Consider the following 144,179-nt stretch of genomic DNA (forward strand, 5'->3'; position numbering starts at 1 on the left):
AGGAAAAGAGAAGTAATCCATTGGATGAGCTAAGTTCAAGTGTGCTTGAATTTCAAGATCCTTATGCAGTGTTTTTGGAGGTGGATAGAGAATTCATATCATTCAACGGATCTGTTTCTAAGTTATCATGGGAGTTGCCTTTCAGTAGTTCTCTCTTGTTGTTCATAAGTGAGCACTTGCGGATAATTCGAACAACAGATGGAATACTTACTTGGTTGCACTGGTTGTTTCATTTCACTTGATCAGGTGATGAATGAAACTGTTAGAGTAGGTTGTGATGAATAAGCTCCCCTTTAAGCATCATTTTCAGTTTCTCTGTTGTGTTTAAGTATCGTGTCAGTTTTTAGTTGAGTCATGAGTCATTTGTGAATCAATTTTCAGTGTTGTTGTTAGGTTAGTTTGTCTCGGTTTTCAGTCATGCATTTCAGCTTGAGTTTTTGACTCCATTGCCCAATGGATGAAAGGCACTGGTCAGCTCTCCCAAAGATCTGCCGTTCTTGGCACCTCCAAGGAGCTACCATCCCCATTGGAGCTAATCTTAGTGTAAGCCTTTGTAGCCTTCCTCCAGTGATCAAATATGCTCTTACAAAGTGATTTTAAGGTGCCAAGGTCAATTTTGTCATTTCAAAGAGTCTTCAAGCAAAATTTGGTCACTAGGCATTAGGTCTAGGGTTTGCTTTCACTCCTTTCAAAGTTGCCCAAATGTCAGTCTATGTCACTATTCAGCTGAGTCTATCATCATTCATATGTTTGTTATCATCATATCAGGTTCCATTGGGTCATGTTACACCTTGTTCATGCTTCAGTTGCGCTTAGGCAAGGTTCATTTCCCTCTCCTAGGGTTTTGAAGGCAATTTCTCTTGAATGGTCAAATCATTAGAAAAACTTGTATCCAGATGTTCATACACCTTCCCCTATCCTTCATGTATATTATTAAACTCTTCCCATCACTGAGATCCCCCAAATTCCTCATTTTCGCACAAACCCTAGTTTCTTGCTACAACCTGGCAATTTTCTAGGTTGGGCCTATGTTTTTCCCTTTTGGACCCCTTTCCCTCACTCAATCTCTGATATTCCACTTTCCCCTACTTCCTAACATCCCTCCCTACTTCCCAAAATTTCCTCAAGAATTTAGAAGCTCCCTATCCCCTTCATTTCGATTCATTTCGACAAATCTCTTGTTTCACACATCGGGATAGGTTTCACTCAAATAATGTTTCAGAGCAATAAAAGGTGAATTTTGGAAAAATGAGAGAGTTTTTTGTCCATAATAGGCCAAGGAAGAAAAACCTCCTTCACTTTTTACACAGGTGTCATGGTTTTAGATAAATGTCAAAAATACAATCGCCTCGGGAGAATTGATGCACCTTTGTAGTGACCTTGGGAAAATCAATTTTTCTCCTAGCTTGGTTGGCCAAATAAATTTCTTGATGAGTCAAAGGATAACTAGACAAAAATATATTTCCAATGAGCTATCATGAGCTCAATTTGGAGTTGAGAAAGGCATTCAGAAGTTGACTGCAACAGCACTTTGCCTTGAGGCAGCCTCATTTGGCACATTTTTACCAGTCTTGGGCGATTTGCTTTTTGACAAGTCAGATGAACTCCAAATTGAAATATTCTAATTGGTTTGGAAAGTAGACTCATATACCTTTCCAACGATCTATCCTGTGCCTGATTTGGACACCGGGAAGGCCTCCAAAAGCCTCCTGCAAAATGGCGCTACCCATATAAGGGGCGCTATGCATATAGCTTCCGCTGCCTTTGCAAAATAACACGGGCGCTATGCATATAAGGAGCGCTACGCATTGGGCCAGAACACAAAATTTTTGCCACTGCTCTTCAAAATTCAAATCTCTCAGTCTACTTTGCCTCCTGTAAGTTTAAATCATCTTGCTATTATCTTTGGTCAGTGTTTGAAGATCGGTTGTAAGAGTATGAATGTTGAAAAACACAAACCCTACTCTCTTGTAAAGAAATGCCTCTTTAGGGTTTGAATTTGAAGTTTTAGAATTTGACTTTGGTGCCAAAACATTTCATATCTCACTTGTATTTTCCTTTCCCCACTACTGTCATATCATCATACAATGCCTCCCTTTTCCCTATTCCCTTTAAAATCACTCATATCACTTCGTCCCTCTCCTATTTCCCTATATCCCATCCCTAATACTTGCCATTTGTTACCACTTTCCATCCTTAATATCAGTTATAGGTTCCAAAATTCCATACAATCAAGTGACTGTGCTCACATCCTTAATTTCACTTGACTCAAGCATATTTTCTTCACTTAATTGAATCATGTTGTTCCCATAGCTCATTTTCCCACAGTCCATTATTCACACGACCCTATTTCCCACAGTTCCTCCCACATTTGGCATTTGAAACAAAAGAACCAAATCCTCATTCTTCATCTCATTTAAGCCAACACAGATTTTGCAACATCATGGAGGCGGACAACAACACATCATAAAACCAAGACAAAGATTGCACCACTGAACTGCATACACAAGGAGGACACTAAAGCGTCGTGAAACACCTGATCCACTCCAGATTTTGGCCGAGGCTTCGATGGCTGAGCATGATACATGATGGAGGATCTTCGTTTTGAATTTGAGCAAATTCGGAGAAATTTTTGTCATTTTGAAATTTTTGGCTTGCAAAACAGATTTTTCAGTTATACGAGTAGCGCGTCGATGCGCTCGCTTATGATTGGGACACTTGTTGGAGGGAAACTTTATATTTTGGGTTTTTCATGGTAATTTATGCATGCTCAAGTATTGTTGAAGCATTTCATCAAATTCTGGATGATCAAAAGGCCCAAAAACACCATGAAAACCACCTTGTTGTCACCTTTTGCACTAGCAGGAAGTACTTCTGGGAGAATGAAGTTTTGGAGGGGAAAATTAGCTTCAAATTGAGAAATTCCACTTGGGTTGGATAGCCAACATCCAGGGCTTTCCAACGAGCTATCATGAGCTCAATTTTGATGCCGGGAAGTGCCCCAAAAATAGGTTGAAAGGCACACTACGCGTATGGCTCAAGGGCGCTACGCATACAAATTTTGGTCAATTTTTCAATTTCCAGCTCAGAATTTCGGCCAGTTATGACCAGTTTCACCTCTTGATGTGATTTTTGACCCAGCTTGATATAATTTGATACATGATGTAAAATTGGCACTTATTTACCATATTATAGATGATTCATTCACAAAATAGCAAAAATTTAATGTAATGAATCAGTTTCCTTCTTTTTAGAGGCAGGTTGTTTTGGTCACCTAGATTCTTGCTCCATGTTTAGAATTGGTTCAAACTGCTCCTAGAAGGAGGATCTCGACCCATAGAGGTTAGGGAATGGGTTGGCTTGGTCTATATTATGTAAATTTTCAGTCAGTAGCAAGGGTCAGACTCTTGGGAAGATTTTGGCACACTATTGTACATACCTTCTGCACTTTGGCTAAGGAAAGATCATAGATTTTGTAGCACCTGTTGGGATTCATGTGGTTTTCAGTTTTGATGGTGTGTTCTCTCAGTTATTTGTAATTTCTTTAATGTTTTAATGTATTCCATTCCCTTATTTTGCTTCTGAAACTAAATGAATGAGTAAATGAGGTAGAATTCATTGATTTCAGTGCTCTGCCTTTAAATTTGTTTAGTTTTATATGTTTTCACCAGTCTGGAAAGGATCTCTGTTTCTCCTTTCCCTTGTCAGCTCCTTTTCATTCTGATCCATCCATACATATGATCAAAAAACATCAAAGCTACTACCTACCTTGCCCCAACTCGAAATTCTGCAAAGATCTGGTCTCATCCCCAAGCCCAAATTTATTTTTTCCCTTTTCTCCAACAAAACCCCAAAAATTTTTAAATCAAACCTCCCTATCCATTTACTAGCCTAAAATCAATATCCATTATAAGTCATCTCAGCTCCTTTGAAGATCTTTTGCCGAGATAGACCCGGAGAGAGCCCTCTCCTGTCCTCGTAGGGCTAGCTACGAGGCTGAGCGTGGTTTGATGTGGCCTTGAGTTTTGCCTTCCTCAGCCTGAGGCATATTTGAGAGCTAACAGTTCCTTTGGGGAAAAGCATCAAATTTCATTGTATATGTTCAAAACAGGGTAAGTCATCAAGCATTGGACAACAACACCCATGAAGAAGTATTCACTAGTGTCAAGCTCAATGTTATTCATCTCTGTATTTTTTGTTGCCTTGTATACTTTCATGTGCCAAAATACAAAACAAAAATGTTGGAGGCCACTCGAAGAAAAGGTACGTTGGTTGGATATTGTGAAAATTCTAAATAATTTAGAATATATATTCTTGGTCAAAGGAAGGTTGAAATTAGCAAGGATGTTACATTTGATGAAGATGTCACCCTTGGAAAAGCAAGGGACCTTCCTTTGCCTCCTCCTCCTGAGAAGAGTGATGATATGGATATTTTAGATGGTCCTTTTGTTCTCGAATCTGAGAAGATATCGTTGATGATCCCATGGAGCCCATGGACCCCTTAAATCCTCCTCCATGTGATCCTTCTTGCAGGAAGAGGCCACTTCAGGATGATGAGAGACGAGCTCCCATTTGAAAATCATTTAGAGAAAGGAAGAAGCCATGCAGGTACCAGAGATATTTTGCAGCCATGAGCATTATGATTCAAGCCAAACCTCCCACATTTGGAAAATTCATAAAAGAACAAGTTTCAAAAGATGTTATGGCCAAAGAATATGAATCGATTATGAAGAATGATGTATGGGATGTTGTGTTGAGACTAAAGGGGAAATTTGTGGTGACTTCAAAGTGGCTATTCAAGATCAAGCATGGAGTTGATGGTAGAATTTAGAAAGACAAGGCAAGGTTCGTGGCCTGCATATTCTCCCAGAAAAAGTGAGAAGATTATGATGATATATTTTCACCTGTGACTCAATATACAACTATTCATTCATAGTTACCCTTGCCACAAGTCAAGGATGGACCCTTCATCAGATGGACATGAATACTGAATCCTCCATATCATGTTACAAGAAGAAGTATACGTTGAGAAGCCATAGGGATTTGAAGTAGAGGATCGAAAGACACATGTTTGCAGGTTGAACAAGGAATTGTATGGTTTGAATCAAGCCCCTAGAGCATGGTATGCCTACATAGACACTTATTTGGTGAAGCTGGGATTCACAAGAAGCAATGTCAATCCAAACCTCTACTTCAAGGTAGTCCAAGGTATGCCATTGGTTTTGCTTTTATATGATGATGATCTATTCTTGACAGGTTGTGAGCCCCTGATTGAGTGTAAGAGGGAGCTAGCCTCTATATTCGAGATGAAGGACCTTGGTCGCATGTACTACTTTATAAGCCTTGAGGTGTGGCCAAGGCTTGGTGAGATTTTCCTTTCACAAGGAAAATATGTTGTGAAGTTGTTGGAAAGATTTAGAATGACAGAATAAATGTCAGTACCCACACCAATGGAAATTAATTTCAAGAAGTTATCTGGAGAAGCTGCAAAACCTAATTTTGTAATCCATCTGAGTATAGATAGTTGATTTGGGCTATGATGTTCCTAGTGAACACCCGTCCGGAAATATGTTATGCAGTGATATGCTCTCGCATATCACCTATTGCTCGATATGGGGTCAGATATATTTAGCTCCCCCATGAGATTTCGGGTTGATATGTACTCCCTGAAGTGGATTCATGTTGAGATATTCTCTATGGTAATTTAGAGGGTGGTAGTGTTAGATCCCTGATGATTATTATTCATTATATTTGAGAATGTTTCAGCAAATAGAGTTGAGCAGAGATGGAACATGATATGACGACAGGATTGATGATTGATGGTTAGAAATTGACAAGAGGAATTCTCCCTAGTTGAGAGGGGCTGATAAAATATGCAACTACGGTAAAATTCCACTTTGTATAGCTCATTTAGTGGAGATGATGATTTCTTTGAATTCCTCTTTTCAAGAGGACCAAAATCGACCTACAGATCACACTTATCAGACAAGGGAAAGTGTACTTATGAAGAAAATCCCACATATGCACATTTGGACAAGGTCGACCCTAAAGAAAATTAGTCACCCTTGGAAGCTTATAAATACAAGTGACTTAAAGCTCATTTGGACATCACTGATCATCTTCTTCTTCTCTTTTTCATGGATTTTCTCGTGCAGGTCTGAGGTAGGCACGACAATAGAAGTTCACAAATGTCTGAAATTACAGGGTCTGAGGCTCGCATCTATTTTAGGGTTTTTGGATTACAGTCGCAGGCACGTCACAGGAAAAATTTGACCATAGTCATTGGATTAAAGGCATCAAGGGCGCGACTGAAATCCTTCAATCACGTGCAGAGCTCCTCATGCATGCGACCAGGAAGTTTGACTAAAATTGACTATTGACCGAAGTTCACCGCAAACGAAGAAAGTTGTCTTTGATATATTCTGATGTTGGAAATTTATTTTTGAATGTTATTGGGTTGTTTTTTAGATGATATTATATTGAGCTCATTGTACGCTTTTCTAAACATTTTATGACAATCTAATAGAAGAAGAATTTCAAAGGGTTTTTACCCTTGTGGGGTTTTTCCCTGGTCTTTGACCATACCTAGTGTCTCTTGTTGATGTGTTGATTCCCTCCTTTGTCATTGCATTTATTGTTCTATATTCATTTATTGTTGATGAATAGACTAATTGTAATTATAAAGATTGATAATTGAAGTATCAATTTGGGCTAAAGTAATTGATACAACATAAAACAATCTGAAAATTTAACATGGGAGACACCAACATGAGGGTTTCAATAGTAGAAATTGAGAAAATTTTAGGAGAAATTCATCACAAAGATTTCAGTTTTCCTAGAGAAGAAAGGAGAACGAATTATTCTGCAAGAGGGAGGCTAATTCAACTAGTGTCAATTTCCAGTGTATCCAATGCAAGTTGTTGGAGGCTCGATTTTATTGGCAGTTTCTAGATTGATTTCTTAGAGGCAGTGCGAGTGGGTTTTTAAAGTTGTTGGAGGTAGAGAAATTTGCTAGACTGTATTTCTAGAGGTAGTGCAAGGTTCAGGAAGAGTTAGTGTGCATTTCTAGTGTCCAATGTGAGTTGCACAGAGTGGGTCAAGTTAGTTTGGAGAGGATTTTATAGTTCGATTTGGCCAGTAGAAGTGAAGGAAAAATATTTTTGGAGCTTTGCCAGTAAGAGGCAAGTAGTTTTTGTAATCCTTGATTTGTTGAAAAATAATAAAATCCTCATCTACAAAACTATTTTTCCCCACATTGGGGTTTTTCTGGGGACAATTTGTCCAAAAATATTAGTCTTTATTATTTCTGTGTGTGATATTTTCTAAATTCTTGAGATTTAATTTTGGTGAAGTTGCAGTAGTGTTTTATTTAGTATTTGTAATATAATTTACATAATACAAATGATATTTTAAAGAGGTGAATAATAACTAGATTAATTGCAACATTATTAAAAATTTCACATGATATTAGAGCAGATCTTGGGCAGAAGAGGCTTAGCGTAGACACAAGAAGAGAAAATTAAGGGTTTATACAACCTAGTTCAACTTCTTCAAATTTATTTGGATTTTTTTATAATTTTTTAGGGTTTTTCCAGAATAAATGGCCTTAGTAGGATTGAGATATCAAGATAGATTAGATGGTTCCTCATATTTTGGTGTTTGGAAAGACAGAATTTCCTTGTTGCTAGAGGAGAATACTCTCAAGAAATTTGCGACTAGTGTTGTAGCCATATTGGAAGATCCAGCACAACTCACAGTGTATAGGAAGGAAGATTCTAGAGAAAGGATATTGATTCTTAAAGGATTTAACGATCATATTGTTTTTCATATTGTAGATATAGATACAACGAAGAAGATGTGGGATGGAACTATGAATCTGTACTAGAATGCTACCACGAACATAGATAAAACAAAGAAGATGTGGGATGTCATTATGAATCTGTACTAGAGTGCTACCACGAACATGAAGTTGATTCTTAAGGAAAATTTGAGAAACACCTGGATGAACAATGGTGGAGACGTTGTTAGTTACCTCACCAGGCTTCAAATTTTCAAGGATGAGTTAGTAGTTGTTGGAGATAAACTGGATGATGACAAGATAGTGTGAATAGCCTTGAATGGGTTTACTAAGCAGTTGGATGTCTTCGTTCAAGTCATCAATGGACAATATACCTTACTGAGTAGGGATCAAATGTGGAGCAATTTCACTTAGGAGGAGCTTAGACTAAGTCTTGTTAGTGGGAATAATAGTAAAACTCAGAAAAGTAAGCAATAGGGAAATGTTGCCCTAGTAGGAAAAGGGAAAGAAAAGAAGGGGTCTAGAAAAGGCCCTAACCCAAAAGGTGAGAAGAAGAAGGATCTTTTTAAGGTCAAATGTTATGATTGTCATGAGTTTGGCCACTATGTCAACAATTTCCCGCAAAGGAAGAAAAAAAAGAAAAAGAGAAGGAAGCAGACAATAACTTCAGTAAGTATATATGATCTTTCTAGCAGGATGGAATAGGAGTTCACACTCATAACTTTCCTGACTAGCTCAAAATCATAGGGTGTTTGGTATATAGATAGTGGGGCATCATTCCATATGATAAGAGTTATGGATTACTTCTCCACTTACAAGGGGGAGGACACCATATTCCAGATTCATATGGGGAACAAGTCCAAGTGTAATCCAATTCAGAGAGGGACTTGTTGGGTAATTTAATTGTGAGTTAAATTATTTTCATTAATTGTCAACCTAGGTTTGTATACTTGTGAAATACACTTGCACAATATATGTTAGGAAAATAACTCTCAATCAAAAAGGAAATTAACGTATGGAAATGATTGCAAGACACAAAGAAAATTGATTAATGAAAATATCTAAATGAGCACACACATGTTATTTCTCAAAGACTATATTTATCAAAGCATTGAATTTGGAACTTGAAATAAACACGTTATTCTAATTTTATACTATGAAATATTTTTGAAATTCTATTCTCAAACATAAAGATAAATCCTATTCTATTGGACTCATAAATGAATTTGATCTATTGAACTTGAAAGAAATTCTAATCTATTGAAAGTAAATGGATTGAAATTAAAATGTTGAAAGCCTATTGAGATTAGTGATGTGTGCATACTAAACAGAGCCAATCATAACTATCAAAAATGAATTTTAAACTACGAAAACAAACTTAAAAAGCAGTGAATCTTTAACATGAATTGGAAACTAATGAACCTGTGAAATGAAAGGTGCTTGATCTGCAAAAGAACATAAATGAAATTAGCAAAAGAAACATCTAATCAAAAGGCTTGAAATAAAATTTCCAAAAAATGAGCATAAAATAAACTAATCTATCTAGCAAAAATGAAACATGAAAATCACCCCATACTCACCAGGTGGTCATTCTAAAGTGCATGAGATGTGGGAAGTTTAGGAAGTTATTGATCAAATGTAAAATTTCATCATGAAGGCATAAGCATACTCAAAAGATTGTATTCATAACATCAATAGTATTCATAACATCAAGCATAAGCTACTAGATTTAGCATTCCCAAACTCAACACTGAAGCATGAGCATAGCTCCCAAACTTAACACACATTTGAATGGAGAAGATACTCCTATTTAAACAAAAACTAAGATCCATATTTTTCTCCTAGACCCACAAATATCTCATGTGGTTACAACCATTTGTTAACATCTAGCAAGCAATATATCTCCACATCTTCTCACAAATCTCTCATACCTTTGATAGGAGACACATCAAAACTCTCATGATTCTCTTCCATGAAATGTGTTTGAATGATCTCAAATATTCCTCAAATCTTCAAGAGTTTGAAGATGAAATTCGAATTTGAGACTTAGAGGCCAAATATGACTATGCTAGAATCTTCAAATAGACCTATACACATCATAAAACTCATCCAAATTTTATATATAAGTGAATACATATTATTTTTCTAATATTTAACTAAAAATTCATTTAGAATACCAAAATAAATGTATTGGAAAATAATGTGTCTAAATCCATATTTAATCATGAAAGTCGTCTCAATGCATGGTTATGGAGCTGTGGAATGTGGTAAATACTGAATCAAAGTGAAAGGAAGGAGGGTGAAATAGATGTCATTTTGGATACCCAACATTTCCCCCCCAACTAGAGATGTTGCATGTCCTAAAGCAACTTTGCATTGATTCTCATGGAATGAAGTCATTTTTTGTAGCCTTTTGTAGCCTTGAGCAGTGAAAGATTTTTAACTTTGAGATACTTTCAAGACTTACAAATTTTCTTGAATTATTTATTTTTCTCACGAGCTTTTCTCTAAAAGATATCTAAGTGGCAACCCTTGTGGTTGGTTCTTATGTAGCAACCATAAGTATTTCAAGTGTTGGTTATTGTGTGGCAACATTTTCCTTTCATTCTTCTTCTTGTTGCAACTAAGAATACTTTGAAATGCATTCAAAAGGATGATCCATGCATATATATCAATTGATACTCGCTCATAATTTGAATATTTTCAAAACATATCCATCTTTAAACCAAAGAACATCATCAATCAATTGGGAGAAACATGTTAGCCAACAATATACATGGAAAAATGGTGATGAATATTCCCCCCCAAATGAAAGTGTTTTCTGTTAGTGAAAAAATTGCGGAAAGTAATGTGGCATGGGTAAATTTTCCAAATACATGTCTTTTATCATTCAAGGAAATAATGATTAAATATTAGAAAACATCATATTTCACCTACCTAAAAAGTCAATAGGCTATGCATCTGAGACGTTTTGGCTATGACTGCTTAATCATGAAATCTGAAGTGAAAGAATATGATATGTTGCTTATTTTCCTCTTGGTTGTAGGAATAGAAGGTGAGATCTGAAATTGGAATCTTTGTGCCTTATTGTTGTTGGAACTAAGCTATTGTTGTTGAAATTTGAAACTAAATCTTAATTTATTAGAACACTGCTATGAGCTACTGAAATCATATAGCCTTCTTTTATATATCATCATGGCATAATTCTTATCTATGTGAATAAATTTTGTTGATGTCAAACATAGAAAGAAATTGTTGGATTACCAATCATTAATGAATATCGTTAACCAATATGAGACTATTCATCATTAAGTCGAGAGGCTCATTCTACAACCCAGTATGAGGGGATGTGTAAGTATGTATGTGCTCAACGCACGTGTCCCTCTTAAAATAAAAACAAAATACACTCTAAATATAAAAATAATGTCGACTATAAAAAAGTTTGGATATGCTATGCATGTAAAGTAATTTTATGTAAATTAATTAGAAGTAAAGAAAATGTGTGAGTAAGATATTTAAACCTTATAATTTTCAAAAATATTTCAACATGAAATCTAAATAAATTGTTTGAAGATATATGTTAACTAATTTATGTCGATATCAACTTCATATATATCTATATAGATAATAAATTGTTAAAAGAAAATATTTTAATGTTGTATACAATAAAATATTTTAATATGAATTAGTATACTTAAAAATATAATAATAATAAAAAACCATTTTAATTTTTGAAATAAAATGTGATGTACATGTTATGTAAAATATTTTAATGTCAACAATGTATATATTATATTTTCTTTAAAAAAAATGATGTATTTATCACAATTTTTTTTTGTCTTTTTATTGTTAAAACATTTGAAGTGTTGAAATATGTAACTAGGTTTGGTCTTCATAATGATAGATTAAATCATGATTTTATGTAATGAAAAGAAAAAAATAAATTTATTATTGTGAATATTGAGGCATGGGTTTCATGCTCAAGAGAATTTATTTTTATAGGTCAAAGCACCTATTAAGTGCTTATGGGTTTGTTATACATTCATTGAGTCATTGTCATGTATGAATGATCCTTTTGAGCATGTTACATATTGTAAAGAAAATTATTCGAGTCAAATTAGAAGTCAAAAAGACCCTCCAAGACCAAGTCATTCATGCAATCATCAAGTCGGCCTAATGGAGCAACAAGTCGGCCTAAGAACATGTCAAGTTGACCTAATAGGAGGCACAAGGAAGCCTATATATAGTGCACTCAATCTCATTTAGAGAACACACTAACACTCACACAAGTTTGATCATAAATAAGAAAATAAGTGTGAAGAAGAGGAGGTCAAAGGAAGAAGAAGGAGTCGAAGTTTTGGGTTTTGTTTTGGGCTACTTCTCTCCACATGTGAGAAGGAATTAGGGAACATATTTTTGTTGTAAAGTCAAGTTGCAGAAGAGAAGTGAGGTCACCAAAAAGAGTTGTTCTGAAATATGAGTTCTCTAAGAGAAAGAATCTACCTAAGAAGAGAAGCGAAGTTGCAGTTTCTTGGCAAGTAGAAGTTGTAGTTTCTGGGAAAGTAGAAGCTATAGTTTCTGGGCAAGTAGAAGTTACAGTTTTTGGGTAAGTAGAAGTTGCAGTTCTGGGCAAGTCGAAGTTGTAGTTTCTGGGCAAGTCGAAGTTGTAGTTTCTGCGCAAGTTAAAGGTGCAGTTGCAAGATAGGTCGAAGTTGTTGGAAAAAGGAGCTACTCAATGAAGGAACATTGAATTGGTCTTGGAAGGGTCCTTGGTCAAGGGTCTAGGTCTTGGAATTCATCAATTGAATATTCTATAAGAAGAATTTGTTGTGTTTTCCTCTCAAGCTTTGGAGAGGTTTTGGCCTTGCCTAATTTCCTACATCTTGTGTCCTTTGTCTCATTTTTATTTATGGTTTGATAGTTGTTTGATGAATAAAGAACACATAATGATAATTAAGTACAAGAATAACCTAATTAAGAAAAGTAAAAAGTTCTCATAAGTAGCTATCATTATAAGAGAAATCATCTAATATCTTTTCCCTAGATTTCCCAACATGAAGTGGTCTCAATATTTTATAGTTTGGTCCTTATACACTTTATAAAGCATTCAAAAATACAATTTAAACAATAAAAAATTACACATTGTATTTTTATTCTAAAGAAGATTGCGCATGAAGAAATTTGATCCCTCTCAGATCATGTTAGATCCATTCTTAAGATGGATCTATACTGGTTAATGTCAATGAGAGTCAAGATGTCTAGTTACACCTTACTAGGTGCTATCACTCTTCTTGAATTTTCAAAACATAGAAACCAAGGATTGAAGCTCTGGCCTCACGAACCAAACTTGTGTTTAAAATCATACTCAAGGAAGGAAGGCCTAATATGTTGGGTTGTGTTATATTCTTTCCATGATTAGCCGCCCTAGTTAACCGGGGGGTTGGAAGGGGGTCAGAGCCCCCCCTTTGTTGCTCTGATTGTGTAGCAGGGGGGTCACAAGGGATTTGAGGGGGGCGGGTAGGCCCCCTCTATGGGGTCCGAGGCGCTGCCCCAAGGAATTTTTTTGGACCCTATAATAGGTTGGGTGGACCTACCTATGGTTTTGTGCATGGTTTTCGCACATTGTTTTGGACGCAATGGTTTTCGGTCCATGATATTGGACGCTTTGACGTGTATATATATGTATTGTAACATTGAAAGGAACATAATGAAAAATCAATCTGGTAGTCCCGGTTTTGGGATCCATGGGAAAATCTCTGTGTATATGTGTTTTATGTGTTATGCTCTCACATTTTTTATTTACTGTGTTTTAGAATTCGTATGTAGGTAATTTTTGTATGGGGTTAAAACCTACATTTGGTATCAGAATTGTTTTGGCTTCAAGGGGACGCCTTTGTTGCTGAGGGGCTTCACTCGGGCTTGTGGTAGACCCTGTTCAGTGGGAGATCTGTAGGATCAATTATGGTGGTGAAAGAAGATGGCGAGCAGTGGAAAGATAGAGATCGATAAATTTAATAGTCAGAGTTTTGAGTTATGGAAACTCAAGATGGAGGATCTGTTGGTGGATAAAGATCATTGGATCGTGGTAGATCCAGGTACTAAACAATCGGGAGTGTTCGATGAAGAACGAAAGAAGTTAGATCAGAAGGCAAAGAGCACAATATGATTGTGTGTCTCAGATTCAATATTGTTGAATTTATCAGGGGAAGTTACGACGAAGGATTTGTGGGACAAGTTAGGGACTTTGTACCACACTAAGTCTCTAGTGAATAAACTGTTCCTATGGAAAAAGCTGTATAACCTGAGGATGAAAGATGGAGACTCGGTGACAGAGCATATGAATGCATTTAATACTATGGTAAGTCAGCTATTATCTGTTGATATTAAAATTTCAGATGAAGATAAGTGCATTAGGTTGTTGTGTTCTCTACCAGATTCATGGGATTGTATGGTTATTGCAATAGGTAGCAATGCAACTGCCATTCAGTTTGATGAAATGGTCTCATCCTTGCTGACGGAGGAGATGAGACCGGAAAATATGGAGAACCAGGATGGTGATGCCTTGTCTGTATGAGGATGATCCCATAACAGAAACACAAATAAGTCATCGAGTGGGAGATCTAAATCTAGACAAAGATCTAAATCTCCAGGAAAACTTGTAAAGGTGGTGTGCTGGAAATGCGGAAAGGAAGGGCACTACAAAAGGGACTGTAAATCTAAAGCTCCTGACAAAGGAAATGGATTTGATGATGCTCCTTCTGTATAGGCGAAAACTACCTCAGATGAAGGTGGGGATGTGTACTTGGATTCTTCAAGTACACATGTAGATCATGAAGCATGGTTGATTGACTCAGGTGCATCCTTTCACTTCACTCCCCATAGAGATTGGTTCTGTGAGTATGAGAAATATGATGGTGTTGATGTCTTCTTACGGGATATAGGAAGGCTAGAATCGTTAGTAGTGGAAAAGTAAAGTTGAAGTTGCAAGGTGGAAGGATTAGAACACTTTTGGGTGTTCTGCATATTCCTGCATTAACCAGAAATTTGATTTCTGTAAGCAAGCTGGATTATGCAGGTGTAAAAATAGTGTTCGAGAAATATACCTATAAGATGGTTCGGGGAGCACTGGTATTGATGCGCGGAGTTCAGATTGGAACTCTGTACAAGTTGCAAGGTAGCATTGTTATTGGTGGATGCAACAGTTCTAAGGTTCCTGAAAGTGGAGCAGAAAATCTAGTGGTCTCTGGAGAAAAGACCATGCTATCGCATCAAAGGCTTGGACAAATTAGAGAAAAGGGCCTTCGAATACTTCATGGTAAAGGTATGGTAGAAGGTATGACTAATAGCTCTTTGGATTTTGATTTATGTTAAAATTGTGTATATGGGAAGTAGAATCAGGTGAGTTTCCCCTCTGGTGGTAAGAGGACGAAACAAATATTAGAGCTTGTGCACAGTGATGTGTTTGGACCTGTGAAGGTTCCATCACTGGGTAAGTCTGTGTACTATGTATCATTTATTGATGGCTTCTCAAGGAATACATGGATATAGTTCCTCAAGAATAAATCTGAAGTCTTTGACAGGTTTAAAGAATTTAAGGATCTGGTGGAAAACCAGATAGACAAGAAGATAAAGGTGTTGAGGACAGATAACGGTGGAGAGTTTTGCAACAAGGAATTTGAAGAATTATGTAAAAAGTGTGGTATAGCATGACAAAAGGCTACTCCATACACACCCGAGCAAAATGGAGTTGCAGAAAGAATGAACAAGACATTGATGGAAAGGGAAAGAAGCATGCTCAGTGGTGTTGGGTTAGGACAAGAATTCTGGGGAGAGGCGGTAGAGACAACATGTTACCTGGTAAACAAATCAGCCTCATTAGCATTGGAGGATAAGACTCCACAAGAGGTATGGATTGGTTAGAAACCCTCTCTTCCACATCTGAGGGTATTTGGATGTGATGCATATGTACATGTTCCAAAGGATAAAAGAAAAAAGTTGGATCGTAAATCTGAAAAGTGCATCTTTATTGGGTATAAGTATTGTTTAAAGGGTTATAAGCTTTGGAACACAGTAATAAGGAAGGTTGTGTACAACTGAGATGTGGTGTTCAAAGAGGTGAAAAATTAAACATGAAGTCCCATCAAAGGAACCTGAGAAGATAGATTTTGAGCTAAAGGAAGAAGAATCAGACTCTATAGCAAAAGAGGAATCAGAAGATGAAGAGCCACAACCTCTGGTTGTGAGAAGATTAGTCGAGAAAGAAGGCAGCCAAAAAGGTATAGTCCATTTGCTTTCTGTTCAAATTTTGCTTTATCTAGTACTGATGATGATCCCAGAACTGTGAAGGAAGCAGTAGATTCAGAGGATGGAAAACTCTGGAAAGAGGTTATGGTTGATGAAATGGCATCTTTGCACAAAAATGAGGCTTGGGATTTGGTGGAGTTGTCGGCTGGAAGGAAACCCATTGGTAGAAAATGGGTGTTCAAGAAGAAGACAAATGCAGAAGGAAAGGTGGAGAAATACAAAGCTCGGTTGATAGCAAAAGGTTATTCCCGCATGCTGGGAATTGATTTTGGTGATATTTTTTCTCCTGATGCCAAGGTAGCTTCTATTATATTACTTTTATTTGTTCTTGCTGCTTTTGATTTCGAGGTAGATCAAATGGATGTGAAGACAATATTTCTTCACGGGGATCTAGAAGAGGAGATCTACATGAAGCAACCTGAAGGCTTTGCGGTGAAGGGTAAGAAAGAACTGGTATGCAAGTTAAAGAAGTCTCTATATGGGCTAAAATAGTCACCAAGGATGTGGTATCAGAAATTTTATACATTTATACAGGGACTTGACTTCACCAGAAGCAAAGTAGATCATTGTGTGTATTTTAAATTAATTGGTGGCCATGTTATTTATCTGGTCTTGTATGTGGATGATATGTTGTTTGTTGGAAATGAAAAATAAATTAACCAAGATTTGAATACCCAATTGTCGTCCAAATTCGACATGAAAGATCTTGGTGCTGCAAACTATATTTTGGGCATGGAAATTAAGAGAGATCAGGTAAAGAGGAAGCTCTGGTTAAACAAGAGGAACTATGTCGAGACAATACTGCAGAGGTTTAATATGCAGGATAGTAAACCGATGAAGGTTCCTATTCCTATTGGTGTAAAGTTATATGTTGAACAGTTTCCGAAGACACAAGAAGAGGAAGAGGACATGTCATGTGTTCTATATGCAAGTGCAATTGGTAGCCTAGTGTATGTGATGGTCTGTACTAGACCAGACATTGCACATGAGGTGGGAGTATTGAGCAGGTTTATGTCAAAACCAGGGAAGGAGCATTGGACATCAGTGAAGTGGGTTTTCAGGTATTTGCGTGGCACTAGTGATTATGGTTTGTGCTACCAAGGAAGACCAGGATTGGACAGATTTTTGGATATTCGTGGCTTTGTTGATGCAGACTGGGTTGGAGATCTGGATCAAAGAAGATCTACAAGTGGGTATGTGTTTAACCTATTTGGAGGTGCAGTCAGTTGGATGAGTAAGAAACAATCTATAGTGGCATTATCAACTACAGAGGTAGAATACATGGTAGCCACTCATGCAAGAAAGGAAGCATTTTGGTTGCAGAGATTGTGTCCAAGTATGGGGTTAGTGCAGGGAGCTATAAGAATATACTATGATAGCCAAAGTGCATTTTTCCTGGCAAAGAACTCTGCTTACCATTCAAAGACAAAGCACATTGATGTCCAGTATCACTTTGTGAGGGATATGATAGAAGAAAAAAGGGTGTTGCTGGTAAAGGTGGACACTTTGAAGAATAATGCAGATGCATTAACAAAATCCGTGAGCTCTGAGAAGTTCTTTTGGTCTAGAGAAACAATGGGCTTTGCAGGGCTGGAGAAATGACTAATCTCTTATGTGGCTCCCTGTGGAAAGAAAACAACAAGTGGGAGAATGTTGGGTTGTGTTATATTCTTTCCATGACTTGCCCCCCTAATTAACTGGGGGTTTAGAAGGGGGGCAGAGCCCCCCCTTCATTGTGCAGATTTCATAGTGGGGGGGTCACAGGAGGGGAAGTAGCCCCCCCTGTCCAGGGGGTTTGAGGGGGGGAAGTAGCCCCCCTCTACGGGGTCTGGGGTGTTGCCCCGAGAAATTTTTTTTTGGACCCTATATTAGGTTGGGTGGACCTACCTATGGTTTTGTGCATGGTTTTAACACGTGGTTTTGGACGCGATGGTTTTTGGTCCATGGTATTGGATGCTTTGGTATATATATATATATATATATATATATATATATATATATATATGTATGTATTGTAACATTGAAAGGAACATAAAGAAAAATGATGTTGGTAGTCTCGGCTTTGGGATCTAGGGGAAAATCTCTGTGTATATGTGTTTTATGTGTTATGCTCTCGCATTGTTTATTTTCTGAGTTTTAGAATTCGTATGCAGGTAATTTCTGTACGGGGTTAAAACTGACATTTGGTATCAGAGTTGTTTTGGCTTCAAGGGGACGCCTTTGTTGCTGAGGGGTTTCGCTCGAGCCTGTGGTAGACCCTATTCAGTGGGAGATCTGCAGGATCGATTCTGGTGGTGAAAGAAGATGGTGAGCAGTGGAAACATAGAGATCGAGAAATTTAATGGTCATAGTTTTGAGTTATGGAAAATCAAGATGGAGGATCTGTTTGTGGATAAAGATCAGTGGATGGCGGTAGATCCAGGTACTACACCAACGAGAGTGTCTGATGAAGAATGGAAGAAGTTGGATCGGAAGGTAAAGAGCACAATACGATTGTTTGTCTCAGGTTCAATATTACTGAATGTATCAGGGGAAGCTATGGAGAAGGCTTTGTAGGACATGTTAGGGACTTTTTACCAATCTAAGTCTTTGGTGAATAAACTATTCCTTTGGAAATAGTTGTATAACCTGAGGATGAAAGATGGATACTTAGTGCAGAGCATATGAATTCATTTAATACTGTAGTAAGTCGGTTATTATTTGTTGATATTAAAATTTCATATGAAGATAGGTGCATTATTTTGTTGTGTTCTCTACCAGATTCGTGGTATAGTCTGGTTATTGCAATAGGTAGCAATGTAGCTGCCTTGTAGTTTGATGAAATAGTCTCATCCTTGTTGACGGAGGAGATGATATGGAAAAATATGGAGAGCCAGAATGGTGATGTCTTTTCTATATGAGGACAGTCCCAGAACAAAAACAAAAATAAGTCATTGAGTGGGAGATCTAAATCTAGAGGGAGATCTAAATATCCAGAAAAACTTGTAAAGGTGGTGTGCTAGAAATGCAGAAAGGAAGGGCACTACAAAAGGGATTGTAAATCTAAAGCTCCTGAAAAAGGAAATGGATTTGATGATGCTCCTTTTGCAGAGGCGAAAACCACCTCAAATGAAGGTGGGGATGTGTACTTGGCTTCTTCAAGTACACATGTAGATCATGAGGCATGGTTGATTGACATAGGTGCATCCTTTCACTTCACTCCCGATAGAGAGTGGTTTCATGAGTATGAGAAATATGATGGTGGTGATGTCTTCTTAGGGGATGATAGGAAGGCTAGAATCGTTGGTTGCGAAAAGTTAAAGTTGAAGTTGCAAGGTGGAAGGGTTAGAACACTTTTGGGTGTTCTGCATATTCCTGCATTAGCCAAAAAATTTATTTCTGTAAGCAAGATGGATGATGCAGGTGTAAAAAAAGTGTTCAAGAAAGATACCTGCAAGATGTTTCGAGGAGCACTGTTATTGATGTGGGGAGTTCAGATTGGAACTACGTACAAGCTGCAAGGTAGCATTGTTATTGATGGGTGCAACAGTTCTGAGGTTCCTGAAAGTGGAGCAAAAAATCTAGCGGTCTCTAGAGAAAATACCATGTTATGGCATCAAAGGCTTGGACATATTGGAGAAAAGTGCCTTCGAATACTTCATGGTAAAGGTATGGTAGAAGGTATGACTAATAGCTCTTGTAGAAATTTCTCTATAGATCAGTTAACTCTGACACCATGTAGAAATTCTGTAAATTCTCTATAAATCTACCTCTGAGATCTATGTAGAAAATCTGGCTGTAGATTAACTTGGTAATGCAATATACCAAAGCAAAATACTACATTCTACTTCTACTATCAAACTTTCAGAAGCCTAAAGATCGAGCTGAATCAAATCTGAACACATATAACCATAAGAATAAGAATCAATGCACATGAAACACAGAAAATACTCAGGGGAAATTCTTAGCTAAAAACCCCACTATCTATATTATCATAAGAATTATACAAAGCCTTAGCTATCACAGCTAGCCAGCTCTTAGTACAATCCTCCTGGATGCTCACAGGAAATCAAAGCATCTCACAAGCCTTCTCCTCTACCCTCCAAGATCCTATTTCCTTGCACAATTACCTCTAGGATTATCTCCTTCACCCAGTGTAACACTACTCTCACACACTGCTCTAATACACTATTAGAACTGTGCAATCCTCAAGGAACCTTGTTCCTTCTACATGCATGAGTTTCCTTTATAGGAGAAAACATGCAATTGATAGTACACTGCCCTTGACATGTAGCTCAATTTGGTCTTTCTCAGAATAGACATGCATGAGTTTCTGATGAGGCAATATTCAGTTATCTGGAGTACACTGGTTGAGTGCATGCATGCATCAACTGACTGATAACTCACAATTAATTCCTCAAACATTTTGGAACTAATTTAACTGGACTTAACTCAGTAAACTGAGCTAACTAATTACAACTCAAATATAACTCAATCTTATCTCCTTAATTAAGGGATAATCTCCTTAATTTAAGGGATAAATCTTGCATGACTGCAGAAAGACTTCTAACTTGAATTTCTCCAACGAATTAATCCATAATGAATTAATTAATTATTTCCAAGTAGCTGGTGAGACTAAATTCGATTTTAATTCACAATTTTAATTCAAGGACAAATTAAAATTGGAATATTCTAGATTCTATTTTTATCATTTCTTGTTACTATTTTCAACACTCCCTCTCAACAAGAAAGGAATTCAACTTGATTCCGATCATGTACATTTGGAATGTTATGCATGCAACACTTCTCTCAAGTGTTGTTGCTCCAAAAACTCCAGAAACAAAAAAACATCCAAACTAAATCAATATGATGCATCTATCATCAAAGGCTCTAACTATTATTGCCTCTGTCAACTGAAAAATTTGCGTTTCTGCTAACTATGCCTTTCTGCATTGTTGTCAATCCTTCTCTGTGCTCTTCAGTATCTACTTTCTCTAGCCTCTGTCACTTTGATCTCTGACTACATCAATCCCACTGATTCCTCCCGCTACTATGTACTTTGAGCTCCCATAGCAAGGTATGATCCATGAGATAAAACCTCTCAATGGAACCTGCCCAATTTCAGCCTTCTTAGGACTATCACTTCACATTTCCCCACCTCACACTTGGAGGTATGGCTGCATGTGATCCCTCTACTTACTCTAATTGTGGCTCCTCCACAATTGTCTGAGACTTCTTCTGGGACTGCATGTTGAGAGGTAATTTACTCTCCCTCTCAACCACCAAGTCTCTAACATTTGTCTTGCTCCTCAAGGCTTTACATGCATCTTAAACCTTAAGAGCATACAAGTTCTTAACTCGTGAATCGATCTATTTCACTTGTCTCGTGGTGATGTGTCTAAGGAAAACCTTTCCCTTACTAAAAAACACATCAGAGCCATGGTCTTCCAATACCACGACCGATACCAAGTTCTTCTTCAGTCCAGGCACATCTTTCACATATGTCAAGGTGATAGAAGCTCCATGCTCCCTCTGAAAAGCAACAATTCCCACTCCTGAAACAATAAACCTTTTGTCGTAACCCATCTCTATGTGCATCTTGAGGTCTTTTTCCTCCAAGGTACTGAATAAAATTTTATCGTCGGTCATGTGGAATGAGGCTCCACTGTCAAGATACCAACCACAACCCATCATCGATGACACCATGCATGCGATGAGGGTAAAGTCCATTTCGAATTGATAGGCTAATGCCTCACATTTCAATCCTTCCGAGGATCCCTTCTTGGACTTCTTTGGTGGGCAATTAGTCACATAATGTCCCATCTCATGAAAATTAAAGCATCTCACTTTGGACTTGTCACCCTTCTTCCCTCCATGAGAAGAATGCGATTCAGAATGGGAAGCCTTCCCCTTCCCTTTACTTGCCTTACTCGCTAAGGCCACATTTTCTTCATCATCATCCTTGGATGAAGAACCATCTCGTGTGCTCCTCCTGATCTCCTCCTGCATGAGATCCGACCACAGCCATTCCCAATCCGGTAGTTTCTCCCTTCCATTCACAGAGTCCTGGTAGCTATTCCAGCTCTTTGGAAGGCCAAGGAGAGTAAGGCTCACCATATAATCATTGGAAGTAGTTATTCCCACACTTCCAAGCTCATATCTACAAGTGTTGAGCTTGTTCAAATATATGGAAATAGTATCGTAGTTCTCCATCTTGATTCTTCAAAGCTTATCCTTGAGCACCAATTTCCTCTGGTCGCTACTGTTCTGGTAGAGGTCCTTCAATGTCTTCCACATTAAATATGGAGTATCCTTCCCATGGAGACTTGAGACAATATGGTCTTGAAATCCCTCAAGGATGATCTGTCTCACCCTCACCACATGCTTCTTCCACTCAGCCAACTCTTGTGCATTAGTTGAACCTGGCTTTGGGATTTCTTGATCAATGAAATCCTTCAAGCCGTTATCTTCTAATACAACTTCCATGCGATCTTTCCATGCTATGTAATTTGAGTTGCCTTCCAAGGAATACTTGAGTCTCAAGCCATAGAACGTCATTGGCCAACCTTGAAGTATGATAAGAATTTGATTTGCACATACAACCCCAAACTTCAAACTTCGAATTCTCTTCTCTGTATAATATTCACAACTCCGATAAACTAAGCTCCGATAAACCTAGTTTTGATAAACTTGGCTCTGATACCATGTAGAAATTTCTCTATAGATCAGCTAGCTCTGATACCATGTAGAAATTCTGCAAATTCTTTACAAATCTACCTCTGAGATCTATGTAGAAAATCTGACTGTAGATTAACTTGATCATGCAATATACCAAAGTAAAATACTATAATATACTTCTACTATCAAACTTGCGGAAGCTTAAAGATCGAGCTGAATCAGAGCTGAACACATATAACCATAAGAAGAAGAATTAATGCACATGAAACACAAAAAATACTCAGGGGAAAGCCTCAACCAAAAACCCCACTATTTGTATTATCATACAAGGTGGAAATACATCAGAATTATACAAAGCCTTAGCTCTCACAGCTAGCCATCTCTCAGTACAATCCTCCTGGATGCTCATAGGCAATCAAAGCTTCTCACAAGCCTTCTCCTCTACCCTCCAAGCTCCTATTTCCTTGCGCATTTACCTCTAGGATGATCTCCTTCACCCAGTGTAACACAGCTCTAACACACTATCAGAACTGCGCAATCCTCAAGGAACCTTGTTCCTTGCGCATGCATGAGTTTCCTTTATAGAAGAAAACATGCAACTAATAGTACACTATCCTTGACATTTAGCCCAATTGGGTCTTTCTCAGAATAGACATGCATGAGTTTCTGATGAGGGAATCTTCAGTTATCTGGAGTACACTGGTTGAGTGCATGCATGCATCAACTGATTGATAACTCACAATTAGTTCCTCAAACAATTTGGAACTAATTTAACTGGACTTATCTCAGTAAACTGAGCTAATTAATTACAACTCAAATATAACTCAATCTTATCTCCTTAATTAAGGGATAATCTCCTTAATTTAATGGATAACTTTTGCATGACTGCAGAAAGACTTCTAACTTGAATTTCTCCAACTAATTAATCCATAATATATTAATTAATTATTTCCAAGCAGATGGTAAGACTAAATTCAATTTTAGTTCACAATTTTAATTCAAGGGCAAATTAAAATTGGAATATTTTGGATTCTATTTTTATCATTTCTTGTTGCTATTTTCAACAGCCCTCTGGATTTTGATTTCTATGAACATTGTGTATATGGGAAGCATAATTGGGTGAGTTTCCCCTTTGGTGGTAACAGGGTGAAACAAATATTAGAGCTTGTGCACAATAATGTGTTTGGACCTATGAAGGTTCCATCACTCGGTAAGTCTGTGTACTATGTATCATTTATATATGACTTCTTAAGGAATACATGGATATTTTTCCTCAAGAAGAAATCTGAAGTCTTTGACAAGTTTAAAGAATTTAAGGATCTAGTGGAAAACCAGACAAAGAAGAAGATAAAGGTGTTGAGGATAGATAACAGTGAAGAGTTTTGCAGCAAGGAATTTGATGAATTATGTAAAAAGTGTGGTATAGCACGACATAAGACTACTCCATACACACCTGAGAAAAACGAAGTTGCAGAAAGAATGAACAAGACATTGATGGAAAGGGCAAGAAGCATGCTCAGTGGTGTCGGGTTAGGACAAGAATTCTGGGCAGAGGTGGTGGAGACAGCATGTTACCTGGTCAACAGATCACCCACATCAGCATTGGAGGATAAGACTCCATAAGAGGTATGTATTGGTAAGAAACCCTCTCTTTCACATTTGAGGGTATTTGGATGTGATGCATATGTACATGTTCCAAAGGAGAAAATAACAAAGTTGGATAGTAAATATGAAAAGTGCATATTTATTGGGAATAAGGATGGTTTAAAGGGTTATAAGCTTTGGAACCCAGTAACAAGGAAGGTTGTGTACAACCGAGATGTGGTGTTCAAAGAGGTGAAAAATATTATTAAACATGAAGTTCCATCAAAGGAACCTGAGAAGATAGAGTTTGAGCTAAAGGAGGAAGAATCAGACTCTACAACAGAAGTGGAATCAGAAGATGAAGAGCTACAAACTCTGGTTGTGAGAAGATCAGTTCAAGAAAGAAGGCAACCAGAAAGGAATAGTCCATTTGCTTTATGTCCAACTTTTGTTTTATCTATTACTGATGATGATCCCAAAATTGTGAAGGAAGCAGTAGATTTAGAGGATGGAAAACTCTAGAAAGAGGCCATGGTTGATGAAATGTAATCTTTGCACAAAAATGAGGCTTGGGATCTGGTGGAGTTGTTGGCTGGAAGGAAACCCATTGGCAGAAAATGGGTGTTCAAGAAGAAGACAAAAGAAAAAGGAAAGGTGGAGAAATACAAAGCTCGGTTGGTAGCAAAATGTTATTCCCACTTGCCGGGAATTGATTTTGGTGATATTTTTTCTCCTGTTTCCAAGGTAGCTTCTATTAGCTTACTTTTATCTATTGATGCTACTTTTGATTTCGAGGTAGAATAGGTGGATGTGAAGACAAAATTTCTTTACGAGGATCTAGAAGAGGAGATCTACATGAAGCAACTAGAAGCAAAGTAGACCATTTTCTGTATTTTAAATTAATTGGTGACTGCGTTATTTATTTGGTCTTGTATGTGGACGATATGTTGCTGGTTGGAAATGACAAAGAAATTGTCCAGGATTTGAAGACTCAATTGTCCTCCAAATTCGACATGAAAGATCTTGGTGCTGCAAGATATATTTTGGGCATGGAAATTAAGAGAGATTGGGCAAAGAGGAAGCTCTGGTTAAACCAGAGGAAGTATGTCGAGACAATACTGCAGAGGTTTAATATGCAGGATAGTAAATCGGTGAAGGTTCCTATTCTTGTTGGTGTAAAGTTATATTCTGAACAATGTCCCAAGACACAAGAAGAGGAAGAGGACATGTCTTATGTTCCATATGCAAGTGCAGTCGATAGCCTGATGTATGCGATGGTATGTACTAGACTAGACATTGTGCATGAGGTGGGAGTATTGAGCAGGTTTATGTCAAAACCCGGGAAGGAGCATTAGACATCAGTGAAGCAGGTTTTTAGGTATTTGCGTGGCACTAGTGATTATGGTTTGTGCTACCAAGGAAGACCAGGATTGGACAAAGTTTTGGATATTCATGGCTTTGTTGATGCGGACTAGGCTGGAGATCTGGATCAGAGAAGATCTACAAGTGGGTATGTGTTTAACCTATTTGGAGGTGCAGTTAGTTGGATGAGTAAGAAACAATATGCAGTGACACTATCAACTACAGAGGCAGAATACATGGAAGCCACTCATGCAAGCAAGAAAGCAGTGTGGTTGCAGAGATTGTGTTCAAGTATGGGGTTAGTGTAGGGAGCTATAAGAATAGATTGTGATAGCCAAAGTGAAATTTTCTTGGCAAAGAACCCTGCTTACCATTCAAAGACAAAGCACATTGATGTTTAGTATCATTTTGTGAGGGATATGATAGAATAAAAAAGGGTGTTGCTGGTAAAGGTGGACAATTTGAAGAATAATGCAGATGCATTGAAAAAATCTGTGAGCTTTGACAAGTTCTCTTGGTGTAGAGAAACAATGGGCGTTGCAGGGCTAGATAAATTATTAAGCTCTCTTGTGGCCCCATGTGGAAAGAAAACAAGAAGTGGGAGAATGTTTGGTTGTGTTATATTATTTCCACAACTAACCCCCCGAGTTAACCGAGGGATTAGAGGGGGGGTGGAGGCCCCCCTTCGTTGTGCCAATTGTAAAACAGGGAGGTCACAGGGGGTTTGAGTTGGGCGAGTAGCCCCCCTCTATGAGGTCTGGGGCATTGCCCGGGGGAATTTTTTTTTGGACCCTATATTAGGTTGGGCGGACCTACCTATGGTTTTGCGCATGGTTTTTGCACATGGTTTTGGACGCGGTGGTTTTCGGTCCATGCTATTGTATGCTTTAGCATGTATATATATGTATTGTAACATTGAAAGGAACATAATGAAAAATCAATCTGGTAGTCCCGGTTTTGGGATCCAGGGGGAAATATCTGTGTATACGTGTTTTATGTGGTATGCTCTCGCATTGTTTATTTTTTGAGTTTTAGAATTCATATGTAGTTAATTTCTGTATGGGGTTAAAACCTACATTTGGTATCACAATTTTTTTGGCTTCAAGGGGACGCCTTTGTTGATGCAGGGTTTTGCTTGGGCCTATGGTAGATCCTATTTAGTGGGAGATCTGCAAGATCGATTTTGGTTGTGAAAGAAGATGGTGAGCAGTGGAAAGATGGAGATCGAGAAATTTAATGGTCAAAGTTTTGAGTTATGGAAACTCAAGATGGAGGATCAATTCGTGGATAAAGATCAATGGATTATGGTAGATCCATGTACTAAACCAATGGGAGTGTCCGATGAAGAATGGAAGAAGTTGGATCAGAAGACAAAGAGCACAATATGATTGTGTGTCTTAGATTTAATATCGCTGAATGTATCATGGGAAGCTATGGCGAAGGCTTTGTTGGACAAGTTAGGGACTTTGTATCAATATAAGTCTCTAGTGAATAAACTGTTCCTACGGATAAAGCTATATAACCTAAGGATGAAAGATGGAGACTCAGTGACACAACATCTGAATGCATTTAATACTATGGTAAGTCAGTTATTATCTATTGATATTAAAATTTCAGATGAAGATAAGTGCATTAGTTTGTTGTGTTCTCTACTAGATTCGTGGTATAGTCTGGTTATTGCAATAGGCAGCAATGCAACTGCCTTGCAGTTTGATGAAATAGTCTCATCCTTGTTGACAAAGGAGATGAGACAAAAAAATATGGAGAGCCATAATGGTGATGCCTTATCTATATGAGGATGGTCCCAGAACAGAAACAAAAATAAGTCATTGGTTGGGAGATCTAAATCTAGAGGGAGATCTAAATCTCCAGGAAAACCTGTAAAGATGGTGTGTTGGATATGCAGAAAGGAAGGGCACTACAAAAGGGACTGTAAATCTAAAGCTCCTGAAAAAGGATAGGGATTTGATGATGCTTCTTTTGTAGAGGTGAAAACCATCTCAGATGAAGGTGGGGATGTGTACTTGGCTTCTTCAAGTACACATGTAGATCATGAGGCATGGTTGATTGACTCAGTTGCATCCTTTCACTTCACTCCCTATAGAGAATGGTTTCGCGAGTGTGAGAAATATGATGGTGGTGATGTATTCTTAGGGGATGATAGGAAGGCTAGAATCATTGGTTGCGAAAAATTAAAGTTGAAGTTGAAAGGTGGAAGGGTTAGAACACTTCCAGGTGCTCTGCATATTCTTGCATTAGCCAACATTTTGATTTCTGTAAGAAAGCTGGATGATGCAGGTGTAAAAAAGTGTTCGAGAAAGATACCTGCAAGATGGTTTGGGGAGCATTGGTATTGATGCGGGGAGTTCGGATTGGAACTCTATACAAGCTGCAAGGTAGCATTGTTATTGATGGGTGCAACAGTTCTAAGGTTCCTGAAAATGGAGCAGAAAATCTAGTGGTCTCTGGAGAAAAGAACATGTTATGGCATCAAAGGCTTGGACATATTGGAGAAAGGGCCTTCGAATACTTCATGGTAAAGGTATGGTAGAAAGTATGACTAATAGCTCTTTGGATTTTGATTTATGTGAAAATTGTGTATATGGGAAGCAGAATCGGGTGAGTTTCCCCTCTAGTGGTAAGACAATGAAACAGATATTAGAGCTTGTGCACAGTGATGTGTTTGGACTTGTGAAGGTTCCATCACTGGGTAAGTCTGTGTACTATGTATCTTTTGTAGATGAATTCTCAAGGAATACATGGATATATTTCCTTAAGAAGAAATCTGAAGTCTTTGATAGGTTTAAAGAATTTAATAATCTGGTGGAAAACCAGACAGAGAAGAAGATAAAGGTGCCGAGGACAAATAACGGTGGATAGTTTTGCAACAAGGAATTTGAAGAATTCTACAAAAAGTGTGGCATAGCACGACATAATACTACTCCATACACACCTGAGAAAAATGGAGTTGCAGAAAGAATGAACAAGAAGTTGATGGAAAGGGCAAGAAGCATGCTCAATAGTGCCAAGTTAGGACAAGAATTATGGGCAGAGGCGGTGGAGATAACATGTTAGCTGGTCAAAAGATCACCCACATTAGCGTTGGAGGATAAGACTCCACAAGAGGTATGGACTGGTAAGAAACCCTCTCTTTCACATATGAGGGTATTTGGATGTGATACATATGTACATGTTCCAAAGGAGAAAAGAGCAAAGTTGGATAGTAAATATGAAAAGTGCATCTTTATTGGGTATAAGGATGATTTAAAGGGTTATAAGCTTTGGAACCCAGTAACAAGGAAGGTTTTGTACAACAGAGATGTGGTGTTCAGAGAGGTGAAAAATGTTATTAAACATGAAGTCCCATCAAAGGAACCTGAGAAGATAGAGTTTGAGTTAAAGGAGGAAGAATCAGATTCTATAGTAGAAGAGGAATCAGAATATGAAGAGCCACAAACTGCGGTTGTGAGAAGATTAGTTCGAGAAAGAAGGCAGCCAGAAAGGTATAGTCCATTTGCTTTCTGCTCAAATTTTTCTTTATCTATTATTGATGATGATACTAGAACTGTGAAGGAAGCAGTAGATTTAGAGGATGGAAAAATCTAGAAAGAGACCATGGTTGATGAAATGGTATCTTTGCACAAAAATGAGGCTTGGAATCTGGTGGAGTTGTCGGTTGGAAGGAAACCCATTGGCAGCAAATGGGTGTTCAAGAAGAAGAAAAATACAAAAGGAAAGGTGGAGAAATACAAAGCTTGGTTGGTAGCAAAAGGTTATTCCCACTTGCCTGGAATTGATTTTGGTGATATTTTTTCTCCTGTTACCAAGGTAGCTTCTATTAGATTAGTTTTATCTGTTGCTATTGCTTTTGATTTTGAGGTAGAACAGATGGATGTGAATACAACATTTCTTCACGGGGATCTAGAAGAGGAGATATACATGAAGCAACATGAAGGCTTTACGGTGAAGGGTAAGAAAGAACTAGTATGCAAGTTAAAGAAGGCTATGGATGGGCTAAAATAGTCACCAAGGATGTGGTATCGGAAATTTGATACATTTATATGGGGACTTGGTTTCACCAGAAGCGAAGCAGCTCACTGTGTGCATTTTAAATTAATTGGTGACTCTGTTATTTATCTAGTCTTGTATGTGGATGATATATTGCTAGTTGGAAATGACAAAGAAATTTTCTAGGATTTGAAGACCCAATTGTCCTCCAAATTCGACATGAAAGATCTTGGTACTGCAAACTATATTTTGGGCATGGAAATTAAGAGAGATCGGGCAAAGAGGAAGCCTGGTTAAACTATAGGAAGTATGTCGAGACAATATTGTAGAGGTTTAATATGCAGTACAGTAAACCGGTGAAGGTTCCTATTCCTGTTGGTGTAAAGTTATATGTTGTACAGTGTCCCAAGACACAAGAAGAGGAAGAGGACATGTCTTGTGTTCCATATGCAAGTGCAGTCAATAGCCTGATGTATGCGATGGTCTGTTCTAGACCAGACATTTCACATGCAGTGGGAGTATTGAGCAGGTTTATGTCAAAACCAAGGAAGGATCATTGGACAAAAGTGAAGCGGGTTTTCAGGTATTTGCGTGGCACTAGTGATTATGGTTTGTGCTACCAAGAAAGACCAATATTGGACAGAGTTTCGGACATTCATGGCTTTGTTAAAGCAGACTGGGCTGGAGATCTGGATCTGAGAAAATCTACAAGTGGGTATGTGTTTAACCTATTTGGAGGTGCAGTTATTTGGATGAGTAAGAAACAATATGTAGTGACACTATCAACTACAGAGGCAGAATACATGGAAGCCACTCATGCAAGCAAGGAAGCAGTGTGGTTGCAGAGATTGTGTTCAAGTATGGGGTTAGTGCAGGGAGTTATAAGAATAGATTGTGATAGCCAAAGTGAAATTTTCTTGGCAAAGAACCCTGCTTACCATTAAAAGGCAAAGGACATTGATGTTCAGTATCACTTTGTGAGGGATATGATAGAAGACAAAAGGGTGTTGCTAGTAAAGGTGGACACTTTGAAGAATATTGCAGATGCATTGACAAAATTTGTGAGCTCCGAGAAGTTCTCTTGGTGTAGAGAAACAATGGGCATTGCAGGGTTGGATAAATGACTAAGCTCTCCTATGGCCCCTTGTGGAAAGAAAACAACAAGTGGGAGAATGTTGGGTTGTGTTATATTATTTCCATGACTATCCCCCTAGTTAACCAGGGGGCTAGATGGGGGCGGAGCCCCCCCTTCGTTGCACAGTGGTGGGGTGACAAGGGGGGCGGTATCCCCCCCTGTCTAGGGGGTTTGAGGATGGCGGGTAGCCCCCTCTACGGGGTTCGAGGCGCTACCTCGGGGAAGGAGCATCAGGTTCAGGTAAACCTAAACAATGTTCTATATCTCTTCAAGGAAATCTTGCAATAGAACAAATACATGTTGAGAGTATTGATTCTAATACTAGCAGTGAAGAAAAAACCTCAGAAATTCATAAAGCTCCTTATTCTTTAGTTTTTCCTTTTGTTTTCAGCCCAAAGGGAACCTCACTTCCTATCCATCATACTCCTTTGGTCTCATCAGTCACTCCTTAGCCTTCTATCATTCAGACTTCTAGTACTCTTTTAGTCACCACAGCTATGGCGGGTCCACAAGCACCCACCAAAATGGAAAGGATCATAGATGCTAGGTATGGACCTCTAATACTGACCACTCCTTTGAATGCTATGCCCACTGGAGAATATCATAAGTATATGCCTAATTTCACTGGGATTGAAGGTGTTACTGCTGAAGAACACCTTGAGTCATTTTATAGCTATTCTGATAATCTGGACATCAGTGAAAATGATGTGTGATGAGAGTCCTTGTCCAAAACCTAGATGGGGAGGCTAGAAAATGGTTCAGAGAACAAGCCCCAAGATCTATAGCAGATATCGTAGCATTAGATGATGCATTCCTAAAACGTTGGGGGGATAAGAAGGATCTCCTCTACTACCACACTGAGTTTGGAAACTTGAAGAGGGAAAATGGGGAGCTGTTGTCCGATTTTAATAAGAGATTTAACTGTAAGTACAAAAATATTCCAGCAGAAGTAAAACCCACTACTACCTTTGCTAAACTCAGCTATGCAAATGCTTTTGGTTCTGACTTCTTCCTACTATTGAGAGAAAGGCGATGTGCTACTTTCGCTGACATGCGGGATGCAGCCTTGGAAGTAGAATCAAACATCATGGATGTAGAAAAACTCAAGGGAAATGCTGATAGAAGAAGACAGAGGGGCAAGTTTTCATCATCCTTTGATCCTAAGATAGATAAAATGACCAAAATGATCAAGTCATTAGCCTCTAAAATTTCCAAATTAAAGGTTGAACAACACCCTAGGAAAGGGAGGGTTCCCAATAAATTTGCTCCTAGAAATCCAAATCCATATAGAAGAGCTAATGAATAGTTGCAGATATTGCAAAGAAGCAAAGATGCCAATGAAGATCAAAGGGTGAAGACCCCTTTCCAGAATGTAGTCATGGAGGAAGAGCAGTTCGAAGAAAATGATGAGATCCATTGCCTTGAAGACAAAGGACATTCTTCCTTTTTTACCACAACTGCCTATGAAAAGTCATTATGCAATGACCAGACTAACCAAGAATGGGATGATGAAGCTATCCTACAAATTGAAGATCAGCGCAGATATAATTTGCGGTCAAAGATTAATAATTCCAAGTAAACTCCTATTCAAAGAACTGCTGCCCCTGCATCACAACAAGCTAATAAGCAGAAACAACCAGCAGTTGATCCTATCATCCTCAAAGCTCTAGCTCATGAGGTAAGAGGCCTTGACAAGTCCCCTTCTCCTTTCAGTTTTCAATCAGAAATTCAAAAGCTAAGAATACCAATGCCTCTTATTGAACTAGTGAAAAGTGAGTCCTTCAAAAGATCCATCCTCAAAGCCCTTGAGCCTAAAGCCATCTAAGCCTCCACCGACTGTGTAAATCTACAAGATGACAAGCCAGCTATTATCCTCAGCCCAATGATTGAAAATGGTGAGGACAGCTCCCCATCATTCTATGTCTCTCTAAACATTCATGATAAAATCCTCCACAACTACCTTTTGGACACTGGAGCTAGCCATAAATTAATGCCCAAGGCTGTCATGAACGAGTTGGGTCTCGACATCACTAAGCCTTATCATGACCTGCTCTCTTTTGACTCTAGAAAAGTGAAATGTCTAGGATTAATCAGGGACCTAGCCATCACTTTGTCTCAGCTTCCCATGAAAAGCATGATGATCGATATTGTGGTAGCAGATGTACCACCCAAGTTTAGCATGTTACTTTCGAGAGGATGGATCAAGAGACTAGGTGGATCATTACAAAGTGGTTTGTCCTATGCTACTGTCCCAATTTTTGGAGGTGAAAGCAAGAGATTATACAGAGAAGCGCAGTTGGCTTACATCATCAGAAATGAGAAGAATCCCACTAATCATCCCATCTATGTTATTGATACTGATTTTGGAGCATGTATTCTTCATATTGAAGAGTCTCAGCTGGCCTCCACGCAACTCAAAAAGCCAGTTTTCTAGATCGCGCAGGATGGAAACCCACAGATTTGGGGTATGTTATTTGATGGGGCTTGCTCCAAAGAAGCCGTAGGGGCAAGTGTAGTCCTTGTGTCACCAACATAGGAATACATTCATTTGTCTTTCAAATTAACCTTTAAGGTCACAAACAACATAGCAGAGTATGAAGCTTTGATTCTGGGCTTAAGCGCTGCTAAAGAAATGGGTATCAAAGGCCTGCAAGTGTTTGGAGATGCAGACCTCATCATTTAGCAGGTAAATAAAATGTTCCAAGCAAAGCATCCAAGGCTGAAAGCATACAGGGATGAGGTATGGAGGCTCAAAGATTCTTTCAAATATTTTAGCTTTTCTTATATTCCAAGAATGAAGAACCAGCTTGACGACTCCCTTGTTGTCTCTGCTAGCATGTTTGTTCCTCCTTTGTCTTCTAAATTGACATATGAATTTCAGGTAAAATACAGACCGTCCCTGCCAGACAATGTCAAATATTGGAGAGTTTTTGAAGACGAAGAGGAAATTAATAGGTTTTTACAAGTCATTGAGGAATTTTCTAAAATGCACATCAACCAAGAAAATCAAAACATGGAAGAATTCGGCTAGACCCAACTCAAAAGTGAAATCGGCCGAGAAAGCATCATCCATCTGCCTAGTAATCACATACCAAAGGGATTGGTGCCTCTAGAGAAGCTTTTCAATAATAATGACGTGCCCTACAAGCTGGCCAAAATAGAGAATGAGTCCACCATTTGTAAACATAATATAGGGAGCCCAGCCCATCCTAAATTCATCAATCTGTCTACTCATTTGTGTTCTGCCCAGAATTCTGAGTATTGCTCCCTCATGAAGCAATTCACTAATATTTTTTCCTGGGAATACAGTGATCTTAAAACCTATGACCCGGACATTATTCAGCATAGGATCCCACTAGAAAAGAACACCACCCCTTTTAAGTAGAAATTAAGACCTGACAGCCCTCTCTTACTGCCTTTGATCGAGAAAGAAATCAAGAAGTTGTTGGATGCCAAAATCATAATTCCCCTATGGTATTCGAAATGGATAGCCAACCTTGTGGTGGTAAGGAGAAAAATGGAGAAATCAGGCTTTGCGTCGATTTCATAAATCTGAACAAGTGCTCTAAAAAAGATAACTACCCCTTGCCCAAGATGGAACACTTGCTGCAAAGAGTTTCAGGGATAGAGTCATGTCCTTCTTAGATGGATTTTCAGGTTACAATCATATTGTTGTACACCCTAAATATCAGGAAAAGATCACCTTCACTACTCCTTGGGGCACTTTCATGTACTCCAAGATGCCTTTCAGACTGATGAATACTGGGGCGACTTTCTAGAGGGCCATGGACATAGCCTTTGTCGGAGAGAAGGACAAGTTTGTCCTTATTTATCTTGATGACATAATGGTCTTCTCCAGCAGTCACAAAGACCATTTACAACATTTGAATAAGGTCTTCCTAAATTGCAGACAGTTTGGAATTTCAATGAACCCAAAGAAGTCACAATTTGCTCTAGAGGAAGGCAAACTTCTGGGACATATTGTTTCCGCTGAAGGTGTGGAGATTGATTTAGCAAGGGTTCAAGCCATTCATACATTGTCCATCCCAAGGTCAAAAAGGGGCATCCAATCCTTCTTGGGTAAGATCAACTTTGTAAGGAGGTTCATTCCAAACTTTGCAGAATTAGTAAAGCACATCACTTCCATGTTGAAGAAAGGATCGGAGATAAAATGGACAGTCACTTCAAGAAGCTCTTTTGAAGACATCAAGCAAGCTATCATGGAAGCTCCCACTCTAATCAACCGAAATTACACTAAGGAGTTTTGTATCTTCTCTTTTGCCTCTTATGATACACTGGCAGCAGTTTTGTTGTAAAAAATGATGAAGGCATAGAGCACCCCATGGCCTTTTTCAGCAAAACTCTAAGGGATGTCGAACTAAGGTATGACCTTATTGAGAAGCAAGCTTATGCTCTCATAAAATCTTTGAAAGCATTCAGGATTTATATTCTTCATTCCAAAGTAATTGCATATGTGCCCTCAGCCTCAATGAAAAATGTCTTAACTCAGCCAGATATTGATGGAAAGAGGGCTAAATAGATTGCAAAATTCATAGAATTTGACATAGAGGTGAAGCCCACTAAGCTTGTCAAAGGCCAAGGCTTGGCTAAACTTATGGCTGAAGAAAATTGTAGATTGTTAGGTATAAATTCCATGGGTTTAAATTCAGATTATGAGCAGGCAGAGGGAGCATCAGAAGAGAAAAAGCATGATTAGTCTTTGGCTGAAAATCTAGCCACATGTGAATGGTATTACAACATAGTTCATTTTTTGCAAAAATTAGAAGTCCCTCCAGGACTTAGCTCAAGTCAAGCTTGTGCCATTAAACTCAGATCATCCAAGTTCTACATTAATAAAAATCTACTTTATTGGAAAGACCCATCAGGAATCCTCTTGAGGTGTCTAGATAAAGAACAATCTATGGAGGTCGTACACCAGTTTCATTCTAGCATCTGTGGAGGGCATGATCATTGGAAAACCACAGCTCAAAAAATCTTGAGGGCTAGATATTATTGGCCTACTTTGTTCTCTGATGTCTTTTCTTTTGTAAAAGTTTGTGACAAATGTCAGAGATTTGCAGGAAGACAATAGCTAAAATCTCTTCCTTTAAAGCCAATACATGTCAATGGTCCCTTCTAGCAGTGGGGCTTGGACTTTATAGGTGAGATCAACCCACATTCCAATGTCCAACACAAATGGATCTTAATAGCCACTGATTATTTTACCAAGTGGATTGAGGCTATACCCACTAAGAATGCCAATCATCAAGTTGTCATAAGGTTCTTGAATGAGAATATTTTCACTAGATTTGGTTGCCCAACCAAACTAGTCACTAATAATGTAGCAGTGTTCAAGGAAAAAGAATTGATGGACATGACTAAATCCAAGGGCATTCAAGTGGTGCATTCTACCTCATATTATCCTCAAGGAAATGGCCTGGCAGAATCATCTAACAAGAGCCTGGTAAGGGTAATCAAAAAGCTATTAGAGGACAACAAAAAGAGCTAGGATTCCAAGTTGAAGTTTGCTATATGGGCTAACTAAGTTACCATTAAAAAATCCATAGGTAATTCTCCATTTAAACTAGTTTATGGTGCTGATGTTGTTTTCCCCATCCAACTGATTCTCCCTGTGGCTAAGTTCTTGCAAGAAGAACAATATGAAGAAAATGACATGGTAAGAAGAATGAATAACCTAGTTGAATTACAATAGATTAGAGAGCAGCTGGTTGAGAAGTCACAAGTCCATCAAAAGAAAATCATAGAAACCTTTGACAGGAAGGCAAAAGTGGAAAATTTCCAAGTTGGTGATTGGGTGCTCAAATGGGATGCATTGAAGGAAAAGAAAGGTAATCGTGGAAAGTTTGACTCCTTATGGACAGGTCCTTTTATCATTGCTCAAGTTCAGCACAACAATACATTCATCTTGCACAATCTAGTAGGAGGAGATACTTTTGGTAGCCCAGTAAACGGGCGGTTCTTGAAACTCTATTTCATTTAAGGCCTTAAAACCTTATTATTGTACATATGTTTTTCTTTCAGTTTTTGTGTTTATGCTAAAAAGACTCCATGCCTAATGGAACACTAGGGGAAAGATTTAATTTTGTTTTATAGGAAAGGCATTGCTCTGTGATTCTTGAAACCTCACAGGGAGGATTTCATCCCCAAAAGGAGCTAGTGTTAGCCTTGTTGGCATTTGGCCCAAAAAATGGATCCAAAACACTCCTAAAGTCTTCAAGAGTTGATTAAGATCCTCCCAAGTTCGAAAAAATCATATGCAAAAAGCCCTCAGAAGGGCGGAAAGACGCTATCGAGAGGCTAAAATACTCCAAAACAGTGAAAAAATCAAAATCAACCCAGATCTAAACAACTAAATCGCAATCGGCCAAGCTGAAGGGACAGTTAATCGGTGAGTCACATCGACAGTCGCGGTAGTGGAGAGCATAATCTATAAATCCCTCGCGTTGAGCGATCAATGATTGTGATCGAATCGCATTGCTACATTGCAGCGGAACATTACCAAGGGTCGGGGGTCCACATCACATCGCAGGTTCACAATCGGCAAGAACATACACCTTGTTATATGAAGACCATTGGCTGGAGCGATATGTGATTGCTATAATATCGCATCGCAAGATCGCATCGGAGTATTGCGAAGGAGCAGGGCCTCTATGTAGGTGGTAACGCCGATTGTGATGAGTCCCGGACTCAAAGGGGTTCGGGAATGAAATCCATAAGATTTGAAGTCTGGAGGGAGGCTAATTTTCATGTATTTCCTGTGTTTTTAAGTATTTCAAAATACAAGGGGAACAAAGGGACCAGGTCGGCTGCAATAGATGACAGCGACCCAGGGGGTGGAACCAATGAGAGAATAGGCCATGTTTAAGGAATTTTGAGGTCCGAAAAGAACAGAGAAGGGCGGGATTTACACAGTTGCAGCATTTTATGTATGAAATAGAAAACATTCATGGTTATCATTTGAAAGGGACTGTTGCATGGATTTCATAGGCCCTATAGCCACTTCATTTGGAAGATCAGGTGGCCAACCATCCTTAGAAGCGTTGTGCATAAATATTTACATGACAAAAGAGGGATTCAGTAGGGATACAGTGGCCGGCGGACAGATCCCAGAATGGGAAAGAGAAGGGCCACAACATGCTGCAACCCAAATCAAACGAGATCATGGAGCATCGATGGTCTTGCTTGCGTAACATCCATCATAACAAACATTATGGGGCATCTCTGGCACGAGAGAACTCCCAGGAATCATAGCAAGCTACCCAAAATATCTGAATATGGTTATTCCTTTGTCAGAAGAGGAAAACCACCGAGCCATGCCTGCCCATTAAGGGAATCGAACGGTTAAGGGACAGATCAGACAAGATTAAGACTCTGAGCCTTCTATAGAGCTCAGGAGCATTGCAAAGGGCCTATAAAAGGAATAAAACTAGATGTAACAAGGGTTCAAATTTTGGAGATTATTCCTCCTCTGTTCCTTTAAGCTTCTCATCGGCATTCTTTAGTAATACAAGCTTATTTTGTTGTTATATGTTCAATGTCCATTTCTATTTTTTTCTATGCTTGCACTTGAACAATTTGTTCAGGTTTTATTTGTGTTTGAGACCAGATAACTGTCATGTTATCTCTGCTTTGATATATTAGATTTGCAAGCTTCTTTGCTGCCTGTACCTAGCCATTCATATATGTTCATGTATGCAATCTGCCAGTATTGTTTGTATTCTCCATCTATTCATTAAATCTACAAAATATTGAGCATTTGTGGTCTAAAGCCTTGTGCTATTAAGTGTGTTCATGCATGCCTTGAGTGAGAATAGAGCTGAAATGGTTATCTAAATTGATTTAAACCATCATTTATTCCAATAGTTCAGAGAATAATATTGAAGATTACATGTTACCAAGCATTTCCAATCTACAACCTAGGAGAGTTTCCTGGAGTGGTAACACTTCCAACTTCACCACTTTTCCACCACTTCTTATTTATGTTACTATTCACTTTTGTTCTACTTGTTTAAGTATACCCACGTCGAAGAGTTCAATTGTTTGGGTGTAAGCATGATTACTCGCAACAAGCAAAGGAATTTTGTCTTTGATTGGAACGTTACGGTCAAGAGAAGACCAGGTGTTGGTGGGTACTCTCAGTTCATATCAACTTGTATGGATATCGCATATAGGATTATCCATGGTGTTTCTCCAGTTAGAATTCTCCCCCAGTAAAAAGAGTTTCTCCAACTTAGCAAAGGCGATATGGTAGGGGATTGCTACCTTTATGAGAATTATATAGAAATCAGGGTTTATGGGTGTGAGCTCCATCCTTACCACCTGCCTGTATTCATGCCCATGAGATTTTTTTCCCTAGAATTTATTAGACGAATCCTTAGTGTAGACCTGCTCCATTTCTTTCTTGCAAAGAAGGGATATATTTTTAAAATGGGACATCACATGGGTCCTTTTGTTGTCAATACAAGACAGACCTTCCAGATAGTTGAGGCCTTACTCGAATCAATGGATTTTGATAAGGGAGACATCTGGCACTATGATCCCAAGGGTTCCCTCAACTTATGTACATGATCCCACGCCCGAAATTGAATGGAAATCTAATTTTGAGTCATGGCCTCTTAATACAAAAATGGATTCCAAGATCCTAGTGACAATAGATAAAGCGTCAAAAAGGACTGTTGACCAAGTTGGGGATACTGATATGGAGGAACCACATATCAATAAAAAGGCCAGAAGTCAAGATATTGAATAAGAAGAGGAATATTTTGTGACCAAGCTAGTGGAAACAAGGACAAACCATCCAGGTTTTTAGGTGATCTTGGAGGATCCACCTCAAGATACAACCTCATCCTCTACATAGATGACAGTTTCGAGCACTCAAGAAAGTGTTGTTGCCACGAGGTCAAGCTGGCCTGTTGGAAAGGCCATTGAGCAAAGAAAAAATAAAGTCATGGAGAACATACAATAGGTAATGGCATCCCAACCAGTGGAGAAAATGTTATATAATGATCTCAACAAGAATGCAATGACCATTAGAAAAGCTAAGACATTACTAGAGAAGGTTTAAAACATGTAAAACAAGAGAAGACTAACTCCTGAGCCCTACATATACAAAATGAGAGTTTCAAAGAGTTGATAATCAAAATGGGGGTGAATCCAAAGGACAAGATTGCATTGGAAGCTCTCCTTCGCCAGTCTCAAAAGGAGATCCAGGGGTTGAGACACAAGCTGAAGATGCCAAGTAGTGAACTTGTATAGTCTCAAGAGATTTCTCAGGTCGAGTGATTAAAAGAGAACCTAATCAACGAGCTAGTTAAAAGAAACAATGAGATAGTAGTCTTCAAGCAACAATTGGCCGAACTAAAAATGAAATTGAACTCTCATGTATGTGTGGTTGCTATGCCCAAAGATCCAAAAAACCCCACCGAACAACTCACCAAGGCCCTTACTAAGCTACAACTCTCATAAAGGGAGTTTAAGAAGGTGAAAAGGGACTTGGATTCTGCTAATGAAATTCTAGCTCAGAAGGAGTAGAAACTGTAGGTTTCTATGATGAACGTTGATCTCATCAACAAAAATCTGCAATTGGTGACTGAGGAGGTTACTGAGCTGAAACCAAAGCTAAAATGGAATATGTCTCTATTGCAAGCAAGGATGTTGGTCTGGGATGAGATCATCGATGAGATGAAGAATAGTTGGGAGCACATAACATTGATGCATGAGCAGAAGGTTGTAAGCAAGGATTACAAATGCTCTCTCAGAGACGCAAAATAGGAGGGTGAGAGGAACTATCAGATTGCCAAGAGATTTATTCGGTTTATCAATGAAAGGCCAATAAATGAGCTGAGGCCCATCGACATGGTGGATATAGTCAACACCATAATGGGGACATCCAAAGTAATCCTAAAATAGGAGGCTAGGGTCAAATACGAGAAATTCCTTGAAATAGTATTAAAAGAAGTAGTTGCCTTCAGTGACGAATTTGAAAGAGTGGTCCAGGCAATATTACCCAATTGTTGGGATTCGCTCGGGGATTTGATCCTTTGGGAGAAGTATAGTCAGAGACTTGTCAAAGCTAAAATCAAGGTGGCTTCATCTCACGAGAAAAATACCTCCCTCAAAGGTAAAATGGTGGCAAACTATCTAAAGAAGGAATTTCAATTGTTGGACATGGTGAGAAGCCTATTTCGTCATAGGATAAGTTACATTGGCTTAAATGATTTAAAGCTTACATATCAACGATTCTTCTCCACTCCTCATTCACCTCCAGCACTATGGAAACAACGTGAGTAGTTCATTAATCCACTTATTGTTCAAATCATTGAACTGCCGACACAACATACTCCAAAGCATGCTCCACCGACCCATCATCCTTGAAGATAATTCTGATTATGTCAATTACGAAATTTTACTGGTATATTTTATTTCACTCACATATTTTGTGTTATCATTTTGTTCTATTTAGTCTATTACTCTTCAGTTAGTATAGTTGTGTTATCGAACACGATGAAATTTTGACATTCTTAGTTATCATGATGAGATCAAGAAAATAATATTTTGTATAGACCTATCTCTTTCTAAGAGGTCCTATAAGAATAGTTTTATGGAAAGAAATAGAGGGTTTAGAAATTTTGGCAACTCGCTTCTGGTTTTCATAAGAACAATGTTATGGATTCTGGATTTAAGAGATCTGTGGTTTGTATCTTTTGAATCAGTTACCGGAGAATCCACAGTATGAACATTTTTATGCCAACGTTTCAAATCCCAACTGGGATCCATCATCAGGACTTATGAATGATGATAAAATAAGAGATGCTTAGAAGGAAATAAATAATAATGAGGATAATAAATTTTTAGGATCAGCAGAATATCGGCTGAATATTTATTTTTTAATTTATTTATTAATTAATTATTCATTCAATTATTTATTTTTTAATAAATTATTTATTATATTGTTGAGATTTATATATTAATTTTTACAAGTGAGTGAATATAGTAATTTAAAATTCAAAACCTAAATGGTAATAATGATTAAATATTTAATATATGTTAATATAATAATTTTTTATTTATTTAATTTAATTAATTAATTTATTTATTTATGATCTTTGTTGAGAAATGCTTATTTATTTTTATATATATTAGTATTTAAAGAATAGAGAAATAATTAAATTGTATTAATATTTAAAAGTTCTTTGATTTAAAAATTATATTAATATTAATAATAATTAATATATTAATTAATTGTTATAAATTAATTAATATTAATAAATGTTAATAAATCAAAACTTATAATGTTAATCGATATTAATAGGGATAAAATATTAATAATACTTAATTAATAAAGTTAATAAATATTAATACTTAATTAATAATCATTTGATAATGATTTAACAGTAATTAATATTAATAATAATTAATATATTAATTAATTGTTATATCAATTAATAAATTAAGCTAATTAGTATAAAAATAAATGTTAATAAATCAAAATTAATAATGTTACTAGATATTAATAGGTTAAAATATTAATAATACTTAATTAATAGTGTTAATATATTAAATAAGTAATCACTTAATAATTAATTAACAACGATTAATATTAATAATAAATAATATATTAATTAATTGCTATATAAATTAATTAATATATTAAACTCATTAATATTAATAAATGTAAAAAATGTTAATAAATCAATATTATTAATGATAATGGATATTAATAGCGCTAATAAATATTAATAATACTTAATTAATCACTTAATAATTAATGAACAGTAGTTAATATTAATACTTGATAATTAATATTACGACATCATTAATGAGTAATATCAATAAATAAAATAGTAACTTTTTATTAAGATTTATTTATTATTTATTATGATTTATTTATTTATTATATATATTTATTTGTTTATTTATTATTATAATTATTATTTTTAAGTTAAGAATAAAATTCTTAATAGATAATGATAAAGGTAGAAGATATGCTATACCTGGGACATGTTGGCGATCTTGATTTCCCTGATCAAGGGAAGCCAGCTCCCGCTAATCTCCATGCCATTGTCTCTGTTCATATTATGAGGATGTTTGATAATTTCAACAAATAAATAAATAAATTAATTAATTAAATAAAAAATTATTATATAAACATATATTAAATATTTAATCATTATTACCATTTAGGTTTTGAATTTTAAATTACTTTATTCACTCACTTGTAAAATTTAATATATAAATCTCAACAATATAATAAATAATTTATTAAAATTTATTATCCTCATTATTATTTATTTCCTTCTAAGCAGCTCTTCTTTTATCATCATTCATAAGTCCTGATGATGGATCCCAGTTGGGATTTCAAACATTGGCATAAAAATGTTCATATTGTGGATTCTCCGGTAACTGATTCAAATGTTATGGATCTTGATGGATGTATGCTTTTTTGGAAATTAATGCAAAGTCTTAGGTGATTCCTACTTATTGAGTTTGCAGTATGTTCTCTCTTCTATTTGTTTTCATATGTCTTTAATATTCTTCCCAAATTGCATGTAAATTAGTTGTTGGATATATTATTCATACACACACACACACACACACACACACACACACACACACATATATATATATAGATTCGTTTAAATAAAATGTTGATGAATGACACATGTATGGATGTGGAAACTAATTCCTTAAAAGCGTTCCATGTATCTTTGCACCTCATAAACACTTCTCCCATTTTTATTTCCTTCTGAACTTAGATATATGGTATTCTTAAGCATTTAAGCTCTGTATTTCGAGTCTCATTTCAACTCACTTCCCCTACTGCACACTCTAAAACAGCTAATATGTGCAAAGTTCAATCAGAATCAGCCACCCTAGATTTATGAATAATATTATTGTGGATTATTATTTACATAAGTTCCAATATTGAATCTCTTATTAAGGGTTCTGAATAAATCTCATTTGAATTATATTGGACAAGTAAATGTGCCATGAGCTTCCACCAAATACAACAACACTCACTAAGATGTCCTAGAAATTGGTCTCCTTTCAACCTAGAGACTTTCTCTAGGAGTGGAAACATCTTCTGACATTGTTTTCGGGGAACAAATTAAAATATTTTTCCTTGTGTACAACATTTTTACACCCTTTGATAAGGTGAGAAAAGGAGTGTGGGTTGCATATCTCTCACCTTGGCAACTCCACTATCTAAATCAAGTTGATCACCCTATATTTTAAGAGGCCCCATACCTGCTCAGATACTTCTCAACAAAGAACCCCCCCTGGCCTCAAAATAATATCTAGGAGGATCTAGAAGGAAATAAATCCAACTACCACTACTCTTATCTCCTCATTTCCTTAAACATCCTCTTCTAACTCGCAAAACATCGTAATACACTACTATGATTTTTCCCCTAGAGTCTTGGAATATCCATTAGAAAGCGGTCAACTATTCAGGACATCCTTCCCTAAATTCAAAGAGGAAGAAGCTTCAGTTAGTACTCCTTAATTCTCATTCCATCCTCTCCCTGAAGTTGAGGAGGTTAAATTGACATTATTGAGAGTTGTCTTACACAAAGTGTGAATAACATTCCAATCCAAAGTCAGTTAGTTGTTCCGCAATTGGCCCTTTCATAGACCTATAATAAAACTATAACCACCACCTCTGCTCCCTATAGTTGTCCCAGGATTCCTCTTAAAAAAATCCTCTCCCTTAGACCTGATTCAACCTTTGAGTGCTATGCCATAGGACTATCTCAAAATTTTTCCAAGATTCACAGGAGAAGATGACATATCAACACAGAGACATATAAAAAATATCTGCCTTCACAGAAAACCTGAATGTTGAGCACCTAGATGTAGTACTAAGGCTTTTCGTCTAATATCTATATGGAAAGGCTAGGAAATGGTTCAAGTATCTGCCAAATGCTTCCATTACCACTTGGGAAGAGATGGAAAATTATTTCATGCAGAAATGGGGGGAGAACGGGGATCATTGTTATATTCTCACTGATTTCAATGTCATGAAGAAGAAACACCATGAAGATGTGTCAGGATTCATAAAAAGGTTTAATAATTTGTATAATATTCTCCCTGCTAAAATTAAACCTCCATAGGCTGCTGCTAAAGTAGTTTTTGTTGGGGATTTTTAATTGGAGTTCGGGTTCACACACAGGGAGAGGAAGTCTCACCCTCTAGACTAGATTCAAATTGATGCTCTAGAAGTTGAAGCAAACTTTACCTCTACTGGGAATTTGAGAGGCAGAATTGATCTTGGAGAGAGAAGAAAGGGGAAAGAGGAAGAAAATTCCTCAAGCCAAGGGAAAGAGACCCAAGAAAAAAAAACTAGAGGAAATGAATAATTTGATAAGGAACCTATCCAATAAGCTTGTGAAATTGGAGCTAGAAAATGAAAGCCTCCCTCAACAAAATATACAGGCCCCTAATAGAAGTTTATATCCTTAATACAGAAGGCATCCCTTGAAAATCTTGCAAAGGGAGAGAAAACAAAAGCAAGATTACATCCATCCACCATTATACATAGAATATGACCCAGAGGAGCATATACCAGAAGCCAATGAGGTTCAAGAAAACCTATTATCCTTTTTCTCTAATGAAGAACGGGAGGTTGAAGTGCATGAGGAAGGAGGGGATGATTTATATGCAACACTAAATGATGGTGAGATTGATGATTACTGCATGTCGTTCACTGAATTCATGCAAGCCCAGTTGCATAGAAAATATGATCTTCGGTCTTCTAGAAAGAGATCTAGGGGGCAAGACCAAAGTGAATATTCCTCCTCCCAAAACCCTCCCAAACTAGCAAACAAAGGGAAGAATCCTTTAGATCCAATCCTACCAAAAAATAAGGAGACCTCAGACCAAATCGGTTATAAGTTTGAAGCTCCCAAAGTAGAGAAATCACCCTCCCCACCTAAACCAATCCGTGATAAATAGAAAGAGATTGTTGAGGTTGTCACGGTTCAAAAGGATCTTGGTGTCTTTAATCTCCAGGAAGAACTTGAGAAAGTCAAAATCCTAGTCCCATTGGTTGAATTGTTGAAACAACCAACGTATAAGGCCCAAATTTCCCAATTCATGTGTCCACGTGCTTCAGTCCACTTACACAATAGTTTGAATCTCTAGGAAGAAAGGCCTATGGTTGTCTTCAGATCCCCCTTTGAAGAACAAGACCCTTCGTCCACTCATTTTTATGTTACCTTAATAATGCATGACCTTCTGCTGCATAACTACATGCTAGACTCATGTGCTTCCCACAACCTGATGCCCTTATTTGTCATGGAGAAATTGGGGCTGCAAATAACTAGACCATACAAAGATCTCTACTCTTTTGATTCCAAAAGGGTAAAATGTTTAGGAATGATTAAGGATTTAGTGGTGAATTTGGCTCAGATTCCAGTAAAAAGTGTAGTAATGGATATTGTAGTAGTTGACATCCCTGCAAAATTCGGTATGCTTTTTTCCAAGTCATATGGGTCCAAGATTGGAGGTTCCATCAAGTTAGATTTGACCTATGCTACCATTCCTATCTTTGGTGGAGAAGAAAGATGATTGTATAGAGAATCAAGATTTGTTAAGATAATTATGAGAGCTAACTGTTCAAATAATGCCCCTGTATATGGGAAAGAAAGAGATTTCTCCTGCTTTCTATTAGAGGAGGATGATTTTATTTTGGAAGAGACACAGGTGCAACCTACATTCCAATTAGATCAGCAACTATGGTACTGTAGTAAGGTATGAAAGCTATATTTTGGTGGTGCTAATTCTAAGGAAGGAAATGGGGCAGGGGTGTTATTGATATCCCAGAAGAAAGTTTGATCCCTCTCTAATTTAAATTAGAATTCAAGGCTACAAATAATGTGACTAAGTACAAGGCTTTGCTTCTGGGCCTACAAGAAGAAAGACACTTGAACATCAAGTGTTTAACTATGTTTGGAGACTCTGAATTGGTAGTGAAGCAAATTAGGAATCAGTGTCAAACCAAGCATCTAAGATTGAAGGATTACATAAATGAGGTCTAGGATTTGATGGATAATTTTTTCTTGGATTTCAATGTTCAATACCTTCCCAGAAAAGGAAATCGAATGGCTAAATCCTTAGCCATAGCTTCCAGCAACTTTAAACCACCACAAAATCCACTTCTCAGGTATGAGGTTGAAGTCAGATATAGACCCTCAGTGCCAGATAATATTAGACACTGGTGTTGGACACTAAGTTGTTCCTCAATAATCAACTTAAATTGTCAACCTGGGATTTTGTCTTTTTATTGCAAGTTTGTTCGCACATTTGGTGCAAGGGTAGTGTTGAGATTACCTTGATCTAAGTGAAAATAATAAGAAGAAAATATTGGGAAATTAAAGGAACAATAAAGTATGTGTTGAAAGAACACTCACTTTCTACCTCTAAAATACAATCAAACTGATAACAAAAATAAATTTTTAAGTTCCTATTCGGAAATGATAGAGTAATAAAAGTTGTTTCCTAGGGAACAATAATTTTCGTGCAAGGGAAAAAGATCAATCTCACATTACAGGATATTTACTTCTTAACAGACTGCCACCCCTCGGAGTGGTGGGGGATATTCATCTGGTGTTAACTCGTGGGAGGAACATTACTGAGTTTTTGGAGTGCCATTGTCGATGGGGTGTTCGTGTCAAGGGAACGATTGTCTCGCTTGTTGATCTAGAGAGGCTAGAGACACATGTTGTTGTCACAGCTGTGCTATGGGTATTGGGAAGCCAGGCATTCCATCACATCACTGGTGGGCAAATGATGTTAGTTGAGAGTGTTTTGGCTGGGACCTACTATGGGTGGGCCTAGATGATGCTGTCGTCAGTGAAACAATAGTTGAGTCTTTGCAGGAGGCAAGTGAATCATGATTGAGCTTTTGGTATAGTACTATGTGCGTTCTTCTTTGAGAAGATACCAACTATCCATCTTCATGTACATATCCTAGATGGGGGCCCACAAGAGCCCAGGATGCACCACTGGGAGCAACTACTGCGGAGAGGAGGAGGGGGAATCAGACAGGAGTTCCGACCCGAGTTTTTCGCACATTGGGATCAGATGCCCTTTTACATTGATGATTACCCTTATAGTGGGATGAACTATCAGGGGGATCCTGACTTGCCACTTCCACTTGGGCGAGCATGGGGACCAGACAATAATTATTAATTTGCTATGTTTTATGGTGAATTTTATATTTCTATCACATGTATATGGTACTGAGTATGAAATATGTTGAATTCAGACATAGCACCAGTGAAGCTAGTAGGGTATCCAGGTCGAGCCGTAGTGCCTGGGGTTGCAGATCAGGGGACATCATCCTCACAACAGGGTCCAAAGGATATTGCGCTGCTTGCTGATTTTCATCGTAGGTTTTATGTACTCTTGATAGGGGTTTCAAAGCCCGGATGGCATGACTTAGAGGATCGATACACATATGAGTGCATCAGTCTTCCCTTAGAGTGGCGAGGTATCATGCGGCGTGTGGTGATGGCTGGACAGGCAGTATGTGATCTATGTGTAGGTGGAGCAGATCCTTTGGCACGAGATCCACCAGACGGTGACTAGATGTAGTGACATGTGGCTCCCATTGATTGTGATTTTGGTAACATGTTATGGGCATGTAAGATGTATTTAGAGCTATGGCTCCAAACATGTTTATGATACATAATATGATTATGAATTTTATGTGACGATGATGGTTTGCCATTTGTTTAGTTATATTTGTGGTATACATGTGACAAATTCCAATCTAGAATGTTGTTTGAAATGGTATCTACATAATGATTTTGGGCTCTAGGCACATGACTGAAAGTAATGGCTTCAAATTCACGTACTAATAGCTTCACTCATAGATATTTTCTAAATAGGACTTGGTTATGCGCATGATACACACCATTCAATACCATGACAAGTAGCATGGAATCTAAATGAACATGAAGATGAAGGATGCGATGAGCAAGGGCATCAACTAAGAAACCTATCACTGCATCATATTTTGCCTGATTAATTGTGGCAGATCTAATGCACACACCATTTGAAAGGACTAACGTATGCAAGGGGGTAAAAATGGCTAGGCTTCTGACACTAGATTCCAAGAAGCGACTCGTACCATCGGCATGACCGATACACAGTGTGGATGATGGATCCATCTGAAAGGTGCAAAAGACAATTGATGAGATGATGCAATCTACCTAACTTCATGGCATAAATAAAGACACACAAATCAAAGGGATATGATATGAGCGGAATTTCTTGAGGTAGAGAACATTGGGAGAATTAGGAAGGAAATGGCCTTCAAAATCCTCTGAAGAAATGCTCCCTTACTTAAGTGTAGGGGTAATCAGGGGTAGACATAGATTCCATGGTGTCCTCATCATGCTGAGATATGGGTGGATGGGAGGAAGATTGACTACATGATGCAGGTGACATTACCTGGTGCATCAACCTGAGAAAGAAGGTTCACATACGCATCATCTTGAATGGTAGACGACGGGCTAGTAGATGGAGGATCTACGGATGTTGAGACCTAGGATTTTGTCGAAAGAGGTTCGATAGAAAAACGTGCAGAAACCTCAGAAAGGTTTTACTATGAGGAACTCAAGGATGACAATAGGTAAAGGATATGGCATGTGGTATCCTCCATCTCGAAATCAAGGGGAGGGGTCAGAATAGTGGGGCCAAATTCTTAATGTTCTGGTTGACTAGTGGTACTAGAATCCACGGGTAAAGGAGTAGATGATCCACTAAGAGTGGCCTCGTATTCGTGAATCACCTTGAGGTAATCGAGAAATTCATCGAGATAAGGGCAACAATGGGAATAGTTAGGATGAAGATCACATAGGGCACAAGGGTAGTTTGTGCGCAATGTTTTGAGTTTCTTAGGTGGGACCGGTAAGTCAATATCGACTTTTGGGATATTTGGCTCAGGGAATGCTTCATGAACCAAAGGTTTGAGTTGAGGAATTTCAGGAAAATTTTTGGTGGCGTGCCCAACAACTTGACATAAAGCACATGGGGGTGTCGAATTTGGGGGCCTAGGGGTTGGAGGAGCTTAGGGATTAGGTTCTTTCCTCTTAGCTTTGCCCCCTTGTCTAGATGCTTTCACAACAGGAGCCAGTTCCTGTTGAGGTTGTGATGGAACTGAAGCAGCGACAGGGATCATGGGGACCAATTGAACCGGGGTCAAAGCATAAGGTCTTATCTGACCAAGTGGAATGCTTGTAGGGGGATTGATGTACCACACTAGAATCCCCAGATTCATGTTAGGAAGGACCAACGAAGCGATGATAGGTACAGAAAAAATTCCCTAAGGGGGGAAAAGAAAGGTATATGGCTGCAAAGATAATGTCCTGATAGAATATCTCTTGGATGGTTGAGACCTGGAGGAACAGTTCCTAGTGGGAACATAGGAGAGGCACCCACAAATGGAGGAGGTCCTAGGGGAGTGGGTCCAGAAGGTTAAGCTGGAAGAGAAACAGGGGGATGCCAAGGATTTGGTTTTTGATTAGGTGTATCGGACTGCTTAAGGGCAGCCTGTGACGTGTGTAACATGAAAAAACTCATAGATTTAGGCTCTGATATGGGAGGGGGGACCATGGAAAGCACCCAATAATGAGGAATCTTTATAGACTCTGGGTGAGACACTGGTGGAAGGAGTTGAAAATTATTTTTTGGACATTGACGAGATAATGGACTCGGGGGAGGTCACGGATGTTGGCTCGTAGTAAGTCAACTGATCGATGGTGACGATCTTCCCTTCATGGGGGAAGAACATCTTGTGAAAAACCGCAGATGCGATGACTAACATGACATATTTGTGACTACAACCTAAGAGAGTGTTGTAATCCAAAGGGGCATCAATGACTTCAATGTCAACATGGACAGTCTTGCCTACAAGAGTCACTAGACAATTGTGGTACATGCCAAGGGGCTGGGAGGAGTGTCCATCCCAAGCACGCAAAGTGATGGTGGAGGGGGAAAACTCAGGTAACTTGAGTTGTTTCCACAGGTGGATGCCCCTTCGTCAATAATGCATCTAGAGATGAGGGCATTACAGACTATAATTGATATCTGGAAAGCAACACAGGATGGCAATGGGGGATGCTCTAATGTATCAATCGGGAAGACAATCAAACGATTGTCAGAAGAATCTACTTCACCAAGGTAGTTAGTAGAGCTTTCTTTTGAGACGGGCATGACTGGAGGACTTCCGGCGTCGACATGGCAACATGTGATTGTGCCAAGTCATTTAATATATTGTATGTATGAGCGGCTCTGTTAGAAGCCTCACTACGGTTTAATGGAACCTTTGGGATCTTAGTAATCGCCTCAAATTTAGGTTAAGGGATCTTTAAAGGATCATTTGGCGTCGTAAGAGGCTCAGCAGATACTTTGGTTTTGGACTCAGTGGTAGATGAAGTCGAGGGCTTGTCATTTTGACGCAATCGGTTTACAGGTTAATATTGGAGGGGTTAACCTCATCAGAGTTCATCATAAGGATCTGTGGTCACCAAGACCAAAAGGTTGGGGGGATGGGTTGCTTGACCTGGCTTAGGTTGAGCAGAAACAAATCCTTGTTAAGGGAAAGGATTCTTGAGCACTGCTGGTTGAGATGGCGCATGATTATGAGGTGTTTGTTGACCTCTAAAAGTTGCTTAATCTTCCCACATTTGGCGCATTTGGTGTAAGAGAGGACACTTATGTGTGTAGTGGCCATATACACCACAACATGCATAAAGCTTGTTCGTATGAATAGCCTTGTTCTACTTGGGCTGGCTACCCTATTGTTGGTTGTTGGTGTTAGGCTAGTTCCCCTGGGGTTCACTAGGCTGGTTACTTTGATTACCTTGGTTACCCTTGTTACCATTCCCCTTATTCTTTTTCTTTGAATTTTGGGGATTGGTATTACTTTGTCGTGCAAACACTTGACCCTAAGGGGGCGGTGGCTGCTGGGGCTGAGGATGCATGGGAAACTGTGGTGCTAATTCTTTAGGGGCTGGAGCACTAGGATGTGCATAAGGAGGAGCAATAGTTTGGTAGATGGGTTGGGATCCTGGAAACATGTTGCTAGCAGGAGGGGCATAAGTGTTGGAGGAACTGGTGCCCCCTGCGGGTAGCCATAACTCTGTTGAGTGTATGGCAAAGAGTGTGAAAGGGATCTAGCGATATCGTCTGCGGCGTGAGATTCCCCTAGTGCATTGGCACTTCCAAGACAAGGGAGGTTTGGAATGATTGTATAAACATAACCAAATTGAGCATAAATTAGATCATATATCAAGGGGGTTTGGAGAGCTTCTTCCTCAGTCTAAGGAAAATGGGAAGCAACATCTTTCCCAATGGGGGATAAAAGGCTCCGAAGAAACCAATCTAGATAGACATGGTCTTTGAAAGGTGGATCATGACATGTGCTCCTCCTTCGATGCCACTCTTGAACATGATCAGAAAGGCGAGTGGTAGAGGACTGACAGAATGTGGTAAATAGCTCCGTACCAGTGTCATACCAGAGAGGTAACTGGAAATATGAAATGAATGCTTTAGAAAGTGTCACGAAACCAGAATAAGATGTAGAGGGCTTATCTACATACCATTTTGCAGCGTCCCCAATGAGCGTGTGTTGGAATAGCCGAAGACGAATGGAGGCATCGGTATGGAGTTGGACGAACACCACATGTGGAAGGATCGGACATGGTTGGTAGGATCCTCTCCATCATTACCCTCAAACTTTGGGATGTTGGAGAGAATCTTAGTCAACCAACATCATGGTGTATGGGTTCATTTATCAACTGGTTAAAATCTAGTAGACTTAACCCAGCCATAAAGGGGAGCATGGGGGTTGCCAAAACGATTCCTGAGACTGTTCCACTTGATGTGACTACTGAGATTGAACCGAAGCCAACAACAAGTTGGGTTCCTCCACCATCTGTGGGTCCAGACATGGTGACGATATGCGGTGAAGGAGGCTCAGAATCAGATGAAGAATCAGATGAACGAGGAGAAGAGTCGATATGGGGTCTCAGAGGGATATGAACTCGAACCCAATAGGGAGGGGTAATATGCCCAAGCAGAAATTGGGGGCGAAGGCCTAATAGTATCCACGACAAATGCCTTGGTGGTGAAATGTGGTGGGCTCTAGTATTGTAGCAATAATGCTACAACTCCTGGAGCTTCCTATCTCTAATTTTATCAACCCGGTAGTTCGTAACAAACTTGGAAGCGACGGTGCTGTATGCACAAGTACTAGCTCTTGTCGCAGCTGTCACTTGGTCAGCTGGCACAAGTCCGCTAGGGCTCAAGCCAACTGCTATATGTTCTCAGAAGAAGCTTTCTAAATGATGGACGAAGACTATCTCAAAGGAAATTGACCTACTTTGCAATAATGAACTGAAAGCCAACAAAACAGGGAAACCCTAGTAAACCCTAATCTGACTAGTCTAATCTCTATGATGCAATGGTGGGAGTGAAAACTTCTAGAAATGATGCCATTACTTCTAGTGATATGAGATGCATGGATTTAAGCTACTTCTACTGAAAAGAACATTGTTTTTGTATTTTTTCTTAAGTGGTTGGAGTTATTATGATTTTGTTTCTTATTAGGGTTTGACCGTGCAGGGGTAGTTCGAAGGGAAAGAAAGCTTGGGAAAGGTCGGAGGGCTAGGAGAGGTTCCAGAGGATCCAAAACATCATTCCACAAAAGTCCACAACGTTCAGATGCTTGGCAACCGAGGTTACAGGTTTCTACAGGATGTCTGCAAGGGATCCTACAGGAAGCTCGGGATTTCTACAGGAAGTCTGCTAACTTCTACAGGATGTGCTATGGTTGGAGTTTTGGGTGATGGAGGAGTGGAGGAGTTGTATGGGTGGATAGGTAGAATGGAAAGGGAGCTTATGATGGCTCAGGGACAGAGATATGAGATGAGGAAATAGTGGGTACAGTTGGTTGGTGGATAGAAGGGTGGAAGCAATGAAAAGTCCAAAAAGATGAAGTTACGTGAACAGCAGAAGTGTTGGAAGGCAAACGAGCTGAACATAGGTTGGGTAGGTGGCTTTAGGCACGGTTGGGAAGAAGAAGAAGATAACGGAGTGATGCAACGCAGTGTAAAGGAAACAAATCTGCACAAAACCAAGAATTCATCAACCTATCCTAACTGTGTTATTAAATCAACGAACAACAAGGTAAATTTCAGAGAAAAATCGTGCATGGAGTTGGAATGAAGAAATACTGCTCAAGATTAGAATGCATGGATGGATCTACGATTGAAATGACTGTGTTGCAACTTGAATGAAAGTGTATGACTGCGTTTTTTGGTGGCTAGTACGGTCTACACCCCCAATCTCTAAACAGAGATGGCAGTGAGTGCACTGTCAACCTTTTCTTGGAGCTCTAATGAATGCTGATCCTCCTACTCTAATATAAGCAACTAAAAGCACTTGAACCATAAACTAATCCTACTCAATCACATAAAATAAATCAAATCAGCAGACTGTAATTTCTAAATGCATGTCAAAATAGAGGAATAAAGTGCTGAAAAGAAAGACAAGTAACAATACAAGGAAGAGGAGGTCTATTGCTCTGAGGTTGGGCCCTAACCTGAGAGCTATAGCTCCCTTAAAAACTCAGAATTGAATCAAAAGCTGCCTGTCTTTATTGAATAATCATGAGTCTAATGACATGCCAAAACTGGCTTACAAAGAGCAAAAACCGAGCTGTAGCTCGTGCTTAGAAATTGCAACAGTAGTTCAAAGGTTCAAAAAGCTCCTATCAAAGGCCACGGCCTTAATATTTATACATGATGAGGATCAAGCTGGCTTCCTCAATTAATGGAGCTCGGCTGTCCAACTAAAAGTAAACTGCTGTAGACTGTTGTTCCTATAGAATCCGTTGGCTGCCTTTAAGCTCGGTGGGGAAAGCTGTTGGAGCTCAGAGTTAGGGTGGAGATCACGAGGGAGGTCATTTAAGGCTGTAGACAACCTCCCTATAAACCTGCAATGCCACCTTTGTTGTCTCCTTGTCTCCTTCTGCGTGGTATTTTCTCCCTTTAATGCCAAAAAACCTGAAATCATCATGTATTAGCCACATAGATATAATGCCTGCCCTTCTTCCTACAAATAACACGAATATACCAAGAAATGAATGCATAAGTGATAAAAGATGAAGGGTTGAGCAAGGTAAGTAGGCCAAATGAGCCCAATTTGTTACCAAAAATTGGGGCTCATCATCACCCCCCAGCTAAAATATTTGCTCATCCTTAAGCAATTTTGCCCCAGCTCCTTGTCCTTGGCCGAGAACTAGGCGCCATAATACGCTCTTTCTTTCCTACTTTTGGTGGCTCTGCCTATTCTGCCCTTGGTGGCGATGAGGGTGCTGCTCCTTCCCTCTTCTCTGTTTCCTTGACCTTGAGTCGGGCTTTTGAAGCCGATTGGTCTATCCTTCTTGTCCAAGTAGTTGTTTTTGGGCTCCCCCTCTTGTAGGTGACCGATATCTTCGAGGGGGACCTCTCACTGGGTGAAGTAGGGGCATCCCCTGTAGTGATTTGGTTGCTGGATGGGGGCTGTGGCTTGCCCGTCTTTATTCTCGAACTTCTTCGAACTTCAAGGTATAGAGGGGTCTCCCTCTTTCTCTTTTCTTTTGGCTTAGGTGGCGTGCTGAGGCCGGCTAGTACAGCTGCTGCCTCCCTTTCACGAATATCAACCTTCTTTTCCTTGGGTTTCACCTTTTCAGGGCTTCCTGTAGAAGACCCTGTTTTAGCCAATTTTGGGCTTCCTGTAGAAGACCCTTTTTCTTTTCTCGGGCTTCCTGTAGAAGACCCTTTTCCAATAATTTTCGGGCTTCCTGTAGAAGCCTGTTTCTGCTTTCCTGTAGACACAGGTGTCACCACCTTGGCTTGCTTTGCTGCATGGGTTTTGCTTTTTGATTTGGTTGCGGGTGCTGACGAGGTACTTGTGCTAATGTGGACCTTCTCAGCTTTGTCCGTTCTGCTCTGCAATCTTTTCTCTCTTGCTGACAAGATGGGTGTGTCACCTTTTTCCTCAGCATCCTTTTTCTCATGCTTCCTCCTTTGTTCTTTCTTCTGCACTGTGGTTGGGGTCTTCTGACCTGTTTCTTTCTTTCCCGCGGCCACTGTTTCTTTCTCCTCACTGCTGGAGGAACCATTTTCTTCAGTCAACATCCTTATGTCTCCATCTCTTGTCAAATTTCTGAATGCTTCCCATGAGAGGGGAATCTTATATGAATGAAGCGCATCCCCCACAAGAAGTTTGATCAATCCATGATGGGCGACCTGATCTGGTATTCCTTCTTTTAACTTTGTGGCACACTCAATTAGAGACTGTAGCAAGAAATAAGGAATGCTCAGTTTGTTTTCTACAGGAAGATCAATCTGGTGTCTCAATTCAGTGAGCAACTTAAATTGATACCCGTACACGATGCTAAAACGGCCTTCACAGGTTATATACTTCATGATTTGCAGGCTAACTTCATTCCATGGTGGCAGCAAGCTAGTTCTACGCACCCCATTTTTTTCCTCCGTGAATTCCTCCTCGGGTGGAAAGAATTCTTTCTTTGCCTGCTGGCTCAACTTCCTTTCTTCCTTATCCCATGGCAAACCCATTGGAAGTTCAGCAATTCGACTGATATATTGCGGGGTGAGCTTGAGGCTTAGGCCCCTGAAGTTCACGGTGGCCAATGTTTTGGATTTCAGCCTCAAAGCTTGTAAAAATTCTTCTGCCACTTCGTCGTCATACCCTGCAACTTATCACAAAAGGATATCCATTGTGCTTGTGTGAAGAGCTCCACCACCTCCTGGTTTTCTCTTAACTTTGATGAATCAGTGGGTTCCCGTCTAATAAACCCACCCGGCATGATAGAAACTGTTGCTAGAGGTGGCGAATGCGGAAGAAGTTTAGCTTATTGGGACAGAGCGTAGAATTACGCTTCCGTCGTGCAAATAATCCACAAAACTTATCCCTGAGGACCTTAACACAGTTTAATTCACTGACATCCTGTAGAACAACAGTCTATGCACAACAGACAATACTTGCAACCATTTCCTACGACCAGACTGTAGACGACGATTCTGCCACCTTTAAAAACCAATTTCATGGAGAGTTCAGGGTTACCTTTTTATCTGCCACCTTTTTACGTGAGGAACCCGCCTTCCTGTAGAAACAGCTTTCCTGTAGGAGCAGCTTTCCTGTAGGAGCAGCGTGTGATTCCTGGGGAAGACTGCAGTTGGTCTGCGCTCTCGGTGGTGCTTCACAGCCGTTCTGATAGCCAAAGGCTCGGAGTTTCAAACTGCAGAGGGATCTGATTATTCACTCGAGGTTCAAACGGCGAATGATAAATGCATGCGGCCAATCTAGCCGATTAGATTTGAATCGGCGGAATCTGTGGCGCGAGGGTGAGCTGTCCCCGCCGGACCGTTGGATGACGTCGTTCCATCATTTGTCTGCGAGTTCACTTACTACCGCATCATCCCTCGAGCAGATCCGCCACCGTTTCTTCTGCTAAATCCGTTTTTTCCGACGAGGATTGTTCTCACGTGTGTGCTGATCATTCCTTTTGTCACGGCCGCCACCCAAACATCTGACTGGACCATTAACCGGTCGACGTGGCCAGTCAACTGGCCATACAGCCGCTCAACCCATTCACTTTACACTTTGCAAACAATTCAAAGTAAAATTCATGCGATCTGACGGAAGAAAGGGTCGAGACACTTACCTGCGCGGCTGCAACACGATTGTTTCGGGTTTTGGACAATGATGAATGGATCTATCTGCTGCTGGTGAATTTGCACAGGCCCGGAGGTTCACGTTTACAAGCTGCCGACGATGGAGTTGATGCTTGGCTGCATGCATCTGCGTTCATTGCATATGGCCAGCGCTGTGAATAGTATACACTCTAGCGGGCTTAACTGTTACAGGACTCCCTCGGGATGTCTTGTAACAGTTCTTCCTCCTTGGGTGCATGCTGCACGACGAAGGATCTGGCCGCCCGATCACGCTCCCAGGGCTTCTGGATGACTGGGATGGATATGGTATGAGATCTCAGTGATTTTTCATTTGAAAATTGCTTTTTCTTGCTAACTCATCGATCTGCTTTGCTGGTGCAGGTAACTTCGTTGCATGTCGACAAGGAGGGCAGGACGAGGTGACAACAATGTGCAAGGGAGATAACAATAGCTTGCATGTGTCCAAACCGATCCTTAGTCGTTAGATCTCCTCACAAAATGGATTCTGGGCCGTTCTGAACTTCTACAGGAAGTTTCCTGTAGAAATACAGAGCTTCCTGTAGAAAGGTTGCGTTTCCTGTAGAGAGTTTGCACCTTCCTGTAGAAGATCTGCATTTTCCTGTAGAAAATCTTCGTCTTCCTGTAGAAAATCTGTGTCTTCCTGTAGAAGACTCAAGCTGTAATAAAATTGCACATACCTTGGAGAAAATGAGTATTCTTGGAGGAGGTTCTGGTGAGGTCTCCTGACTGCATGATAAGGATCCTGAGCTTTGAGTTGAGAGGCTTCCTCTCCTCCATAGAACACCTGCAACCTGCATGCAATTTTACATTATGAACTTGCTGACCTTGTTTTTTCTTTTTTTTTTCTCTTTTTTTGAAAGATAACAAGGGCGCCTCATTGAGGTTTTCACCTTTGCCATCTGCCTTAAGCGCCTCAGAGAGGTTTTCACTCAAGGATCTTTTTCAAATCTCTCTCTCTTTTTTTTTTTTGAAAGACAATAGGGGCGCCTCAATGAGGTTTTCACCCCTACCACCTGCCTTGGGCGCCTTAGAAAGGTTTTCACCCAAGGATCTTTATTATTTTTTTTGAGATCTTTCAGGGTATGCCCAAAGGAGAGGCAGAACCCTTCTCTATGACCAATACTGATTTCTCCATAGTTTTGATGAACTCTTGTCTTGAGAGAGGCTTCCTGTAGATCTTCAGTCGATGCCCATTGACAAGCATGGGGATGGCTTCCTCATCAATGGTCCGAATAAGAACAGATCCATTGTCATGACATGTTTCCACTGCATATGGTCCTAGCCATCTGGTTCTCAGCTTTCCCTTGAAATCTTTGTATCTGGAGTCATACAACAAGGCCCAATCTCCCGGATGTAATAGCTTGTCATGGAGATGTTCGTCATGCCACACCTTTCTCTGAAGTTGAACCACTTCTGAGTGAAGGAGGGCCTGCATTCGGTGCTCATCCAGTCCATTCAGCTGCAATAACCTTTCTTGTTGTGCATGGCTGAGATCTAGATCTAGCTGAGCTGCCATCCTCAAAGTGTTGTACTCGAACTCAATGGACAGCAAAGCTTTCTTCCCATAGACCAGCTCATAAGGTGTGAAGCCAGTGGTGGTCTTCCAGGTTGTGTTGTAAGCCCATGTGGCCTCAACCAGGCGATCTGCCCAGTCCTTTCTGTTGCTGCTCACCACCTTAGTCAAGATCCCTTCTAATGCTCTATTGGTGACTTCCACCTGCCCATTTTCTTGAGGGTGATAGGGGGTGGAAGTCCTATGCTTGATCTTTTGGTGAGCTAGTAAGTCTTCAACCAGGTTGGATGTGAACTGGCTCCCTTGATCTGTGACCAGCTCTCTTGGGTAGCCAAACTTGTAGAAGATGTTTTCTCTTAAGAACTCGGCCACCTTTTCTTCTGTTGCTGCTTTGATTGCTTTAGTCTCTGCCCACTTTGTCAGGTAGTCAGTACACACAATGATGTAGGACCTTTGCCTCGAAGGAGGGTTGATTGGACCCACAAAGTCCATGCCCCACTTCTCAAATGGCTCAAGAATCACTTGAGGTTGGAGAGGCATCTCATCCCTTTGAGTCAGTTTCCCCATTCTTTGGCATTGGTCACATTGGCTGATATATCTTCTGACATCTTGATGAAGTGTGGGCCAATAGTAGCCTGCCTGTAGGATCTTGAAGGCAGTTCTCTTTGCTGCAAAATGTCCTCCACAAGGCCCATCATGACAGGTGAGGAGGATATCAAAGACTTCCTCCTCCCTTACACAACGCCTTAAGATCTGATCAGGGCCAAGTTTGAACAGATTGCCCCCGATCCAAGTAAATGAGGCACTTTTTCTGATGATTCTGCTCTTCTCTCTTGAAGATAGGTGCGGAGGGAACTGTGCTGAAACAAGGTAGTTTTCTATATCAGCAAACCATGGAGAGAGTGCTGAGATAGCAAACAGATGTTCATCAGGCATCTGGTCATCCACTGTTCCATCCTCATCTGTAGACAAATCCAATCTAGATAAAAAGTCAGCAACAACATTTTCTTTACCTGGTTTGTCAACAATGGTCAAATCAAACTGCTGCAACAAAAGTAACCATCTAATAATACGAGCATTCACATCTGGTTTATTCATTAAATATCTAATTGCAGCATGGTCAGTATGTACAAATGTTTGATAGCCAGTGATATAATGTCGAAACTTGTTCAGTGCATGGACCACAGCCAAAAACTCTTTCTCAGTTACAGTGTAATTCAGCTCAGCTTTGGACAAGTTTTTACTAACAAAGTAAATGGCATATGGAAGTTTTTGTTCAACTTGTCCTAAAGCTGCACCTATGGCTTTGTTCGAGGCATCAGTGTGGATGCAGAAAGGTAGGGCCCAGTTTGGACCTCTCAGGATTGGGGCTGACACCAACTTGTCCTTTAATTCATTCAAAGCCCTCTGACAATCATCAGTCCACTTAAACTCCACATCTTTTGCCAACAAGCCAAACAATGGCGAGGCTAGCTTGTTGAAGTCCTTAATGAATCTCCTGTAATATCCTGCTAATCCTAAGAAACTCCGAACATCCCTTACCTTTTGAGGAGGTGGAACCTTCTTGATGAGAGAAATTTTGTTAGGATCCACCTGTAACCCTTGGCAAGAAATGGTATGGCCTAACACGGTCCCTTCAGTCATCAGGAATTCACATTTTTCAGGACTAAGGGACAGGTTCATCTCAATGCATTTGGTTAGGAATTTTCCCAGATTGGACAATGCTTCCTGGAAGTTGGCCCCATAAGGAGTGAAGTCATCCATATAGATTTCCACTGCATCATGGACCAGCTCCGAGAAGATGGTCAAGACAGCTCTCTGGAAGGTAGCAGGAGCATTGCATAGCCCAAAGGGAAGAACTCGGTAGGCAAAGGTACCCCAAGGACAAGTGAAGGTGGTCTTATCTTGGTCTTCCGGGCTGATTTGGATCTGGTTGTACCCGCTAAACCCATCCAGGAAAGAGAAGAACTTCTTTCCTGCCAGTCCATCCAACACTTGATCTATGAAAGGTAGAGGGAAATGGTCTTTCTTGGTAGCTTTGTTCAGTTCTCTGTAGTCCACACAGATTCTCCATTTCCCATTCTTCTTGGGAACCAACACCATAGGGGACACCCATTCACTATCTGAGATGGGGTAAATGAATCCGGCATCCAACAGTTTTTGCAATTCTTCCTTGACAATGTCCTTAAGGGCTGGATTCATTCTCCGCTGAGGTTGCCTAATCGGTTTACAACCCTCTTTGATGTATATGTGATGGGTATAGACCGAGGGATGGACTCCTTTCATCTCCTTATAGCTCCAAGCAAAAGCATCTAGGTGACTGGCCAACAGGCTACACAGCTCCTTTTCCTGGGAAGGAGATAGGGAGGAGCTGATCTTTAACGCTCTCTCAGGGCCGAACTCCACATTTTTTACTCTGGGAGTGACAGGGTTGGTCGTACAAAGATCCACTAAGGTGCTGGCTTGGGCATCCTCCACCAATTTTTCTAAGGATAGTGCACTAGAAGGTGGATTCTGGATCAAGGTCTCAATCAAGTCATCCTCGGTTGGGGGGTCTCTTCTAGTGGTATCTAGGGTGCACAAAGGTGTTGAGTATACTTCATCCTCTTCTCCTTCCTCCAACCAAAGTGGTAAGTCGTGCTCTAAGGAAGGTTGGGCAGGAGGGTATAGGGCTAGCTGCTTGGACATAGGACCATTTTTTATGGTCATATTTCCTGCACGACAACTTATGTAAGCATCTGCAGTGGCTAACCAAGGCCTTCCCAAAATAAGGGGATATCCAGTAAGCTTTGCCTTGGGTTGCAGAACCAAGAAATCTGCAGGGTATTCCCAAGAGTCGACAGAGACCAAGACATCCTCCACAATCCCTTCGGGAGTCACAGTGGAGAGATCTGCTAGTTGCAGAACTGTCGAGGTCTTCCTCAAGGAACCCTGAAGATTGAGTTTGATCACGGTATCCCTGGTCATCACATTAATGGCAGCCCCCAAATCAATCAAAGTGTGAGGTATGATGATGCCATTGATGTGGACATCTACTACAGGACTCCCAGGATCTAGATACTTTGGGCAGATGACTTGTCCTAACATAAGGTCAGACAGTTGTCCTAAAACATTGATGGTTGAAGCATCTCTCTTTCGCCTGCCTGGGTGTTTGAAACACTTTTCCTTAACCAGTTTGTTGTATATTGGCACATCCATGATGGCTTGGAGAAGTGGTATTTTCACACACAACTGCTTGAGCTCACCCAGAAGCTCATCCTCCTCTGGGTTGGGTTGTGTGGTGGCTGTTAGTCTCTCAGGAAAGGGTGGAATAGCCTTTGGTTCACTTTCCTGTTTATCTTCCTCTTCCTCTGGGGGAGGAGGTTGGCGATCTGGAAGAGTCTTGCCAGATCGAAGATTGATCTCCTGGATCTCCACAACATAAGTAGGGCATGATGTTTCCCCAGTGTATACCTGCTGGGCCTGTCCATTGTTGGGGTTAAGGTTCGGTTGAGTAGGTATTTGAGGTTGCCTTGGAGGAGCAGGAGGTAATGGTTGAGGTTGAACTGGTGGTGGAGGCAAAATGGCAGGAGGAGTGTTGTATTAGGGCCTCCACCCCGACTGAGGTGCATTCCACTGAGGCTGAGGCTGGGCATGTGAATGATAAGAATGAGTAGTGGGTTGAGTAGGGTACTGAGGTGGGTAAGACCATGGAGGAGGCATAGACCAGGAAGGATGAGCAGGGGGGCCCCAGGAAGGCATAGGAGTCGATTGGTTGGGGCTGTAATAAGCTTGAGGTGCCCCTTGCATCCCCTGCTGGTAAGGTCTAGGTCCTTGTGGCCTCCTTTGGTTGAGGTAATAGAGAGGTTCAGTGGGAGCTTCTGTCCCTTGGTACATGGCTTTGAATCCAGGTAAGGTTGGACATTGGTTTGTGGGATGGTCCTCCTCACAAACGAAACACACTTCAACCGAATGTAATGGACATTCTTTCTTAGGGTGTCTCCTGGTACATCTAGGGCAGAAGATAGCCAAGGATCTCTCAGCTTCTTCCTTCTTCTGCTGGATCCTGAATGTGTCCAGCTGCATGGAAATGGTCTGTCTCACCTCACTCTTAAGATCTTCCAATTGATTTGCAAACTCATGTTTGGAGAAAGGGACACCAGTTGAGAGGAGGTTTCCTCTACCTCATTTCCGAGCTGCCCTGGAGTGGTTTCTAAACACAATCTTGATGTCCTCATAAGGAAGTTGGTAAATGTCCCCCCAGCTAACATGTGAAGGGTATCTAAGAGGTCTTCAGGGACTCCTTGGAGCAGGACCAACTTGAGGGATTCAGGGTCAAGTGTGCACCTGGCCCGCTTATAACTAAGTTGGAACCTCTCCTCATAATCCTCTAAGGACTCATCATTTCCCATGGTCATCCGAAAGATTTCTCCCTTGGTTTCCTTGGACCTACAGTAGTCCCGGTACTTGGTATTGAAAGCTTGCTGCATCTGAGCCCAAGTAGTGATACTATTCCCAGGTAAGCCCATGAACCAGTGTAATGCTGCATCCTTAAGAGTGGAAGGGAAGAGTTTCAGCTTCTGCTCATCTTCAGTATAGTCATAGGTTCTACAAAGGACAACAAACTCAAACAGGAAGGTATCAGGATCTTCAGTAGTCAGTCCATGGAAGTGAGGTAAAGCGGAGGGGCTAATGTTCTTCATTTTCATCTCTCCATTGGTCTCTCGGATGGGGAAGGCACCTTCTATTCTCTCATCTTCTCTTCTATTATCAGCCATAGCATCAGATGGGATGGTCTCTAATTCTTCTTCTGCTATAGGATCTTCGTATATCTCAGGAGGTTCACCTATAGGTTCTTCTGGATCACTGTCACCGAAGAAGAGAGAAGGGTGACTCAGTGATGTGGTGGGGGTGTTGGGTAAGAATTTGCCTGTTTTATCTCGATTCCTACGAGGCATGAAATGGAAAGACTTTTTTGATTGCTTTTGTTTTTTCTTTGGCACCTGCAAAACTGAAACAGATTGATCTACAACTAACTATCGTACTAAAATAAAGATGCAGAATTAAATTGAAAGCAGGAAAGAACTAATCTACTTTGCTCAAATGAAATTGCAGGAATGGAAATGCTAGTCTACGCTTGCAGAATTGAAAGGCTAATCTACGCTTGCAGGAATGAAATTGCAGAATTGAAATGCTAATCTATGAAAGCAGGAAATGCTAATCTATGAAAGCAGGAAATGCCTTATGCTACTTTTGCAGAATGGAAATGAAATAAACTACTTAGGAGAAGGCAAGAGTAAGAAAATAGAAGAAAATCAACAATTACTAATACTCTGACGCTTCCCTGGCAACAGCGCCAAAAAGATGGTGGGCTCCAGTATTGTAGCAATAATGTTACAACTCCTGGAGCTTCCTATCTCTAATTTTATCAACCCGGTAGTTCGTAACAAACTTGGAAGCGACAGTGTTGTATGCACAAGTACTAGCTCTTGTCGCAGCTGTCACTTGGTCAGCTGGCACAAGTCCGCTAGGGCTCAAGCCAACTGCTATATGTTCTCAGAAGAAGCTTTCTAAATGATGGACGAAGACTATCTCAAAGGAAATTGACCTACTTTGCAATAATGAACTGAAAGCCAACAAAACAGGGAAACCCTAGTAAACCCTAATCTGACTAGTCTAATCTCTATGATGCAATGGTGGGAGTGCAAACTTCTAGAAATGATGCCATTACTTCTAGTGATATGAGATGCATGGATTTAAGCTACTTCTACTAAAAAGAACATTGTTTTTGTATTTTTTCTTAAGTGGTTGGAGTTATTATGATTTTGTTTCTTATTAGGGTTTGACCGTGCAGGGGTAGTTCAAAGGGAAAGAAAGCTTGGGAAAGGTCGGGAGGGCTAGGAGAGGTTCCAGAGGATCCAAAGCATCATTCCACAGAAGTCCACAACGTTCAGATGCTTGGCAACCGAGGTTATAGGTTTCTACAGGATGTCTGCAGGGGATCCTACAGGAAGCTCGGGATTTCTACAGGAAGTATGCTAACTTCTACAGGATGTGCTATGGTTGGAGTTTTGGGTGATGGAGGAGTGGAGGAGTTGTATGGGTGGATAGGTAGAATGGAAAGGGAGATTATGATGGCTCAAGGACAGAGATATGAGATGAGGAAAGAGTGGGTACAGTTGGTTGGTGGATAGAAGGGTGGAAGCAATGAAAAGTCCAAAAAGATGAAGTTACGTGAACAACAGAAGTGTTGGAAGGAAAACGAGCTGAACAGAGGTTGGGTAGGTGGCTTTAGGCGTGGTTGGGAAGAAGAAGAAGATAACGGAGTGATGCAACGCAGTGTAAAGGAAACAAATCTACACAAAACCAAGAATTCATCAACCTATCCTAACTGTGTTATTAAATCAATGAACAACAAGGTAAATTTCAGAGAAAAATCGTGCATGGAGTTGGAATGAAGAAATACTGCTCAAGATCAGAATGCATGGATGGATCTACGATTGAAATGACTGTGTTGCAGCTTGAATGAAAGTGTATGACTACGTTTTTTGGTGGCTGGTACGGTCTACACCCCCAATCTCTAAACAGAGATGGCAGTGAGTGCACTATCAGCCTTTTCTTGGAGCTCTAATGAATGCTGATCCTCCTACTCTAATATAAGCAACTAAAAGCACTTGAACCATAAACTAATCCTACTCAATCACGTAAAAGAAATCAAATCAGCAGACTGTAATTTCTAAATGCATGTCAAAACAGAGGAATAAAGTGCTGAAAAGAAAGACAAGTAACAATACAAGGAAGAGGAGGTCTATTGCTCTCAGGTTGGGCCCTAACCTGAGAGCTATAGCTCCCTTAAAAACTCGGAATTGAATCAAAAGCTGCCTGTCTTTATTGAATAATCATGAGTCTAATGACATGCCAAAACTGGCTTACAAAGAGCAAAAACCGAGCTGTAGCTCGTGCTTAGAAATTGCAACAGTAGTTCAAAGGTTCAAAAAGCTCCTATCAAAGGCCACAGCCTTAATATTTATACATGATGAGGATCAAGCTGGCTTCCTCAATTAATGGAGCTCAGCTGTCCAACTAAAAGTAAACTGCTATAGACTGTTGTTCCTGTAGAATCCGTTGGCTGCCTTTAAGCTCGGTGGGGAAAGCTGTTGGAGCTCGGAGTTAGGGTGGAGATCACGAGGGAGGTCATTTAAGGCTGTAGAAAACCTCCCTATAAACCTGCAATGCCACCTTTGTTGTCTCCTTGTCTCCTTCTGCGTGGTCTTTGCTCCCTTTAATGCCAAAAAACCTGAAATCATCATGTATTAGCCACATAGATATAATGCTTGCCCTTCTTCCTACAAATAACACGAATATACCAAGAAATGAATGCATAAGTGATAAAAGATGAAGGGTTGAGCAAGGTAAGTAGGCCAAATGAGCCCAATTTGTTACCAAAAATTGGGGCTCATCACAATGATGGTAGGAAACACAAAACACGGAAATGGTGAAGGGAGATCAACAATATATCTTTGTCTCGATGCAGGGTGATAATTTTATTATGTTAAGTCTTGACTTGGCAGTGTAAACCATGTTCCCTTCGCTTAAGTGTGTGCAAGTGTATTAATTGATTAAGCCCATATGGTGTTTGTAAAAAAGAAAAATGCTTGCTAAAAATAAACTAAAATTAATAACATAAAATAAACAGCAAAACAATTAACTAAACCCCACTCAAACTGGGTTTTCAAACACTTTACTTCTTGGTGGATAAATTGATGGGAAATACACTAAAATGGTCAAGAGATCTGAATTTTGGTGTGAATGGGATCAAGTGACACTAAGCTGCTAGAAAGTGGTGTAGCAACAACAAAAAACCATAGAGGAAGATCGTTGCAAAATGATAGGGAGATGGGTGAAACACTTAGGGTAATCAATGGGACCCTAAGGCAAATGACCAAACAAGTTTAAATTTGAAACTATGGATGGTAACAACCTATCTTAAAATATTTGAAATAAAAGGGTACGGATCTAGAAAATGTGGCTGAAAGCGCTGCAAAAACTTAGACTACTCACTTAGCTAAACTCCTCCTAGAAAGGTGCAAGTGTACTAGAAGCCCTAGGGGAGGCTAAATTTGACTTTGAAGAGTAAATCAGAGTGGATCAAGGCCTAAGAGGGATGAGACAAAGGTCAGGCAACCCAGTAGACAACTCTCTATAAAACCCAGAAACAAATATGAGAAAAACCCTAAAACCTAGAAATTGCAGGTTCTGACTCATTTCTCTGTAGGGATCACACTTTTTGGGCTGTTTAGTGCGTTCTAGCCTCCAGATCGCACTTTTTGGGCCAAAAAGTGTGATTTATGTTCCGTGGTTCCCGGTCAGCAAATCTCGGAAAAAAGTGTTGCCTTTGTCGCCGCTGGTTCTTGTGACCTACGGAAACGACCAAAAATCTTGCGGAAGTCAGAAATTTATTAGATCTAGGGTTAAAAAACTAGGAAACATTAATAGAATTGAAAAAAAAAAAAAACCCTAAGCTGAAAATGCAAGTTCACCCAAGTTTCTGGATATGAAGTATAAAACCCAGTGGAGTCACCAATTTTGTGGTTGGCAACAATCAGAAAATTCTCAGCGGAGTCGCCAATTTTGTTGTAGCGTTTTATTCTCAAAGATGTACGAAAAGAACCCACTTAATATTGTGGATGATAAACAATCTCAACAATATAAAGGGCTGCTAAACATTGTAGATCTGCAACAACTAATAGAAACAAAATCTGCCAAAGTTTGGATGTATGCCACAATCATAGATAAATAGCAAAAAGAAAGAGTAATAACTCCAATCATCCAATGGAAACTAGATATGTAAAGAATAATTTTATTATTACACCTGTGAAGGGAACAAATAGATGTTACCAGTCCCCCTCTATGGGATGGGTTCTTGGCTATCCTCAAATGTCTTCAGCTTGTGTAGAGTTTCTCTCCTCTATAATGCATAAACCCAACAAAAATATGGTGTGTGACAATGAAAATAATCAGAGTTACAACATTGAGTGCAACAATGAAAATAATCAAAAGTGAATAATGAATGGAAAACCCTTCTATTTATAACAAAATATTGAATTATCCTCGAATAATGAGCAATAATAAAATATTATTGATCCCATTCTTGGAATAACCACCTCGAATATTTTATTATATTTTTTTAGAAGGGAAAAAATATTTAAACTCTTATTTAGAAATAATAAATAAATAAATGATTTATTTATCATCTCAAGGAATTAGTTAAGGAATAATAAACAAATAAGAATTTGTTTAATTATTCTTAAAGGATTTAGTCAAATTTGACAAAGAATAATAATTAATTAGTGATTAATTAATTATTCTTGTAGAAAAATATGATAATTAATGATTTATCTATTTATTTTTCATGATTGGGTCAAATATGATCAGGAATAATAATAAAACAATGGTTAAATTAATTATTCCTAGAAGAAAATCAAATAAATAGTGATTTTTTAAATTATTCTTCATGGGTTTAACTATAAATTACTTAACAAAGGTGGTTTATTAAGTAATTTCTCACAATGAAAGCAATTTTACTATGGTAAAATTGGCTTTACATGTTGTACTTCAATCCTTCCAGTAAATTAGGCTAGAAGATCAATTTTTTGGTGATAACAAATGCTAAGTATTTGAATCTAACAATTCACACTTACTACAGAAAACAATAACAAAAGATAACGTTGTAAAGGAAATCTCATTTAATGTTATTCGCTACAATTGCTTGTAAATAGTAACAGTAAATCTGGCAAACAATGATTTAATCTACAAAATGATTAATCATTCAAAAGTTGAAATTAAGATGCAATAATAATATAGAGGAAGACATTATTCGTTCTAGGGCTAAGCCCATGGTCACTGGAATTTAAGCGCCTTGTAGTTAACTCAATGCACCAGATTAAAATTGAATCACTGAAATATCCATTAAAATGCAACAGTAAATTACAAGAGAAGTTTGTAAAAACTCAGGACAATCTGTTTATCCATCTTGGTGTACAATTAACAGGGAAAATTAACAAAAACCTTACTAGATTTTAATCCTACTTTTGTATTAATAATCCTAAATTTTGAAATACACACATTAAATTGTCAACCTAGGATTTCATCTTTTTATTGCAAGGTTGTCCGCACAGTTGGTGCAAGGGTAGTGTTGAGATTACCTTGATCTAGGTGAAACTAATAAGCATAAAATACTGGGAAATGAAAGGAACAATAAAATATTTACTTAAAGAATGCTCACTTTCTACCTCTAAACTACAATCAAATTGATAACAAAAATAAATTGTTAAGTTCCTATTCAGAAATCATAGAGCAATAAGAGTTGTTTCCTAGGGAATGATAATTGTGATAAAGCAACTGAAATGCATCTACCAGAAAAATGCTAAGTCTTTGAAGCTAAAAATTCACACTTACTACGGAAAACAATAGCAAAAGATGACGTTGTAAAGGAAATATCATTTAACGTTATTCGCTACAATTGCTTATAAATAGCAACAATAAATATGGAAAACAATGATTTAATTTAAGAAATGATTAATCATTCAAAAGTTGAAAGTAAGATGCAATAATAATATAGAGGAAGACAATATTTTTTCCAGGACTAGGCCCATGGTCATTGGAATTTAAGCGCCTTGCAGTTAACTCAATGTATCATATTAAAACTTAATCACTGTCATCTCCATTAACATGCAACAGTAAATTAAAAGAGAACTTTGTAAAAACTCAAGACAATTTGTTTCTCCAATCTCAATTTACAATTAATAGGGACAATTAACAATAACCTTACTAGAGTTTAATCCTACTTTTATATTACAAAATAATCCTAAATTCGAAATGGTAAAGCTATCCTGAGAATCGGGAGATTCTTAGGATGCTTAATTCAAGCTGTGAAATATGCAACGTCTTCCTTAGAATAGCAGGTCATGATCCTCTTTTCAACTGTCTTGTGTGTATAAGACGTTGATCCATGGTCAGTAGGTCACAAATAGACTGAACAATTTCCTCATGGCTCGACCTTCCTCAGCTATTCAAGGAACAACAATCAACATCGGATATTTCCTATCCAAATATTGACCCAAATCGTGAGTTAATGACATCTTCAAGATTCAAATCGATTCACTAATGAGGTAAAATAACAAAACAATTATTAACTCCTTTCTAGAACTCTTTAGCATTCAAATTATTATAATCTATGCTCGAAAGGTTTGAAAAACTAACTATAAACTAAGGAAATAAGGTGAAGAATTATACCAATTCCAAGGCCCAACATCACCCCCCAGCTTACCTTTTTGCATGACCTCATGCAAAGAGATGGTTGACATGAAGTAAGGTTAGAGAGTAAGCTAGGTAAGGATGCTCTCCATAGTGTCTGAATCCATTCCTACTTCTGACTTCCTGGAATGCTACAAACTTACATGCTTCTATTAGCTCATACTCAACTTTATAGTCATCTGGAGGGTACCAAATTATAGGGAATTTGTACCTACATCCAAGCCAGTTGGGGCCCTCTTCTAGGACCAAATGAACATAATCCTGTACCCTACTTATTGCAACTTGGAAATTCCTGAAACTAAAGGGTTCTCTATTCTTAATTTCATTAGATGATATTTTTCAACTATGTTCAACAACTCATAAAGTTTCCCCTCTAATATCCCCAAGATATTCCAACCCTGACTGTAAGACATTGTTATGGATAGGTGCCAAGGTAGCAACAACGCCAAGATGCTCCATAAGCCTCTTATGTTTAACAAGTGTACGCAGAGGGATTTTTGTCTCTCCTCTGACCCAAAGGTCAAGGCCATTTTCTCTTTGTTGGAATGTGTTATAAGCTTTGGACCACTTTATTTGATTTCTGGCAAATGAAATAAATGCTTGAAATTGTACATCTCTAATGAAAGGAACGAGGTTTTCATCTATTTGTTCCTCCAAATACAATTCACATAAGAAACTCTTTGTGTCATCATCCTGTTGATGGAAAGAATTAACAAAATCAGAAACATTGTTGAATTCATAAGGCTTGTTGGACCGAACAGCGTTGATCTTGAGAAAAATATATCGTTCCAATAAAAAAAAAGCATAGTTTTTGGCTAGACATCTATAGGACAGGGCATCATAGTAGATAGAACAAACTTCATTTGTATGTTCAAGGGATTTAACAAGTTGGCCTTTTACAGTCTTCACCCTCTTTTCTATTTCTCTTAATTTAGCATAGGTTTCGTCTTTAGTGATCGTCAATGCTTTGAATTTCTGCAGTAGTTCCTGATGCTCCTTTTGGGGCACCACATATCTTTGATATTGTGTCCAAGTTTCATGATGTCCTTCCAACTTCTTTTTTAAAACTGAATGGTGGAATCTACAATTAAGGGAGTGTAAGGAGGTAGAAGCTTTGTCTGTGTGCTTTTTTCAATGAAAATTGATCATTTTGTTTGAGTACTCACACAACAGTCATCATGTCAATTCTTAATACATCTGGGTTAGTCTGTGTTCTTGTGGTAACAACAAGAGTTTCTTCTATCTGAGTCCCTATGGAGACAACAAAGTTTTTGGTTTGAGTCTTAATTTTTCGGCTTTATTTCTTTTCTTTTTGGTACCTCCGAGCCTTGTTTTTTCTCAACCACTTCTTGAATTGCTGCACTTTTCTTTGTAGTTTCCTATTTTCTCTTTTTAGCAACTTTGTTTCGTGACTTATTTTCCTTCTTCTTTTTCCAACAAGATTTTTGGTTTGGATGACCGAAGAAGAGGGAGCAGCAACGATAACCTTCATCATTTTAGTCACTACTTCCTCGACTGAGGTAGTAGTTACAGGTTCTATAAATCCCTTATCAGACTGGGGCATACTAGAAAAATAAACTATAATCCCCTGCCCATAGGAGATTGTAGAGTTGTTTTTTTCTAAGAACAGGGTTCCATGATTGTTGCAATGGAGTCTACAAAATTCCCTTGAAGAGGGGTATCTTTAGGGTCTCTTGAGCATTCCAGAATGATAGTAGCTGCTAAATTGGAAGAAGAAACATGAGAATTAGGCAACATGGTTTTTTTTGGTGGATCTTTTGAATAACCTACGGCTTCCTCAAAATTTACAGAACTTAAAGTGGTTCCTAATTTTTCCAATACTTGGTAAATTTCCATTTCATGTGCATGGGGGAACCTTCTTGGTGAGTTTCTTGTATGTCAGGAAGTCTATCAGTTCACTTTCTTCCATTGGATATACAATAGGAACCCTGGGACTCAATGTCTTGGCTAGTCTAGTTGAACTTCTTCATTTAGTAGGTAAAGAGACCAAAAGGGGAGCCACTCACTTTTCTGCCCTAGTTAGTTGTTTTGGAGCTGAGGTCTGGCCCTATTCTTGTGTAGTTTATTCCCTTTCCATGTTGGCCTCCTCATTATCTACTAACCGCTCAATTTCTCCAGTGGGTTTTCCAATTTCTGATGGGACCTCAGAGTTTCCCACAAATTCTTCCCAACTAAGGTGCACTCAGTTCAGTTCTCTGATGACTATTAGTTTTATGAGAATATGGTGACTTAGCACCAAAGATTGGTCTTTTGAATTATTAAATATTACATTAGTCTCATGCAGAAGTGAATTCAGAAAGTAACGTAAGTTTAGAGTTATCTTTTTCTTCAGTGTCACCATCAACTTCAAGAGTCGAGGTCTAACTGTTGGAAAATCAGAAAGGCAGTAAATATTTTATTGTTCTTGATAATTACTTGTGATGTTTCTTATTATTATGATTCTTTATATCTTATTTCTTTAGTTCATCAAGAAATTACCAAAAGCAGTAGCACATAAAACAATGGACCCAAGATGTAGGCACATGCCAGGGAAAAACCCCCCTTGAGGGGAAAACCCAGTGAAATTAATTATTCCTTTCAATAGTATTCTTTGAGACTCTTCACCCTAGACCAAGACCAGACCTTCCCTCCACACCAAGTCAACCTCTAGAAGATTGACCTCTTCCCAGCAACTTCGATTATGCAGCAAATAATAGCTTCCAATAGCATTCCAACTTGGAAGACTTCGATCTCCCAATCCAGAGCACGAAACAAAGAGAGACCACCACCAAAATGTTGATTTCCCTTGATTCCTTAGACTCACCCAAACTCACAATCACTTCGGCTTCCCGACAACAGACTTTCCCAGCTACCCACTTTTCACTTCTGCTTGGTAGAGAGAATTTGAACTTGATGAGAAGTGATGCTACAAATGAATTTGATGTCCTTCCTTTTATAGGCTTCTTGTGGGGTCGAATAGGGTTGTAGGCCGACATGGTGTGGAGGTTCCATAATTCATATTTGACTCAATACTAAACCTTTTTACATGATTCAAAAGCCCAAGAAGGGTCTCTTTAAATGTACAATAATTCTATAGAATCAAAATAAATCCTATAAGTCCTCAATGAGGACTTTGACCTAAAACATGGTGACCCAAGCATGAAACTCGTGCTTTAATAAGTCACAATAATAATAATAATTATTATTATCTTTATTCTTTTGACAAGTACATTACATGATGACTCAAGTACATTATTGAAGACCGAAAATAGTTATTTTTTCCAACACTGACCATGTCAGATCAGTCATCGCAGGTGATATATCTTTGCACAACTTCTTCCATTTCTTTCTAGAGTTTTGGAAATGAAGCAGAGTTATACCCCTTACCTTTCCTAATCGATTCTTCTCTGGGGTCTGCGAACAAAAATGTTGCACTTTATAATGAAGTATGTTTGTCAACTTACTTTTGCCTTCCATAAGAAGGCATGTGACTTATGACAAGATTTCTTCATTGACCTGCACTTGCCTTCCCTTAACTTTGGTTATCCCATTGCTCAAATTCTATGTGAATTCTAGAGCAATCGCATTTTTAAATCCCTGCAATCGGAAAAAATATTTTGCCCATCCCACCGGGTCTAAAATATTGTGTGCATGTTCACAAACTCTCAATTGGGTTGGTTCATTTCGAATTGAATGACCACCCATCTCGGTTGTTTCTCGAGAAGTGATTTGCAGCTGCATTCAACAGAGTTTAGTAGGTAAAAAGTGTAAGGAGTAACAGTTTTCAGCAATTACAAGTAACGGAAGGGTTCAATGAATACAAGAGTTAACACATGAAAAATAGATTTATTGTGATGATTTAAACATCCTATCATATGTGTGGTTCCTCACCCCCTAATGAAATCAAAGGTCGACCATGACCTTCAATCATGTGGTGGCCATCGAACATAATTAACCATATCGAAACAAATTAAATGCCATAATGGACAACCGTCAAAACATGAAAATATCAATAGAGACATGCATTAGGGGAATTTTTAGGTCTAAAATGGGTCACATAAGGGAATTATTAAATAATAGTGGAAATGATAAAATAAGATTAAATTACATCATCAAATTTTAGAGGGAAAAAAGAAAAAACTATTTTTGCAACTCATATTTTCAACTTATCTCCCTATGGGTTTACTCAAATTTCGAGTGGCAACATTCAGTGGATGCATAATTTGATTACTCATCCAAGGAGTACCCATGTTGCATACTTTCGATAGACTCTACTACATGAAAAGTAAGAAATACATGAAAAATGTTATTGCAATCACACTTTTCTGTGTATTTCTCATTTTCATGTAGTAGAGTCCATGGAAAATATGAAACATGGGCACTCCTTGGATGAGGAATTAAATTTTTCATCCAACGAGTTCCCCCACTCGAAATTTGAGTAAAACCTTAGGGAGATAAGTTGAAAATACGAGTTGAAAAAGTAGTTTTATTATTTTATCTTTTTACTATTTTACTCCAAAAATGGTGAATCATCCCCCATGGTTAACATCATCATCTTAAATCCTATTAGTTCTTATAATTAATTAATTATTTTTTTTTCTTTTTCTTTTTTTATGTACATTTTTCTTAGAAGGTCCATTTTAGACCTCAAAATTCCCCTAATGCAACATGATTATAGGGTACATTAAATGCTGAGATGTGCTGAAGTGACTAAATCTTCATGGGAATCAAAGCATGGGAATAGAATTAAATCTCCAATCATGGCTAGGATAGATTCACACCAAAAGATTACCGTTAGAGAAAAAAAAAATATGGACTTGACAAATTTTTAGAATTGCATTCTTGATATATGAAATTTAGAATAAATGATTGTTCACACATACTTGACATTACCACCTTTTTGATGTAATAAATTTCCATAATGGCCCGATGATCCTCCTTTATTATTGGAAAGGGAAGACAAGATAGCAAGTGTTTATAAGGTGATTTCAGATATACTCCAATACCACAGGCATGGCCTCTGCTGCCAGCAGGTGTCCATAGCCTCGACAGGGTTTCCTTTTACCCCATTGATATGTCAGTATCTCATTCTACTAAAAAGGATTCATAACTTAATTTGTTGATTATCGACAAAAGGCCATTATTCTGGCATGGTGACCAACTAATAACAATGTCATTCACCAGATCTTAATGAGATGAACAAGTCATCTCATGATGAGACCTCTTGTCCTTCAACCCAAGTATCAAAGGCCATTACCCTAGCTTGGTGACCAGAATGGTAATGTCACCTTATTAAGTCCTATGATCATGGTAGGTTGGCTCGTGATGAGACCTCCTATCCTTTTGGTACAATTTTCTTCTTTAATTTGATTTATTAGTAGTTTTCTCATTTTTCTATGATAAGAGGTTAGTGAATGGGTTGGCTCATCAACTCTTTAATAGTTAGGGATGGCATAAAAAGTATTGTAATAATTGTCCTTTTAGTTTTCTATTTGCTTCCCAAAATTTTATTTGTCAAGGAGATCACCAGGGAAAATTTTAAGAACCCCCCCCCCTAAATTTATCTGTATAATAACTGGGCGAATCTCCATGGTATATAGGAAAAATGGAAGGCGATTTATCAATAATATAATATGTATGTATAATTTTTTGGCGAATCACTCACCAGGAATGGCGAATATTTTACTCAATTATAAAATCTTGTAAGATTTTGGCGAGTCTTTCACTAAATAATAAAACTTTGTAAAGTCCTAGTGAATCTTAGCATTGTGAACTCTTAGAGAATTTTTTGAAAAAGTATAAAACCATATATGACAAGAGCCACATGGTGGCAATATCACTGTTTCTTTTTGGCATTTCCAAGACATGGAACTTGTTTATAAAATTATAAAAAATCCAACCAAGTCCCTTATAATATGCAAGTAAGCTTATAACAGAGTCTGATATCTCTACTATGCTTGTCTTCATTCAAGTGTCATACTTTCTATACTTAACACTGTGAATCACAAGTCTCTCAGAACTCAACTCTATAGTGTAATTAAAACCTTTGGAAATTGAATCTGACAACTCTATAAAAAGGATTAGTGAAATAGAAGCTTTTGTGAATGAGCCCACTAACTATCACTACTAAACAATCAATCTAGACTATGAAGTCTTCCTTCTTGACCACAATCGTGCTCGCGATCAAGGGAGTGCGACCACCCGGCCTGACATAATGGCCATCATAGCTTCCAATAATCAACAACCACCTTGCAAGGACATCCTAGCTCATGTCTCATGAATTTTATTCATCAATCTTCACTGATATAAATATTATAAAGATAATATTAGAATCCTCCCCAGATTCACTATTAATACAAGGGTAAAGGAAATTTTCTAGCTCAAGGCATTAGCCAATACCAACTTTGGTATTTGTGACCCCTTTGTGGGGATGCACCTACCCTGCCCGTTGGGTTTCTGCCTTGTAACATAGTTCAAGGATCACAAGAATTTCCAATCTTCCTACTCCATTAGACACACTTTATATGCTATACATATTGAATGTAAAAGAAGCATTATAAAACACACAATTTCACAGAAGGAAGAAAAATCTTAGCCAGTTCAATATCAAAATTTTAACCACTGATTAATAAAGAATAACAAGTAGTGTAATGAATTGTTCCGAGTTATTTATTTACAAGCTGTAAAGAATGTAGTGGAATGGAAAATATTACTTAGGAAACCCTTCAATATTTTCTACTAATATGTCTGTGCATGTACATATGAAATTAAGAGCATTGTTGAATAAAAGTTTCCTTTTCTCTTGCCTCCATTTTGACAAATCAGTGTGAAATTGGTGTCACTTTGAATCTCCTTTCCAGTGTGGATGTTTTGACAAATCAATGTGAAATCAAAGTCACTTTGAATTTCCTTTCCTGCGAGGGATCACATCCACAGTTGATTAGTAAAAGATAATCTACTGTATATTATGTTCAAGAAACTGACTGCAATCTACAGTGGAAACGAGACCTCAATTCTTGTTCTGAATTTGAATATCTCAGGACAACATAAGAGATAAAAATTCATATGGCCTTAATAGCTAGAAAAAAATCACTCCATCATTACAAGACCACCTAGATTTCGACACTTAATCTAGATAATGGCACTAGTTGTAGTGCTTATTTGCATTAACACCATGGAAAAGCAACAACAATGTTTCAAAGAACACTTACTGGAAAAGTTGTAGCGTTCTGGGAATATTGAATGATAGCTTCTGAACCTTGTAGATATGGTGGGGAAACTAGGGAACCCAAATCTTGGAAGATATCTTATACCAAATCTGAGAAAAAAATAAAAAAGGGAAAAAATCAAAATCTATAAATCAAACAACGAATTGTTTACAAATCAAATACAATTCCTTTAACTATCAGTTAAATTGTGGTGATATATTTAAATATTTAGTAAGAGGGGAACTTCAAACCATGGAATATTACCTTTGTCATTACTGTCATCCCTCAGTGACTGAGATTACAAATCAATACTTATGGAAAGATTGTAAGAAATTCTGTGAAATAGTAAAGAATAACCTCTATTTTCAAGCAAAAAAATCAAGACATTGTTTCATCAAGAGCCATAATTGATACATAATCAATGAATCAAGTCCTTGTATGGCACAGGCTTGTTTCACAACCTCTATTTTCTCAATAACAAAATCAAGACATTGTACGTGGTTATTGCCAAAAGGAAATTGTGTTCTAATTTGGAAGAGGATCTTATCACAAGACATGGATTTATTCAAAGCTACAAAGCCTAATGGGTTACTGAAAAATAAGTTGGAATATGGGATCATGATACTTAAATTGAAAAAATATGTTTTCCTTTTAGAAACATTACAGTTATACAATGTTTTTTGAAAGCATTAGAATTTGAAATTGGGCCTTTCTATCAAGACAAATTTTCATTAACAGAATGTACTTTCCTACCTGAAACATTGTAGATATCCAAGAAAAACTTGAAAAGCATATGAGAACTTAGCATAACGTACTTTATTTCCTTCCTTAACATTATTAAAGAGTTGAGGTTCCCCAAGTCATTAGGTAACTTTCGAAGGAAATGACAGTTAGTAATAGTCCAATTCACAACTGAAGATGTGTCACAAATACGAGGGGGCATCTCCTCCAAATCACAAAAGTGCTCCAGGTTAAAATCTAGCATTATTGGAAGCTTAATGCTCGACTGAGTGTTATTAAACCCAGACATTTTTCCAATCTTCACTAAAAGCTTAAAGATAGCTTCTCTAAGTTCTACATGACTTTACTATGCTCTTGAAGTGGGGGCACATGCAGCCTCTCCAAGTGAATAGTCTTAAACTAAGTGAAGATAAGGTTGATAGATCATTCAGTGTGGATCTCTTTAACCCATAATTGAATACTATGTCTCTCTTGAACCCATAATTGAATACTATTAGGACTCAAATTTTTCATGGAACTCAAAAATGTTGGAAGAAAGCATTTGCTTCCAGAAAAGAGTAAAATTAAAGCCTTTGCTTGAGGAAAATTGATGTCACACCACTACTATTTCTCCATGAAATCTGTATAGGTAAACCATAAATGCAGAATTCCATTAGAATATTGTGTTTATTGAATACACAAATGAAATCATTTTATTTCTTTAAAATATCTTTTGAAATCAAAATGACTGAAATTACATATTGATAACCTAGTGGGTGTAGGATAAAATTCACCTGTGTCATTCACATAAAGCATGAGAAAAACCCTAATACTATATATAAAACCAAGAAAAAATCAAATTCATCACTTCTAGGGAGCTCGTAACCACCCTACCAATACACAAGTATGTTCCTGTTTGCAGTTAGAAAAGTTACCCAAATTTTAATCTGTTTACTCCAGCCTATGTTGGAAAGTTATAGAAGGATGACTAGTGCAATCAATCCATTCCTTTTAGCCTTGGATTTGTTTCGGTTTAAAACAGAAGTATACAAATATACTTGTCCAATGTCTATGCTTTAACCATTCACCTTAAGATGTTTTTACAATATAAGTTCCTAAGTCTATTTAATATCTTCATTATCATAAAAACCAACCTATATCCATCTTAACTCCACATCTACCACTCTTAGGGGGATGAAATCTATTTATCCCTCTAAGCACTTGGTAGACCCAGAATTAAGATGGATCTAAAATGATAGAATTTCCCATTTAAATAGTCTATGCTCACATGAATACCATGGTATTACCATGGGTTATCATAAACCTGGAGCTTAAAAATTACTACTAGTAATTTATAAAAATTAATAAAATTAATAGTTGATTTTTATTTTATTTTTTATTTTAACCAAGCTAAAATGTTTAACATACATTAAATTACAACATTCATTTTTACTCTTGATCCACCAAGCGCCGAGAGGGATCAAATTTTTTTCACTCTATGCTAGTTTGCATATCACGATATTTGATACCTCTAGGGGGTTAGTAGGTCCAGAGTAAAGATGGATCTATGTTGGTTTAATTCCGCCATTTAAATAGGCTACATTCCAGGTGAATACCATGGGTCAATACCATGTACCATTTTGGTGAATACCATGGGTCAATACCCTGTGCCTTTCTTATTTTTATTAATACTAATATTAGAGTTAATAATGTTTTTTTGCATGGCATTAATAATAATCTAGCCCATGGTATTTGTCCCATAGTATTTTGCCCATAGGTTTCACCTAAATATAATGCATTTTTTGAGTGTTCGTAAATATAAGGTGAATTATTGGTTCTTATTTTCGCTCTTCTCATTTGCTTTGGCTAGCAAAGCAAGGTCGAAGCTTCTTGTGCTAGAGACAGTTCAGGGCATTGTCTAGCTCTGGTGCGAGAAGCTAATACTCTTCCAGGCTTTCATGCTCCAATTCACCCGCTTCGAATTCTCCCCTGTAGCCACTGCGCATTCCCCTCTTTGATTGTTTGTTTCGCTTCCATAGCTCATATCAACATGCCCAGAGAGCACCCTAGAATGGGCTACAGAATAGGCAGCTCTCGTGGTCGAGTCCTCCGCCAGGCGTCCTCAACAACCTCGGACCCTTCGTCTGAGGCTTCGGATTTTAGTTTTTATTGCTATCCGGTGATAAGAAGCGGGCGTGGCAGAGGAAGGAGGCAGTTTATGTCAGAGGTGATCCCTCAACACTCCAGAATGCACACGGCTTGCTTTTGCCTCCCCCATAGACTTGGTAATTCCTCCTTCATTGTTTCGGTCACTGTTGAGCTGAATGAGCAAGCTGGGGGTTCGGAGACAGTCGGCTCAGGAGTTCCTCAGCACCAGCGGATGGAACACCGGAATGCTCCCTCGACGAATGTGACTGCACAAAGACGGGATATTGGGGGCTGTGCAATTCAGGATTCGCCCACTCCAGCTGGCCCGAGCGCTCCTGCAGCAGAAGAACTTGCTAGAACAGAGGGTCAATCCGCGGAGCCTGAAGAACCAGATCTTTTTGGCTGCCGCATTATTGAGGAGCAGCCTCCAACTCAGCATGATGACTGAACAGGCTTGCGTGTCTTTGGTTTTGTTCAATTGTCGAAAGCGGTTGTTCAATCCTCTCAGGTTTGCGTGTCTTTGGTTTTGTTCAATTGTCGAAAGAGGCTTTGTTCATCCTATGTTTGTAGCGCCCAGTATCAGGTTTTTTCAACTCTTTTTGAGGGTCGGTTTCCCCTGCGTGGGCGGCATTCCCTGTCTGTTGGTTAATGTTTTGGCTAAGGTGGTTCACTAGTCAGATCTGGGTCACTGTCCGGATTCTAAGTCTTTCGTTATGGATTCAGCGATTCCAAGTCCTAAAGCTAGTTTTTTTGTAAGTCCTTGGGATAGTTTGTCAAATGTTCATTGTCAGTATGTCGTTTCATGGGCTAGAACTCTCGAGACCTTCGTCTCGCTGTAAGCATATTTTGTATCAATATAGAAGTAGACTAATTCAAAAAATAAATAAATAAATAAAAATAAAAATAAAAACAAAAATAAATAAATAAATAAATGAGTAAATATAAAAAAATGTTTTATTTGTTTCATTTATTTATATTTTTATTAATTTACCATACCTCTTTTACAAATATGGTATTTGGCCCATAGGATTCACTTAAATAAAACCTCTTTTTTGAGCCTTCATAAATGGGAGAGTTATGGACTAAATATAAAAAGAGGTTTTTATTTATTTACCATACGTCTAGTTTATTTATATTTTTATTTATTTACCATACCTTTTGAGTAAGTATAAAAAGACGTTTTATTTATTTACCATACCTCCACTTTACTTATATTTTTATTTGTTTACACCCTTGCATGCATATAAGGTGACTTATGGAGTAAATATAAAAAATGTTTTATTTATTTACCATACATCTCATTTATTTATATTTTTATTAATTTACCATACCTCTTTTATAAATATTGTATTTGGCCCATAGGATTCACTTAAATAAAACCTATTCTTGAAAATTAGGGCGAATGGAAGGTTGTAACTCCTAATCTCAAGGGCTAATTTTACCTTTTTTACCCTCTCCCTTAAAATAAGGTGGGCTATTTGAGGTGATATGTAAAAATGTACTATGATAGAAAATATTCACCCACTAAAAATTTAAAACCCCTTAATTTCGCCAAAGGGTGAACATTCGCCCCTAAAATTTTCCATGGAAATCACGGGATTGGAAGGAAGAAAAAAACTCGTATGGTGGCAATTGAAGAGATATATTATGAACAATTTATGTATTTACAATATCAGGATTGTTAAGTTTTAATGAAGTTGAGAAGTCAAGTAAAATATTCTCTTATGGTAATCATTGGGACGACATAATTTTGTCACCATGATATTAGAAAAGTGATTCAAAATCAGAATAATTTCACAAAACAAATGGTTACAACTAAGAAAATAACAATCATAAGGGAACAAAAACTGTTTCCAAAGGGAATAGTAGTTGTGGCTTAAAGGGCATAGCAGTTGTGGCTTAAAGGGAATAGAAAGTTGTGATGAAAGGGAACATTGGCTACAACTAAGGAAACAACAATGAAGGAACAGTAGTTGTAACCAAAGGAACAAAAATTGTGATAAAAGGGAACAACAAGCTGTGATGAAAGGGAACAGTGGCTGTAACGAAGGGAACAACAATGAAGGAACAACAACTGCCACCAAAGGAACAATAATTGTGATAAAATGGAATAGGAAGTTGTGATGAAAGGGAACAATAGCTGCAACTAAGGTAACAGTAGTGAAGGAAAAACAACTGTGACCGAAGGAACAAAAATTGTGATGAAAATAATAACCCTTTCCCCTTATTTCATCATTATTAAAAAAAAATTACCAAACATAAATTTCACGAAAATATATACATCATGTAAAAAATGAAAGAAGTTTTGAAAAAAAAATAGCTAGATGTAGCTGCGGGGTTACCTCCCCAATCAGTTACGATCAACAAATTGGAATCATTTCTTATATGATGGAAAAAAGACTCTCATGTAAGCAGCTAATGATATAGGCAGAGTCGATGTTTGTTAGAAATAAAAGAGACGTCATAACCATCAATGGTAGTCAAGGTCATTGTACCGTTGTCATAGACTTTGGTAATCTCATATGGTCCTAATCATCTCATCTAAAGTTTTCATGGAAAGTCTTGAAACCTAGAATTGTACAATAGTGCCTGTTTGGTCAATTTAGTGTGTCCTAAATTGCTATATAAATTGTCAATCCGGGAGTCGTAAACTGCTGAAGTGAAGTGCACTGTATATGCAAGATAACCGATTTCCTAATTCTTTGTCGTTTGTGATTTTTTTGGTTTGTTTTGGGTTTATCTTTTGTTGATTCCCTAATGTGAGATGTCAAAGCAAAAATTCAAATATGGATATAAGTATTCAAGGCAGTGGTGACCTCTACAATGACTTCCAAACTTCAAAGTTCTCAAAAAGGTTTCAAAACTTGCAATGATGAAATCAATTACTACCAAACAGTGAGCTAGTGACAATGAAGCCCAGTATCCTTGCTGTTGTATAAAAAGAGAAAAAAACTGAACTTAAAGCAATTCAAAAACTGTAAGTAAAGTAAACTAGATCATACTACTTCAACTCATATTCTGACCCCTCACCAGTAGTCTCGCTCTGGCTATAGGAGGTAATCATAGACAAATTGAGTAATCTGATATCTAAATTGCGTAAAATGAAACTAAGATCAAACTACGCATTCATACTTCAATCCCTCACCAGTAGTCTCGCTCTGGCTATAGGAGGTAACTGAAAATGACATTAGTAATCTAATCACTAACTTGCAAAAAAATAAACTAAATCATATCACTTCAACTCATAGTCTGACCCCTCACCAGTAGTCTCACTCTGGCTATAGGAGGCAATCATAAACAAATTGAGTAATCTGATTTCTAACTTGCATAAAATTAAATGAACAAAACAAAACTGAAAGAAATAACAATGCTGGAATTAGAATTCAGAAAATGAATCAGCAGAAGGACAAGATGATTTCATGTCATTAGTCATTCAAACGCTATGTAAAATTACCTGGGCTGTCTACAAGAACCTGAAAGAAAAACATTGATCAGTTAACAATCATGAGAAAGCATAAAAGAAAGTATGGACAACAGTTAACATGAATATCAGAAATAGTGTAATATATACAAGCAAACGATTATGGAAGCAGTAACATAATGGAGAAAAGCAAGAAACTATACAGTAGTTACAGAGCCTTGGTGTACAGGGGCCCTCTGCAACCTCGGCCAATCAGTAATCAGTAACAAAATGGAACTTAAGAACGTTGTCTTTTCATATATTAAAATGCAGTCATAAGATAAAGATAGAGAACTGCACAGTGGGCTCGTAAAACAGTCAAAATTACATATATCCAGCTAACTCCCAAGCGTATGATAACGCGTTATTTATAACTGAGGAAGCTATAACTACTTCCTAAATTCTGTGCTGCTATACAAACACGTGAATAACCACATCCGGAGATCTAGCAATATGGTAGCCATGACAATTAAATCCAAGGAGTGGTGGCTGTTGGATTTGGGTTCACGGAACAGTCCACAGGTGTTAGCACACCTCCTAAGATTGAGGAATTTGCCACGCAAGTCTTCACGTGGTGAAAAACAGAGTCCTGCCACCAAAAAACTCTTAGCTTGACCACCGCTTTGACTATCCTTGACCATGGCCTTTTGTGAGTGATTTGACTAAACCATGGGGACACGTTCCATGTACACATCATTTGCAGCTTGCCCATGTGGCCAGATTCTCCAGTAGACACTTGTAACATAGACTTCAACAAAATGGCTGCGGAAAGTTGAACTGGCAACGGAAACTGACAAGATTCCGCAACTGACTGAGCAAAAATCTAAATCAAATAGCAGTCACAAGACATAGTTAGGAAACCATTTTATAAGCTCTTTTTAAACTAGTATGCAATGATTTGACAGCTTGGTCGTTCAAGTAACTGGAAAAGAAGGCTAAAAAGGTGTATAGGGAAGATGCAGGTTTGGGACTCAACATACCCCCACTGTGAAGGTGTTGCATGTACTCATGCAACCAAAATTTTAGTCATTCCCCTTTAGTCCATATGTTCTGAAGCCTCTGCTAGTACATCCAGTCCTCTTCTTTTATTTCTTGGTGATACCACCATCCTGGGTTTCCTTATCAAACATCTGAATTTGAGATTGATTAATTCCCTGCTCAACTTTCTGCACTTTTTCTTTAGTTTCTTGTTCTTCTTCCACCATAGACCCAAATGTAGCATAGTATTATCATGAATGATTTTGTCCACTTTGCTCTACTCCTTTAGTGCTTCATTTTCTTGTTTAATATGCCTGTTTAGAACCTCTAACTCAAACACTTCTTGTTTTAAGGATTGGACTTGTGCATCTTGTGTCATGTGGGGCAGAGTGGATGATGTACTCGGGCCTGCAGCTGTCTTTTCTAAAGATTCGAGGTAATCATACACCTCTTGCTGACTTGGATCTATTTCAGGTGTTTTTCTTGGACTGACTTCAAAGTCTTGTTGAGGAGGAGGACTGCTTTCTAATTTCGGCCGAGAGGGACTTACATCAACATCTAGAGGACTAGTTTCAACATTTGGCTGAGAATGAGGTGGACTACGGCCAACTGGAGGTTTCTCGGGTGTTTCCCCACCCAAGTCGATGAAGTGGGGTCTTTTTACTTGTGTTTTTCCCCCTTTTCCTCTAAGCCTGCTGCTTCTTCTTAAATACTGTGGGCTAGTACTCCCTTCTTCCATGCTCTGTTTTCCTTTTTCCTTCTTCTTGGCTGTAGCAGCTTGTTTTTGAAGATGCACTAGTCTCTCAGACAATGTTTGATAGTCTTCCTCTATAGATGGCTCTGGTGATTGGTAGACTTCTTCTATGTTTCTTTTGCCTTTCAATTTTCTCTGTTTTCTGTCCTTAGTTCTTTCCTCCTTTTCTTTTTGACCAACTTCTTTAGTTTTGATAATAGGAGAGTCTTGGATTATGGCACTCTTTTCTTTTCTCCTACTCCTTCTCGGTGTCTTTGGTGTACTGCTTTCAAGTGCCTCAGATGGCTCTTGAAAGTAATTTCTTACTAAGAACCGTTCCCAGGTATCTTTGTTTTTCTTCAGTTGGTCTTCAATGAGAATCCTTACAAGTCCATGATGATATAAATGAGGTTCTATATTTCCTATGTTCTTTTGGACTGTGGTACTCATCTTTTTCAAACTCAGCAGTAAGAAATAAGGCAAATTAAGAGTTTGACTCTCTAAGAAGTTCATCAATAACCTAGCATGATACATGTACATTGCTCCAAAGCGTCCTTCGCAAGTGATAAACTTTTGGATGATTAACAGTAAGCTGGCCCATTCTTCTTTCAATGCATGAACAATAATTCCTTTTGTAAATACAGTAACGTCCATACCTGGGTTCCGTAACATGATTCTCCATGCTTGCTCATCCACATTTTTTTTTTAAACCAACGCTCACCTTCCCGGGGCAAGTCTGTGGCAGCTGCTACTGATGCTTCAGTGACTATGAGCTTTAAGTCTCCAATTTCCACCATCTGGCTGTCAAAAGACCGTGCAAAGGCTTTCGTTACCTCCTTATTATGGCCCTTAAATTTTTGAATGAAGCGTAGCCATTTTGTTTTCTTCAACAAATCTTTTACTTGGGGGTAACCTTCTAAATACTTAGGTCCTTCCGGTTCTGCCCTTAGTAATCGTCCCATCCCTTCCTCTATTTTAAAATTCAACCAAAATTCAATTGTGTGTGAGGGTTTAGCAAAGGTAAGATGGCTAGGTTGTAGGGTTTATGGCAAAAACGCAGTGGCTGCAATTGGAAGATGGAAAACGGGGGATAGAAGTGTTCAGGAACTGCAAGCGGAAACAGAGGATGAGCAGCTGAGGTGAGTTCACAAAATGAAGTGCAGACATATGTGAATGAGGTGGCTTTAACAGAATGGCAGAGTAGTGGAGTGAGATCGGAATTTTGAATTGAACGGCTGCATACGAGAGGTTACACGTTTATGGAATGGCTATGGAAAATGTGGTAGAGAGGATCCGTAATGAGATAGGTCACATCTCATGATTACAAGTGGAGTATGAAAGTGTAAACATCTACGAGTTAAACCTGAAATTTAATCATGAGACCGTTAGGGAATAAATGCATGGTTTATGGAATAATGTCGTGGAATGGTAATGGGTAATGGAGCTATCGTGATAATCATTGCACATAGTTGAGCTTTAAGGTTTAATAACTATGTAGAATTGTGCCTTTAATTGCTATTTGAAAGAAATTTTTGCACATACCTTGGAATCCTTGTCATTTGTTGTCCATTAGCCTTTACTCAACTGTTCCTTGTTGGTGTCTGTAGATGCTCCATGTCTTCATAGCATATGCTCAGTCACACCTGCATTTTTATGATTATTGTACTGACATTTTGACTGTAAATTTGAAAAACAGAGTGGTAGCTGCGGAAACTGCTTCTAGCTGCGGAAACTGATTCCAGCTACGGAAACTGACACAACACCCACTTGGCTGAACAAAGATAGTTAGACAATAACTAACTGAATGGAAATGGTCATGAAAGAGACATTTATTGATGAAATGGAATGAAATGGATGAGATGGAGTGAGATGAAGTGGAGTGGAGTGAAATGAAAATGAAATGGAAATGGAGTGGAATGGCAATGAAGTGAAGTGAAAATGGAAAAAGAAGGAGAGTTTTTTTTTGGAAAATATAGAGTGTCAGGTGTCCCTGATTTTCACTCTACATTTTCTGTATAAGACTGCCAATCAGTGATTGGTTTTCAGGCTTATACAATTTTTTATTTTTATTTATTTATTTTTTTTTATTTTTTTTAAGAACAGAAAGGAACAAAAGCTAGGCTGGTGGGGAAGAAGGATTCTTCTTCACCAGCCTTATTGCATAATTTTCTTGAAACATTTTGACAAATTCCTCTTTTGAGAGTGGCTTATGATAAATTTTCAATCTGTGGCCATTCACAATAAGAGGAGTCTGAAATTCATCAATGGTCTTGATTCTTACCGCTCCATTGCTAAAGACTTTGTCAATCTCATATGGCCCAAGCCAATGGGTCTGAAATTTACCTTTGAAGTCTTTAAACTTGGAATCAAATAGTAATTCCCAATCTCCCTCTTGAAACTTTTTCTCTTTGATGTATCTGTCATGCCACTTAGCTCTTTGCTGTTGAACTAGATCAGTTCTTAGTATTGCCCGTTGCCTGATCTCATATACCTCATTTAGTTGCTCCATTCTGTGCTTTTGGGATTCTGATAGATCCATCCCCAACTAAACTGCCATATTGAAAGTTTTGACTTGAAACTCAATGGGTAGCAGGACTTCTTTCCCATAAACGAGTTCATAGGGAGAATGTCCTGTTGTGTTCCTCCATGTAGTTCTGTAGGTCCATAAGGCTTCAGGAAGCCTTTCTGCCCAATCTCTTTTGTGTAGATGAACAATTTTGGTGATGATGCTCTCAATAACTTTTTTTGTAGACTCCACTTGGCCATTTTCTTGTGGATGGTAAGGAGTATATTTTCTGTGCTTGATTTTGTATTCCTCCATCAGCTTCTCCATCATGTTGGATGTAAATTGACTTCCCTGATTTGTCACAATTTCTCTTGGGACACCAAAGCGAGTAAAAATATCCTCATAAAGAAAAGTAACAACTGAATTTTCAGTAGCAGAAAGTAATGCTTTGGCTTCTACCCATTTAGTGACATAATAAGCGCATACCAATATATACTTCTTCTGTTTAGATGGTGGATTAATGGATCCAATGAAATCTAAAGCCAATTTTTCAAAGGGTTAAATGAGTGCTTGTGGTTGTAATGGAATTTCATTTGAAAGAGTTGGTTTCCCTACTCTTTGGAAGCTGTCACACCTTCTGACATATTCTTTTGTATCTTTGAAGAGGGAAGGCCAATAATATCCTAAAGAAAGGATTTTATAGGCCGTCCTTTTGTCAGCAAAGTGTCCACCGCATGGTTCATCGTGACATGCCTTGAGGATGTCAGGCATTTCATCTTCCCCAACACATCTTTTGATCACATAATCTGGCCCTGTTTTTAACAATTCGTTAGAAATCCATGAATATTTTGAACTCTCCTGAATAATTCTTCTTTTTTCACTAGGAAATAGATGTGGATGTAGTTTCCCTGTAACCAAATAGTTAGCAATATCTGCATACCAAGGAGTCTTAGTAGTTACTGCAAATAAATACTCATGTGGAAACTTATCCTCTACAGGAGAATCTTCGTTAGTATTTTGGATCCTAGACAAGAAATCAGCGACTGTATTTTGTTTCCCCGGTCTATCCAACACAGTAATATTGAATTTTTGTAAAAGTAAGAGCCATCTTGTAACTCTGCCATTAGTAACAGGTTTGTTCATTAGATATCTAATTGCAGAATGATCAGTATGGACAAAAGTTCCATAGCCTGTTATATAATGTCTAAACTTATTGATTGCATGAACAACAGCTAAGAACTCTTTTTCAGTCACAGTATAGTTCAACTCAGTGGGAGTCAAATTTTTACTGGTATAGTAAATGGCATAAGGAACTAAATCCTTTTGACCCAACACCGCTCCTATAGCTGTATTTGAAGCATCTATAGAAATATGGAAAGGAAGTTTCCAATTTGGTCCTCTCAAAATGGGTGCTTCAGATATTCTTGCTTTCAAAGTTTCAAATGATGATTGACAATCAGGGTCCCATTTGAATTCACAGTCTTTTGTAAGTAATTTGAAGAGTGGAGATGCTATTTTGGTGAAGTTTTCTATAAATCTTCTATAGTACCCAGTAAATCTCAGAAAACTTCTAACATCTTTTTGACAATTTGGAATAGGCAACTTGGAGATGACTTCAACTTTTTATCTATCAACTTTAATCCCATCCCCTAAAATATGATGTCCCAAAAAAAGTAAACATCATAAATCATTTTCATGACTCAATGAAAGGTTTGTTTCTTTACACCTTATAAGGACTTTTTCCAAATTCTCTAATACCTCTTCAAATGAATCACCATAAACTGTAAAATCATCCATATAAACCTCTACACAATCATGAATTAGATCAGAGAAGATTCCTAGTACTTCCCTTTGAAATGTTGCGGGTGCATTACATAATCCAAAAGGAAGCACTCGGTAAGCAAAAGTTCCCCATGGATAGGTAAATGTGGTCTTATCTTGATCTTCAGGTGCTACCTGAATTTGATTATAGCCACTAAAGCCATCCAAAAAGGAAAAGTACTTTTTGCCTGCTAAAGTATCTAATACCTGATCAATAAAGGGTAAAGGAAAGTGATCCTTCAAAGTTGCTTTATTCAATTCCCTGTAATCAATGCATACCCTCCATTTACCATTCGTTTTAGGTACTATAACCAAAGGAGAAACCCATCGGCTATCTGAAATTGGATAAATGAAGTTTACATTGAGTAGTTTTTGGAGCTCTTCTTTCACTATCTCCCTAAGATTTGGATTCATCCTTCTCTAAGGTTGTCTGATTGGTCTACTGTTTTCCTCGATGTAGATGTGATGAATGCAAGTCTTAGGGTCAATACCTTTCATATCATTATACTCCCATGCAAATGCAGTAGAATGTTTTTGCAAGATTTTGGTTAACTTTCCCTGTTGCGATTTTTCCAAGTTTCTGTTGATATTCAATGTTTTACCTGGAAAGATCTCAATAGCGGAACTACCAAACTCTTCCATAGAGTAAAGAGACATTTGTCTAGATGATAAATACTCAATGTCAGAATCTAACTGAAATTGCGTGTGGTCATATTCTGAAGATGTTTCAAAATTTTCTAATGTGTTCAGAATTTGACTATCTTCACTGATTTCAGAAATGGTAAAGACTGGTTGTATAGTGTCCTCATCATCGACCCATTCATTATCTCCTACTTCTGTAATTGCTTTTGCTGGAGGATAAAGATTGAATTTCTCTGTCGAATTACCATCAGAAATATACATATCCCCATATCTACAACTAATAAAAGCATCAACTGTGGCTAGCCAAGGTCTTCCTAGAATAAGTGAGTGTCCTCCTAGATTACTCTTGGGAGTTAAGATCATGAAATCTATTGGATATTCCCAAGAATCTAAGGAGACTGAAATGTCTTCTAATACACCATCTGGTTTGATAATTGATCGATTTTCAAGTTGCAGTAAAGTAGGTGTAAAAAGAATATTAGGAAGTTTTAGCTGTTCCATAGTTTGTCTACTCATAATGTTGATCGCAGCCCCTAACTCAATCAAAGTATTTGGAATTTCTACCCCATTGATATGTGTTTTGACAATTGGACTATCGGAATCTACATACTTGTGCATGGTAATTTTTCCCATCATAATATCTAAAATTTTTCCTACCAGGTGGATTCTTCTTGTATCTCTTGGTTTCCTCTCTGGTCTTTTGAGACTCAACTCCTTTATTGTTTTTGCTAGAATAGGAATTTCTCTAATGGCTTGTAACAAGGGAATCTTGATACAGACATTCTTTAATTCATCTAGAAAATCATAGTTAGGCAACAAGATTTGTTTTTCCACCCCTTTTTCAATTTGTAATCTTTCAGGAAAAGGAGGTGTAGATGAAGATGCAGGTTTCTCAACTATAGGAGTTGTGGGGGTTGACTCTCTTTCTTTTTATTTTTGAGTTCTTGGGTTTTGAAGAGATGCTTCAGAACCTTTATTGGCTTCAAGAGAATCTTCCTCAGAAATGCTTTGCTTTTGAGCATCTATAGAAGGCTTGTCTAAAATTCTACTAGATATGAGTTGTACATCATTGAGAGGAAAAATCATATAAGTAGGAAATTGTTGTCCTTCTACCATGTAAGCATTTTGAGGGTTTTTATTATTGTATTTGGTTGAGAAGGTTGTTGTTGTTGTGGAAATGGTAATGAAAGTTGTGGATTTTGATTTGGAAGTTGTGGAGCTTGTTGACTTTGAAAAGATGGAGGATATTGATAGAATTGAGCAAATCTCCCATAAGGATTTTGCATACCTTGTACCCATGATTGAAATGGATTTTGAGGTTGGGACCAAGGTTGTTGCCAAGGATTCCAATTTGGTGGGGGTTGAAAGTTCATAGGGTTGTTAAACCCTTGATTTTGTTGCCCCTGCCAAGGTCTCCTTGAAACAAAACAGAGAGACTCAATTGAATTTGGATCTTCTTGAAAGACAGCTTTGAGCCCAGGAATTGAAGGACAATCCTTGGTCTCATGGTTTTCTGAACAAATCACACATGTTTCTACAACTTTTGCATCCAAGGGACATTCCCTTAGAGCATGTTTCTTCCTACATTTCGGACAAAAGATGGCCAAAGCTTCAGCTTTTGCTTTCTGCTTGTTTTGTATCTTGAGGGTGTCTAGTTGCTCACTAAGACCTCCTAAAATATCAGTTTTGAACTCATCAAGCATGTTGCCAATCTCAGCCCTACTTACTGATCTAGTTGCAGATTTGTTTGCTCTAATGAGAGAAGGATCTCTAGGCCCTTTCCCAGTTTTAGATTTTCCCCTTGAGAGATGGACACATAGCTCTGCTATATCATGAAGTGGAAGTTGAGATATATCTCCTTTTCCCATCATGTTCAAAATATCTATCAATTCATCTCTAATGGCTTTTAATAGAAGGGCTTTCAAGGTTTCCTCATCTAATTTATTCATTTTTGCTCTTTTCAGATTGTATTGAAATCTTTCAAGTAAATCCTCCAAGTTTTCATCTTCTTTTTGCACCATTTTGAATACCTCATCCTTGTGATTGGTGGGCATACAATAGTCCAGGTATCTATCCAAAAATGTTTGTTTCATATCATTCCAAGTCCTAATAGATTGAGTGACTAATCCCATGAACCATTTTAAAGCAACTCCCTTCAATGTTGAAGGAAACAATTTGAGTTTTTGAGAGTCTTCCATATAATCATAAGTTCGGCATACGACTTCAAACTCAAATAGAAATGTTTCAGGATCCTCACTTCGCAACCCATGAAAGTTTGGGAGGACAGAAGGTGAGATGTTTTTCATTGTTGTTCGAGATTCCTCATCAACTATAGGAAATCCAAATGAGTTATCTCCATCCCTATTTCCCCCATTGTTACCTCTACCTCCTCCATTGTTTCCTCCTCCTCCTCTACCTCTACCTCTACCTCCTCCAAATCCGTTTACTACTTCCTCTGTCATGATAGTTTCCTCAGAGACTTCAGAATCCTCTGGTTCTTCTACTAATGGTGAATGAGGAGGAATTTCTCCCTCTTCCTCTTCAGGTGATTCTACTTCCTCAATTACAATGTGTTTTCCTATAGAAGTAAAGAAAGGGTCTTTTCCTAACTCAGATTCGGTGGATAGTGTGGGAGAGTCTCCTAATTCAGCTACTACCTCTTGAATTCCAGGAATCCTAAGGCTAGGAGTGTGAGTTGGAGATGATGAAGGTGTTTCTTGTCTATTCCTTGAAGTAGATGGAGTTGTAAAAATCGAACTCTTGGCCCTAGCTAAAAACCTTCCCCTAGAATCTCTTGCTCTATGCATGTCATTTTTTATTTTTCTTCAAGTCGGGTTAATAATTCTCTTTCTCATCTTCTAGGTCACTCTAGGTGCAAAGAGAGCATACTTAAGAAATTACTAAACCAATAACTCTCTTTTCTGGTCCTCCAGATCACAATAGGCACAAGAGGAGAGCATACTTTGAGAAGTTATCAATTTTTACCTTCCTTGAAATTTTCTTGTTTTTTTTTTAAGAAATTGGCTGCCTAGTTTCACTTCCCCGGCAATGGCGCCAAAATGTTTGGTCAATTTAGTGTGTCCTAAATTGCTATATAAATTGTCAATCCGGGATTCGTAAACTGCTGAAGTGAAGTGCACTGTATATGCAAGATAATCAATTTCCTAATTCTTTGTTGTTTGTGATTTTTTTTGGTTTGTTTTTGGTTTATCTTTTTTTGATTCCCTAATGTGAGATGTCAAAGCAAAAATTCAAATATGGATATAAGTATTCAAGGCAGTGGTGACCTCTACAATGACTTCCAAACTTCAAAGTTCTCAAAAAGGTTTCAAAACTTGCAATGATGAAATCAATTACTACCAAACAGTGAGCTAGTGACAATGAAGCCCAGTATCCTTACTGCTATATAAAAAGTGAAAAAAACTGAACTTAAAGCAATTCAAAAACTGTAAGTAAAGTAAACTAGGTCATACTACTTCAACTCATATTCTGACCCCTCACTAGTAGTCTCGCTATGGCTATAGGAGGTAATCATAGACAAATTGAGTAATCTGATATCTAAATTGCATAAAATGAAACTAAGATCAAACTACGCATTCATACTTCAATCCCTCACCAGTAGTCTCGCTCTGGCTATAGGAGGTAACTGAAAATGACATGAGTAATCTAATCACTAACTTGCAGAAAAATAAACTAAATCATATCACTTCAACTCATAGTCTGACCCCTCACCAGTAGTCTCGCTCTGGCTATAGGAGGCAATCATAAACAAATTGAGTAATCTGATTTCTAACTTGCATAAAAGTAAATGAAAAAAACAAAACTGAAAGAAATAACAATGTTGGAATTAGAATTCAGAAAATAAATCAGCAGAAGGACAAGATGATTTCATGTCATTAGTCATTCAAAAGATATGTAAAATTGCTCGGCCTGTCTACAAGAACCTGAAAGAAAAACACTAATCAGTTAACAATCATGAGAAAGCATAAAAGAAAGTATGGACAGCAGTTAACATGAATATAAGAAATAGTGTAATATATACAAGCAAACGATTATGGAAGTAGTAACATAATGGAGAAAAGCAAGAAACTATACAGTAGTTACAGAGCCTTGGTGTACAGGGGCCCTCTGCAACCTCGGCCAATCAATAATCAGTCACAAAATGGAACTTAAGAACGTTGTCTTCTCATATATTATAATGCAGTCATAAGATAAAGATAGAGCACGACACAGTGGGCTCATAAAACAATCAAAATTACATATATCTAGCTAACTCCCAAGCGTATGATAATGCGTTATTTATAACTGAGGATGCTATAACTACTTCCTAAATTTTGCGCTGCTAAACAAACACGTGAATAACCACGTCCGGAGATCTAGCAATATGGTAGCCATGACAATTAAATCCAAGGAGTGGTGGCTGTTGGATTTGGGTTCACGGAACAGTCCACAAGTGTTAGCACACCTCCTAAGATTGAGGAATTTGCCATGTAAGTCTTCACGTGGTGAAAAATAGAGTCCTGCCACTGCAAAACTCTTAGCTTGACCACCGCTTTGAGTATCCTTGACCATGGCCTTTTGTGAGTGATTCGGCTGAACCAAGGGGACACGTTCCATGTACACATCATTTGCAGCTTTCCCATGTGGCCAGATTCTCCAGTAGACACCTGCAACATAGACTTCAACAAAATGGTTGTGGAAAGTTGAGCTGGCTGCGGAAACTAACAAGATTACGCAGCTGACTGAGCAAAAATATAAATCAAACGGCAGTCACAAGACATAGTTAGGAAACCATTTTATAAGCTCTTTTTAAACTAGTATGCAATGATTTGACAGCTTGGTGGTTCAAGTAACTGGAAAAGAAGGCTAAAAAGGTGTATAGGGAAGATGCAGGTTTGGGACTCAACAGTGCCCAGTCACCTTTCTAAAAAGTTATATTTTTAATAAGGTGATTAAGCCATTTGGCCCTTTGCTGTTCAATAATAGTTGTACGTTGTAGGGACAATAGGCGCATCTCATCCAGTTCATTAAGTTGTTGTAAATGTTGTTTTTGTTCTTTTGTGAAATCCAATCCAACTTCTCTTGCAGCCTTGAGAGTCTTAATCTCAAATTCAATAGGAAAAATGGGTTCCTTACCAAAAAAAAGGTGGTATGGTGAATATCCAGTAGTATTGCGCCACATTGTTCGATAGGCCCATAAGGCCTCAAGAAGTTTAGCTTCCCAGTTCTAGTGGTTCGCATATATTGTTTTGGTCAAAATTGCCTCCAGAACCTTATTGGTACTTTCCACCTATCCATTTTCTTGAGGATGGTAAGGAGAAGTGACTTTGTGCTTAATGTGGTACTTCTGTAAAGTGGCAAAAATTTTATGAGCAGTGAATTGTGACCCCCCATCTGTTATTATTTCTCTAGGTAGTCTATATCGCACAAATAGTTCAAATAAGAAACTAATGACCGCTTCTTTTGTAGCTTTCAGAAGAGCTACTACTTCCACCCATTTAGTCACATAGTTTGTACAAACCAGGATGTACGCCTTCTAATTCAATGGTGGTTTAAAGGGGCCCATGAAATCCAATGCCCATCTTTCAAAGGGTTCTATTACAAATTACGGTTGTAGGGGCATCTCATTAGCTTGAATGGGACAACCCATTCTCTGATAGCTATCACAGCTCTAGACATACTTCTTTGCATCTTTGAATATCGTGGGCCAATAATAGCCCATCTGGAGTACTTTATGCCCAGTCCTACGATCAACAAAATGTCCACCACAGGGTTCATCATGACAGGCCCTGAGAATGTCATAAATCTCGTCTTCTCTAATGCATCTGCAGATTTGAAAGTCAGACCTTGTATGAAAGAGGTAACCATCTATCCAGGAGAATCGTGCACTATGATGAACAATAAGTTTCCTATCTCAAGGTGGAAAATGTGTTGCCAGTTTTCCTGCTGCCAGGTAATTGGACACATCAATATACCAAGGTGTCTTGACTGTTACGGCAAGTAGGTGTTCATCTAGAAATTGATCTTCCACTAGTTAAGGATCGGCTATTTTAGGTACTCCAGACAAAAAATCTGCAATATGATTTTCCTTTCTTGGCCGAACCCCTGCAATAGCAGCAATAACTACAACCATCAAGTTATTCGGCCATTAATAGGTTTATTAGATAGATATCTAATGGTAGAATGATCAGTATACAGGAAGACTGGATATCTCGTTATATAGTGACAAAATTTATTAATAGAATACACAACAACTAAGAACTCTTTTTTCGTCATTGTATAATTTAGGTCTTTCGGTGTAAGATTCTTGCTGATATAATAAATGGCATAAGGGATTTTGTCTTCTTCCTGTCCAAGGATAGCTCCTATCGTTGTGTCTGGTGCATATGATGAAATGTGGAAGGGTAAATTCCAGTTTGGTCCTCTTAACATAAGGGTTGTTGAGACCAACTTCTTAAGTTCTGCAAAATCAAGATCACATCTTTTAGTCCATTAGAATTCAACATTTCTTGTCAAAACTTACAGTGGTGCCACAATCTTTGAAAAATTTTCTATAGATTTGCGATAACAACTAGAATATCCAAGGAAACTATGTACCTCATTTGGTGTACGAGGAGTAGGAAACATAAGAATTACCTCAATCTTTGTTGGATCCACTTGAATACCTATAGCAGAAATGTAATTTCCTAGAACTAAACCTTCAGTCATCATCATATGACATTTTTCATGGCTAAGGCATAATCTGGTAGAAATGCATCGTTCAAGAACTTTTTCTAAATTCTATAAGGCCTAGTCAAACTCATTACCATATGGAGTAAAATCATCCATGTACAACTCAAGTCCTTCACTAATTAAATAAAAAAAATTACTCAAAATTTCCTTGTGGAAGGTGGTTGGTGCATTGCATTGCCCAAATGGTAAAAATATATATGCAAACATTCCCCAAGGGTGGGTAAATGTGGTCTTATCTGGGTCTTCAGGAGCAATTTGAATTTGATTATAACCACTAAAATCGTCTAGAAATGGGTTTTTTTTCCCAGCAAGAGTGTCAAGGACCTGATATACAAATGGAAGGGGGAAATGGTCTTTTTGCGTAGCCTTGTTCAGTTCTATATATTCCACAAAAATTCTTCATTTATCGTTTTTCTTATGGACAACAACTAATGGTGAAACCCACTGGCTATCTGAAATAGGATACACAAAATTAACATCCAGGAGCTATTGTAACTCTTGTTTTAATACATCCCTAAGGTGTGGATTTAATCTTCTCTAAGGATGTCAAATAGCAAGGGGCATATTTTTCTATATATATGTGATGGCTACATATTTGTGGATCCATGCCCATGATGTCAGAATATTCCTAAGCAAAAGTGTGTTTATATTTTTGGAGAATTTGAATTAACTTTTTATGTTGTTGATCATCCAGATCGGCATTAATATTCAAATTTTTAACAAGTTAAATTTTGATGGGAATGTTATTATGGACAACAATCGTAGGTATATGGTCATTATTTAAAACCTCTAGTGGATCTTTTTGGGCCTCATTATCAAGCATGACTTTTACCATTTGACATGTTGGATTCCCAATAATAGAAGGTTTGTTAATAAAGACATTAATTATATTGTCCTCGATTTGGATTTTAAATGCAAGAGCTTCATCCAATGTAAGAGGAGAACGTAGGTTTTCCTCTTAATATTTGGGCGGAAATAATTGGTGATTTTCGATAGGTAGCCTGGGTTTAGCATGAGGGTATAAGACAAGATTTTTGATAGAATTTCCTTTTGTTTGTCATATTCCCTGTGCGACATCCTATATATGTGTCTGTAGTTGCCAGCCATGGTATCCCTAATATCATAGGATGCCCATCCAATCTATTTCTAGGATTGATAACCAGAAAGTCCACTGGGTACTCCCAGGAATCTACATAAATGATAACATCTTCTAGAGTGCCCTTTGGTTTGACTACCGATCTGTCAGCTAGTTCCAACATAGTGGAAGTCGGTTTTAAGGTTATGATCCCAAGGATACCACAGGTTTCTATAGTCAAGATGTTTATAACAGCTCCTAAGTCCACTAGGGTATTTGGGAAATTGTGACCCTAAATTTGAATAGTGACTACTGGATTCCTAGGGTCATCATATTTGACAGGTATCTATTTCCCTAAGATAAGGTCAGAGAGTGTCCCTAAGACATGGACTGTAGGAGGGTCTTTGGGTTTCCTCCCAGGATTTTTGACACACAATTCTTTAATCGTTTTAGCATAAATTGGAACATCTCGTATAGCCTGGAGGAGTGGGATTTTTATGCATAAATTTTTTAATTCCCCTACAAGATCAAAATCAAAATAGACTGGTGGTTTAATCATTGTGAGTCTTTCAAGGAATGGAGGAGAAGAAACTGTAGTTTTAATGGGGTCTTGTTGTTTAGTTGACACATCAGGTGCCTCTATTTTAGAAACAACTACAGTCGGAGAAATACATTCTGCCAAAGGTTGCTCTTCGATGGGGTTTTCATTATCTTCCCATTCTTGATTGACTTTATTATCTTCTGGAAAGATAACTCGTCCATATCTCAGTGGAAAATCATTAAATTTAATAGGTTTGGATTCACAATCCAAACTTTCAATGATCTCAATATTGGATAGGCCTATTGTTCGGAATGGGATTCGACTGAGCAAGTAATTGAGGATGTTAGGCCCCTATACTACTAGTGTAACCCATTATTGTTATGAGTACAACCCCCTTATTATATTTTTGTACCCATGTAGTCCCCATATTGTTACTATTGTGCCCCATTGAAGCCCACTATTGTTATTATTGTGCCCTTACATTATTATTGTTATGTCGGCTCTGATTATATTATGACTCCTTAGACTCCTATATATAGAAAGGGCGTTTTGTCATTTGCATCATCAAATAATTGTTCATTTTTGTAATGTAAAGGAGGTTGCCCCCTCGAAGAGGCTTATTTCTAAGGTGTTCATCTATCTCTTTGTGAGTTGGTTTCATAACATTTGGTATCAGAGCTTTGGATTCTAGGGTTTCGCTGCTCCAAATAGGTCATCATGGCATTTTCGCTATAAATTTTTTTCTACGACATTTCAAAAGCGAAAAAACAAAACCAATTTGAGAAGAAACCCACTGAACCTTGGGTCCTAATTTCAAAGCTTTTCACGCTATATTTGAGGAGATATGATCTGAGGAAGTTGGTCTTTTTGAAGACTCTTGAATTACATTCCAAACATGTGACTTGGGGAAAATCGTCATAACTTTCGCTCTGAGCATAATTTCGTAAGAAGTTACAGAAAGAGGATTCACTGTAGTTTCTTGTGTATATTTTTCAGATCCAAAGGTCGAAACAGTGACACGTGGCACATCGCACAATTTTGCTCTACTGAACTAGTCTATAATCAAGTCACCGTGGGAGATTTGGCATAACTCTTCCTTGGAGAATCCAATCTGGATCAAATTGGTGGCATTGGAAAGAGGACGCAGAGGACTACTTCAGGTTGCAATTTCAGAACTGGAAGATCCGAAATTATAGAGTTACAGTCGTTTCAAGATCGAGCTCCTAAAATCAAGAAAAAGCGAGATGAGGAAGTTTGATGGCAAGGATCCGGTAAATTGGATACTACAGATGGAGAAATATTTTGATCTACATGGTGTACCAATGTTACAAAAGGTGTGTATTTCATCTTTATATTTAGAACCGGATCAATTTTTATGGTATAAAGGGCTTTGTTCTCATAAACCGCTTGTTACGTGGTCAATTTTCATGGAGGAAATGATAGCACATTATGAGGATACAAAGAGAAACACCTTGTTTAGCCAATCGATAAATCTCAAACAAAAGTTTTCAATAGAAGAACACATTGAGGAGTTTCAAAAATTGAATATAAGGGTAAATGATATTCCAGAGAAGCAAAGGATTGATGTCTTCATAAGTACCTTGAAGGATAACATTCAACATGAGCTTCGTCTTTGGGAACCTGATTCATTGGAGAAGGCATTCAAGTGGGCAAGAAAAATTGAAAGTGAAATTATGGAAAGAAGGAATCCAACCACTCACGACTATAATTATGGAAGTTTTTCTTCTCTTAGCCTTCCACAACCTACAAGGGTGGCACCATAACAATTGGAAGAAAAAAGATAAAAAGGGCTTTGTTACAATTGTGATAGCAAATGCACTAAAGGTCATAAGTGTGTTGAGAAGAAATTATTTTACATAGATTATGAAGAGGAGGAAGAAAAGGATCAAGAAACATCAAAAGAAGAGTATATACACCAAGAAACAACCCCATAGAAAGAAGAAATGAATCCGACCATATCTTGTAAAGCATTGGCAAGAATACCACTCCTCAAACTCACAAGATAGAAGGACATATCAAGAAGAAAAAGGTTCAAGAAGTGAAAGATCACATCGAGAAAGAAGAAATGAATCCAACCATATCTTTTAATGCATTGGCTGAAATTACCAATCCTAAAATTATCAAGATAGAAGGACATATCAAGAAGAAAAATGTTCAAGAAGTGAAAGATCACATCGAGCATCAAGAAATGAATCTGACCATATCTTGTAAAGCTTTGGAAGAAATTACCGCTCCTCAAACCCTAAAGCTAGAAGGACATATCAAGAATAAAAAAGTTCAAGTAGTGAAATATCACATTGAGCATCAACAACAAGTTCTCCAACTTTTAAAGGATAATGCCACTTTGGTGCAGAATCAAGTGAAACAACTAGTAGATCAACATTGCAGTGAAAAATGTTTTGATGTAGGTGATTGGGTATTTTTACGGCTACATCTCAAGCAAGCTATTTATGAGAAGGAAATGTTGGCAATACTACATGCACTTAAGAAATGGAGACCTTACCCAATGGGAAGACACTTCAAGATAAAAATGGATCATGATAGTCTTAAATACTTTTTAGAACAAATATTATCTATAGAAGAACAGAAAAAATGGGTCACAAATATATTGGGTTATGAGTTTGACATCATCTATAGAAAAGGGAAGCAAAATTTTGTTACAGACGCACTCTCAAGAAAGGGTGAGGATGTGGAAGCATTTTTTTGTGCTATTTCTATTATCCAACCAGATTGGATAAACGAAGCAAGGGATGAATGGAAGAAGGACGAAGAAGTGTGGCCACTCATTCAAAAGTTGCAAAATATCCCAATTCGAACAATATTGCTAGAACTTGAAGAGGAAGGAAAAATCATATTGGAACCTGGAGCAATAACAGAAACAAGAACCCGATAGCTATGAAATCAAACAATTTCAGAGTATCTCATCAAGTGGAAGAACTTACCCGCTGAAGATTCCACATGGGATGACAAGAATATTCTACAGAAGCATCAAGAACTACTCAAGCGTTGAGGACAACACTTTTTGAAGGAGAGGGGCATGTTAGGCCCCTATACTACTAGTGTAACCCCTTATTGTTATTATTACAACCCCCTTATTATATTTTTGTACTCATGTAGTCCCCATATTGTTATATTGTGCCCCATAGAAGCCCACTATTGTTATTATTGTGCCCTTACATTATTATTGTTATGTCGGCTCTGATTATATTATGACTCCTTAGACTCCTATATATAGAAAGGAGGCCTTGTCATTTGTATCATCAAAGAATTGTTCATTAGTGTAATGTAAAGGAGGTTTCCCCCTCGAAGAGGCTTATTTCTAAGGCGTTCATCTATATTTTCTATCTTTTTTTGAGTTGGTTTCATAACAGAGGACGTAGTGGATGTTGAGGATTTGGGGGTAACTAAAATGGATCTTGCAATGGTGGTTGTGACTGGGGTAGTGTTCCGACAGATGGGTTTACTGGTCCCGTGGGACATTTCCAATTTTGAGGCCACATTGGTCCTTGTGCAGATGAATTTTCCCAATGTGAAGGATATGGATTGATTGTTGGATTTTGCCATGAAGGTGTAGAATAATATTGATTTGGAAACCCAGATCCAATGAACGCTTAATTTTCCCAGGGAGGTGCAGAGCATGGCTGAGATTGCCAAGTGGGATTAAAATATTATTAGCCCTACCATGTTGATCCATGAATCTGTTGTTGAGCATATTGTCCAAAATAAAACAAAGAAGGGTCTTGCATCATACCTGAAGGGAGAGTCTTCCACAGTTTTCGTTGTGTCATAAGATACGATGGCTCTGAATCTTCCTCAACTTCTTTGCATACATATTTTAATCTAGGGAGTGAGTTCCATCGCTCTGTCGAATGATCTTTAGTGCAAATAGCACATGTTTCAATCATATCCACTAGCAACTCTCAGTGGCTGTGCTTCTTTTGACAACGAGGACTGAAAATATCCATAGCTTGCTCTACTTCGCGGATGTTTTTGCTTAACCTGTAGGAAATCCAACTGTGTAGTTAATGTGCTCAAAGTATTAGTTTTAAAATCTTCTAAAATATTATTGATCTCTGCCCGAGTTACACCTCCGCCTGTAGTCCTGCCGAGAGGATATCGAATTCCAGAGCTAGTTCATGTACTTCCTTGTGAGCACATGATACACAGTTTAATAATATCATCATAATATTCCTTGGAAATATCACCTTGCCCCATTAAATTAAGTGTCTTTATCCATGTATCTTTCATGCCCTTAGTTAAAGTAGTTTGCAACACTTCTTTGGGTAAATTGGTGTAAGGTGATCTTTGCAATGTATATTGAAATCTTTCAACGTATTATTCTAAAGTCTCACCATCTTTTGCCATCATTTTAAAAATTTACTCTCTTAAGTCCCTAGATTGGCAATAATCTTGATATTTGGTAAGGAAAGCATTTTTCATTTCATCCCATGAATTTATAGTACTGCCTCCTATTCTCGTAAACCAACATAGAGTTTCACCCTTCAAGGTAGAAGGAAACAATTTCATCTTCTATGGGTCAATGGTATAATCATAACCTTGGCATGGGACATCGAACTCAAATAATAATTCATCAGGGTGTTTGAAGGTCATTCCATAAAAATTTGAGATATTTTGTAATCAAATGGCTTCCATTGGTGCATTGGCTAGTGGATTTAATATAGGATATTCTATGGTCAAGGTTTGTGTTTGTGGTGTTGTGTTTTCCATTTGGTCAAAAATCTTCCAGTAGGCTTCAAGGATTTCGTGATCAGGAGGTATTATCTGAGTAGGAGGACTTTGGCTAATGTTTGTCCCTTGAATGGGTCTCACAACACTATTCAAGTCAAGGTGCTTTCCAAGAGGGGTTGCAATAGGTTCAAGTTCGACAAATTGTTGGTTTGTTTTAGTAGATTGTGGATCTAATTCACTTGTTTCACCTTCCCCCTCTTTTAAATTACAAGAATTACCCTCAAATTTACTAGAAGGACTGAGGTGTCTAATGGGTATATCTTGAAAACTTCATTCAGATCCTTCATCCTTATCATGAATCTCAGTATGAGATGTAGTAGATGATCGTGCCACTCGAAGGTAAATAGTAGAGCCCTTCCCAGATATTGTTCAGGGACCTATCGATGCTTGAGATTCAGATTTCTAAATGATTTCATCTATGAAGGTCACTCTTCCAAGGCCAACCTAACCTTGGGATTTGGTGGTTTTTGGTGTAGGTTTTTTATCTATAATTACCTGGTTTCTAAGCTTCTTCTTAGTCATACACCTACACAATCTAAGTGTATCAACTAAGGGTAGCCACTGGCATAAATTTTGTACTTAGTGCATGTCTAGGTTCTTACCTTCTGTGTTTAATACCCAACCCTTCAGAGATACGATTAACACTTCTTTGACAACATCCCCAGCAACGATGCCAAAACATTGGGCACTAAGTTATTCCTAAAGAATCAACTTAAACCTCTACACATTAAATTGTCAACCTGGGATTTTGTCTTTTTATTGCAAGGTTGTGTGCACAACTGGTGCAAGGGTAGTGTTGAGATTACCTTGATCTAAGTGAAACTAATAAGGAGCAAAGACTAATAAATGAAGGAACAACAAAAGCTTTACTGAAAGAACACTTGTTTTCTACCTCTAAACTACAATCAAACTGATAACAAAAATAAATTGTTACGTTCTTATTTGGAAATCATAGAGCAATTCAAGTTCTTTCATAGAGAATGATAACTGTGATAAAGGAATTGAAACGCATCTAGCAGAAAAACACTAAGTCTTTGAAGCTAACAATTCACACTTGCTGCTGAAAACAATAACAAAAGATAACGTTGTAAAGGAAATCTCCTTTAATGCTATTCACTACAATTTCTTGTAAACAGTAACAGTAAATATGGAAAATGGTGATTTAATATAGGAAAAGATTAATCATTCAAAAGTTGAAAATAAGATGCAATAATAATACAGAGGAAGATAATATTCGTTCTAGGACTGGGCCTACAGCCACTAGAATTTAACCGCCTTGTAGTGAACTCAATGCACTACATTAAAACTGCATCGTTAAAATCTCTATTAACATGCAACAGTAAATTACAAGAGAAGTTTTTGAAAACTTAGGACAATTTGTTTCTCCAGTCTCATTTTACAATTAACAACAAACTTACTAGAGTTTAATCCTACTTTTATATTACAAAATAATCCTAAATTTGAAATGGTAAAGCTATCTTTAGAATCAGGAGATTCTCGGGATGCTTAATTCAAACTGTGAAATCTGTGACGTCTTCTTTAGAATAACAGGTCACTATCCTCTTTTCAATCGTCTCGTGCATATAAGATGTTGGTCCACGGTCATCAGGTCACAAATAGACCGAACAATTTCCTCATGGCTCGGCCTTCCTCAGTTATTCAAGGAACAACAATCAACATCGGATATTTCCTATCAAAATATCGACTCAAATCAATTCACTAATGAGGTAAAATAACAAAGCAGTTATTAACTCCTTTCTAGAACTCTTTATCATTCAAATTATTATAATATATGCTCGAAAGGATTTAAAAACTAACCATAAACTAAGGAAATAAAGTGAATAATTATACCAATTCCAAGGCCCAACAATTAGCAAGGGTTTGAGGATGATGAGAAAATCAAATGTTTCATGGAAGTCAACAGGTATTTCTGAAAATTTGTGATTGACCAAGAGGATGAAAAGATAATAGATGAGCAACGAACTACTTGGGAGGAAACCATCATCGGGCATAAGATTTTGCAGCTAAAGGGTAATATTATTCCCTGGGGTCTGGTTCCTTGGAAAGATTGTTCAATTCCAATGATGTAGCATCCAAACCCACTAAGCAAGGAGTCGACGAACAGGTGGAGGAGTGCAACATCGGCTTAGAAAAGGAGCCCCGGATACTCAAGCTATCAAAGGGAATCCCCCATCAATACAAGAAAAGGTGCCTGAATATTTTTAGATATTATAGAGATGTGTTTGCTTGGTCGTATGATTATTTAAAAACGTTTGATACTAATATTATTCAGCATAAAATTCCCTTGAAGAATGGAGTGAAGCCATATAACTAGAAACTTAAACATATCAACCCTCTTTTACTCCCATCCATGAAGAAGGAAGTAAGGAAATTACTCCAATCCAAGATCATTGTATCCCCTGAGATATTCAGAGTGGGTGGCGAACCTAGTTCTTGTTAGGAAGAAGAATGGAGAGATAAGTTTGTGTGTGGACTTCAGGAACCTCAACAAAGCTTCATTAAAGGACAAATACCCTTTACCCAAAATGGATTATATCTTGAAAAATGTATTTGGGTCCACGGATGTCTATGATGGATGGTTTTTCAGGATACAATCAGGTAGCAGTGCATCCCGACGATCAAAATAAAATTGCATTTACCACACCCTGGGGAACCTGCATGTACTCCAGAATGCCATTTGGCCTTATAAATGTAGGAGCCACTTTTTAAAGGGAAGCGGATATATATTTTTTGGGGGAACAACATAAATTTGTAGTGGTCTACTTGGACGATATCATTGCTTTCTCTAAAACATATGAGGAACACATTGAAAATTTATGACTCACTTTTGAGAAATGCAGAAAATATGGATTGTCTTTGAACCCTAAAAAGTCTCATTTCACCCTAAGTGAAGGAAATCTATTGGGGCACATAGTAGCACAAGAAGGGGTGAATATCGATCCCAAGTGGGTGGAAGCCATCAACCACATTTCCCTACCAAGGAATAAGAAAGAAGTCCAAGTTTTCATGGGCAGAATTAACTTCTTGAGGAGATTCATACCTAACTACATTGAGATAGTAAAGGAAATTACAGAGGTGTTGAAAAAGGAAAATGAAGTGAAATGGAACCCAGATTCTCGAGAATTCTTCTCCAGGATTAAAATAGCTTTCGCAAAATCTCCTATGCTAGTTAGCCCAGATTATTCAAAACCATTCTACATATTTTCTTTCGTGTCTCCTCATACTATGGTTGTTGTCTTATTACAGAAGAATTTTGGAGGACATGAGCAGCCAAATAGATTTTTTTAGTCAAGTATGGTGTGTTGCTGAACTAAAGTATAATATCCTAGAAAAGCAAGATTACACCCTACTCAAAGCCCTAAAGGCTTTTAGAGTTTATTTTCTACAATCCAACATAGTTGCTTATGTCTCAGTTGTAGTCATAAAGGACATCCTGGTGCAAGGAGATAGTGATGGGAAAAGAGGCAAGTGGATCGCCAAAATCCAAGAGTATGACATGGACATTAAGCCCACTAAACTCATCAAAGGAAATGGGTTAGCTAAAATCCTATCGGAGTCGAACTTCCGAGGCTTGGGCATAAACTTATTAACTGAAGGAGATGGAGAAGAGATGCAGTAGCAGATGATCAAGATAGAAGTTTAGAAAATCCATATGAAATATGAATCATCCAAATGGTATACAGACATCATTCATTATCTCTTGTTTCTAAGATGCCCAATGAAATTGGATAAAGTGAAGTATAGAGATTTGGGACTACATGCCCAAAATTTTGTTATATTTAATGGTTAAATGTATTGGAAAGACCCTGTTGGGATGCTACATCTATGCTTGGTGGAAGAGTAAATTTTTAAGGTGATCGATGAGTTCCACGGTTGTGTTTGTGGGGGGAATTGTAGTTAGAGGGCTACATCACACAAAATTTTGAAAGCATGTTTTTATTGGCCAAAAATATTTGAGAAGTTCAGTCTTATGTTCGAGCCCATGAGAAGTGTCAAATATTCGCTGAGAAATAGAAACTAGTTCTACTCCCACTCATCCTTGTTTTTGTTGAAGAGCATTTTAGGCAATGGGGTTTGGAATTCATTGGAGAAATACACCCACCTTCTAGGAGTCAACATAAGTGGATACTTACAGCCACTGACTATTTCACTAAATGGGTGGAAGTGATCCCGATCAGAAACACAACCGATGTTGTAGTCATTAAATTTTTGGAGGAAAACATCCTTGTGAGGTTTGGTTGGCCCAAGAAAATCATGACCGATAACGCCCAGGCGTTTAAGTCAATAAAGTTCATTAATTTTTGTCAGAAATTCAACATTTTAGTTGGTCATTCCACTACCTAGTATCCACTGGGAAATGGACTAGATGAGTCTTCTAATAAAACTTTAGTAAGGATCTTGAAGAAAACAATTGCAGAAAACCAGAGAAATTGGGATTCACAACTGAAATTTTCCCTATGGGCTAACAGGGTCACGACTAAAAGATCCACTGGGAAATATCCTTTTGAATTGGTCTATGGGAAAGATGTAATTTTCCCCATACAACTTTCCATGCTCATTGCCAAAATCTTACACGACATTGAAGAAGAGCCTAACTCCCTAACTCAAAGGATAAATCAGCTAGTAGAGCTCTAGGAGAGTAGAGAGCAGGTGAATCATAATTTGATCAATTATCAGTAGAAAATGAAGTCTTTAATTGACAAAAAGGAAAAGGATAGAACCCTCTAGCCTTGGGATCTAGTCTTGAGGTGGGATGTCAAAAGGGAAGACAAGGGAAAGCATGGAAAATTTGACCCTTTATGGTTCAACTCTTTCAAGATTGTAGAAGTGAAAGGAAACAATACTTTATTTTTTGAAAAACTAGAAGGTGAAGCACTTGAGCTGTTAGTTAATGGGTAGTTTCTCAAATTTTACTTCTAGCACTGAAGTTACCACCCCCACTCATTGTAAATATCGGTGTGCTATCTGTAAATAATTAATGATGTTTTAAGTGTTATATTATTTCTTCTTTTTTAAGCAAAGTTTTTTTTAATAATAAGACTCCATGCCCAAGGAGAAAGATGCTAAGTTGCAGGTTCTCGGTGTATTTCTACCAATGCACCATCCCCATTTGGAGCCAATGTTATCACTCTTCTTGAAATTTCGGAAGGTAGAAACCAAGGAATGAATCTCTGGCCTCACAAATCAAACTTGTGGTTAAAAGCATACTCAAGGAAGGAAGGTCAAAGTTGAATGCATAGGGGGGAGAATTTAAAGCGAAACATGATACCTATCGAGCCCTAAACCTAACAGCAAACAAAGCAAGCAAGCAACCCAACATCAGTTTAAATACAAGTTAAATATCATGCAATTCTCAGACCAATCGTCGTTCATTCCATATCAACAACGCTCTTTGACCATTCCAGAGGGACATACTTGTGCAGAAGTTAGTTCGTAGTAGCTCCTGGAGTTAAAAAGTCTGAGTATGATCTGACGGCCTAGATTCATTCTAAGGGGTGAAGGACGGACTCGTCCACCTGCAGGCTGACCTACCAAAGTACAGTGGGGACCACATGCCAGGTGGGCTAACCCCATTGGCGCTTTATTTCAAGTGAGCTAGATATAGGAGATAAAAGGTGATTTGATGGTCCCCACTCCCGCTCTCCTGTCTCCCTCCCCTGACCAATCCCGCCACGCCACGTGTCTCCCGTAGATGACGACACCACCACGTCATCCCAACGTGGCCCTTCTTGCTATAAAAGTGACCTGCTCCCTCATCCTTTTCTGAAAGTCACTCTCTAGTTCCTAATGCAACCCTCCCCGTCAGTCATCTGCACAAGACCTCCTATTCAAGCACCCAGACCACCCAAACACTTGCTCCCAACATCGTTTTCAACTGCTTCTACAGACTCTAGGTAACCCATCATCCACGACCACCTGTAATTTATGATTTTACTCGTTAAAATGAATAAAATGGTCCTTGAAACCCCTAAAACCCATGAATTCAAGTCTTCTATCAGCCTCGAACCCTTAATGGACACCGAGGGCCAAATTATCGACCCGGTCTGCGCTTACCACCTCGTCAACCTTCATTTTGACCTGTTTGGGCACCATATAAGGGGGGAGATACCCTTTTGGTAATTGAATCCAGCCTGCACTACCAAATCACGCCTTCGATTCATCACTTCCCCGAATTTGTTTCCTAGCTGACTACAACATACATTGACGAGAAGAATTATTTCGTCTCTACCTCTGGGGCCAAAATACTTGAGATAACCCCTAAATTGATCTAGAAAGCCTTAGTTTTCCCCATATCTCCTACAATACAATCATTTACCGATTTCACATAACCTATCATTTTGTTACCCTTCTTCCTGATGAATAACAGTTGTTTTTTAGAAAGATCCTAGCTCCTAGAGTGCAATCTCTACCCCATGTCGATTTATTCTCAGTTGCCCTCTTTAGTGAGCCCGTTCGGTCCATCATGTCTAAAATTGATTGTTTATTGGGGGAAAACAACGCCAATATGACCAACAAGATAGTCCTGGGGTTTCTACATAAAATGATGTAGCCTGGTTATCTATTTGATATCCCAGCTTACCTGTCTACAACTACATGATTTCATCTTCATCACTTTCCCACCACTTCTTATCTCTACTACTATTCACTTTTGTTCTACCTGTTTATGTATAACCACATTGAAGAGTTTCATTGTTTGGGTCTAAGCATGATTACTCGCAACAAGCAAAGGAATTTCATCTTTCACTGGAATGTTACGGTCAAGAGAAGACCAGGTTTTGGTGGGTACTCTCGGTTCATATCAACTTGTATGGCCATCACATATAGGATTATCCATGGTGTTTCTCCACCTAGAATTATCCCCTAGAAAAAAGAGTTTCTCCAACTTAGCAAAGATGCTATGTTAGGGGATTGGTACCTTTATTAGAATTATACAGATATCAGGGTTTATGGGTAAGAGCTTTGTCCTTACCACTTGCCTGTATTCATGCCCATGACATTTTTTTCCCTAGAATTTATTACACAAATCCTTAGTGTAGACCTGCTCCATTTCATTCTTGAAAAGAAGGGATATATTTTTTAAATGGGACAACCTGTCGGTCCTTTTGTTGTGAATACAAGACATGCCTTCAATATAGTTGAGGCCTTACTCAAAACAATGTATTTTGATAAGGGAGACATCTAGCACTATGATCCCAAGGGTGTCATTGCCCGAAGGAGAGAAAAGATAAAAGCCTCAACTTATGTACATGAGCCCAGGCTTGAAATCGAATGGAAAGCTAATTTTGATTCATGGCCTCTTAATACAAAAATGGAGACCGAGACCCCAGTGACAATGGATAAAGCATCAAAAAGGACCGTTGACCAAGTTGGGGATACCGAGATGGAGGAAGCACATATAAATAAAAAGGCCAGAAGTCAAGATCCTAATGAAGAAGAGAAAGATTTTGTGACCAAGCTAGTGGAAACAGGGACAAACCAACCAAGTTTTCAGGTGATCTTGGAGGATCCACCTCAAGATACAACCTCATCATCTGCAATGATAACAGTTTCAAGCACTCAAGAAGGTGTTGTTTGCATTGGATCAAGTTGGCTTGTTGGAAAGGCCATTAACGAAAGAGACAAGAAAGTCAAGGAGAACATACAACAAGTAATGACATCCCAATCAGTATCCTATCACACTAGACTATTGGTTGCTATGGACCTAGAGAAGAATCAAATGAAGTTTTCACTACAACATCCATTGGCACAATATTTACCTTCAGGTTCTCGGTTTAAAACTTTGGATGTTTCTTTGGACTTGTCAAGTGTCCCCTTACTAGATAAAATAAATTTTCATAAACAAGTGGGGGAAATTCTATATAATGATCTCAACAAGAATGCTATGACCATTAGCAAAGCCGAGACATTACTAGAGAAGGTTGCAAATAGGTTAAAGCAAGAGAAGGCTAACTCCCGAGCCCTGCATATATAGAATGAGAGTTTCAAAGAGTTGATAATCAAACTGGGGGTGAATCCAGAGGACAAGACAGCAGTGGAAGCTCTCCTTCATCAGTCTCAAAAGGAGATCCAGGGGTTGAGGCACAAGCTGAAGATGCCAAGTAGTGAACATGTACAGTCTCAAGAGCTTGCTCAGGTTGAGAGAGAAAAAGAGAACCTGATCAAGGATTTGGTTGAAAGAAACAATGATATAGTAGTCCTCAAGCAACAATTGGCAAACTGAAAACAAAAGTGAACTCTCATGTATGTGTGGTGGTTGTGCCCGAAGATCCACAAAACCCCACCAAACAACTCACCAAGGCCCTTACTAAGCTACAACTCTCAGAAGGGGAGTTGAAGAAGGTGCAGAGAGACTTGGATTTTGCTAATGAAAGTCTAGCTCAGAAGGAGCAGCAACTGGAGATTTCTATGACGAACGTTGAGCTCATCAACAAAAATCTACAGGTGGTGACTCAGGAGGTTACTGAGCTGAAAGAAAAGCTAAAAGGGAATATGTCTCTATTGCAAGCAAGGCAGTTGGTCTAGGATGAGATCATTGATGAGATGAAGAACAGCTGGGAGAACATAACGTTGATGCATGAGCATAAGGTCGTAAGAAAGGATTATGAACACTTTCTCAAAGATGTCGGAGAGGAGGGCGAGAGGAAATCTCAGATTTCCAAGAGATTTATTCGGTTTGTCAATGAAAGGCCAATAAATCAGTTGAGGCCCATCGACGTGGTGGATAAAGTCAGCACCATAATGGATATATCCAAAGTAATCCTGAAAGAGGAGGCTAGGGTCAAAGCTGAGCAATGCCTTGAAATAGTATTAAAATAAGTGGTCGCCTTCAGTGACGAATTTGAAAGAGTGGTCCAAGAAGGATTACCCAGTTGTTGGGATTCTCTTGGGGATTTGATCCTTTGGGACAAGTATAGTCAGAGACTTGTCGAAGCTAAAAGCAAGGCGGGTTCATCTCACGAGAAAACTGCCTCCCTCAAAGGTAAAACAGTGGTAAACTATCTGAAGAAGGAATTTCAACTGTTGGGCATGGTGAGAAGCCTATTTCGTCATATGCTAAGTTACGCTGGCTTAACTGATTTAAAGGTCACATATCAATGATTCTTCTATGTTCCTCATCCACCTCCAGCACTATGGCAACGATGTGAGCAGTTTTTTAATCCACCTATTCTTCAAATCATTGAACTGTCGACATAGCGTACTCCACATCATGCTCCACCGACCCATCGTCCTTGAAGATATTTCTGATCATGTCGATTACGAAATTTTACTTGCATCTTTATTTCACTCGCATCTTTTATGTTATCATTTTGTTATATTCAGTCTATTACTCTTCAGTGAGTATCGTTGTGTTACCAAAAACGCTGAAATTTTGACATGCTTAGTTATCATGATGAGATCAAGAAAAGAATATTTTGTAACAGCCTCTTTCTTTCTAAGAGGTCCAATAAGAATACTTTTATGAAACGAAACGAAGGGTTCAGAAATTTTGGGAACTCGCTTTTGGTTTTCATAAGAACAATGTTATGGATCTTGATGGATGTATGCTTCTTTGGAAATTAATGCAAAGTCTTCGGTGATTCTAGCTTATTGAGTTTGCAGTATGTTCTACCTTCTATGTGTTTTCATATGTGTTCAATATTCTTACTAGATCGCATGTAAAGTAGTTGTTGGATATATTTTTCATATTTATAGAGATTCGTTTAAATCAGATGTTGATGAATGACGCATATATGGATGTGGAAACTAATTCCTTAAAAGCACTCCATGTATCTTTGTACCTCATAAACACTTCTCCCAATTTCATTTCCTTCTGAACTCAGATATATGGTATTCTTAAGAATTTAAGCTTTGTATGTCGGGTATCATTTCTACTCACTTCCCCTACTGCACACTCTAAAATAGTCGATTAGCTGCGAACTTTAATTAGAATCAGCAACCTTGGAATTATGAATAACATTCATGTGGACTATTATTTACATCAGTTCCAATATTACATCTCTTATGAAAGGTTTTAAAGCAATCTCATTTTAATTATATTGACAAGTAAATGTGTCATGAGATTCCATCCAAATATAACAGCACTCACTAAGATGTCCTAGGTACTGGTCTCCTTTCAACCCAGGCAATATCTCTAGGAGCGACAACACTAAGTACCAATAAATGACTTGCAATTGAGTCACCTAGAAGATCCAACAAACAAGGGACATTGATGTATTCCCACTTCTTATTGGTGATAGAACTTACCATTAAGATATGCAAGCCTCAACCCGCGAGGCGTAGAATAGACGGTAGTGGTGTGTATTGTTAATTCACTCTGTGATGTGAAGGTCACCAATTCGAAACTCCGTGGGAAAAAATCCAATCATATTAAGGGCTTTTGTATGTTTATCTAGATTTTCATTGATGTCAATATGGAAATATTCTGGGATACTAAATGATGATGTGAAGCCAAGCAGATCAGATCCGTGAATCAAAAGGAGCAGTAGACCCAAGAAGAAAAGTCGAGGAGGAAAGATATCGGAAGCCATCAAAATATAAAGCCAAAGAGTAAGAGGAAGAAGTTCATCAGAAGGATCGAAGAGCAACACACAATAAAGAAAGAACTAAGGGAAGAACTAAGAAGAAAAGAGGAACACACTGTGGAGAAAGAGCTAAAGTCAAGAAGAGTCATATTAAAGAAAGGAATAAACCATGGAAACCCTTTAAAAATCCACAACACATCGGAGTTTAACATATCAACAGTATTATATCGGCGGGCTTTATTATGTGCTACCACTCGAATTCCCCAATTGCGATATGTGTATTGCGGACCTACTGGACCATTACAATACTCCTTAATGAAACATTGTGTCTGCCACATCGGAAGGTATTGCAAAGTCTTAAAGGTATGTCACACTAAAAACAGCGATTGCGATATAATATGTGGACCTGAATAGGTTATAGTAATAACCCTAATATAACATTGCGTCCAGTTATCATAAGTTACGCAAATCATATAGGGTTGTCACTGTCGGACCGCCGATTGCGATTGACCAACGAATGGCCGATTACGATAGTTTTGCAGACCGTCGATTGCGATAAAGTGGTGGACCTGATGGACTTATCAAAAACTGTTTGATATAATATCGCATCCGCTTCATCGGTAGTATGAGTATCAACAATGTTACATCAGTGATATTGAAGGTTGCGATTGCGATTAAGATGATGTGGCAGGTGGGACCACCCATTATATGGATTTAGCTATATTGATATGTGATTTTAGAGAATAAACAAGTTTATGATAAAATTAACATAAAGGGCTCTCTGATGTATTTTTAATATATAAGTCGGCCTCCCTCCAATGAACGTGTCTCTTGGTTATTGGTGAGACTCGTATAAATACGAGTTAAAACACCTCACCTTATGAATTGAGCTCGTGCATCAAAAAACAGAGAACAAGGAGAGTTCACAACTCGTGAACGTGAAAGTAAGACGAAGGTTGAGCGAGACAGAGAAAAGAATGAAGCTGAAGGCTAAACAACGGAAAGAAGAAAGTTGCAGGTCGAACAACGGGAAAGAAGGAAGCCGAAGGTCAAGCGACTATGTTGATTGGGTTAATATTTGAAAGGCTTGAACCTGTGATGAATTAATGGAAGAAGTACAAATCGTAACTCGAAGAATAGTTTAGTGAAGCGAAATAAGGTTTGATCTGCCATCATTTGAAGGGAGCAATAGACTACACTAGTATTGAAGTATTTGTGAGTATGTTCCTTGGAAGTAAGATATCACGACACTAAGAACAGTGAGAAGTAGTCACTCCTGAAGAACTTACCGCAATAGATAGAACAGAGGGTTGAAACAGAGAATTGTTTGTGTGCAGATGATGAGGCTTAGTGAAATCTACTAAAGATATTTTGTTGAAAAGCTTCAGCAGATCTTGGAGACTTTATTGAAGATCATGATGCATTGTTAAAATCATCATGAGGTAAACTTTGCAGACTCTGTTGGACAATATGAAGAGTTGTGAAGACTCCTTCATATGAAGACAGGTTGTCATTGATGATGTAGCATGGAGACTACAGTGAAGTTGTAGATTGAAAGAACTCAGTGGAGAAGATTTTTGGAGCTGAGAATTACTATCAAACATATCTAGACAAAGTATAGCAGTGGGTTGGAGCCCAGAGGGTTGGTGCCCTGAAGGTTGGAGTCTCAAAAAGACAAGGTAGGTGCCTTCAAGGACAGGGTTGGATCCTTAAAGGATTGGTGTCCTCAAGAAACTAGGTCGGAGCCTGTACGAGAGAAGGGTTGGATCCCTAGGGGTTGGAGCCTCTAAACACAAGGTTGGTTCCTTGAGAAGATAGGGTTGGTGCCCTATAGGTTGGAGCCTCACAAAAGACTAAGTTGGTGCTTGGCAATAGGTTGGAGCCTGGGAGATTGAAGATCAATGTCTTCATTAAGGGTTGGAGCCCTATAATATTGTACTTGATTCATTATAAAGATTATATTAATAAAATAATTTATTCCTTTGCTCATTTTGTTCTAAATATAATTGATTTAACTGATAAAATTAATAATTGAAAAGAAATATTGATCCCCGCCTCCTCTTAGTATTTCCCACAGTGTAGTCTAGGTCGGGTGCAATCCCTAGGTGATTTTGATGACCTAGATGCCCCTGGGTCACGGTTTCTCAAGCCACAGATCAAGCCCGATGTAATCTCTAATGAACTCAGACCACTTGACAAACAAAAAAAGAAATGCAAGCCTCAATGTACGAAAAATATATCTAGTTTCGGACCCAGATAATGTGTTGAAGTTGATGGGTCAAGACTTCTTAGAAGGGATGCCTTAATGAATCGCCCATTATCTAACGCGAGTATAAAACATTGATTTAGAGAAACATAGATGAAATGTTTGCACTTATAAAGCAAGATTTATTTGGCAAAAAGGAAGAGCAAATGAGGCGAGTCGGCATTGTAAGTTAGTTGAATGACTTTATTCATGAGTTAGGGGTGAAATTTAAGTGAGACATGAAAGTATGAAACTTGCAAAGGGGAAATGTTTTTGAATTCATAATTTGATAGTGGTAGGAAGATGGAATTTTGGACTTCAATATGGATGGACTATAAGCTTATAGAAAGAGAGTAAAATGAATGAGTAACAATGTATGTGATGAACTTGACTTCTTCATGCTTCTTTTGAAAAGAATCTAGCCTTCAAAACTCACTTGTGCATAGATTGATTTTATTTGATTGTCCTGGAACCTACAAAATCTTAGCACTAATCTCCAATAAAACATAAGATTTTCGAAGGAGAGAGGTGATCAGTCTCTCTTCATATGATATGCAACAAATTTATAACTAGTGCTAAAAAAAACAAATTCAAGGAAAATAAATAAAAATGAAATGCACTTTTACTTTGGGGAAGTGGTTCACCTTGGACTACCCCTTCATGTTTCATTGATAAATTCTTCGTTTATATCTGATTTGATTGATTCAAAAACCAGCTTCAAGCAAATTCATATTAAAACATGTTTTAATGATCTAATGATGATTTTGAAGTCCAGTTGCTGCAAAATCTATATAAAAAATCAATAAATAAATAGAATTGACCATTTTAAATGTATCAAATGATGATAAAAACTATTGCATCACTTAGATCTCATTGAGATCTTTCCAACGACACTTGAATCACCACAAATGAACATCACATGAGAAAGTTATGCCCTTTTGAAATTTGTGCAAAACATGAAAAAACGTTGTGGGGTGCCATGTGCCAACACCAGAGAGTGCCATGTCGTACTGATAGAGATTTCCATGTGGCAGAGTGATTGGGATGTTGATGTGGCATCTAACATGGAATGTTGCCATGGATGTTGATGTGGCAGTGACTGGGTAGGCTGAGCTGATGTGATGTGTTTCCACGTGGACCAATGGTTGTCTGTCGCGTGGCAGCCTTGTTTCATCCAAAAATGCCTTAGACACAATGCAATGGACTCTATGAGATTCGAACTCCTGACTGTGTGACAAAAAAAAGGAACAGCGAGACAAAATAGCGAACACCAGCGAACTAAATTCTGAGATTTCCGCCAGAAAAAATTAACTTTGAAATTGCTGCATCACACATGCCACCAGGATTTTCATTTCCATTCAAACTCACCTTCCTAACCAAAAAAATGGATCTACTCGTTGAATTATTATTATACAGTTCAAAGTTTGATTATTAAACCAGTGCTGAGATCTTCACTTCAATTCACAAAAACATTAATTGCAGGGTTGCATTCAAGGCCGAACAACGGGACTGGACAAAAAAATTACTGGATTCGAAGCTTGAACTCGCCATGTATAAACCTCACTAGCGATGCGATTTTCTTTGTGGAGTACTCGTTTTCGAACCTCATTCAAATTAATCATCGTTTTATTTATATATTAAATGTGATTTTAACGTTTGGCCTTTAGTGGGTTTTGTGAATGGCTTTGATTATTTTTTTATTTTTTTGGGTGTGTATTACATGTTTTTGAATTTGTGTTTTTATTTTTTTTATTTGTTTTATTATTTTATTTTTTAATTATTTTTTATTTTTTTTGAGTTTGGTTATATTTCATGCTTTAAATTATATTTTTTTATTTAGTTTTCTTTTTAATTTTTTAAATCAAGAATTTAGTTTAGAATTTGTGACGAAAAAAAATAGGCTCTTTTTTTAATAAAGAAAGAGAAATCATGTCAACTCTTACTAGCAAAGTGAGTTGGGGATGGGTTTTCTTAGCAAGGCCACCCGCGATCAAACCTCACAGGGGGTGGTTTTTCCTTGAGCTTGGGGGAGGAGACATGCTAAATTTGACGACTTTGATTTGTTGAATTTTTTCCTTCAAATCTATGAATTTTATTGTGAAATTTCAAAGCTAACTTATCCAAATTTTCTTTCTAATCCTCGAGGTCACAACAAGATGTGGAATGATATAGGAGGGAGGAGACAAGCTGAATTTGACGACTTTGATTTGTTGAATTTTTTTCTTCGGATATATGAGTTTTATTGTGAAATTTCAAAGCTAACTTATCCAAATTTCCTTTTTAATCCTCTAGGTCACAACAAGATGTGGAATGATACAAGAGGAAAATATTTACCGTAGTTAATAATTATTTTTGTAAACCATGCATTTACCTATGGTATTGTAATTTATTATATTTAGTGATGGTATCTCAAGTTATTATGTTTTCCCATGGTATTCACCCATGTATTTTGTAAACCGTGGTATTTACCATGGTATTTGAAATGTAATGAAAGGCATGGCTCTTGGTCAAAGATCCCCTTAAAAAGCATAAATACAGAACTTTACTATGGAGTAAAGCAAGCTTTTTGTCCTAATGTAGTCTTACTCTATATCATTCAATAAATTTAGTTTTGTTCTTTTTACGTTGTTCTCTTCTGAAATATTTATCTTACGAAATGTATCATATTCCTATATATTTTTACATTGTGATTTATTCATTTTTTATCCATTAAGTTTCATTTCTTAGACAATTTGGATTGCACCAACATTAATGCATTGGAGCACATGAGAACTCTATAGTAAATCATGCTTGGGCTAGAATAGTATTGTGATGAGTGACCCATTGAGAAATTTTTAGTTCTTATTATTTTGTCATTTTCTTTGGTCTCATTCCTCACACTATCTAGATCATGGGAAGAGAGCATACTTAGGATTATCACAATTCTTTATTCATTTTAAATCTGAAATTTGAAAAACGAAGTAAGAAGAATTGATCTTAGACCTCAAAATTAAGCTCTCGAAAACTCTACTTATGCCCCTTCTTCAAAATGTGCCTCTTCTTGTAAATCTTCCTATGAATGGTTAGTGAATGAGGTGGCTCTTACTGCACCACTAAATGAGAATTTCCAATAAATGAATGAAATCAAATGTGAAAATAATAACTTCAAAAACTCAAAGCATTACTAAGCTTGGTCTTATTCATTTATTTTATCCTACTCTATTTCGAAAAAGAAAAGTTTTTTGTCAAGTGTATTAGTATTTCAAACAAATTCATTTACGGATCAAAATCTCTAGCATTTTCACATCTAAATTTGAAAAATATACCTCAATGTACACCAGAATATGAGAGACCAACTGTACATTTGGATTTGGTGTTAGTATTTGCTAAATAATGGATGAATGTTGTGGCGTAGTAACTTTTTTAAACCAATCTTCAATGTAGTCCTTGCTCCCCAAGAAATCCTTGATCATCATTCTAAATCTCCTATCCATAAATGGATCAATATCGAAACTCTTATAGTACAAAATTGATTGAAATTCATGTATCACATTTGTCATACTTTACATATACGACTAAAAATGAGATTGATAGCTAATGCCTATGTATACTTCCCCAGAAATGGTGCCAAAATGTCTGGTAATTTAATTGTGAGTTAAATTACTTGCATTAAATGTCAATCTTGTGAAGTACACTTGCACAATATATGATAGGCAAATATCTCTCAATCAAAAAAGAAATTAACCTATAGAAATAATTGCAAGACTCAAAGAACATTGATTAATGAAAAGATCTAAATGAACATACACACATATTCTTTCTCAAAGACTATATATATCAAAGCATTGAATTCAAAACTTGAAAGAAACAAGTTATTCTAATCTATACTATAAAAACTTTTTGAAATTATATTCTATCAAAGATAAAGATAAATCATATTTTATTGGACTCGAAATGAATCTGTTCTATTGAACTTGAAAGCAATTATAATCTATTGAAAGAAAATGGCTTGAAATTAAAATGCCTAAAGCCTATTGAGATTAATGATGTGTGCTTACTAAATAGAGTCAATCATATCAAATTATTTATAAATCTGAAACTAAGAAAACAAATTAAAAAACAATGAGTCTTTAACATGAATCGGAAATCAATGAACTTATGAAATGAAAAGTGCTTGATCTGCAAAAGAACATAAATGAAATTAGAAAGAAAAAAAAAAGAATATAATCAAAAGGCTTGAAATAAACTTTGCGGAAAATGAGCGTAAAAGAAACTAATTTATTTTGCAAAAATTAAACATTAATATACACCCCATACTCATCAAGTGGTCATTTTGAAGTGCACAAGAGGGGGAAAGTCCAAAAAGTTATTGATCAAACATCAAATTTCATCATGAAGGAATAGCCATACTCAAAGGAGTGTATCCATAACATCAATAGTATTCATAACATCAAGCATAAGCTTAACTTTAGCATTCCCAAAATCAGCACTGAAGTATGAGCATAGCTCCCAAACTTAACACACATTTGAATGCAAAAGGCACTCCTATTTATACAAAACAAATGATCCACATTTCTCTCCTAGATCCATAAATATCTCATGTGGTTACAACCATTTGTTAACTTCTATCAAGTAACGTCTCTTCATATCCTCTCACAAATTTCTCATAGCTTTGTTAAGAGACATATCAAAACTCCCATGATTCTTTTCCATGAAATGTGCTTGAATGATGATCTCAAATCTTCAAGAGTTTGAAGATGAAATTCGAATTTGAGACTTAGAGGTCAAATATGATTGTGTTGGAATCTTCAAATAGACCTATACACACCATAAAACTCATCCAACTTTTATATATAAGAGAATACATTTGTTTTTCTAATATTTAACCAAAAATTCACTCAAAATACCAAAAGAAATGTATTGGAAAATAATATGTATAAACCCATATTTAATCACGAAAGTGATCTCAGTGCATGGTTATGGAGCTGCGAAATGTGGTAAGGACTAAAGAAAAGTGAAAGAAATGAAGGTGAAATAAATGTCATTTTGGAGATCCAATAGGACAATTCCATTTCAGAGGGAGTCTGGCAATCTGATTCCTATTCATGATGTGTTGCATGTGTCAAGCTTGGGCATGAGCCTGATTTGCATGTTGATTAAAATGTACTCTTTAGAGAGGCATAGGTGTTGATTAAGCATAAGGATTGGAAATCACCCATAGCTATTGGAGTCGGGAGTGGTCATCTTTATAGGTTGCAAATGGGTACTCTTAAGGCACTAATGAGCAATAGTGATCCTAGAGATCAAGGAGAGCTACGGCATAAGATGATAAGCCATATTCATATGGAGCACTCATATTGATTCATGAGACAGTCAGAGGTGTTTCATAGGTGAACACAGAGTATGATGATGTATGTAGGAGATGTGTGTAGGGGAAGTTTGCGAAAGCAGTTTTTCTGAGTGACACTAGATCCAAGGGTGTCCTTGATTTAGTATGTTGATTTAGATATATGTGGAACAATGTCGACGAAGTCTCTTAGAAGGTATGAGTACTATGTTACTTTTATCGATGATTTCTATAGGAAGATTTGGATATACTTCTTGAAGACTAAGGATGAGGTATTTAGTCATTTCGTAGAGTTCAAAGATCTGGTGGAGAATGCCACGAGTAGGAAGGTGAAGGTTCTTCGATCAAACAATGGAGGTGAATACAAAGAGAAAGAGTTCTAGGGTTTTGTACCAGGGAAGGAATCAAGAGAGAGTGTAAGGTTCTTTACAACCTATAGCAAAATGGGGTTTCGGAGAGAAAGGATTGTTCAATATCAAAGGAAGCAAGGGTGTAACAGCCCTAGGTTAAATTTTCATGTAATAAATTATATTAAAGGCAAAAATCAAACCAAGGTCATGGAACCTGTATTCCAAGCTAAATTTTGGGTAAACATTATAGTGGGCATCACTTGTTGTTTATTAATGGCTATGGAAATTAGAAAACGCAAAGAGGCAATAATTTTCATTTAATTATGAGAAGTAAGGAAAATAGGAGAAAAGGAAGGTGAAGAGACACAAATCTGCATGCAAGGGAAATTAGAGGAAACTGAAGAAAAATAAAGAAAAATAAGACATCAATGATAAAAATGCATCATAGAAACAGTTCACAAATTTTGGTCAGTTTTGGCTTGGACCAATTTCATAGAGAGAGAGTAAGAAAAGGAAAGCAAAGGACCAGCAAAGAAAGGCAAATGACAAGCAAATGAAAGCAAGGGAGTGCAAGGAGAAAGTTGGATCAACAGTTTCTATAGGGACATCTTGCAAGTAATAGGTTGCATGTGTAATTTCTTTGTTGGGATGTGAATGTGTGGTACATGCATTTGATTATTTGGTTCATTTGTTGTCATTGGCATGGGTTTTGTCTAGATTGAAAGTGGTTTTAGCCTTGCCTTTCCATTTCTTGGATAGCTATGGTGTGATGGGATTCATTCTTGGTTGAGATTTGGATTTCAAAAAGGTTTTGGAACTGATTGAGGTGGTCTCAAGAAATCACAAGGGTTGGGGGTGGAGATGGTTTTCTTTGGGAATACCTCAACAAGTGGGTGGAGACAGAGAAATTCCTTTGGGTATGGTGAAGGAATTTTGAGGCATCCAAGTTTGTTTTGGTTTTGTGATCTCGGGGCCAGTTTAGGTGAGATCACGTTAGCTTGAGGGTGGAGGTGGTTTAACCTCTGGAGTCCATATTTGGTTATGTCTTGGTTTATCCCATGAGATTCCACATTCATGCTTGGAATATGAAACAAGGGTGATTGGCTAAAATAAATATTTGGTTCTCCCCAATCTATGGTTGGGTGGTACGTGGAAGTCCCTAACTTGGTTCGTTTTTGCATATGTCAATATAAGTCATTTTTTCTATTGTGATTAATGAGCACATGAATTGGTTATGATGTGATCTTATGGCTAATTTTTCATGGTTTCCATTCTAGTTATATGTTGGTTATATGTTTGATTCTATGATGTGCTCTAGCTATGGCTCTTGTTCATGATTTGATAAGTTAATGAATGTGTTGATGGTGGTGGACCTGCCAACATGTCAAGGGATCTCCCTGATAAGAAGGCCTAGCTAGACCTCACACCGTTTGGTGTAGGAGTCCCAGCAGTGGGTCGTATGGTATCACCTTGACCGCGGTTGCACGCAAAGGCAAGTAAGATGTCCCTGTTGGTAGCAAGGGTGTGACATATGCAATAATTCAAGGAAGGTGCATGAGTGGTTCTTACACACGGAGGGTGAGGTGAGTGTGCCCCTTGGAAACCTATGAAAGCACAGAGTTAAGAAGGGAACACACGAGCAAAGATGCATCACAAACTGGAAGGCAAGTAAGCTAGAAATCCAAAGTGATGGTTAAACCAACAACACATTTCAGTAAGATTCATACATACATATACAGAAAGAGTCTATACACACATGCATAAGAAAACAGATACATATATCATTTAGAGTAAACAAGATAGCTGGAATACAGTACGAAATATGCATGAAACATGATGGATCTGTTATATTAAGAAGTGAAAGTTCCAGTCATACAATACAACCATGACCAACCACTAGTTCCGACAATAGAATGTTATAGTCACTACCGCCTGCTCCTCCAAAGAGACATACTAGCTCTACACTACGGAGAAGCCAAGGATCGTTACAATACTCTCCAACCTTTCTCTAAGATACTCCTATCGGAAGTGTTAGTGTCAGCCTTGTCTTCCTATCACCAGTGATCAAATATGCTTTTACCAAGTCTGTTAGGAGTCTCAAGGTCAAATTTTATCATGTCACTAGGTTTTCAGAGTAAAATTTGGTCATTGGCTAGTTTGTCTAGGAATGTCTCCATTCTTTTGGAAAAATCACACACATTGGTCACTTAGATGAAGGAATCATAATAAAAAGGATTTTTTCATTATAACATTCATCATCATTACCATCCCACTCAGTCTCATGTCTTCATTAAGTCATTAGGGTTTCAAAGTCCATCCTCATTCCATGTGTAAATACAGCATTAAATGAGTTGTGATAAGCAGCTTTTTGCATAAGTTTTATGAATCCTCATAAGTTCTTCATGGTTTCTATCTCAAGGTTCCAGAAAAAGAACTTTCATTGTTCAAAAAGATAAAGAGAAACTCAAGTTTCAACTCTCCAAAGTAGCTCATTTTTAAAGGTGAAAAAGCAAGTTTTGGAAAGGTATGTGGGGCCCATTTTTATTCAAAAGGGAATCATATTTTGCCTATAAAAACCCAAAAGGTCCCAAACTCATTTAATTTACTTCCTATTCTCATTTTTTCATCGAGATCTCGCCTCTATTAGTGAAAAAAACATGGGTTTCTTGGGCAAATTTGGTCAAAATTTGGTGGCGTTGCGCTTCTAGAGACTGCGCTTTGCTTCTAAGGTCGGCGTTACGCTTCCAGAAATTGCATTGCGCTTATGCCAGAGCAGCCTGAAACTCACCCAAATTCAATTTTGAAGCTTGCAAACTAATTTCTTGCTATCCTAAACTTGTTCACAAGTAAGTATAATTCTTTTGATTACCTTTTTCCTTTGGCAAGATGAATGTAAATGCAAGTTCTCTTCATCTAGGGTTTAGGTGAAATTTTCATGCTACAAGCTAGTGTAACTGATGGTTGGGTTAGTTTTGATATTGAAAACATGTAAATATTCCACCTCACACCTTTGTACATGTTCAAAATACCCTTTGATTGACTAAATAACCTATAAATCATCAAATTGACTCACCTTTACCTAAACCCTAGCTCATAACTAGCATTTTGAGCATATTTCCTAGCAGCTCTATTTTTCAATTTCTCCTAAACATTCCTTTTCCTCAATTCACTTCATTTAAGCTTCATAAGTTGATTTCAGCCCCTATTCATCTCCAAAAAATTTCCCTACCATCATTTCCATTCCTCAAACCCCTCATTTCATCTTTTCACTCATTCCTCACTGTTTTTCCATTTTCTTGTCATCTAGGGTTTCTACCATCATGGAGGGAGATTCTTCACCATTAAAGAGGAAAAAACACCATAAAGGAGGCAAAATCCTCAGATATGAGCCTACCAACTGCAATGAAATCAACTCATCACCTTTCATCAAGCAATGTTTTGAAGATGTAAATTGTCTAGAGTTTTGTAAAAGGGTATGTGAAGTAGGTTTCCATGAACAGTTGACTCATTGGATCACCACTCATTTGAAAGGGGAAAGGGCCATCATAGCAGAGGTTGATTTTACATTTTAAGTGGCTTCCATTTCACTTGCTACAGGGATACCTGATCATGGAGAATACTAGTTCAAGGGTATGAATTTGGACCTTGAACATTACAGGTCTTTCTTGAAAACACCCTACAGGGAGACCCATACACACATCATCCCATTTAGGTACCTGTTGGAGAAGTATGCACCATTAATGAAGGTTTTCATGAATTTTTTCACCTGTGAGGGAAGGTTTTCTATATTGTATGCATATCAAATCCATCTTCTAATGCACTTCACAACTCAAAAACATCTCAACATGTGCAATTATCTATGTAGAAGCCTTGTTAAAATGTATGAGAAGCTACAGGTGAAAAACAAAGAACACTACCCTAGTCTTTTTCATCATAGATTGATAAATATTGTAGTTCTTCATCAGCTTTCAGAGAAGAACATGACATGGGATTCTTTCATAGAAACAACTTTGCAATGGCATGGGGCTACTGTTTCATTTCAACATCAAAACATACCAACACAACAGATGGAGGTAGGATCATCAAAAAAGTCAGAGGAGATTCCTAAGGCACCTATACCTGAGGTGACTAGAATGTATCAAAGAGGAAAAAGGCCTATGTTTACTTCTCAGGTTGAGAAAAAGGCCAAGCTTTCTACATCATCAAAACGGGATCACATACAGGTTGAAGACTTAATTGAGCATGAATTTGAATTGGTGGACTTAGAAGCAGCAAATGAGCCTTCAAACATGCAACAGATCATCAAAGAGAAGGATTCTCAAATCAAAGAAATCATGGACAACACGGCAAGAGCTAGGTTTGTTATCTCATTCCTTGAACAAGAAAACATTCAGCTTAAAGCTAGACAACTCATCATGGATAAATAGAAAACTAAATTGTTGCAGCAAGCAGGCAAAGGCGAAGCAATGTTAGAGGCTAGTGAACCTGAGGAAACTGGAAAACAAGTCAGGAAAAAGAGGCCAAGGAACAAGGGACTCAAAAAGGCATTGAAGGGGAAGAAAGGACACAATTTTCTAGATGAAGACCTAGACATGGAGGACAGAATTTCCTTGGAGATCAATCAAAATAGGGAGTATTGGCTAGATAAGGTCAATGATCACTTCGAAAATCTTCTTGACAAAGCCAACAGAGATAACTAGCTACTAAGGCACATAGCACATCACTATCAAAACAAAAACATGATATGTAACATCAAGGACAAAAATGAGAGGGATAACTTCGATATGTTTTCTTAAGAATCCATGAGGGCTTGACATACATCATTTTGCAGCTCATGACCAATTTTGAAGTATTTTTGAGCATTTTTTGTTTTTTGACTATTTTGGTGCCAATTTCATAACAATGCTTTTTCCTCAGGCCTCCAAATGACAAATGGTTTGCAGTTTTGGAAAGCTCATGGCCTCCTCTCAAAACCCATTTCATCATATTTCTCAGAGAGGGCCCAAATTTTGAGAAAAAAGGAGAAAAAGGGGTCAAAAATCAACATTTTGCCCCTCTTTTTGAGAGGCACTATGCTTCTGGAGACACCTCAGGAGAATGAGTTTTTGAAGGCCTTCCCATTAGTAATGTTCAAAAATTCAAGGTGTTCTGCAAACTAGACAGGAAAATATAGTTGACCATTCTTTCAAATCTCAATTTGGACCTCAGGAATACACCTTAAAGTGGGCTCAAAGTTAGCGCTGTGCTTCTGCAATTTTTGTGTTTTTCATTTAAATTTCACTATGTAATTTCCTAGTTTTCAGTTTGACTTGGTCAAAGTCAAAAACCATGATGTAATTGAAGTCATTTAGAGGTTACATGATGTAATCATGAATCAATAGACATGATAGGTCATTTTTATGGTTTATTAGGCCTCATTAAGGAATAAAAAACCAAAACAAAGTCTAAAAGAAGTGTTTGTATTTGACCTTCTCACTCTCACCTGTTGGTTGAGAGAATCTTGGAAATAGTTCCACCACCTAGGAATTAGACTCCTAAAGGTGGGGTAGTAGTTCAATTGAGTCTATATGTATCATTTCTCATTCAGAGAGAAGGGTTGGACTTTTGTGGAGAAGGCTTGTATCTTATATTCTCTTCAGCTAATACAGGAGCAGTTGCAACTATTTTTCAGGGATTCTAGTTCGGTGAGTTTGTGGTGTTGTTTTATTTTCCTATAAGTTTATAATGGATAAATCATCTCTTTGTACATTATTTACCTTCTTCCTATGAATTTCCTTGCATTTATATAGACATAAATATTGAATTTAAGCTCTGTTTATGTGGAAATCGTACTTGTGTTTCTTTCCTTCTAAAGCTAATGAGTTCATGCTTTCACATGCTCATTAGGTTCTCTTAAACTCACAAATATACACTACATTGAAAAACAATCTAAGTGCACCATAACACATTGATATCTAGCTCCTCTTTATACTTGTCACTACATACTTGAAGCCTTGACCTAATTACCTGCTCTAAACCCTAGTCCAACAAACCTATAAAAACCCTAAATTCACAAACACTCAAGAAAAACTTATATATCTAGCCTAAAAATTGTTTCTTTACAGATATTTATTGACAAATCCTTTGAGAGAACCCTCTCTGGTTTAGTAGGGCTAGATACTGAGCCGAAAGTGGTTTGAGGTTACCTTTTTCGATCTCCTCCTCAGCCTAGAAAATTGTAGAGGATAACAGGAAGCTTGGTTGACCAAAAGCCTCTACAGTGAGTTATGAGGGACTATATTTAGCAAAGGGTGGGGTGGCCCTTGACATTCCCCTTTCTGATTGTTCATCTACCCTCATGACTCTTCATCTACTCTATGATTGTTACATCCAACTATCGACACTTGAACTTCCACTTGGCAAGATGTTACATACAATCTGCACATGTACCCATGTGAGACAAAATAGGCTTGAGGAAGACATGCAAGACATCACTATGACTCAAACAACTGTGGGAATACCAGCTCTTCGACATCCTCACAGTGGTCAACAGTAGCGAACCGATACCAAGCTCGGTAGTCCATGATGGTGTCTGTGTACTCTATGGTGACATATTTCAATAAATGAACTCTTGCCTCTGTAGCATCCGGGTACACTTCTCAGGCTCCTCTATCCAACTCGTCTAATAACATGTGCACCATTGTCTTGAGTGCGGCCGGACTAGTGACATACTAATGAATGGTGTCTGCACTTATCACCAAGTCTGCACTGGTGGCTATGCGCATTAACTCGTCAAAGTACGAGTCAAGATCCAGTCGGACCTATGCCCTTGTCTTTGCCTCAATGAGTGTCCTAATAGATGGGATCACATGTGTGTGCACAACAACATCCATACTCCTAAATACCCATGCATGGGAAGCCTACAAACTAATGATAAGATGTGGGAGTTCTTCATAGTTCTGGATCTGACTCTAGATGTGTGCCTTCAGCTCAACCACTCTAGGCTTCATCATCTTAAGCAAGTGTAACGGGCTCCCTTGTATATCATTTCCATGTTTGCATGTAGTCAACAACAGTATGCAAGTTTGACAAGATACATGCTCTCCTAACACATTGTTGTTGCCAACCGTTGAGATGGACAACTGCCTTATGCACAGTACCAAAATTGGAATACAATGCCCACATGATTGTCTCAAGGGACAATACTTCATCTAGTATTGCCTTCTTCAACTCTACTCAGGCAGATGTTGTAACTAGTTCTCCTCCTTGCTTGGCCATCTATAACTCCTTAGTCATTCGCTCATTCTCAGCTATCAAGAAGCGAACACTCAATCTAGTGGCTTCGGCATATGCTCAAGTAGCATCAGCCAATGTTGTTGGATGCTTGTGCATGTTAGACACGATCACTCATTCCTCAAATTGTGAAAGAGATGTGTGATCATCTGGAATAGACGCTCTATGTGATTGCACAACTCTATGTTGCGACTCGTTGAATGATATGTTGTGCATCTCTTCTTCTGGATTATCTCCAAGGATCTTAGTGTCTCCTTGGTCGCTTGGGACTTGCTCTGCTTCTGGATCCGGTGAAGCTGGTGGGTCGACCTCTTGGTGGTAAGGCATGAGGTCGATGTCCTGTTCTAGCTCTTGTTGCTCCATATCTGTATCCATCTACTTAATTTCTTGTTCAATCTCTTGAGCAAAATCCTACTCCTGCAACTGCTCACCCTGTCTTCTTAGTGCTAGTTGTTCAGATGCGTCTACTACCTGTACGGGCGCAATTTCATATGTCTGAACATGTTGTGCCCCTTGTTGTACATGTTCTTGTTCCACTTCCTTCTCCTATCTATGTAGCTTCTGTTCCTTCCGGAGTTTCTCCTTCAACTCATGCAACTCCTTCACTGTTTCCTCCATCCTTTGTTTTTCTCTCTACCTTTGTGCGTTCCTCCTATCACGTTGTTGCCTCTTCGCCTCTATTGCTAAAGTTTCTTTCTATACAAGTGGGTCTTCTTTGAACTTGCAGCTTTGTTATGCCTCCGTGTTGTCGACAATCTTCCTCTTGCCTTTGTCGTGCACTGGTATGTTTACCTTTGATTTTTGTGCTCTCATAGATGCTACTTCACTAACCATTCCACAGTGATGCCAGCCGGTTCATTGGGCCTAGAGAAGTTGTAATAATATTTCCATGGGTCTTCCTCTGCCCAATGACATGCCCCGTGGATCCAATGAAACTGTACTCTCGCACAATGATATTTCACAATACAGTGTGGGTCATACGGCTTGAAGCTTCGGATGTCAAAAGGATATTTCTTAATCTCCTCTATTTCAACATCCGCATGCTTGAGGTTTCATATCTCATACAACCCGATCCACAACGGAAGAGTGGGTCAAGGTGCCTTCCTCTTCCGGTGCAGCCTAGCTGACAGGCCTATCGAGATGTGGTATGACACTTCTTACATGATGAGCTTGTCCATGGAAAACTTCAGAAAGACATGTGGAGCCTTCTTCGCGTTGTACATCCGTATGAAGGTGTCGGACGGTGAGGCATACCAATCCGCTATATCAATCAGTGCCACCATTGCTGCCTTCGACATGCAAGGTGGATCCTGCTCAAATATCATCTTGTACACTGGGGTGACAAAATGATTTGGCAGTTGCGTGATAACTCCTCTGAAACTGCATTCGGAAAATAGTTTACAGTAAGTATTAACAGAGGTTTCCGCTGATGTCCATGCCCACTTCATGCCCGGGAACTCTTGACGGGCATAGATTGCATCCAAGATGTAGGCAGACATGTAGATTTCTACTTGCTAACCTTTGGGCGGCTGCCGAGCTCTTGTGACATGTTCCTTTAGCCTATGAGCCAACATGTCAGACCAATTGCATGCTTTGACTTGACTAGCCAATTGGTCCAACACAATCACCCAACTCTACAGGAAGGTCTTTCTGCTCTCTTGGCCATACAAGTGACATGAAAATATGACCAAGTATTTATACACCTTCCACAGTATCTTCCTCTTGTAAATTTGGTTGGGAGTCATCCTGAATTTGGCTGGCTCTTTTACCCAGTTCTTCAAGATATCCCTAGAGTTGGCATTTTTGTTGGCTAGGCTGAAGGGTGTCTCCATGGTGATCACTGGCTTCGACAAATGATACATATGTTGATAATCATGTGCCCTGAAGGTAGCGATATTCATCCCATTGACATTGCTCAATGTCATCATCTCGAGATTAGTGTGTGAGACGATCCAATGTATCATGTTCGCTCATGGGAATGCAAGATACTCGCTTGCAATCTAGTACAGGTCGGACTTGTGAATGTTCACATAGACTTGGAGGTCTTCAAGATCTTTCCCAAATGTGCCTGAGAATGCACCATTTACCTCTTATCATTTTAGCTTTATGTCTTTGTCTACAATAATCTTAGTGTCTTCATAAATTGGCAAACTTGTAGACACTCGCTCAATTGCTGCTCCAGTTGCGCTTCCGTCGGTGTCCTTTGATCTTGCTCTCTTGGAGGCCATCGATCCTGAACTGCTGAGAGACGGACAAACAACTGCTATATCTGGAGACATGGCGAAATGCATCACAAGAAATTTGTCAGTTAAAAGAAAAGAAAACTTGAGGGATGACATGCTACATACCTAGGGATTGACTGGCAACGATTGCGCAATTTTCACTAGGAGGCCTGGAGATTGACTGTCGAAACTACGCAAAAGGCAGTCCAAACTATTGGGAGGCTGGTTAACTACTAGAATTTCACAATGCGCAATCAAGAATGGCCTATTGGGTACTGAGATTGTGTAATGCGCAATTTCAACTGGCAAGTGTTGCAACCCTAGGGACTGCATTGCACAATTTTCTGGGCCAACAGTCACTGCCTCTCATAATTGCGCAAGACAAGACTGGAGGACCCTCACTGGCTAGAATTGCATATTTTCTGGGAGGAAGGCAGAGCCTTCCCTCACAGGATTGCGCAATGTTGTCTTAGTGAGGCAGAGTCCGGGCCAAGGTTGCCCAGACTCGCCGATGGGCAACTGAAATCAAATGAAGATGTGAATGCATGACGATACTCAGTGTAAGCATAGGTGAATGATTATGCATGCACATAGTGAATGTAATATTGAGAAAATGGAACAACATGCATGTGTATGAGACGAGTCACTGAATCGGCAACCGTTCATGCAAAACAATGTCATGCATGTGACAGCGGTGAGATGCTAATGAGAACTGAAACGGTGCTTGTACAAGTTAATATGCATGCAAACGACAACAAGATTTGACAGAAATCAAGCAGACAACACTCACACAAGCCAAAACACAAAAAGCAACAGAAATGCTACAAAAGACAAGTTAAGCGGACTTACCTAGAAATAGTTGAATTGGATGTGTCAAAGACTCATGGATGTGATGTGGGATGTCAGAGCTCCAAGATCAATGTGACGAATGAGCTCTGAAGTTTCAAATAAATAAGCTTGAGGCTCATGACGCGCATGCCACAAATCTAGGAAAAAGCGACACTAGGAGAAAATTTTCTGAAACAATCTTTTCATGTAACCTCCAGAAACTAAAAATAGCTCCCTAAAATCTAGGGATGCTTTTGCATGTTGCCTTTTGCTATTTCAGGAAAAAGTAGCCCATGTATGCAATTCAATTTTTCTTTGTCTCGAGTGGAACTGGTCAACCTAAGGGCACATTGTTGAGAATAGCAACAAGAAATGCTAAAAATAGAATTCAGAATATTCCAATTTTAATTTGTCCTTGAATTAAAATTGAGAATTAGAATTTGAATTTAGTCTCACCAGCTGCTTGAAAATTCATCTTGAGTTAATTAGTTGGAGAAATTTAAGCTAGAGGTATTTGTGAAGTCATGCAACAGTCATCCCTTAAATTAAGGAGATTATCCCTTAATTAAGGAGATAAGGATGAGTTGTATTTGAGTTGTAATTAGTTAGCTTAGTTAACTGAGTTAAGTCTAGTTAAATTAGTTCCAAACAGTTGGGGGAACTAATTGTGAGTTGAGTGAGTTAATGCATGCATGCATCCAACTAGTGTACTCCAAATAACTGAAGATTCTCTCATCATTAACTCTTGCATGTCTATTCAGAGAAAGACCCAATTGAGATTAAATACATGGATAGGTTACTATCAGTTGCATGAGTTTTCCTATAAAGGAAACTCATCATGCAAAAGGAATGAGGTTCCTTGAGGATTGCACAGTTCTGACAGTGTTGGAGCAGTGTGTGAGATCAATGTTACACTGGGTCACAGCTGGATCACCCAAGGTAAACTGCACAAGGAAATAAGAGGCTTGGAGGGTAGAGGAGAAGGTTTGTGAGAAGCCTTGTTTTTCCTGTGAGCATCCAGGAGGACTGTACTGAGAGCTAGCTAGCTGTGAGAGCTAAATCTTTGTGTAATCTTGGTATATTTCCACCTTGTATGATAATACAGATAGCAATGGTTTTAGCTGAGGTTTTTTCTAGAGTATTCATCTGTGTTTCATGTGCATTGATTCTTCTTCTTATAGTTATATGTGTTCAACTCTGATTTAGCTTGATCTTTAAGCTTCCGCAAGTTTGATAGTAGAAGTATATTATAGTATTTTGCTTTGGTATATTGCATTATCGAGTTAATCTATAGTTAGATTTTATACATAGATCTCATAGTTAGATTTGTAGAGAATTTGTAGAATTTTTACATGGTATCGAAGCAAAGGTGATCGAAGCTATGAATAGTATACTGAGAAGAGAATTCGAAGTTTGAAGTTTAGGGTTGCAGGTACAAATCAAATTCATCTCATACTTTAGGTTGGTAAATGGCCTTGGATGGTAGCTCGAATTACATAGCATGGAAAGATCGCATGGAAGCGTATTAGAAGACAATGGTTTAAAGGATTTCATTGATCAAGAAATCCCCAAGCCAGCTATAGCTAATGCACAAGAGTTGCTTGAATGGAAGAAGTGTGTGGTGAGGGCGAGACAGATCATCCTTGAGGGAGTTCGAGACCATATTGTCTCGAGTCTCCATGGGAAGGAGACTTCGTTTTCAATGTGGAATACATTGAAGGACCTATATCAAAGCAGTAGTGACTAGAGGAAACTGGCGCTCAAGGATAAGCTTCCAAGAATCAATATGGAGAACGGTGATACTATTTCCACATATCTGAACAAGCTCACCACCTATAGAGATGAGCTTGGAAGTGTGGGAATAACTACTTTCGATGATGATATGGTGAGCCTTGCTCTCCTTGATCTTCCAAAGAGCTGGCATAGCTACCATGACTCTATGAATGGAAGTGAGAAACTGCCATATTGGGAACGACTGTGGTTGGATCTCATGCAGGAGGAGATTAGGAGGAGCACACGAGATGGTTCTTCATCCAAGGAGGATGAAGAAAATCTATCCTTAGCGAGTAAGGCAAGGAAAGGGAAGGAGAAGGATTATCATCTCAAATCAAATTCTTCTCATGGAGGGAAGAAGGTTGACAAGTCTAAAGTGAGATGCTTTAATTGTCATGAGATGGGACATTGTGTAACTAATTTCCCATCGAAAAAGTCCAGGAAGGGATCCTCAGAAGGATCTGAAGGTGAGGCATTAGCCTCTCAGTTCAAGATGGACTTCACCCTCATTGCATGCATGGTGTCATCGATGATGGGTTGTGGTTGGTTTCTTGACAATGGAGCCTCATTCCACATGACCGGCGATAAAATTTTATTCAGTACCTTGGAGGAGAAAGACCTCAAGATGCGCATAGAGATGGGTGATGATGAAAGGTATAGTGTTTCAGGAGTGGGCACAATTTCTTTTCAGAGGGAGCATGGAGCTCCTATCACCTTGACAGATGTGAAGTATGTGCCTGGACTGAAGCATAACTTGGTATCAGTCACGATGTTGGAGGAAAAAGGCTACGATGTTGTCTTCAGTAAAGGAAAGGCATTCCTTAGACACATCACCACGAGACAGGTGAAACAGATCGGTTCACGAGTTAAGAACCTGTATGCTCTTGAGGTTCAAGATGTATGCAAAGCCTTGAGGAGCAAGGAAAATGTTAGAGACTTTGTGGTTGAGAGGGTGAGTAAATTACCTCTCAACATGCAGTCCCAGAAGAAGTCTCAGACAATTGTGGAGGAGCCACAATTGGAGATGCTGTGAGGAGACCGAGTGGAGGCATCCACTCATGCAGAGACCTCCAGTAGGGGGGAATTTTGAGCCAAGTCAGCAGAGGGATCACATGCAGCCATACCTTCAGGTGTGAGGTGGGGCGATGTGAAGTGATAGTCTCAAGAAGGCTGCATTGGGCAGGGTTCATTGAGAGGTTTTATCTCATGGATCGTACCTTGCTACGGGAGCCCAAAGTAAATAATAGTAGGAGGAATCAGTGCGATTGACGCAGTCAGAGATCAGAGTGACAGAGGATATAGCAGTTAGATACTGAAGAGTGTAGAGAAGGATTGACAACAGTGCAGAAAGGTTGAGCCAGCAGAAGCGCAGAGTTTTCAATTGACAGAGGCAATAACAGTCAGAGACTTTGATGACAGATGCATCATACTGATTCAGTTTGGATGTTTTTTTTGTTTCTAGAGTTGCTAGAGAAACAACACTAGAGAGAAGTGTTACATGCAGAACATTCCAAAGGTTCGGGATCGAGATCGAGTTGAATTCATTTCTTGTTGAGAGGGAGTGTTGAGAATAGCAACAAGAAATGCTAAAAATAGCATTCAAAACATTCCAATTTTAATTTGTCCTTAAATTAAAATTGAGAATTAAAATTCGAATTTAGTCTCACCAACTGCTTGAAAAATAATTAATTAATTCATCTTGAGTTAATTAGTTGGAGAAATTCAAGCTAGAAGTATTGGTGAAGTCATGCAACAGTTATCCCTTAAATTAAGGAGATTATCCCTTAAATAAGGAGATAAGGATGAGTTGTATTTGAGTTGTAACTAGTTAGCTTAGTTAACTGAGTTGAATCTAGTTAAATTAGTTACAAATAGTTGGAGGAACTAATTGTGAGTTCAGTCAGTTAATGCATGCATGCATCCAACTAGTGTACTCCAGATAATTGAAGATTCTCTCATCATTAACTCACGCATGTCTATTCAGATAAAGACCCCGTTGATATTAAAGATAGGGACAGGTTACTATCAGTTGCATGAGTTTTCCTATAAAGGAAACTCATCCATGCATAAGGAATGAGGTTCCTTGAGGTTTGCGCAGTTCTAACAATGTGTTGGAGCAGTGTGTGAGATCAATGTTACACTGGGTAACAGCTCGATCACCTAGGGAAAACTGAGGAAGGAAATAGGAGGCTTGGAGGGCAGAGGAGAAGGTTTTTGAGAAGCCTTGTTTGTTTGTGAGCATACAGGAGGATTGTACTGAGAGTTGGCTAGTTGTGAGAGCTAAAGCTTTGTGTAATCTTGATGTATTTCCACCTTGTATGATAATACAAATAGCGGGGTTTTTAGCTAAGGCTTTCCCTAGAGTATTCATCTGTGTTTCATGTGCATTGATTCTTCTTCTTATAGTTATATGTGTTCAGCTCTGATTTAGCTCGATCTTTAAGCTTCCGCAAGTTTGATAGTAGAAGTAGATTATAGTATTTTTATTTGGTATATTGCATTATCAAGTTAATCTACAGTTAGATTTTCTACATAGATATCAGAGGTAGATTTGTAGAGAATTTGCAGAATTTCTACACACATGCAACAACCTGCTTGACTGAGGGGAAATTTTGCGTAGCTTCTAGGAGGAAGCTGGGCTAGTTGTCTAGAGGGATTGTGCAATTTCTGGGAGGAACAGCTAACTGCTGCCAAAAATTGCACAATTTCTGGGCTGAGCAGTACCGTTATGCCATATGGCGCAGTTTTCACCAAGAAGACTGTCTAACAGGATTACGCAGTTTCTGAGCCTAGCAGGCTACTAGTCAGATTTGCGCAATTTCTAGAGGGAAGGTTGGTTCCCCTCCAGAATTGCGCAATTTCTTGAGGGAGTTGCTTAGCCAATAGCTAGACCAAGTCCAAAGTAGCAACCTGTGAGGGGAGTGAAGCAAGCTATCATGCACAGGCAGGCAAGCTGCTAGAAAACCACTTAATCTCATGTACTTGACAATGCAAGACATGTTGTTGAGGATGGTTGGTAGGGAGGCTTCAAAAAAAATCTAAGGAAAAATTTTGGAGGGTGGTTATAGCCGCTACAACACTTGGCAACACACTGGTAGAACTCCAACTCTCTGAATAGACCTTGTTTGTGAAAATCAAGTCTAACACCTCCAGAAGTATTGTTCAGTTCTTTGTTCATCTTGGTTTCCACACTTGCTTGATTGTAATATATAGCATCTTCCAAGCCCTTGTTCAGTTGACACACATTCCAAGCTAAGTCAACATAGTTGTTTCAACTGGGTTGAGGGGTATATTGGTGCACAAGCAGTATGGTCGTCAGAGTTTTAGTTTCATCTCTGGTGTCGCTCCGCTGCCAGGAGGCCTGGACAGTACCCAGTGGAGTCACGTAGAAACAAAAGAATCACTCTGTTTCCAGCGAGCCTGGTTAGTACCCCGATGGAGTTAATTGCATCACCTCTCTGTGCAAGAATCCTTTCTCTTCTTTCACCTTATTTATTTTTCGTATTTTTTTCGAAATTTTTCACTTTTTCTTTTTTTCATTTTTCATTTTCATAATTGTGCATATCACTTATTCATTTCAAAGGCAGAAGAGGGATCCTGACTTATTGAGAGCAGAAGAGGTTGTTCCCTTAGATAAGTAATTTATATATACCTCTGATGTGCTTGTTAAGGTTTTCCCCCTCACCTTACTCTACTTAACTGAGCTGACAAAGGTTAACCCAAAAATAACCGACTAGAGTAGGTGATAATAGTTAGCGCATTAGTGTTGTGTTTTCACCAAGGTTCACTTTGAACAGTACGTATTTTCCATCAGTGTATCATGGACTGAAGAAAACAAGTTCTTCATATAGAGGCAAGACGATAGACAACCAAGTATTGATAATTGAACAAGTCCTCTTGTACTTTACCCAGCTTGTTTCAAGGGTCATGTATGGTCTGATGTGAAACTAACCTACGAACATAAACAAGCAAACAAACAACAAAACAAAGTGAAAGTAGAAGTAAATGTGAAAGAAAGTGAGTAAGCAAACAGGCATGCAAGCAAACAAACATGAAAGGTAAGAAGCAAACATACATGCAAGATAAGAAGCAAACATACATGCAAGAAAACAACCAAAAGCAAACACTACTCCTACTCCTAAGCTAACAATGCATGGGCCTGATCACGTGAAGTGATACTTCCAATGCAACCACCGGCACATTGGTTGACCCATGTTGGTGAAGGCATGGTTCGTGAACAATGCAACTGTGAAAACCAGCAAACATGAAAGATATAACAATGAAGACAAACACACTCCAAGTTTAAATGTGTCCACGGAACATAAGTAAGTGCAAGTGCATGATATGCAGTCTGTGGACTTATCACGGTGTTATGCGACACTGTGTGCAGTTGTTAAGCATACGCATACTCTTGACTATGACATGCAAGAAAATGAAAGAAACAAAGACAACTTGCATTGTGCACGTGTGCTTTCTATGTAAGATTCCTCCAATGCATGAGCGATGGGATCGTGTAGTTCGAGTGGAGGAAGCATAATCTGTGTTTGAGATTGATCTTCAATGCATACAAATGAGTGATGAGGAGCCTCGGGTGTTTCAACAATTTCCCGATCGGAATTCAAACCAACCTCAGGACAGCAAGGGCCTGACATAACCATCAGCTCAGGCTGAAGTGCCTCGACAGTCTATAGGGTTTCGACTTTGCCGATAGATAGATCATCATAAATAGGTAGCTTGGAAAAACCAACTGTGATAGAATAATCATCGTGATCGAATACAGGAGTAAATAGATCACAACAGCTACGATCATCAAAATCAATGATTTCATCGACATCCTCATGATCTGATGAATCAAACAAAGGGGTAGATGAGAAGCATAAAAATTCACCCTTTACATTTCTGTAAAAGGTAGATGAAAAATCAAGTGGATTTTCAGTGAATAATTTATCCTTTTCGTTGTTGGATGATGGACTGACATCTGGTGTGTTCTACAAATGATCAACAATGGGTGCATTCATAGACAGAGAAACACATGTGAAATCAGGGATGGAAGAATCACCATAGGTGTTAGGAAAAAATGGAGGAGGCTCAGACAGAAGGGAGTCATCCTTCACCGAGGATTGATGCTCAAGCTCCCAATCATACTTTTCATGAATGTCAGCGTAGGTTGTTTGTGCAACACCAACTCTGTCGATAGCTTGATCCTTGTTCACAATAAGTGTAGAGTCCACAACGGAAGAACATAAGACAGTGCAATCCAGAGGATCAGCAGAACATGAAGTTGGAGGTTGAGATACAAAATGCATGTGAGAACCTAATGGATTCACAACCAAGCTTACACGAAAATTGGAAGGAGCGATGTCGGGAGGATGTGACAGTTGAACAGATGTGTATGCCTGCTCTCCCATATCACTCTGCTATGGTGAAGCTGTTTGATAAGGGGATGGCAGATAGTCACTTGTGACAGTGTCCGTGTCCATCTATGACTGCGCAGCTCCATCACCGAAGTATGTTGGGTGGGGCTTGGGCTCAAACTTCTTCTTGGGATTGACTGATTTTTTAAAACAATATTCGAATCTATCCCAAAGATATGGAAATTTCATCTGACTTTTCGGAGCTTGGAATTGCAACACACGAAAGCGTTCCCAAAATTCCATAGATGGTTCATGAGGGGCCTTCTATTGTTGTAACAGTTTTTGGTCAAGAGGTTCTGGACCAAAATGATGGAAAGTAGATTCAATGAGATCACGGAACTACTCAAGTGAGTGCACACTGCCAGGAGGTAGACTGCAGCACCACCTTTCTGGGGATTCGCAAACTGTGTATGATAGCAGCAGACTAACCTCTTTTGCATAGAACTCGTCTACATTATCAAGGAATGCATAGAAGTCTTCTAAGTACTCAGGCCAGGCTACTTTTCCTTCACCAAAATACGTGAATTCAGACAAGAGATCAAAAAACTCCCTCATGACGTTGACAGGTTTGGCATGCGAAATACATCGTGGAGGGATGAGTGTAATAGAATCCATGATAGATGTGCAAATGTTCAAAAATGGATGAGAGGACACAGCTTGTCATCTGGCCCTCCTTCTAGCACTAGAAATGTTGACAGTGTTGGAACCACCAACATGTCAGGGGATTTCCCTGGTAAGAAGTCCCAACTAGACCTCAGACCATTTGGTGTAGGATTCCCGGCAGTGGGTTTTATGGTATCGCCTTGACCGCAGTTACCCGCTGAGGCAAGTAATATGTCCCTATTGGTAGCAAGGGTGTGACATATGCAGCAAGTCAAGGAAGGTGCATATGCAGTTCTAACACATTGAGGGTGAGGTGAGTGCACCCCTTGGAAACCTATGAAAGTTTGGAGTTAAGAAGGGAACACACAAGAAAAGATGCATCACAAACTAGAAGGCAAGTAAGCTAGAAATCCAAAGTGATGGTTAAACCAACAACACATTTTAGTAAGATTCATACATACATATACATAAAGAGTCTATACACACATGTGTAAGCAAACATATACATATATCATTTAGAGTAAACAAGATAGTTGAAATACAATACAAAATATGCATGAAATGTGCTAGCTCTGTTATATTAAGAAGTGAAAGTTCCAATCATACAATACAACCATGACCAACCACTAGCTTCAACAACAGAACGTTACAGTCATTGCCACTTGGTCCTCCAAAGAGATATACTAGCTCTGCACAGTGGAGAAGCCAAGGCTCGTTACAATACTCTCCAATCTTTCTCTAAGATACTCCTATCGAAAGCTTGGATGACCAAAATCCTCTATAATGAGTTATGAGGGACTATATATAACAAAGGGTGGGGTGGCCCTTGAAATTCCCCTTTATGACTATTCATCTACCCTCATGACTCTTCATCTACTCTATGACTGTTACATCCAATTATCAACACTTGAACTTCCACTTGGCAAGACGTTACATACAATATGCACATGTACCCATGTGAGACAAAATAGGCTTGATCAAGCCATGCAAGACATCACTATGACTCGGAAGACTGTGGGAAGACCAACTCTTTGACATCCTCACGGTAGTCGACAGTAGCGAAATAATGCCAAGATCGGTAGTCCGCGATGGTGTCTGTGTACTCTATGGTGACATCTGTCACACGGAATGAGTCGTTAGTGCGGACACAACTGACCTCCCTAGAAGCCTAAGACTTTCTAGTGACAAACAAGACAAATAAGAGCAATCCTTCTCTAAATATGCTTTTACAATATGAGAAATCAAGTGTTTAGATCCTACCTGTAACCCAACGTTGTTGTAGTAGTCCAGCTTCGTTGATCCGGATGAGCTCCTCCTTCCCTTCGAAACCTGCATTCACTAACAATCAAACCATTAAATAGCACCTGAATATCACATAAAATAAAACATATTTAACATATAGACCAAGGAGTATATGAAACAACTCATAAATAACAAATTGTTGAGAAGAATGGACTAATTTGTATTAAAAGGTAACAAAAGGAACCATTACAACCTGAGCCTTGGTGTTGCGCAAGTCCCTCCCAGGGTCCACAAGAGTTCTCCTTTACTCTGATCAGCTCACCCACTTCCAAATAGAACAAGCAAAGATAGTAATCTCTCCTCACAAGCTTCTACAAGGAAGTCCTAATTCCAGCAGCATCTACCCTTAGGAATATTCAGCTTTCAACCTCCCCTCCCTTTGGCCCAATACCTGTATTTATAGTGCTCTAGAGGAAGTTATTCAGGTCCACCATCAATGGGATAAGCCCCTCTTTGGATGGGATAGCTCCCCTCTTGATGGGATAAGTTCCTCTTTGGTAGGGATACATGAACCATCTGGAGGTGCTTCATACACGTCAAACAAGCTTCTAGAAAACTCTAGAAATGACCACAAGTAACTTTTTTGGAGTGAAACTTGCGCCTTTTGACCTTTACAGGAGTACGCACCCATTGGTTTACATACAAAGCGTACAAGTACGCAGGTATTATGAACTTGGGTCGCGTACATGCAGGTAAGGCTAAGAGAAACTGCGTACCAGAGATAATTGACTTTAAATGACTTTTCTCTTCTTTCTTGAAGTTTGACATGAAGAGCAGAGGCATGAGACTTGCCAAGGAGGATAGTATGACAGTGGATGGAGCCATACTAACTGCAGATAGTCGTGGTGACATTTTTTAGTGTAACAGATTGCCCCCTAAAGTGTGAAGCCTGTAGTAGATTAGGGTTTTACATGATCTAGGAAGGGTGAAGTACTTTATCATTTCAAGGAGTATCTTGCGGAGAGCCTGGTCAGAACCTGCAAATATTCAACACAAAATACATATATAAGATGCTATCATCGCTGAGATAGGCATTCCCATACTCAGATTGAAAACTTTAACTAACAATCTAACTACTACTCTGATACAAGAATGATTTTGCAGTACATCACAATCATAGACTTTTGTAGACACAGTATGGATGCAGCCATCTGTTTATGATTAGTCTACTATATAATGAATACAAAACTCCTCGCAGCCTGGATGGTGGAAACTAGATCCAGGGTCTTCATTTCTACTTCCCGAATTGGTACGATTCTATCCATGCGAATAAATGAATTGATGTCGAGCATGGTAGAAACCACTTGATTACCGGTCAATGATATAAACTGTTAACAAGTGTGAGAGAGACCACCAGTAATGTCAATGGTTCTCAAAGTACCCAGTACAATCCATGAAATGTGAATGAATGGGTTGATGTCGAACATGTCATGGAACCCTTTGATCGAAAGTCAATGATGTAAACTGTCGTCAAAGGCGAGAAACCTGTCATTGATGCATGCAAACTTCAAGGTACTGACGATTTCTAAGTCATCTTTCTAGATAATGTGCCGATGTCGATAGAAAGCGACCCGTTGAAGGCAAGCCTACAACACGAAATCATTGTTCAAGTTGAAGAAATGTTGCTGTAAGGACTGACTCAGGGATGGTCAAAATGGATGACAAGTATTTTGCATATGAATGGTTTATTTGCAGAGACCTCTTGAACACATAACGACACGACAGATGGCTTGGTGGCGATTGACCCAAAGTTAATACTCGGAAACGGTTGAAGACTTTCAAAGTGGTTTGATCAACTTTAAGGCAAAGGATTTCCCAACCCAGGTGAATGAAAAGTGTCGTGTTCAAGAGCGGTGATAAGGTTCTTCTGTAACAAAGGATAACAAATAGGTTCATTCTTCTCTCTTTTCCCCCAACATTTCTGGCAAGTACCTCTTTATTTTTTACAAGCTTGAGGAGGATAACATATGCTTGATTATAAGCTCATCCTTCGAATGAGTCCAACTTAGTTTAGATTCGGACCCTAAGAAGGAGTGGTTCGTTCCTGTTTGTAGTCGAACAGGTCCTTTACTGTGAAATTTTAACGAGTCCAGTATAGGAGAAACTCGGCGTTTTTCAATTTTAGAGAGTCTGAAAAAACTAAAGAAGACTCCAAGGTGAACTTTTTCGTAAGTTTGTGTCTCCCAAGCCCGAAAAAGTATAAAATAATACCTGAGAGAACCGCATGATCTTGCGACCAAGGAGTACTTTCATGATTAATGCCTTTGACCTAAAAAGTAAAAAGCGATCAGAGGCATGTCGTTTTATTTCCAGTATCGAATTTGAAACGACAAAAATCCGGCAATCTTTTCGTGTTTTTACGGTCAGAAAAGGGCTGTAAGAGGACCGTCTTTTAATTCCATTTTAACGAGTGTAAAAGAAACGCTCGGCAATCTTTTCATGTTTTAGGAGTCAGAAAAGGGCTTAAAAGATGACTCTGATGTCTTGGTTCGTAAAAAATGATGATTTTACCCTA

Source organism: Pinus tabuliformis, chromosome Q (assembly GCF_031772625.1).
Source record: "Pinus tabuliformis cultivar Carrire ecotype Pingquan chromosome Q, CPIR1, whole genome shotgun sequence".
Classification (NCBI taxonomy): Eukaryota; Viridiplantae; Streptophyta; class Pinopsida; order Pinales; family Pinaceae; genus Pinus; species Pinus tabuliformis.